Raw genomic sequence first — 144179 nt, 5'->3', positions numbered from 1 at the left:
TAGAACATACATCACATATGTGATTCTGAGAGGGGAGCTATACTCCCTCTGAATGGTAACCATATCGATCCTAGTAGCACTATACCTCCCTTCATGTCCAAAATATATGTTATGCTTGAGGTATTTTTCCTCAAAGTCACTAAATAGATCTCTATTCGTCATTATATGGAACGAACCACCGCTATCAAGATACCAAACACTTCCCATTATAGTGCTAGCCATGCATGCAATGAGATTGAAATCAAGTTCAAATTTTGAAGATAGATCTTCACATGTTGTCGCTATTGTTGGATCCTTATTTCTTGATTTCTTCTGTGGGAAATTCATGGCATAGTACCCGTACTCTTGACAATGAAAACACTTGACTTTAGACAAGTCCTTCTTCTTGCTACCTGCCTCTCCTTGGGACTTATTTCCCTTAGATTTATTTTATTTTCTCACTAATGAAAATTCCCCTTCCACTTTTTTGGAAGAGCTCCGATCTCTAGTGATCTGTCAAATCTCTTCCTGTACCAAATCTAACCACAACTGCTCCCAGTATGGTAGCTTCTCCATCCTATTAACATAGTCCTAGTATGTATGCCAACTCTTGGGAAGTACCAGAAGAGTTAGGCTCATGATATCATCTTTGGAAATAGTAATATCGACACTTCCAAGCTCATCCCGGCAATGGGTGAACTTGGTCAAGTACTTTGGAATAGAGTCTCCTTTCTCCATCTTGATCTTTCTGAGTTTGTCCTTCAATGCCAACTTCCTATGGTCAGTGCTATTCTAAAACATGTGCATCAATGCCTTCCACATTGAGTATAGAGTATCCTTCCCATGGATGCTAGAGAAAATACGGTCTTTAGCTCCCTCCAGGATAATCCTTCTTGATTTTTCCACACACTTTCTCCATTTAGCTAGATTTTTTGCATCTGATGGTGGAGGCTTAGGAATGTCATGATCTATGAATTCCTAGAGGCCATTTTCTTATAGAACTTCCTCCATTCTATCCTTCCAAGATATGTAATTAGAGCTTCCCTCCAAGGCATACTCAAGTCCCCAACCACAGAAAGCCATATTGCTGATTTTCAAGCATGAACTTGCAAATTCGATTTTCACCTGCATAGCAAACTCAAATTCTCCTCTTCTATAATGTCATTAGCTCCAATACCATGTATATTTTTACTGTAGATTCAACAACTTATGTGATATGCTAAAACACAAGACAAGAATCTACTCTACTCTTCAAAGGAAACAAAAATTGATCAATGAAAAAAATAAGAAGAAGAGGAAGAATATCATTCACACATAACACAACATTTCTCTGGGGAAAGAAACTACTAAAAGCCCTTACTATCTATATTGTAATAATCAGAAGATCTGAGAAGAAAATACAATGCTTGTTAAACCCGAATAACTCATGTACTAGTACAATCTATCTCTCTACTTCCTAGGCTAACTCTAGTCAACACTTAGCCAATTTACTAGTCGTCCAAGCCCCTACCTCCTTGCACTCACAAGCAAGCCTTGAATGAATGAAATATTCTTTTCTCAACCTTGAGCTCAACCTACACAAGTATTTTCTATCCTCTGCCTGATGGACTGCCTTTGGCCAATACCTAGCCAAATTCCTAGTCTTCCAAGATCCTACTTGCTTACGCAATCCATAAGGGAATTATCCTCTATTTAATGTGGAAATTCCGTCTCCATAACTACGAAATCCAAACACAGGCCATCAACTGATTGCATGCACTATCTATACAACTCGAAATTGCCCTCAACTGATTGCATGCACTATCTATACAACTCGGAAAATGATACAATTGAATTATATTATCCCTGAACTCTCATCTGAACTAGGTCTTCCTCTGAATTTACATGCATGAGTTATTCATGAGTGAATATTTGGTTAACTAGTGTGGTATTGGTGATGCACTAGTGCACTGCTCCACTATTAGACCTATACTACTTCCTCTAATAGTTAGAACTAGTTTAACTGACTATAACTCAATTAGACTAACTTATCTAATTACAACCTACAGGAACTCAACCTGGTCCTCTAAAATTTAGGGATCACTCTACATCACTATAGATAGACTTCCAACTCAAATTTCCTAAGTCAATTAAGTCAACTTAACTTAGTTAACTACTACAAGTTGTTATGAGAATATAATTACAATCTAATTATCAATTTAATTCAAGGAAAAAATAAATTAGAATTTCTAGATGCTATTTTTAACATTTCTTGTTGTTATTTTCAACAATTTCTCTATGAGTTTCCTAGTTTGTAATGCTTTTTTATTTGATGCATGAGTGCTAGTGTTGTGTGGAATTCAACATGGTGAGTAAATGGTCTTAGTTTTTTTGTGGTCATAGTAGGAAACGGGAATGGTGGGGTTCTTAATCTCATTTAAAGGTTAGAGCCTCAACTCAGTATTTCAAAAAACAAATCTTGATCTAGTTCATGAAGATATTTGGGAACTGGAGGTGGTTATTGAGGTGGAATGTTATTGCATTTGGGATTTCAAGGTTGTAGTGGACATCTCATATTCAGTTGCTACTGCAAGGCACACTCAAGAAAGACATAACCAATATATCCTTACCCTTGAGCTCTAGTCGAAGCAAAAAACATTGTTGGGGAAGGTCATAACAAAGTGAAATGAATCCAAGGATGAAATTGTAACAGCTCTGGGTTAGAAGTTCATGTAATAAAGTTAATAAAGGAAAAATAAGACCAAGGTCATGGGACACATATTCCAAGATGAATGTTGGGAAAAACATCCTAGTGGGAATCACTTGTTGTATATTCTTGCTAAGGGAAAAATGACAAAGGAAATGGAAAAGGATTAGAAGAGGAAAAAATGCATTATTGGTATTTTATTTATGAAAATAAAGGAAAATAGGAGAAAATGGATGTGAAAGGTCATAAGTTGCATGTGAGGAGGAAATGGAATGAAAATAGAGGAAAATTGAAGAAATTAGAGGATTCAATAATAAATAATATTTAGAGCATCAGCTTGTAGCCTCTTCTCAGTTTTGTTTTGCAATTAGTATCAGAGAGGAGAAGAGCACGAAGAGGAGGAGGAAAGAAAGCAACCAAAGGAAGGACAAGGAAATCAAAGGAAATCAAGGATCAAGAAAGGAAAGTTTGGATCATGTAGCTTCAACAGAAATACTTGGAGGTAACATGTTGCATGTATGATTTCCTAGCTTGTTTTGGCATGCATGGTATATTCATGTGTGTATTTGGTTTCTTTCTTGTAATTGGCATGGGTTTTGTTGGGTTTTGATAGTGTTTTTAGCCTTTCCTTTCGATTACTGAATAGGCATGATGTGATGGGATTATTTCTTGGTTGAATTTTGGATTGGCAGAATGTTTTGGATTCAAGTGAGCTTGTCTCAGGAAAATCCTGAAGGTTGGGTGTGGATATGGTTTTCTCCAAGAAGTCCTCAACAGGAGGGTGGAGAAAGGAAAATTCCTGAGGGGATGGTGAAGGAATTCTGAGGCATACAAGCTTGGTTTGGTTTTGTGATATCATGACTTGTTTACATGAGATCATGATATCGTGAGATTGGAGGTAGTTTAACCTCTATATTTCCTTGGTTTTCTATGGATTAGCTTATCCCATGTGATCACACATTCATGCTTGGAATATGGAATGGGGGTGATTGACTAAAACAAAGATTTTTTTCAAACTAATCTATGGTCGGGTAGTATGTGTAAGTCCTTGAATTGGTTGGATTTTTCATATGGTTAAAAAGAGCTAATTTCCTCTTTCCTTTGAAGAGTAATTATGCTTGTTATTATGTGGCTTTAATGGTTGTTCTATCAGTTTTACCTACCTAGTTATATGTTGGTTATAAGCATGGGTATATGACAAATCTAAGTATGTCTCTTATCACATTTTAATTAATGAATGTATCGTTAATGAATGCATGCCCTAATTGGTGTTACGACAACTATTGTGAGAAGGAATTATTCCCTCTTGTTAAACCTCATATAAGTTTCACATCGCTATGCATAGATATGCATTCATGACCTGTAGAATGCATGCTTATATTTTGTTTGAAGGAATTCCTATCCTAGTTGGGAGTGGTTAGGTCAAGTCCTTGTTAAATTTTTCATTTATAAGATGTGTTTCTATGTTATTCATCATTTCTGGAAGTTTCACTAAGTTCTAGGCAGAGGCCTCAGTCCTAGTGTTGAAATAGTGGATCATAATTTCAGGTCGCTAGCACAAAATTAGCTGGAAAGGTCCATAGTCATAGGGAAGCAGGACTATGGGAATTAATGGAGACTTGAAATCACTTGGAGATCTTGTTATGGGAGAGATTGAGGCTCTAGGTCAGTGGAAAAGAGAGTTAGCTCAAGGGTTGGACACCTACAGGGGATGGGTAGCCCCTGGAGGTCCTGTAACACCTGAGGGAAGTCAGTAAGGTATCAATTTGTCAATTCCATTTCCTTAAGGTCATATATGATGTTCAGTCTTATCATAGTGACCCTCATCTAATGTTTACCCCAAGAAATTTGGTGAAAGTGGGTAAATGTGGGAGGAGGAAATTTATAGTGTGGTATCAAAGCAGGTTGTGCTCTCTCTAGGTAAAATTTGATGTTGTCAAGGTTATGGTTGTCATGCATGGGGTCATGGTATACAGTTGGTATGGTCATGCATGATGTTTTTATATTGATATGATTATGATTATATATGGACCATGCTAATGTGGACAGATTTTGTAGATGAGATAAGCCTCCCTTGAACATCAATGAGGTATGGTTCTCATTTTGGTATCTATTTGGTTTATCTGACATGGACTATTTACAAAAAGAATAAAATTAGATACGACGAGAAAAATGGTAGACTAAAGTTCCCGTGACTCTCCATACATATCAGTTGGGAAACAAGGAGATGAATATTCTCCTAATATAGCAGACATGTTGAGGAGTTTGAGGGCATAGATCAGAAGTTATGAAGAAGATAATGATAGGTTGGTTGAGGCTTACGAAAGACTTGCAAGGGCTCAGGAAAAGTAGGTATAAGTCAATGTAGTGATTCTTCAGAGCATGTCATACTTGCAGAGACAAGGAGAATTGAGTATCAGTTAAGAGTGGGAAGATAAAACGAATGGAGCCTATGGTAGTTTGTCTATGTCTAGATACATGTTCAATAAAGGGGATATAGTCAGAGGTGGAATATCACTAGATACACCTGATAAGATGACTAGTATGTATTGGTATCACTCTGGTTCCTCATCAAGGATACATCATCACACTCATCGCCATCATCATCCTTATAGGAGGAGTGAGTACATCCTTGAGGAGTTCAAGAAAGCCAAGCCTACGACATTCAATGGAGAGATGAGGAAGTCAGAATATGTAGAGGCATGGTTGCTTGGGATGAAGAAATTCTTAAAATTACATAGCTACTCAGAGAATATGAAAGAAAAAATAACCACCTTTTGTCTTAAAGGGAAATCGTACATTTGGTGGGAAGATGTGAAGAATGTCAAGTGTATTTAAGAGGAATATTTGATTTGGGATGAGTTCAAGAGTCTCTTCAAGAAGAAGTTTAATAACAGTTTTTTGAAGTTGTTGAGGTATGTGACTTACCTCGAGAATGAGAAGCCTAAGATCCAAAGTTTCATCGGTGGGTTACCAAACACATATAGAGACTGAATTGGGTTTGGTGAACCTATATCATTGGAGGAGGACATCCTGAAGTTGATGCATTGTTATAAGTAGCTAAAGCGCAAAGCTGAGCCTAACTGTGATTTGAAGGGAGATGAGAAATTTAAACGGAAGTGGCCACCGATGTGGGGAATACATTATGATGTGGGTAGGAAATAAAATGTTTCTCCTTACAGGAAGTTCAATGCAGTTGAGAAGGGACATGGGTCACAACCTAGAGAGAAGCAGAATAGAGGTGATGGTTGGGGGGCATTGCAGCATTGGCAATGTGGAAAATATCATCGTAAGAAGGATTTTCCATTGTACTAGCGTGACATGCCCAATGTCTATAATGCTCAGGAGGTGTAGAGAGTTGGGAATGTTGGTCATAGAATTTCTCAAATTTATGCAGCTATGGAAAACAAGAAGATAGATCACCAGGCATCAATTATTAAGATGGAAGGTAAGCTTCATGGTTGAGTTATTTCCTTTTTGATTGATCCTGGATGTAATTATGGTTATGTTAATCTTGACCCAATGGATAAGTGTGGTTTTAGAAAATAAGTACGTGTTGAGTCTTGATTGGTGCACTTGACTATAGGTACAAATAAGAGAGTTCATCACTAGTTAAGAGATTGTGTGTTCAAAATGAATGGTATTCCTACAACAACACATATGAATTTACTTCCACTGTGGTCATATAGTATGCTTTTTGGAATGGATTGGTTGTACCTTCCTAGGACCAATGTAGATTTTTATGACAAGGCCATTGAGTGCCTAAATGATAATGGGGAAAAGAGAACCTTGTATGGAAAGAAGAAGCCTACATTAGTTAGGATGGTCAAACCTATGTAGGTTAACGGTTGTTGCAGGAAAGGGTGTGTAATGTTTGCAATTCACATTTCCATTAACAAGGGTAAGGATTTTGAGGATACATAAATCTTCAATATTTACCCTGTATTGCAGTAGTTTTAAGATGTGTTTCCAGTAGTGATTCTAGAGTTTCCTCCCCATAGGAAAGTAGAATTCTCTATTGAGTTGGTACCAAGAGAAGAACAAACATGAAAGGCACCTTATCGGATGAGTACACCAGAGTTACTAGAGTTGAAGTTGCAACTAAAGGAAATTCTTAATAAAGGATATATTAGGCCAAGTGTATCGCCTTGGGGTGCACTAGTGTTGTTCGTAAAGAAGAAGGATGGTACTCTCAGGTTGCATGCTGGCAACATACAATTGAACAAGGTAACCGTCAAGAACAAGTATCTCGTGCCAAGGATTGATGAATTTTTTGATGATTTGAAGGGAGAAATAATGTTCTTTAATATTGATATGAGATTAGGATATCATCAAGAATGGATCAAAGAAGAGGAAATCTACAAGACTACTTTTAGGACCAGGTATGGGAATTATGAGTTTGTTGTGTTTCCATTTCATTTGACTAATTCCCCAGCTACTTTTATGTGCTCAATGAATAGTGTATTGTGTCCTTATCTGGAAGTTTGTGATTGTATTCATTGATGATATATTGATATATTTAAAGAATGAGGAAGAGCATGCAAAACACTTTGCAGCAATGTTGAGGTTACTAAGAGGACATCAGTTATATGCCAAGCTTATCAATTGCAACTTATTTTAGACAAAGATACACTACTTGGGCCATGTTGTTTGCAAGGAAGGCATAATAGTGGACCTAGAAAAGATAAGGGATACCATGGAGTGGGCAGCTCCCAAAAATGAGGATCACATCAGAATATTCATGGGGTTAGCAGGCTACTATAATAGGTTAATCAGGAACTTCTCACACATTTCATATCCTATTACATCAATTCAATGAAAAGATAAGAAATTTGAATCGACAGAGGAATGCGCAGTCAATTTTGAGTAGTTCAATTAGTTGTTGACAAATGCTCCAATTCTAAATATTGCATATATGGATAAAGAGTTTGTGGTGTGTAGAGATGCTTGCAAAAGTGGACTTGGTATAGTCTTAATGCAAGAGGGATAGCTGGTGTGTTATGAGTCCAAAAAACTGAATGAGCATGAGGAGAACTTTATGACTCATGATCTTGAGTTGGTAGCTATAATTCATGCCTTGAACATGTGAAGGAATTATCTTCTTGGTAGAAGGTTTGTATTGGTGAGTGATCATAGTGGGTTGATATATTTGTTTGACCAACCGAATCTAAATTCCAGGTAGAATAGGTGGTTGGACACGATCAATGAATTTGATGTCGAGATTATATACATTATGGGTAAGGAGAAAAAGGTTGAAGATGCTCTCCATAGGAGAGTGTAGATGAACCACATCATAGTTGTGAGCTTGTATGGACAGATTTACAGGATTGGATCTCCTAAGTGGGAAAACAGGATAACAGGTAGAGGGAGCTTAGGCACAAGTTACAATAGGGTATAGGTGATTAGGATGTGGACTATCATCTCATGACAGATGCTTTGGTGAGATTCAGAGACATGATCTATGTGCTAGATGATAGTGGACTCAAGAAGCTTATCTTAAAGGAATTTCATGTAAGGCCATATTCAGGTCACCTAGGACATCAGAAGACAATAACAACAGTGAAGAAGTTCTACTATTGGCTGAATCTGAAGAAGGAAGTGGTAGAGTTATGACTAGAGGTTTGGACTCTCAGCAAGTGAAAGCAGAGTGTAAGCATATATGTGGGTTGCTTCAGACTATTCTAATTACAGAATGGAAATAGGATGGCATTTCCATGGATTCCATTAAATTTCTTCTCAAGACATCCAGGCAACATGATTCTATCATACTTGTGGTCGATAGGTTGATAAAGGTAGCTCACTTCATTCCAGTGAATACTACTTATTCAACTAGTGAAGTGGTGTAGGTATTCATCATGGAGATCACTTGATTGCATGGTGTTTTGAATAAGATTGTGTTAAACAGTGATGCTAAGTTCACTTCCAAGTTTTGGAAGGACTTGTTTGTAGGTTTGGGGATAGAGTTGGCCTTAATACAACATATCATCTGCAGATAGGTGGACAAACATATAGGGTCAAAAGGATTCTAGAGGATATGTTGATGATATATGTTATGGACTCGTAGAGGAGATGGGATGAGTACCTTACATTGGTCAAGTTTGGTTACAACAATGGTTATCAAGAGTAAGTAAGGATGAGTTTGTTTGAGGCAATGTATGGGAAAAACTGGAATACTCCTATTATCTCGAGTGATCTAGTTAATAATGTACTTATTGGACCAAATATGTTGGAAGAAATGGAAGAGGAAATGAAGGTTATAAAGAAGAATCTAGAGGTAGAAGATGATAAGAAGAAGAGATATGCAAACTAGCACAAGGAATTTAAGGATTTTTAGGTTGGGGAGCCTATGTATTTGTGCATCAATCCCAAGAAGAGATCCTTAAGGATCCGGTCATGTGGCAAGTTGATACCACTGTATTGTGGGCATTTTGAGATCCTTGAGAGGATTGGACCAGTGGCCTACAGACTTGCATTGCCTCCAACAGTGTAATTCCATTATTTTTTCCATGTTTTATCACTTAAAGGATATGTAAAGGATGTCGATCATGTTATTGATTGGTCTGTATTGTGGGTGAAACTAGAATGAGAATTCTAGTAGAAACCTTAGTTCATATTGTAGTGAAAAAAACACATTCTTTAGAATAAAGAAATTGAGCAAGTTAAAGTGTAGTGGAAGAACTTTGGGCCCAATGAATCTATATGGAAGATGGTAGATCAGATGCATGTAATGTATGATTCATTGTTTTCCTGTGGAGGCAGATGGATTTTTGATATTCATACATATTTATGTATGTTTGTTGTTGTAAATATTGCAATGAGATGTATTATAAAGATCCAATAAGTGGTATGTTTGTTAGATTGTGGTGTTTGTCATAATGGTTTTTCTTTTGAGCACATTCGTCATTATGAATACTAAAAGGAACTAAGTTATAAATCTCCATAGGAATTATGCTTTTGGTTTTCAGCGATTTTGTTAGTTGTAGGTGTCATATAACACTGAGGATGATGTTACCCTGGGGCGGGCAGGGGGGGGTCTATAATAGCCCTAGGTTAAAATCTCATGTAATAAAGTTAATAAAGGAAAAATAAGATGAAGGTCATGGGACACGTTGTCGAAGCTAAATTTTCGGAAAGACATCCTAGTGGGCACACTTATTGTGTATTATGGCTAAGGAAGATTGGAAAAGGCAATGGCGATTTCTCATAAAATGAAAAAAATGAATTATTGGTATTTTATTTATGAAAATAAAGGAAAATGGGAGAAAAGGGAGGTGGAAGGTCACAAGTTGCATGTGAGGAGGAAATTCAAGGAAAATAAAGGGAAAATGAAGAAATTATAGGCATCAATAATAAAAAGGATCAAGAGCATTGATTTGTAGGGTTTTGTTAGTTTTGTTTTGGAATTAGTCTTAGAGAGGAGAAGAGCTCCAAGAGGAGAAGCAAATCAATTAAGAAAATGAGCAGCAATGAAAGAAAAGGAAAAGAAGCATCAAGCAAGGAAAAGTTGGATCAAGCAACTTTAGCGGGAATACTTGTAGGTAACATGTTCCATGTGTGAATTCCTAGCTGGTTTTGTCATGCACGGTATATCCATGTGTGTATTTGGTTTCTTTGTTGACAATGGCATGGGTTTTTCTAGGTTTCCACAGTGGTTTTATCCTTTCCTTTCCATTTCTGTATAACCATGGTGTGATGGGATTCTTTCTTGGTTGAGCTTTAGATTGCTAGAAGGTTTTTGATCTGGGTGAGTTGGTATCAGGAAAATCCCAAGGGTTAGTGTTATAGACATTTTTGTGCCTCGCAGCATGGAGCATGAAATGTCGATAATTACAGGGATCCAAAGTCCCTAAACATGTTGTTCTTACCCCTAGAGGAACAAGGTCAGCAAACCACGGCACTTCCTATCAGTTCTCCACCTGAAAACACTCAAAAACAGGCTATTTTTGGATCATGTCAGCTGCTCCACTGAGCATCTGCGCTGAATGTCAACTGCTCCTCCTTGTACCTGCGCTGAAAGTCAAAACCAATGAAGGCTACCTGCGCTGGGCGAGATTGGCCAAGTGGCACAATCATTTTGCAAGGTGTCAACTGCCCAGGAAGCTTCCAAACTGACACTTGGTTCAAGGAATTCGCCCTATGATGAGTAAGAGGTACTTGATCTCCATGTGGAAGCAAGGATCTCCAAGTGGACTCAAGAAAAGAAGTTTAACTGAAGAGGGAGAGGACACAAGGCAGCTTTAGGTCAGTCTCAAGCTGACTCATCCTTTCTCCAAATCTCCTATATATAGAGCTCTTCTATGAGGTCTAGGGAGGCTGGAATTTTGTGCAAAGCAAGGAAGTGCTGTTGGTTTACAGTTAGAGCTATTGGGTGATTGCTTTTATAGAGGGGAAGAGGAGATTTCTTGCTGCTGGGGAGGTGCTGCTGGATTGGAGCCATTTATGGTTGTAACCTTCTTAGAACCTTTTTCTTCTATCAATAAAGCTTTGATGTTCTCCTATATACTTGTATTGCAATGATGTATTGTTTTTATCTGTATATTTGATTCATTCTAATCCATGCATCAGTTATGAGTACATGTTTCTTGTAGTTTCCCTCTCTTGTTTTTGCAGGATCTTTGTGTAGCTGGGCCGGCAAAGGGAGCAAGGAGCTGGGAACAAGAGGCAAAGAGAGAAGACAGGATAGACAAAAGCGAAAGACATCGGTTGGTCAATCTTTTCTTCCTTCTCTGTACTTTCATAAAGGAAAAATATCAAAGCTTTACTTTCAGTTGTTGCTAAGGAACTATCACCCTTAGAGTAGGGATAGGGTCATTCCGAGTCGGATACTTTTCCCCCCAACAAACTGGCGACTCCACTGGGGATACTTGTATCTTGTTGGTTTATTGTGTTTCTTGCTATTCATCTCATAAACAAGGAGAGCACCAAATCGAACTGCAATTGAGTCATTCAATTGCAAAGTAGAGGGCAGCTGCTCTGGCTCAGTTTCTGAGCAAGTTTATGATTTGAAGAGCTGATCCACAAGGACTCTTGTGCTCTTTGTGATAGCTTTTCATCCTCTTGATCATCCCTTAGCTTGTACTTGACCTATAGCTTTTTATTTCAGCAAAAACAATGAATTTTTGAGCTTTTTATGACCCGGAAATCCTTGTAAACGCAACTCTCGTGTCTCAGTGCAGGCTGTCCAAAGGCAGTCTACATTTCAGCGCAGGTATTCCCTTCGGGAACTGCGCTGAGAGTCAGTTTGACAGACCAGAGCCTGCGCTGAACCAGTTAGGCTATGTCTTCCTGAGGTTTCCTACTGAGTCTTGGCCCTGTTTTCACTGTTGTTTTGCTGCCGATTGCTTGTCATTTGCACTTGCTGTAAACCAACTTTCCTTGACATTATTCCGCCTCAGTTGTGTGATGAAACTGTGATTGTTCTTTCAGTATTTCTTGTTTCAGTTACAGTTTCCCATTGTGAAAAGCAAACCAGTATAGCTGTGGCCTCTTAGATCCTGAACTGTAAAGGTGTCTTTGTGATCTTAAGAGCTAGTTTTATTACTGTTCATGGCTATTTGAGTTTGTTTGTTTTTCATTTTATGGTTTGAATTCATACATTTTTAGTGTCGAAACAAGTACCTGTAAGGCGTCTTTTGATTTTAGACAAAACTTGTTTGTTTACGCTTCAAATTGAATTCGAAAATTATACGACAGTTTCCTTTTGTCTACATCAACATTAAGGGAAAAGAAAAGAAATACATGCATCTTGCATTTGCATTTTTTGATAAGTTTGCGTGATTGATCTAGGGGAAAGTGCATTAGTTTGTGCTTTGTGCTCTGTGTGGAAAGATAATGTTTTTCTCTCCCCTCAGTAGTTAGGATTTTCAAAGCTAAAAAGATTGTAAAGCTTGCTTATCATTTTAGCTGCATTTAGGAATTTGTACCAATACATCTCGTGGTGATCCTGAAAGACAAACTGCTAAACAAGATCAACTTAAAATATATTGAATGAATCTAAAAACGCTTTGTAACATAACGCTCACAATAGAGGTCTAGGTAGAGACGTGTTCCGGCGTCGTTAAACGTAGTGACTGTCGATCTCTACGAAGGTGGGTGATTCCTCCTGAGGGACGATAGCACTAATACGGACTTGTGCTCCCGCGTACCGTCGCGTATATTGGGAGACCCCTATAGGAATTTATCCTTTATCCTTAGGAAGCCGTGTCGGCCGCCCCACTGATCGCGATGCAATGAACACAGCATTCACGAAGATCGACCACCCGTACCGTAAAACGTATTCTGTGGTTTCGCGAAAGGTTTGGCACACCCTCTGCCTAGATCTCCAGAGCAGTTTCTTTTGGCCTTTTTCAAACTCTATAACTGAAAAAGTCCAACCGAGCATTTGTCACTTCGGGCTCGTTAATACATCGAAGGCGACTAGAGTCATCTTTAGCTTTTTCTCGACTCTTAAAACATGAAAAAGCAAAGTTGTGTCTAAAAGCGTCTAATAAAATTCATTCAATACGGAAACATAATTCCCCTTTTTGTATTTTAGTTGATCAAGTAATCCGCAACCGTGGAGGAAAGTCAATTAAAACTCCGTCGTTCGAGGAGACTCGCGAGTCAACCGTCTTTGTCTCCGGAATCGAGAGTAGTACGGACAAAGCGAACTCGCTTGACCGGGTCAAAATCTCCCATTAAAGTTAGAACAACAGTTCCGACAACATCTGAGATTCTAGTCACTCCTAATATTTCTGGAATCCCTGCCTCTATTGAAGAAGTTCAACAGCAACAGAGGGACAGTTGTACTGATCCTAGTCTGAGGACAAGTACTTGCATAACTGAACCAGTTCCATCTGAAACCGGTCCACAGAGTCTTGTTGCTCAAACAACTGTCGTTGTCGAAGCAACCCCTTCTTCGGCACCAGAAATCTTTTACGGACCTGACGGTCTTCCTCTTCCTCCTGGTCTGATTGCAATAGAGGAAATCGTAGAGGACCAGCAAGCAAATACTCCAACTCATTTTGGAGTAGGCATCACTCTTTTTCCTTCTGCATCAGAAGTTTGCCCATCGCCATTGGAAGTTCCTGTAGAATCGTTAGGCAGTTTATTGGATAGACTTAAAATGTTTGAGCAACCATCGACATCTAGGACTGTGCCAAATGACACAGCGACAGCAGAAACTCCTGCTGTCACTCCAACGATGTTTGCCGGCATACCAGCTGTCCCGACTAGCTCTCATCAGCTAGAAGGAGTCCACCCAGGGACTATTACGACAACTTGGTCTGTTCCAGTTTGTTTTTCCGGTATAATACCCGGTAATTCTTATGTTGAAACTAGACAAATTGATCCCTTTGGAAATCAGTTTGGACCATCCAGTCCTCAAAGGCAATCTATACCCTTGAGTTCCGGATTGTTACCATATGGGGGGCAATATGCCCTTTCACTTCCCCTTCCGGGGGGATACCCATACGGCAGTTTTCAACAACATTCAGGTTTGACTGAAGTAACGACGAGTGGTTGGGTACCTATGTTACCCCAACAACCAAGAGTTGTATATTCCATGCAACAGTGTGTACCTATGTCTAGTATCCCGACGACGCCAGCAATTGTAACCGTGTCGCAAGTTCAATCGATGCCTGTTGTATGTCAACCCCAAGTTGTAATGCAACAGCCCATTGAACCTGCAACACAACCACAATCGCCAACTGCCGGGACGACACAGACACAAACGGGAACCATAACCCCGCATCTTGGTCCATCGGTTAGTATCACACAGCAAAACATGGCTTCGCAACCATGGATGGTGCAATACCAACAACCTCAGTTTCAACAGGTGTACCAGGGATCTAAACAACAGATCTTTGCGAATAGTGGGCAACCCTATATTCAGAACGGGTTAAATCAACCACTTTACAGTGGCCAAGCCCACCAGCCATATCAGTCATATCAACATCAGTTGCATTATGCTGGTATGCAAAGGCCTACTGCTCAGGCGATTCCATCGTATCCTGGGTACGCCTCGCCAAACCTGAAACAGCAGTTGCCATTCGTGGCAACTCTAGAATTACCAGATTTACATCGATTGACGAACGATCCAATCGCCTATGCCCATTGGTGGCCAGCGATTCCTCACAAACTTCCTTCGGACATTCCTAAATTCAATGGAAATCCTGGCGAAGACCCGTCGAATCATGTGATGACATTCCATCTGTGGTGTTCGTCGAATACCTTGAATGATGATTCGATAAGACTTCACCTTTTCCAGAGGACATTGACTGGTCCGGCGGCTAAATGGTATATTGAATTACCTAGAGCCTCTTTCGACAATTTTAGTTCCCTAGCCACGACTTTCTTAACACACTTTCAGTTACCTATAAGGTACGAAACTGGAACGGAGATCTTGACCAATTTCAAGCAGACAACGGCCACACATATATCAGATCATATACATGAGTGGCGTCGTCGTCGCAGAATGGTAAAGACCTATGTTCCAGATCAGCTATTAGCTGAGTGGTTTATAAAGTCGCTTCTTCCTGCTATAACAGAAGATGTGGCCAAGGGAGGCGTCGTAACAGAGGAGCAGGTTATTGCTCGTGCTCAATATTTGGACTTAGTATATACTCAGTCGGGCACGCTCTATGATAAGATACCTGACGCCCCCAGACCGGAATTTTCAATCCCTCCTCCTCCCGGATCAAATAGTGACTCTCATGCCGGTGATGGCGTGATTGGAATTGCAAACGCTAAGTCAACAAAGGATTCAAATAAGAAAGCCCGTAAGACTTCGAATCAAAAAGCAAATCAAGAGATTCTTGCTTCGGAGGTAAATGTTGTATCTACGGATAAAGGCAAAAACTCCAATCAACCAGGAAGCAAGAAGAAACAAAACGAAGGGAAGAAGAAGAAACAGGGTGAGTCATCCCCTCAAAAAACTTCTTCAAGCCCTCCTAAGAAAGGGAAACCAAAGAGTCCATGTCATATATGCGATGAAGATCATTGGACAACAGATTGTCCATACAAAGCTGAGCTTAAAAGATTCTTTAAGAGTTCCAAAACCTCAGCTGTGTTGACTGATCCGTTTCCCAATCAAGGTCAAAATCTGGTTGATAGTGGAAATGCTTCCCCGTCACAAGTGCTTATGTTGTCGGTTTCTAAGCAAAATGATGCTTTGATCTCGACCAGGAATAAAGATTATGGGAATCCGCCGGTGTCGAACGACAAAGGGAAAGATCAACCCAGTAGTTCGACAACAACTTCGGCAGAAGTTGTACCCCCCATCACGCATGAATTAACAATAAAACCGCCAAAGGGAGTAGTACACAAGTCGACATTTAATCCTCGCGCCAGAGCGGCGCAGCATTATAACATAGTGGAAGATTTGGCCCAATCGCCATCTGCTATGTCGACTCTTGAGGTACTGCAAAATTGTCCATCCCAAAGGCAGGCATTGTTATCAGCAATTGGTGGAGTGGATCCTAAAGATTCCAATCTTGTATCCTTTGATCACAGAGGATATGATCCTCAGTTACCAGCGCAACTAGCTTTCCTTATTCAAGTGAAAGCACTCAACAAAACTGTTCATAGAACGATTATTGATGAGGGAGCATCGACATGTATCATGTCGATGAGTTGCTGGAAAACTCTTGGATCTCCAACCTTGTCGCGATCTTCGACGACATTGAAAGCATTTGACGGTAGGACGTACACTCCGTACGGTATCCTAAATAACTTTAAGGTTGAACTAGGAGGAAAAACAGTAGAAATTGATGTTGAAGTCATTGATGGCAATCTTGACTATAACATCCTACTGGGAAGACCATGGATATATGCCATGGCAGCTGTAGTGTCGACATATTTTAGGAAGATCGCATTCCCGTTTGAAGGAGGGATTACGATCGTCGACCAACAGAATTTCCTCCCTAATGGTTCACAAGTTACTGGAAGCATTCCCATGATCCATGGGAGCGACCATTCAGTGCAAGATATCGGAGTAGGCTTGCTAAAAGATCCCACAATGATGGGAACTTTCGCGTTGCCACCTCCTTTCCATGTAGGGGATATCCCGTTTGTAGCAACATGCAACATGGTATCTTCTTCGAAGGTCGCAGGAGACAAAGTCGTCATGGATTATCAAGTGGTTTTGCCACCTAGCCCTATAGAAATATTGTAGCAATCAATGTTTCAGGCATGGGAGGCGAGCCCAAATCAACGCTCGTCAAGCATTTGGGTAGATAGGTCTGGAGAATATGGTACCCCATTAGATCCATGGTCAAAAGTTCATGGGACTGACGAAGGAATCTTACAATCAATGATGATTGAGGGGGCACCATGGAATGATCACCACCATCGTTCCCTTCTTCCAGAGTGTGAAGAAGAAACTCAACACGACCTATATCACCCTTCAGTGTTTGAATTCCTAACAAATACTGTAAATACGGTGGATTCAGAGCGAAACCTATCCAATATTGAAGAGACCGTAGCCATAAACATCTCGACAAAACCTGATGTTGTAGAGAATATTCATGTCGGCAAAAGTTGTTCCCCTTCAGAACTGGAAATATATGGTGCTCTCTTTCGCAAATTTAGAGATGTCTTTGCATGGTCATATGATGAAATGCCAGGCGTTGACTCGAGCATAGTTGAACATGAGATTAAAATGTATCCTGATGTCAAACCAGTAAGACAACGCCTTCGGCAGGTGCACCCCAAGAAAGCCGCTGCCATTAAGGCAGAAGTTGAAAAACTTCTCCATGCTGGATTCATCTACCCGTTTCCTCTAACCGATTGGGTATCGAATATTGTCCCTGTTATGAAAAAACAAGGGACGATAAGAGTGTGCGTCGACTATAGGGATGTAAACCAAGCTTGTCCAAAGGACAACTACCCTACACCCTTCATCGACCAGATAATTGATGAATGCGCCGGATGTGAAATCTTTTCCTTTATGGATGGATTTTCCGGGTATAATCAAATAAATATCCGCCCACAGGACCAGTCTAAGACTGCATTTATTTGTCCGTGGGGCACATTCGCTTATCGAAAATTACCCTTTGGTTTAAAGAACGCAGGGGCGACGTTTCAGAGGGCAATGAATTATGCCTTCCATGACATCAAGAACATTGTTCAACCTTACCTCGACGATCTTCCGGCTCATTCGCGGAAGCGGACTCATCATCCACGGCATTTGAGAGCAATATTTCTACGTTGCCGACACTACAAGATAAGACTCAATCCGCACAAGTGTGTGTTTTGCGTCGGTTCTAGTCGTTTACTTGGCTTTGTAGTCACTAAGGATGGGATTCGTCTCGACCCCTGTAAGGTTCAGGCAATCATTAATTTGCCTCCACCTTCAAATTTGCTTCAGATTCAGAAGCTCCAAGGGAAAGCAAACTTTCTGAGGAGGTTCATTCCAAATTACGCAGAACTTGCCAAAGGTTATACTCTTCTTTTGAAAAAAGATGTACCTTTTGTCTAGGACCAGGTTGCGCAAGCTTCCTTTGACGCTCTGAAAGATTCCCTAGTAAGAGCGTCATTAATGTACGCCCCGGACTATCAAAGAGATTTTAACCTGTATCTAGCTGCAGCAGATACGACCATTGCGATGGTCTTAGTGCAAGAAGTCGATGGAATTGAACATCCTATTTATTATTTAAGTAAAAACTTAAATGACACAGAAAGTAAATATTCCTATGTTGAAAAACTAGCGCTTGCTGCTGTTCAAGCGATTCAAAGGTTTCGACATTATGTCCTCTTTAGGAAAACTACCATTCTGTCAGATTGCAACCCCATGACGTATATACTGTCGCGACAATTGCTTGGGGGCAAATATTCAAAATGGATAGCGATCCTTCAAGAGTTTGATTTGGATTTTGTAAAATCCAAATTGAAGAAAGCTCTAGTTTTCGCGGAATTATTATGCGATCTCCCATCGTCGTCCAACGATGAAACATCAGAAGAGTCAATCGTGGATGAAAATTTGTTTCTGATATCAGTAAGCGATGAGTGGTATGGAGACATCATTGTTTATCTCCAAACCCAAAAATTTAGGCCTAATACCTCACACTCAGAACAGAAGCATATACGATACCAATCTAAAGACTACATGATCATCGGTGATACAATTTACCGTCGTGGTGTCGATACGGTTCTGAGGAGGTGCCTTACCCATGAGGAGGCCGAGAAAGCCATGAATGATTGTCATTCAGGCGCGTGCGGGGGGCATCAATCTGGGTATGCAACAGCACAAAGAATCTTACGAGCAGGATATTTCTGGCCAACTATGTTTAAAGATTGCATAATAGCTGTCAGAAGTTGCCATGCATGTCAGATCTTTGATAGCAAAACCAGGAGACCGCCCGCACCGTTGCAGCCTATAGTTGCTGTTGGGCCTTTCGCCAAGTGGGGCATCGATTTCATGCAATGTAACCCTACCTCGACCGGGGGGCATGGGTATATTATAGTCGTTGTTGACTATTTTACCAAATGGGCCGAGGCGATGCCTACATTGGATAACACTGGTGAAACAGCTGCCCTTTTCTTTTTTAATCATGTAGTCGCCAGGTTCGGCGTTCCGCAGGCTATAGTGACAGATCATGGATCGCATTTTCGCAATCACATGATGGTTGAATTAGCTGCCAAACTAGGGCTATCTCACGACAACTCTACCCCATATTATCCACAAGCCAACGGACAAGTTGAGGCAATCAACAAGGTCCTGAAGCGTATGTTGCAAAGGATGATCAGGGTTCACAAAAGAAGATGGCACCTACTCCTGTACTCAGCATTGTGGGCTTACCGAACCTCGGTAAAGAACGCCACTGGGTTCACACCATTCCAATTGGTGTATGGCCTAGAGGCAGTCTTACCAATCCAGTGCGAAATTTCGTCTCTTAAACTCGCAATTGACCTCCTCCCCAGAACCTCAGAAGAAGAGGCTCGTTTCTTGGAATTGATCCAGTTGGATGAAAACCGTCGTGACGCCGCTTTGGCGAACGAAGCCCATAAGAAACGAGTCAAGGCACAGTTCGACAAGAATGTCAAACCTCGTATCTTCTCTGAGGGTGACTTGGTTTTGCTTTACGACCAAGAATCCGACAAATTAGGAGCAGGAAAATTTAAGTCCTTATGGATGGGCCCCTATATTGTTAAAAGGGTGTTAGCAAAAGGAGCCTACGAGTTAATGGATTATGACAGGATACCACTGGCGCAACCCCACAACGGGTTGTACCTCAAGCGTTACTATGCCTGAATAGTAACCTGAGTGCTTTTGTTGTATTTTGTTTTCGCTAAAGTGTTTGTTTCGGTTTAGTAATCCACCCTTCTCGTTTGTTGCAGATGTCAAATTTTTCTAAGACATATGTAGGATATGCCGACGGAGCGAGTCGTAGTACGCGGAATTTTTCCTCCGCAGCCTGGGCCATTTTTGATCCAAGCGGCGAGTTAGTGAGTTTCAGAGGTGTGTGTATTGGGCAGTCAATGAACAACATCGCTGAGTATAGCGCGTTGATTGAACTCCTCTCTGATACCATCGCTCATGGTATACGCCGACTAATTGTTAGGCTAGACTCACAGCTTGTGATACTACAACTCACTGGTATATATTCAGTCCGCAATCCAACTATTTATCGAATGTTTCTAAGGGTTAAGATTCTGGAAAGAGAGTTTGATTCAATTCAATACTAGCATATTTCCAGAAACTTGAACACATTAACAGATTCATTAGCAAACTATGTATTAGATAGACATTTACGACATATATAAAAAGAGATGCATCGGTGCTATGCAAGTGGATCGCAAATAAACCAGAATAAACCCCGAAAATCAAAATATATAAAGCTGTTTATAGTTTGTACATGATGTGCTGTAATCAAAACAAAATTGGTCGTATGACCTAGAACTCAAAAAGATGCTAGGGGGCACCCTAGCCTAGTGGTGCTCATGGTAGTACGTCACAGTCTGTGCAATCATGCGCAAGAGATGAGTCCATCGTCTAGGCACGCCAATAGTGTGCCGCTGCAACTGTAAAGGTAACTCGTCAATCTGTACATCCGGAAGACCACGAGTAAGGCTCTCAACCTGCTCCTGCACAGCTGTAAGTGTCTCAGTATCACCAAGGTCGCGAATAACAACTCTCCTAGCAGGCTCTGCTGCTGGGGCAGCAGCTGGCGATCGTGGACGGGCTGCTGGACGAACAGGACCAACATCTGCATGCACCCAAGAGTTTGATTAGTTTCGCACAGTAACATCATGAGTAAAAACAATAAACAATGATATGGTCAGAGATTTTACCAATAGCGCCCCATTGCTCACCATCCGGTAGCACCAAGTCCGGATCACCTCGGTAGTCCATACCCACATATGGATACTCAGAAAACACCATCTCCTGATGCTCGAACCACCTAAAGAAGGCCTCAGTGAAAGTAATCTGAGGTTGACCAGCATGTCTGGACATGTGGTCAACCCACCTCTGCATGCGTGGCTCGGTCGGAGAAGGCAAGTCAAGTATGATGTACTGAGGCTGCATCAATGGGATTTTCTCCAAGGCGAAGGCAGTCAGAATAGAACCAAATCCAAAGTTCTTCAGCCTCTCGTCCTTTACCTTGGTCAATTGACTTTTCATCTGAACAAGTACTGCATCACACCAGTTAAACACTTTCGGTTGGAGACACTCCAAGGCGTGCTGCATGTAAGATCTGTTGGCAACATGTAAAGCTGCGCTACCGGCCATCCTACCAATAGTAAACAGAATGGACCTAAGAGACCTGTCAGTGATGTCACGGATATTGATCTTGCCGTCTTTGCTTGGCTGTGAACTTTCCCGGCAATACTGACAGATATAGTCTCTGGTGGAATTAGTCCCTCGAGCCGTACCTGACAAAGAAATGGGGGCACCCCGCCTTGACAACCCAGTCAAGAAGTACATGTCCTCTATGGTCAAGGGGATGGTTTTCCCCCTAATCTGGAATACTTGGTTAACAGGATCCCAAGCATCAAGCATATACTGCAGTAAAGAAATCTGTGCTCTCATGCTAGAGATACGGAAGAACTTCAGTAGGCCACAGTTCCGAAGCGCGTTCACCGTGACCGGGTCATGGAGTGCAACCATGTCCTCTGCTTCATGTTCTCGTTCTCGCCATGTAAGGGACATTTTGTTCAAAGTTCCCTGCAAACAAACAAGAGAAGGAGTAAGTTCCTAATTTTGATGAAAAACTGGCGAAAAATCATCGAAAATCACATGCGGGATCAGTTTTTCTAGGCCCAGCGCAGGCAGAGAATCTGTCCCTTGTGCTGAGGTGCAGTCTGCCTTAAGACAACCTGACATGCAGCGCAGGTTTCGAAAGGAGAACCTGCGCTGATGCCAGGGCGCCTTGATGAAACCCCTGAGGCTCATAAATCCTGAAAAATGTGCATGAAACTGAAAAAGGAAACCATGAAAGTGAAGGGCTAAGGTTTAGCTCCTACCTGGTCCAAACGGCGCCGAAAATCGTCTACAGAATCTCCTGGAATCAGCTGGTGAAAATCAAGGAAGAAGAGGCACCTCCAGAGCTCCAACAAGAAAAATGCAAATGAAATGGTAAATGAGAGGTAAAAACACCTTTTTATGACTTTTTACACAGTTTAAAGTTAAATATTAGGGTTATAATCTCATTTTCATGCAAATATTGTCCATTTCTAACAAAGTCTGTTGCAGCAATTGAAGGTGAAGTACTACATTTGAAAAGAGAAAAGCTAGTAAAAGTAAAAAAAAAATCAAATTTGACCATGAATCGAGCAGTTTTACCGCGGAATTTATGCTCGTTAAAAAATAGAAAAGCGTGAGCAAAGGTTTCCACCAGAGTTCAAGCTCATTAAAAAATGAACCTATCCCGGTAAATAACCATTGCGATCGTAAATTTATCAGCCTTAAAAACCTTGGTCATGTTTTCATCAATCACCACCACCGTCATTTGGCCGGTCGTTCACCCCCATATGATTGTTTACCCATTTTGAGGAACAGCTGCGAAGAGTGATTTCACCTAGCCATCCTTGTGACACTGCCGTGATTGGGAAATTCCAATTTGTACCTGGAATCAGTCGCTATCCCTGTTTATCACTCGTTCCTCAAAAGACGAGTCATCTTTGAGCTCTTTTCTGACTCGTAAAATATGAAAAGTTTGCCGAGTTCTGGCCTTCCAGCTCGTTAAAGGGACCGGAAGAGCTATCCCTCTTTTAGACTTTAATCTTTTTCGACCTGAGGGATTATTACACAAAAAGATCGAGCGCTTGTCTTGTTCGGCTCGTTAAAAGTACCGAACACCCATCCCTTCTGTATTGTTTTATACTTTTTCGGACTTAAGGGATTAGATGACGAAAAAGGAATTATGGAGTTAACTTTCTGTACCTTTTCAGACTCTCTAAAAATGAAAAGGACCGAGTTTTCCTTGTCGTTAGACTCGTTAAAATGATTAAATAGCGACAAACTTGTCTTTAGACGAGAACGAGTTTCCCTATCGCTAAGCTCGTTAAATCATAGCGATGGGCTTGCCCGAAGGGCAGGTTATAGAACAAGCATATGTTATCCTCCTCAAGCTTGACAAAAATAAAGAGGTACTGGTCAGAAATGACTGGGGAAAAATTGGGAGAACATCAAAGCTTAATGGTAGCAAGTCTCTCTTGAACATGACACTTTTCTTCCGTACCACATCGGGTTGGGTTGTTTCATTCACCGGTCTCATCACCATGGTCTTCGCCAAACCATCCACATTTTGGGGTAATGCTACCGATCCATCGCATCAGTGTCGTTATATGTTCAAGAGAGGTCATTCTGAAAGTGTCAACCGTGTCCCATCCACTGCCATACATTATCCTTCATCCATTCATGATCGCCACCCTGAATCATATGTCACAGTTTGTTTTCACCTCCACTAAAATCATTAGCTTCGTTCCGTGTCATTGATGTGGGATTCATTAAGGCCCTCCTTTGACGGATCGCTTCTTGTCGACTTCAGCTCATTATCCAAGAAGTTGATCTAGGAACAACCCCATCAGTACTTTGAAGCTTGCATGCCTCAATGGCAAGTTTCTCACTTCCGGCGACAGGTATACATCAATGACCTTCGACCAGAAGATTTTGCGTGGCGTTCGACGCCAAGTCCTTTATTCACGCCACGTGAATTGTACTGCAGTACCTTGAGGGTCATTATCATTATCGGTGATTCCTCTCGCGCTTGTTAACGGTTTTCATCATTGACCGGTAATCAAGCGATGTCTTTCCATGTTCGACTTCAGCGAAATTCTCACATGGATCGACTTGTACTTAGAGTGAAGATCGAACGAGTTTGAAGACCCCGGATCTAGTTTCATCCATCCGGGCTGCGATACATATTCAGGAAATATAAAAGCATTTGTCATGTACATCATTGCAGCAGATGATCATCCTACTCAAAGGATGATAATTTCAGCAGAGAATTATCAGTCTACCATCAGACGATCGTCTGTTCTATGTACCAAAATGTATTTATAAAGCTGAGCATGGGAATGCCCGCCTCAGCTAGATCATGAAAACAGAATGAAAAATAATGTATTGTATTGTATTGTATTACAGGGCACCTCTCAGCACTTGAATGAACTTCGGACCCTCTGGATAAAGCATTTCACCCGATAAACAGCCTCATACTTTAGGGGGCAACTGTTATAGACATTTTTGTGCCTCGCAGCATGGAGCATGAAATGTCGATAATTACAGGGATCCAAAGTCCCTAAACATGTTGTTCTTACCCCTAGAGGAACAAGGTCAGCAAACCACGGCACTTCCTATCAGTTCTCCACCTGAAAACACTCAAAAACATGCTATTTTTGGATCATGTCAGCTGCTCCACTGAGCATCTGCGCTGAATGTCAACTGCTCCTCCTTGTACCTGCGCTGAAAGTCAAAACCAATGAAGGCTACCTGCGCTGGGCGAGATTGGCCAAGTGGCACAGTCATTCTGCAAGGTGTCAACTGCCCAGGAAGCTTCCAAACTGACACTTGGTTCAAGGAATTCGCCCTATGATGAGTAAGAGGTACTTGATCTCCATGTGGAAGCAAGGATCTCCAAGTGGACTCAAGAACTGAAGTTTAACTGAAGAGGGAGAGGACACAAGGCAGCTTTAGGTCAGTCTCAAGCTGACTCATCCTTTCTCCAAATCTCCTATATATAGAGCTCTTCTATGAGGTCTAGGGAGGCTGGAATTTTGTGCAAAGCAAGGAAGTGTTGTTGGTTTACAGTTAGAGCTATTGGGTGATTGCTTTTATAGAGGGGAAGAGGAGATTTCTTGCTGCTGGGGAGGTGCTGCTGGATTGGAGCCATTTATGGTTGTAACCTTCTCAGAACCTTTTTCTTCTATCAATAAAGCTTTGATGTTCTCCTATATACTTGTATTGCAATGATGTATTGTTTTTATCTGTATATTTGATTCATTCTAATCCATGCATCAGTTATGAGTACATGTTTCTTGTAGTTTCCCTCTCTTGTTTTTGCAGGATCTTTGTGTAGCTGGGCCGGCAAAGGGAGCAAGGAGCTGGGAACAAGAGGCAAAGAGAGAAGACAGGATCGACAAAAGCGAAAGACATCGGTTGGTCAATCTTTTCTTCCTTCTCTGTACTTTCATAAAGGAAAAATATCAAAGCTTTACTTTCAGTTGTTGCTAAGGAACTATCACCCTTAGAGTAGGGATAGGGTCATTCCGAGTCGGATACTTTTCCCCCCAACAGTTAGGTGCGGAGATGGTTTTCTCCGAGAATCTCACAAGAGGTGGGCAACAATAGGAAAATTCCCCAATTGATGGTGAAGGAATTCTAAGGCATCCACGCTCGCTTTGGTTTTCTGATCTCAGTCCCAGTTTAGGTGAGATTGTGATATGGTGACGGTGGAGATGGTTTAACCTATTGATTCCCTTGGTTGTTTATGGGTTGGTTTATCCCATGATATCCCACAATCATGCTTGGATTATGGCACATGGGTGATTGGTTGAAAGAAAGATTTAGTTATGCTAATCTATGGTCATGTGGTACATGGAAGTCCCTGACTTGGTTGGATTTTGCATATGGTTAATAAGAGTTAAGCTCCTCTTGTCTTTGATGAGTAATTATACTTGTTATTATGTGGCTTTAATGGTTATTCTATCATTGTTATATACTTGGCTATATATTGCTTATAATCATGGTTATATCACAAACCTAAGTATGGCTCTTATCATATTTTGATTAATGAATTCTCTCATTAATGAATGAATGAAATAATTTTCGTTATGAAAACTATTGTGAGAAGGCATTAGTCCTTCTTGTTAAACCTCAAATAAAGTTTCAGATCCCTTTATTCATATATGCATTCATGACTTCTAGGTTGCATGTTTATAATGCGCACATCCTATGTTTGACGAAATTCCTGTCCTCGTTGGGAGGAGTCAAGTCAAGTCCTTGTTAAAAAAAATTATTTACAAAATTTTCTTCTATGTTATTCATCATTTATGGAGGTTCCATTGAGTTTTAGGCAGAGGCCTGATTCCTAGCCCTGATATAGTGGCTTAGAATTTTGGGTCGTTAGCACATAACTGACTGGAAAATTCCATATTCACTGGGAAGTAGGATTATGGGTGTGACTAGAGGCTTATAGTCTCTTAGAGCCATTTTCAAGGGAGTGTCTGAGGCTCTAAGTCAGTGGAAAAGAGAGTTAGCTCAAGCGTTGGACACCTAGAGGGGTTCGGTAGTGCCTGCAGGTCTTGTAACCCCTGAGGGACATTAGTAAGGTTTTAAGTTGTTGAATACATTTCATTAAGGTCATATAGGAGGTCGAGTCTTATAATAGTTACCCTCAACTCAGTTTTACATTGGGAAAACTGGTGAAAGTGGATAAATATGGGAGAAGGCGGGTTACATAAATCATACTAATGTTGGATAAGGTAGTGCTAAAAAAAAGGAGATGCATCTCTGCTTCAGGCATATTAAATATCTATCCCTTATGTCCCCAGTCCATCTAGTTGTGGGAAGGAGTTCCCAACCTAATTGAGGTAGATCTCTCAAATTATACATTATTTTTATGTGTTTGATTTCATATATTTGCTATCTTTCTAGTACAGCTAGGCATGGGAGTTATGGTTTGAGATTCATACTTATCAAACACTATATAACCATGGCTAAAATCAATTTCTTTTATATTTTTATTTTCATTCAACTATATTAGTCTTAAAATTTCTTGCTCAAACTCATAATAAATTTTAGAATAAATTTATCATCATTTTATGAGCAATTTAATTTCCCTCACAATAAACCACTCAAAAACAAGACTTGCAAACTCTATCATTCTTTAATATATAAAATTAAAAAAAAAACTAATAACATAAATAAATAATGAAAACTAATAAAACTACAATATCAAACTAAATATAAATCATAATAAAATCAATATAAATTACACATATAGTTACAATAAGTTATTAAAAAATACTAAATAATAAAAAACAATAAAATTAGAATATCAGTACACATATAAATCAATATTATGTCAATAACAATATTAAGTCAATACTTACGGAGTTGAAGGTCTTTTGTTTTCATTATACTGACCCAGAAGTGAGAGAACCCATATATATATATATATATATATATATATATATATAGATATATATATATATATAGATGTATATATATATCGAGTATATGTTCAGTATATATATGAATTAAAGTTTACAACTCATGTCTTAAACAACAATAACAACAATAACACTGTATAGCTAGCATTCTTGCCGTTTGGTTTGATTATTGAACATTGAAATTAGCAAATTGCCACTTGATTATTCAAGTTTGAAGTTAGCACATTAAATGTTTTTATATATATATATATATATATATATATATATATATATATATATATATATATAATTAATGAGGTTTTCTATAATTAATTAATCAATCCATCCTTATGTGATGTTATTTTATTACCAAAATGTTATTGTTATTTTTCTTTATCTTTAAATTTTCAATCAAATGAAATGTTCATTAAATGACATAATATAAGTTTATGACTTTGTAATGATCAAGACATGCATGCCCATGACATAAATCCTTGTAGCCTTATGACAATTAGTCATTCTCAATATGATACAAAGACATGCCTTTGAGTAATTTTAGTATTGAATAAGAGGATGTCGAATCTATGTAGCAACCATTAAAACTATGTGAGATAATCTAATGATGTTGAAACATCGTTACTCTTTATCTTTTATCATTGTAAACAACTACAACATTATTCGTTACTTTTACGTGGCCATTACAATATTGTAGACCAAATATTAGATCCGTGTTAAATGGAATATGAATGTAAATATTAAAAAATCTCATTGTCGAAATTGAATTTCGAAGTGCAATATTAACTTAATTATTAAAACTTAAATTGAACTCCTAGTAACCATTAAATCATATCATATGATTTTACTACATGCTTCAATATGTTGATTTTCTTACCAACATAATCAACGTTATAGTGTTACGTTAAAGATTAAAACCAATAAACATTTTTAAAAAAATAATCTTATTTATATAAAGTTTGATAATCAAAGTCATATCACTGTAATCCTAAATAAAGATTGGGTAAGATGCATGGAGAAGCTTTCCTCAATAGAATTAATTGTAAGTGTTTGGTTATTTATTTTCTATTGTTAAGGTTGTGAAGGGTGAGACACAAATAACAACCATCATTCACCCTCTTAGTCTCATAGTTCAATTTGAGTATTGGATCAATTTTAGCATTTCAACTTTTTTTAGGGTCAATTTTGTGCAAAAATATGATAGAGATTTAATGGAATCCATTTCTATATTAAAAAATATGTTTTAATCAACATAAAATCATAGTGTAAAAATAATTATACCTTTATTTCTATATTAATAATTTAACATTTTCAGTTTTAAATAAAAAATAGTCTAATAATCTAATTGTTTTAATTTTAGAGTATAATTAAGAAATCTTAAATTAAAATTTCATCACTAAGAATTGAGAATAAGAACCAATTTTTCCCCAAATATTAACATATAAAATTTATGTATTAAAGATATAGCGTTATAGTTAATATCTACAAAAGTTCTAACTTAACGGTAATACACTTTAGAGATTTATGAAGTATGAACAACTCTACAAATACAATCAAGATACATTTACTTTTATTTTTTTCAATAAAACTTAAAGAGACAAATGAAATTACTCTTAGTTTTCCTTTTTAAAATTTCAAATAAATACAAAATAATTACATGAAAATTAAGAAAATTAGAAAGCCTATTGAAATAATAACTATGTGTTAACCAATAATGCCATCGAATATTTAAAATTTCAAATAAATACAAAATAATTGCATGAAAATTAACAAAATTAAAAAGCTTATTGAAATAATAACTGTGTTAACCAATAATACTATGGAATATTCCATAATAATCATTATCCACTATTGAAATTCCATAAACTTATTGAAATAATCAATAATAACAATCGTGCTAACCAAATAATGCTAAGGAATATTCCATAATAATCATTATCCACTAACCATCCAATGCCATGGGAAAAGATAAGCATTACGCTCTAGAATGCACAATACAATGTTTTATTAATTAATTAATACACCATACCTTGCTCTTGCGCGATATGTCTCCGCGAAAGCAGTCACAAAAGACACCTACCCGGACACTGATTGATCGGATGTTCAGTGCATTCTGGCCGTTGATATGATACGATGACCATGAACATGTTTTGTGTCCATCGTGGCTTTGCACCAACCCTCCATTGTGTTGAACCTCTCACTCTCAATCTTCGTCTTCTCTTCTTGGTGCTGGCTGTCTATGTAATAGTTTTGTTTCAGTCAACAAGATCTCATTTGGAGCACACTTTTTAAACTACTAATAGGTGACTATTAGGTTTGTATGGGGATGGTTTGTGTTGAAAGAGTGGATAGCACACCACAATCCCAGACCTCTGCTCATCTCAAGTAGAGAGCAATGCACTTTTCTACGGTTGAATCCTATTATTGTAATCATGTCCTAGCTCACCCTTTTCTTTAATTTAAACCATAGATATTGTCACCTTCCCATACAAACTGCGAATATTTGGGAACCCTACATGTACTAACTCTCGCTGACTTCCTCTCTTAACATTGAATTAAATTTTAATAGCTCCTGATTTTTGTTATTATGCCTCTTTCCTTTGTGTGCCTCAGTGTAAGACAATGGTTTATAATGTAATTCTTTAGTCGAAGGCTTTAGAAAATATTGAACTTATCATGAATGTAGTTTATTGTATTGCTCGTTTCACATCCTCTAAGATGGCCAAAATGAGGATGGTTTTTCAATGGTCTGGGGAAGCTTAAATCAGCTTAATGAATAGTGAAGCATTGTATTAGCTGATGAGGTATTTCCTCAAATACTATTTATTAAATTTGATTGAATTGTTAGGTGTTCGTCACTCGTATTGCCAGAGACAGGCGTTTGTGCAGAGTGCAATCAGTGAAAAATAAGGCTCTAGCAAATCAAAATACACCTAAATAAATTAAATTATAAATAAATAAAAATTAAATTAAATAATGTAATGTTAAGTCGGTGAATTTTTGTTTAAATTTTTTCTATCACTGAAATTATTTGAAGATAATAATGATTGTTTTCGTATGACATATTGCTAGAGCATTAGTTGTTTAGAATTAGTAAAGATTTATTTTAATTATGGATTTATTAATTAAAAATGATTAAATTTCTTGAAGTGCAAAGTTTTTATGATTATTGAAAAACTATTTATATTTCAAAAAATTTGATTCCTCTCCACTCTTGATGGCTCTATAATTAATATGAATTTATATTATTTGATATATAGAGTTTAGAGCGAGCTTTTAAATACATGAATATATGAAATGATTTCAAAATGCTGTTGGGTACTTATAGACTAAACTTTCAATTAGTTCTTCTGTTTGAGAAAAGACCTAATTATGATTAACATTAACATACTTTTCCATTTTTGTATATATATATATATATATATATACTAGCTAATATAGATATTCAAATAGTTTGTTTAAGTCTTATATCGATTTCTTTCTCAAGTATAAAGATTATATATCTTCCTTACTCAAAAATGGAAATACTTCTTTACTTTTAATTATGTTGTGTCTCCAAATTTGATATATAATTATACTTCTAAACATGGACATTGAAATGATTTAGTTATAATTGATATTGAGAGTGAAATATTTTTACAATATTTCTTTTACACTTAGATTTAGTTTCAATGAATTGATAAAGCACAATGGAAATGGGATTATTGATGTTTTATGATGCTTTTAATTAAAACTAACCAATTATATATATAGATATATATCAAATACTATTTTTTTTTTTCAAAAGAACATCTAGCTATGTTCATTGGTATAAAAAATTGGTTTCTCATACATAAATCATCATTCTGTTCAAAGATTAAACTATTTTTAAAACTCCATACTATGACAAACTTATTCTTGTAGCTATGTTTTCCTAAAGTTCCAAAAAAAATAAATGTTATAAACTTTACCAGAACTATATAACATAAATTCATATTTTCATAACATAAAGAAAATAAAAAATGCAAAATTTATCTGGAAATGGAAGTCCATTTTCAGGTCCATACTTCTTCCTTTGTGTATTGGACACCATTTTTGGAATTTTCCTTGAACTAAGTCACCTTACTTCCAATGACCCCAATTGTGAATAAACCTCTGTTTATAACATCTCCATCCTGCTCTTTAGAAATAAAAACTTGGTGTTCATCAACATCTAGTAAGTCACCCTCTCCTTTTTCCTCTGCAGACCCTTGGTAGTTTAGATCTATCAACAGTGCCTCAAGTGACTCCAACAATTTAATCAAGAGCCCATTTAATTAACCCTATTCTTCCTCACGAGAAGATGCCCCAGACAGAAACCCTTATCTTGATTGTATATTCTCATAACCTACTTACACGGATGTTTGGTCCCACCTCTCCATGTCTGTGTCTGTTTATAGAGATGGACGTTAACATCCATTATCGAAATTGTCATCAGAAACCTTCACAACGACAATGCATTGGTATGTTATCTCTGACATCTGTCATTGTCACCTAGCTGTCTGGAAGGCAGCTCGAGGGTATGTTATGTCTGACATGTGTCACTGTCCCCACATCATTGTCCTCACGCCATCCAGAAGGGAGCTCGACGCATGGAATTAAATTCAAGGTACCCAGCTATAGTGACCATGCGTGTAAGGGCTCGAGTTGCAGGCACGTTTGGGTGAGGGCACCCGGTGAGGAAGCACAGGAGAGCCAAACGAGTGAGACAGCGAGCGATTGAAACACACGAAAAAATACTGAGTGTGGAGGTCGTTTGACATATAGGTCGTGGGCGATCCTAGTGGGCCGATGGGCAGGCGAAGGCAAACAATGGACACCACACTTGGGTCGGTCGATGGGTGGGCCGACCCATTCAAAAATTTAAAACAATGAAGTGTGAAGGTCGGCCAACAAGAGGATGCATTGGTTCAATGTTGGGTGAGCCATATATGTAGGATGGCTTGGCGTGGAGCTAAGGCATGATCATTCGTTCAAGCAAAAATGCACAGTCAAGGTGAAAGGTGAAGTGCATGGGTTTGAGGACTAAAATGGGCGAAGGTGCAGGCAGACAAGTGCAGGGTTGAAGCACTGAGCCGAGACAAAGTCATCCGAAGGCATCGTGCGAGGGCGTCATTCACGAAATCGTGCAAGGGTGTCATTCAGGAAATCATGAGAGGGCATCGTGCAAGGGTTTCATTCAGGAAATCATGCGAGGTCGTTGTTCAGGAAATCATGCGAGGGCTTTGTGTGAGGGCGTTGTTCAGGAAATCGTGCGCGGGAGTCATTCAGGAAATCGTGTGAGGCCATCGTGTGAGGGAGTTCGTGCAGAATCGTTCGAGGGCATTCGGGCAGGGTCGTTCGAGGTTGTTCGAGGGCACAGTAGGGCATCCACCTGAATGACACAAGTTCGTGAACGGCAGACTGAGTCAAGTCTTGAACGGGTGCATGGTGAATGACTCGCTGGTGGAGACTTGGCAAGTTGGGCATTCGGTGGGAGCGCCCGGCAAGTTTGATGAGTTGGACGAATTAGACGAGTTGAACGACACACGTTTGGGTGAATGTGTGGAGGAAAACAAAGAGTTGGGCAGAGTCGTTCAAACAACCATGTGGGCGTGCTGACAAACTGGCTGAATGAGTTGTGTTGGTGAATGTAAAAATATTCAAAGTGTAAATTTGGGGTTTCCTCAAGATTGTAACTTACATATATATTATTATTGTGGGCAAGCTCATTATAGGGAGTTGCCCCTCCCAGTTATACTGTTGTGCATTTGTGTTAATGTTGATGAATGTTTAGTTGTTGTTTTATAATGAATGAAAGTACTTGGTAAAAGAAGCAAATAAACTAAGTATAGAAAGTAGGCGTAGTCCATGATCACAAGTATTGGTGAAAAGAAAGTGGTCGGTGGTACCACACCTCCTATAGATAGGGGCATGAAACTGTGACTCCCACAGTCCCACCTATGCAAAACCATAAATGCAGTGAAACGGTTGATAATGGAATCGGAATTATGCTTAATGGAGGTCGTAATCAAAGATTTTATATAAATTATATTTGCTATCACCTTCCTCATCCACCGTATAGTGAAAATCAAGCATATATGTTTGTAAAATTTAATTGCCACACCCAAAGTTGAGAGGCGTGCACAACCATTCCTTTATCTTAAATTAAAAGCCTTCACTCACGGTTGGATGGTTACTAGATTAGAGATTTATTTATTTACTTTTAATGATCGGATATTTTTATTCAATAGCGATAAGTATTGATTAATGAAAAAGTTAGGTTTAATTTTTTTATAAATATTAATATTATTTAAAATTTTAATTATAGTTTATATTGAGATTTTTATTAATTATTAATATAGAAAAAATATTTAAATAAATTTTATATTTTAAAAATTTATAAAAAAATTATTAACGTATAAAATCAATATTATTTTTTCATTAAAAATTATATATATATAGATATATATATATATATATAAATATAATTTTTATTAATTGTTATTTTAGAAAAATTATCTAAATAAATTTTATATTTTAAAAATTTATAATAAATAATTAACGTATAAAAATAATATTATTTTTTAATTATAAATATATATATATATTTCAATTTTCTAGTTCTAAGATGCATTTTACACCTTAATTTGACGAAGACTTGTAATTCATTTCTTGCTCTACCTTAAATTGGCATATGTCCCTTTTAAAATAAAAATGAAATAGTTTTAAATAAAAAGCAATGTCAAATATAATTAAAAAACAAAAATAATATACCTAGCTCCTTATTTTTAATTAAATGCAATATAAAATATCAATAAGCATATTGATTGCCTAGTTTGTTATTGGCATTAACAACTTAAAACATGTGAGAAAATTTTACTCTCACTCTCAACCATAAATAAAATATTTAGATGTTAATGTGCGATATATATATATATATATATATATATATATATATATATATATATATATATATATATATATATATATATATATATATATATATATATATCGATACTAATTAACTTATTTCATTATCATATACATATTTCAATGTAGAAAGAAAAAAATGTAATTATTTCAATTCTTAATATTAAATTATATGTAGCATTAAAAAATAAATTGAGTTATAATTAAAATATTTCAATAAAAAAATTATGATTAAAACATTTTAAGTACTTTCACTATTCTACATTTTGGCCCCTTTTTAGGTATATTTTTTAGTCATTTGAAATCTAGCAAACATTTATTTGAATTGTAAGTTTAAGTTGTGTATTCTACACAATCCAAGTGCTCAAGGAAATTTTCAAGGCATTAATTCATGTATACAATCAAGAATGCAATTTAAACAATGAAAAATGTTATATTGCACTCTAAAAGTGATTCACACCTCAAGAGATTTGATCACTATCGGCTCTTGATAGCCCACTGACAATAAAATTCAATGAGGATAAAAATTAAAGGACTACAAAGGTTTGTTTGATCACTGGGATTATGTTTTCAAGAGCACTTTGCATAATCTAATTATAGTCCATTGTTTAGCATTAGAGACATTAAATGGTTCTATGTTTCCTTAAGAAGCACTTATGTTCTTCAACCTTCAGTTCCTAAATTTTGTAGGAGAATCCACACTTTACAATTAAAAGATAAAATTCAACTGGGAGGAAAATAAAATGCTAAAGGTTTGTTGGATTACTAGAATTATGTTTACAAAAGCACTTTACAAGCTTTAAACATAGTACATTGTTTGCATTAAATGCATCAAATAATTTTGCAATTCTTTAAAAAACACTTTTGTTCTTCAACCTTTAGTGCCTAACCTCTATAGGGAATCCACACTTTTGCAATGAAGGACATATGAAAGTTCAAGAACTAAAATGACAGTGAATCCAAATATTTATTTGCAAAACATAAATAGAAATGCAAATCTATCTAATTAGCTAATCTAACTAAGAAATAAAGGAATTTGCAACACAAACTAGGTAGACAACCCTACCTAATAACTTGCACTACAAAGGAAAACTATAGTATAAGTACTTTTCTATAAAATAAAACTTAGAATAGCATAATTTATATTAAAAGAGGAATACACAAGTTCACATTGCAATTATAAAGACAATATGTAGAGACTCGACATGGATCCACATATGCTTGGTCATTAAACTACAATATACACAAACATATGCCTTTCATATTGGACGAGTTAAACAACTTTGTAATACATAGATTGACTACTTCCTTGACTAATCCTTTAATATTACAAACATTAACCTTATAGAGGCTATATAATATAGGGGAGGGTGTATTGAACCATGAATAGCTCTTGAGGACACAAAAAGTTGTTAATTGTTTACAACCCAGAAAAAGAGTAGGGCATAATTCCATTGACAAATACAACTCTCACTAACATGGATAACTACTTGTATGTTGGCATAGGATATTTTTATGGCATGCATGAAAATATCCATTTTAATTTCCAAAACCTCAAATTTGATTAAATATTCAATCGTTTCTATGTTATATGCATTTCCACCTTGCGTTTGACTCAAGAATTAACTGTGAGTTGGTACCTCCCTTGTCTAACATAGGAGCCATCTCAAGCCACCAACAACGATCCATCTTGAGCCACCCAACAACAAACACCATGTGGCATATTTTACCTTGGGGATGCATAGATATGACATCTATCGATTTGGGTAAATAGATCTTTACTAGGGTTACATGATTCATTACCCATATTAGAAAAATCAAGCTCTAGCTCAAATAAATAATTAAAACTAAAGGAAAATAATTGAAATTAACAACGTCACACATCATCAACATGTGATGACCATAATGCAAGTGATTGTGACAAAAGGGGAATGATAATAAGCTATAATAGGGAGTAGAAAGGGAAAAACTCACACTTTCGATAGTAGTAAAGTATTGAAAATGAAGGCTCAATGTCTCCCCCACACTTGAGACTTTGCAAGTCCTCGTGCAATATTGGGTGAATAGCTAAAACTAGATCAAAATTTTTTCCTCAAAATGGATCAAAACGAAGTTACCAACACCTCCCCTAATGATCATAATACAAGGGTATATTTCACATATCTCATCTTACTTGCCTCTTTAATCTAGTTTACGACATTTATAATACTTATAAACCTAATTTACATTTCATATATATGGGTTATGGAACATTATACATAACAAGAGAAAAAACTAATAAAATCATAATAGGACAAAAGCATTTTATAGTGTGAACCCAAGGATGATAAAACCCACTCAAACCAATGAGATTTAGTAGTTCAAAAAAGTTATAGCTTCAAGTCAAGCTGGTGACCATTGAAATTCCCATGAATAAAACTTAGAACACGAGGGTAAACTATTTATAAGCCATTTAATTCACCAATTACTCATCTCTAACATGGTATCATATCGCCCACGGGGCTTTGGATTGATGGTGAATGGGTGCGTTGTTAAGGCACTCCTTGCGATAGGTCACCGGTTCAAATCCCCCGTGGGTACTTAGGTTAGTCTTAACTAGAAAAAAAAAAACATGGTATCATATCATTGAAACTCTCAATCCTATTGCTCTTATGAGCTTGGTGTGCTACCAAGTATTTAATTCTTCATAGTTTCCTCTAATTTCACTTCCTCACATGTTTGTTGTCCATGCCAATCTAAGAACCACTTTTCTTATTATACCTACTCAAGTTGATGGAATCAATCTTCTATTAAATGCATGCCAACCAGTATTGCAAACAAGTATAATTAGTATACCTTTGATGAAGGGATAATAAAAAACTCCTATTTGATACTCTCATCACTATTATTATCTTATACAAATCTCAAGTTTGGGGATGAAGTATATCTAGATAATATTTAAGAATGATAGATCAAATCCAAAATAATTTTATAACTTATAATCTTTTTATTACAAGTGTACACCCTATCCTATCCTCCTTATAGAAGCAATCCTCTCCCTCATTGAGTGTGTGGCCTAATATGCTTGGTCTAGTCATTTGAGGCCCATGACATATCATCTTTCTTAAGATTCAATGACAATTTTCTAACCAACTTATCAACTTCCAATAAATCAATCCTTTAATTCTATTGAATCAACAAATTCATAACGTTAGCACAATACATGATTGTAACATGCTCCAACATTCCCAGCTTCGACTAACATATTTTTTTTGTTTTTACTAAGATTAATATACTCTTATCCTGATGTCTTTATTTTTATTATGCACTCCACTTGGGCTACGTATCATTGAATTTATAACCGATTAAGGCATTTCCATGAGAATGATCTTTTAATATATTAGCAAATACTTTATGTTCTGTTATTCTAGAGTTCCAAATCATGAATTAATATTTATTTATCATATTCTTACCTATTAACTATATATGATTATCTTTTCATGGGAAACCCAAAAGTAATTGGATTATTAACCCATGATTATTATGTATTAGTACATACATAATATCGATCATGCTCTTACGATTCTTGGGGATTCTACAACCAACACTCTTCCATGTGGGTTGATATCAGTCCTATGATTTCCTCGAAATCTCTAGACTCGTCGACTGTCAAATGATATGGTCTGTTGAATTAAATTTTTACCTCAGGAAAAGAAAGATCATCCTATGGTCCTGATTCCTATGGTTTAGATCGATGATGCACATAAGGTCCTTTATTTATGGGTGTAACCATCTCCCACCCACTGCACCATCCTCTCCCATTTGCACCATTCACTCTTGCTGAGATGAATCTCTGCAACTTATTCTTGGTTACTTGCAAATATTTATTTTCATTAGTCAGGTTGCTCCTTCTCCTAGAGGAAAATTCAACATTCGAACCATATTCTATAGAATTTCTTTCATGCTGCCAGATATATTTCTTGCCTTTTCTACAAACAGTGTTTTAATTAAGAGCATGTTCCCTCTCCCTTATAAGTTTTTCTGTTGTTCATGATGCAATGTTAGCAATGCTTTCCAAGCCACTTCCCATATTTTGTGGACAAGTTAAATTTCAGGAAAAACCCCACCACACCCTCAATAGTGTATTTGCTACTTTGGAGTTCGACATACCAGTTTCGAATTAACCTTCAAGTGATTGGTATTGCAATTTCTCTCTAAAACAAAGGTTAGAGGTAGTGTACTGACCCAATTTTGATTTTATAGATTTCCTTCAGTTGCTTACTAGTCGTATTGGAATTTTTCCATGGGTTAGGTTTCACTCGATGAGCATAACTTCATCTTCACTTCGAAAACCCCCAGATTCTAACAAAATCCTCTTTTGTGGTTTTCTTTTCTTTGAGAGCTCGAGGCAAAAGCCTATTTTATATATATCTATATATATATATATATATATATATATATATATATATATATATATATATATATATATATATATATATATTAATTCCAGGGAAAACCTGTGTAGCCATAGTTGTACAGGGCTGCTACCCCTTTTTAGGTAATAACATTCTAACCATATCTAGGGTAATTTACAAGTATATTTTTTATTTCTTTATAGTCCCAAATAATTATTGAAGTGGTTACTATTTTCTAATTGCGCGTTAATTTCTTCACCTTTATTTAATTTTTATACATGACTATAGAAAATGTTCGCTTCATGTACTGATTTCACACATAAAGGCCCATTCCTCATACCCTTGTTTTATTTTATTTTATTTTGATTCAATAATCTCATAGAATTTAACTTGGTGGCCTTGCAGGGGTGGCTCTCTTCCTGATTTCCAAGGGTTGAATTTAGTTGCAACATTGCAGGTTTTGCAGGTTTGAATATCAAACCCTTTCTTGTCTCGAGGTGTCTCTCAGTCTCATGTTTATTTTTTCGACTAGAATTTATTTGGAATAAGTATTTTGTACAATTTTTTTTACTTGGGTTATAGTTCAAAATTATATTGGTGCCACGACCACGATTCTCTGGCCCTATACAAAAACTCATAAGGTTCTCATAATTTATTGTGGCGAGCAGCGAAAAGTAAATTGTATTTGTTCATTTGTAATTACCCTTCACTATTTTATTAAAAAGAATGTGTGGCAAAACTATCTAATACACTATTGCTTTACTTCATCCATGGCCTAAGAGTAAATTATTTTTTTATGTATTAACTATGGTTCCTTCTTTTCCTCATAATGTTTGAATTTTATTAGATAAATTGTTACCTTAAATAGCTTCGATTATTTTTTCACTTGTCCTTATCACCAACAAATATTTATACAATTTTACATTGAATGTTACTTCCCATTCTATATGAATGTTTTGCCATAGAAGCTATACAACGTTGTCACCTCAGTTTTTCCTCCCTCTCACCCTCTTGGCTCCCTTTCCCCAGCTAAGATTATTTATCTCTAGGGGGCAGAATAGCTGTCTTAACTGTCCGGTAAATGAAACTCTCTTTTAGCACCTTTTTCTCATAATTTTATGGTTGTCCATAGATTGTATTAAAAATTTAAAATCAATAAGTTCATTTACATAAAATAATAATAGTTTGTTTTTACCATCCACCTTGGCCTTTCTTGGCCCATAGTTTTATCAAGCCATTTGCAGTAAAACAAAATGTTTACATATTTTACCGAGGGGTGTTACAATGATACAATGGTGCTCCAATTCATTGGTCTTGGAGTAGGCTTGCAAAATAATCTTCTTATTAAATTGAGTTAGCTCTTTGCAACTTCTTAAAATTCTTTGAGATTCATTGATATCATTTTTTTCCATGTTGGGATGATTTTCTATCCAATAGAGATTACCTCAATCCCTAATGAGGAAACCCTTTGATTATGGCTTCTAAAGAGAAGTCGTTTTGGGATCTGCAAAGGAGGAAAGAACTTGAACAAGGTTAAGGGATACAAACCTATATACTTCCATGAAATTTCATTAAAAGTTTTAGTATTTCTTTAACCTAAGGATGAATTCCAAATACAATTGAACTAAGGATAGTCGCAAGTATTTGAATCCATGAAATAGTAAGGGTTACCATAAACTAGAGAAACCTCAAGATGAATCGTTGTCTTCTTCTGTGCATTTTTCCACAAGATTTTGAGTTAGCCTTCCCTAATTGTTGCCTAGTGATTCTAGGCTTGAGAAGATACAAAATAAAGGATGGAAAACTAGAAGGGCTAAAAATTAAAAAGATCCAAAAAATGAAAATAAGTGAGTAAGAGAAGGGAAGGATCTAGTATAATATGGCCAAACTCCTTCACTTAAAATTTATCAAGCCAATCAAAGGATATGCCTAACACAAAGGGACAAATTCTAGGTTTACAAAAGGGGATAGAGAGTGAAGAATCATCGAATGGAGACATACATTGTATAAGTTAATGTTGATTCCCCAAAAGATAGAAAGTTCCCCTTAGACCAAATCTTTGCAGATGTGGTTGAGCCCTAAGGTTGCATGGACAATGTTGATGGGAGGTCCAAGAGAATTAATGGGAATATCGATGTTGTTATCCCCACCAAAACTAGGATGTGTTATTTCCCAATTTTAACACCTACACACTCCATTATCCCATTTATGAAACACATAATATAAGTTAATCCTTCGATAACCAAAATGAAGATTAATGAACACATGCTTAAGGTACTACAAAGGATCATTCAATCTCCCAAACTGATGCAAATGGAATGAAGAATTATTTTCTCAATTGTGAGAGAATATATGTGATTAGAAATAATCAATCTTAATTTAGAGCTATGGGACATAACATGTATTCAAATCTCAAGGTTTGAAGCTATGTTAGCCTGCTTGTCTGCCACATATTTGAGGTGTCTTTTGACATGGAAATAGGAGGAATGTGAAAGAAAATTGGAATCCTTTTTAATCCAAATGCTAATTTTTGTCAATTTATTTCCCTTCAACTTCATAAAGCATTCATTGCTTTGATGATGGCTATGGAATCTCCAACATTTTAAAATAAGTTGACAATTTCCTCCTTTGCAACAAATATCCCTTACATGGTGAGTAAGTCTTTTCCTAGTTATAATAACTTGTCCTAATCCCTATGCAAAAGTGGATACTTTTTTTCTCCCAATATCAAGAATTAATCACATAATTCATGTGTGGCAAACAAAATAAACTATATATACTAATAAGAAAACACCTAGCATCAATGAAAGAATGTACACGAAACTAATGAGATCTTGGAAATAATTATGTAGAATTGACAAAAAAAAGTGTGAATAATGATGGATGAGGCCATCAAGAACACATGCCCACATGAATGTGTGCTCATTCCTAGGAATGCATATGCGTTCCTAGGAATCAACTACCAACTAGGATGCATGATATGAATAGAAAAACGTACCTTCTCATGGTATTGAATGATGTAAAGGTGACATAGAGAATATTATAAATAATGAATTTCACCTTGCAAAAAGATAGATTGGCCTGCCATGCTGTAACAATAAAAAGTTTAACTCTTTTAATAAATGGTTTTCTTTCCTTCCACATGTTGGATGTATTCAATAGATATTTTTTCGATGTTTTTTCAAGATTAGCTACTTGGAAGATTTACATCCCTTCCCCCAAAATGACCCTCTAGTATTCCTAAACTTACCAATTAAATTTATTATTTTATTTAAAGTTTGATTATTTTCCATGTACAAATGTATTGAGAATGATTTAGGGTAAGAACTAGGTTCAAATAAAGATTGTGCTCCTTTATAATAATTTTTGTTATAAATGAATTAAATTCTTATAGTTTATCAAATATAAAAATGACATTTAAAAATAAATCTATTTTGAAATAAAAAATCTTCATATCAAATGTGACCATTATGTTGTTTATAGAAAACGTTTTAACTTCTTCTTTTTTTTAAGAGAAAAGGTTTTAATTTATATATATATATATATATATATATATATATTCATTCTTAAAAAAAACACATACATATTTTTCTAAGTAGAATAAATTTTATGTACATTTAAACTTTTTCACAATTTAATAAAGCAATACATATACACATTTTTATTTGTAAATAGGTGTACATTTTAAAAGTGAAAATAAAATAATAAGAAATGATATTTGATTTATTTATTGAGACACAATAAAATTTTAAAATAAAATAAATTTAAAATATTTATAGTTTCCATAATATTTTCCAATAATAAACATATTATTAAATATATAAAACAATTTCCATAATATTTTCCAAATAATAAAAAATTGTTAGTATAGAAATTTTTTTTCAAAAATATTATATATAGATAAATGTATATACGGATTTTAAAAAATTATTAATATATAAATATTTTTTCAAAAATATTATATATAGATAAATGCCTATAGAGATTTGAACCACGAATCAGGATTTAAATAACACTTCATAACACATCATCACCAATTGAACCTCCACATGAGCTTATTTCAACCATACATTAATTTATTATCAATTTAGAAAAGAAATAGAATTTTTTTTTATTGAACTTTGAATCCTAGGATTTAAATAACACATGATCGCCAATTGAACTCGCACATGGACTTATTTCAACCATATATTAATTTATTATCAATTTAGAAAAGAAATAGATTTTTATTAATATTGTCAAATTTAAATATATAAACTATTTTTATATATCCGAATTGAGGCTCTCGTTCATATTAAGAATGTTGAGAATTGTTTTTGGTAAAAATTCACATTAAAAATAATTTGTGGAAGCCTTTGGAATCATCTAGTGTCTAGTGCGTGTATAGTGTGGTTCATCTTAAACACAAATTATTTCTAATGTAATTTTTACAGAAAAATCTCTCACCATATTTTTATATAATTAAAAAAAATTATTCTAATATGTATTTTAAAATATATATTTATATATAAAATAAACCTAAGAGACAATAATAAATTTATTGTTATCTAAATAAAATAACAATAATAATTGTATTTAATCTAAATTTCATTTTGAGAATTTTTGTTTTTTGTAAGTTTGGTAGGACCTTCTCATTTTGGAGTTTTTACATGTCCATTATTCACCCCATTTCCGGGGAGGGTAGCACAAGAATAGAACTCAAGATCTCCGGTTTGGTGAGACTTCATTTCCATGCCATTGCCACTTGAGATACCGCATGGGGACTTCATTTTGAAAATTATTATTTAATCTAAATTTAATTTAAAAAAATATAATATATAATTTAAAATTAATTTAAAATTGAAATATGAAATAAATATTTAGATATTTACACTTTAATTTTAAAAAAAACTAGAAAGATAAAATAAACGTGAATTTTTAAAATAGAAAAAATTATAAAAAAAGCGTGATTTTTTAAAATGCCAAAAAATTATAACTAGTTAACTTTTTGTGGTGTGTCATCTGGCCAATCAAAATTCACTTAGCTGCACACTTAGTGCTAAGCCAAGACAAAAAAACCTCAAATCTGAAATTATGATAAAAACAGAATAAAAATGGCATGGAGCAATAGCATCTACTTATAAAAATCTTCCCAAAAAAATAGTCCTACAGTTTCACAATCGGACGATCAAGTCCAACATGCACTAGACCCTACTGGGCTGTAAATCCCCATCGACCATTCCTTCTACAATATCCTCTACACCTTCGACCATTCCTTCTACAATATCCTCTACACCTTCGTCCAACGTGCACTAGATCCTATTGGGGTGTATATCCTCTACACCTTCATCCAACATGCACTAGACCCTACTGGGCTGTAAATCCCCGGTCGACCATTCCTTCTACAATATCCTCTACACCTTGACTCTGCTTCACAACCTGCCTCCACTATTGGGACTTACCTTACCTAGGGTGTGAGCCATATCTGAGATCTGACCTGAACTTGCAGCAAAATGAATTTGCTTGTTCAATATTTTGCTCACCTTAGTATGGAACTTATATCCCACACATAGTGGCCCTCGTTTATCTCCATATGGCTAGCAGTCTTTTTTCCCTTTTTAGGGGGAGCTTGGAACTCACATACCACTCGATGGCGGCAAACTTAATGTTTCACTGTGTTGCAAAGATACTATGAACTATTTCCTCACGCCAATATGAACGCTCCATTTTGTGTAGAGCAGCTCCCTTCCTGTAAACTTCATCACTTAGGATGCGTGCAATGGAAGCAATTTGCTATTATAAAACAAAGTAAAAATGGAATTGATAAAGCCACCTGGTGCTGAAGAGCGAAAATATGCGAAATCGCAGCCATAAACTGGATCCTGAAGCTGAGTTTGTGCCTCATACGATATGGTAGCCACTGCTTCATATCGTTCTTGAACGGGTAAGTGCATCAACAACTCAGAAAAGTTGCTCTCTCTGGGGACCCTACGTATGGATGTAAAGCACTCTGCACGGGAGTTCAAAATTCAAAATTTAAATTTCAAATAGGAGGGACTGCGTTAGCCATCCCATCTACAGAATTTTAATGACTCTGCTAGTTCTCGTCAGTCTGGGTGAGGCCCTAGGAATATGGATACAGATGGATACGGATGTGAAGTGATTGCTAGTTTTCCGACTTTCGCAGAGACGGGTCTCCGTGTTTATGTAAACTGACGGCAACGAAGACGACAAGGGCCCAGCTGGCCACGTCAACAAGCCCAAACAACCTGCAATCGAGATAAGCTCGGCGGCCGTAAATTGAAGCTTCGTTGCCATTGCATATTTTGAATGTTCATAGAAAAAAACTTGAGAAAAACCATAAAATACTTAAAAGGTCATAATTTTCAAAGAAAATGGCGCCCACTTGATTTTGAATCAATCGATGATTATTTGTCCCTTTTCCATGCGTTGTAAGGACGGTGAAGGCAATTTACTATTTTATTATTGGTAATCGACATTGAACACAGAGAAAATGCGCGTGCGCCGACGATCAAAGAATAATTTCAGTTAATGGTGAGACAACTGGATTCATTCACTCCACTTCAATTACAACAATTTCCCACCTCACATCGTTACAACTTGCTTCAAAGTTGTACGACTAAAAACGAAAAGAATTTGATAGAGCACCGCCGAGGGATTACCATATCCAAGTTTAATTCCTCAGGGTTCATCGTCCATTTACCAGTGTTCAAGTTTTATGAGAGGTGCGCATGCGAGCAATGCTAGTGATAAACCCCAATATGTAAAATATATATATATATATATATATATATGTATATATACACGCACGACAGTTAACATTATACACACCGGCCAACCATTACGTATTTAAAAGATAAAAGGTTCCTTAATATTTTTTGTTATGCTCTATAGACCTAATAGGTGGGACCCACAAGGATGCTACTTCTAAAGAGCAGGTTTATCTTCGCGGCACGATTAGTTCACTGAATGATCATCAATTGCTTGTTTTTATTCAACCAATTGGAACAGTCATATTACCTGCTTGTATACAAATGATTGAAGACATATATGCATACAACATAGGTAAAAAAAAAATTATGTATTTGTTATTGATAAGGAGCCACATTTATATCACCTATATGGTTGGTTGGATACTATTTTTCATAACTCCAGCGTTGTTTTATTTTATATATATATATATATATATATATATATTTCTGGAAGAAACTTGTATGCATGTGGCACATGTTATTTGGCTCGATGTTAATAAAGTGATTCAAAACTTTATAAAGTATGACAACGACCACGAACGAACGTTGTTGCGAGAGGACTTACGCATCGGAATGTGAGATTAACTGTGGTGCATGCGATGATATTTATGGACCATGGCTATGTTGCGACTCATGTTATGTGTATTGTGATAGACCACTATTATATTATATATTAGAGGTTTGATATATAATATGGTTCAGTTTTTGTGGAAAAGATAGATTATGGTTATTCCATGGTTATGTGTTTTTGGGAAATGATATTTTTGGAAAATTAAAGGTTGGTCGTTAATGCTGGAAAACTCACCGGAAAAGTTTGTATAAACTTGTTCTTAATTAATTAAGAGGTAATGATATGATGGTCATTTAGTTGAAGTGTACCTCTGCAAATTTGATGCATGCCTTAGTCCACCTCAACATAACGTGACAAAGGCAGTGTTATGCCGTTTGCTTGGCTACTGCGCATTTTTGATTGGTTGAATTTACGATTGTTCACTCCACGTCACACACACATAAAGTGACAAAGGAAGTGTTACACCGTTTGCTTGGCTATTGCCCATTTTTGATTGGTTGAATTTACGATTGTTACCTCCACGTCACACACACATCGTTGCATGGGCTATCCTCCTGAGCGCTCACTCGTTTGATTGAAGCTTTTGGCAATGAACCGTTTTACGAGCCTATCAACTCGCCAGCTTGATCATTACTCCCACATTTATAACCATTTTCTCTAGCCATGCACCCTCCTTTTGAGCTTCCCCAATCCTCCGAGGGTTTTCATTTCATTTCTTTCTCTTGGGTTTGTTCTGCTCTGCATGTAATTTTGGCAGTGGATTTCTGTATGTTCCTAATTGAAGCCATCTACAGGAGTTTGGCGGTTTTGCAGCTTGAGTGTTCCCTTCGGCCCTCGCTTGCTAGGTATTCCTACACTGAATTATTCTATTAAACAATGTGAGTAAATTTTTAAGTGTTGCCCATCTCTTCCTGTTCTCCTTTCGTTTTCTTGATGTCGATGTTTCCTTTATAGTTCGTCCAAAGCCTAAATTTCTATTACAGCACAAAATTCCTCGAGTTAATTACACTCTCCACCGAATTCCTCGAGTTAATTACACTCTCCACCGTGTGTATGGAGTGTATCCTATTTCCACCTCTATTGTAAATTTAATGCGCCTGACATGCGGGGGCGATAGCCACATACAACGCATGCCGTGATGACTATCGCCCCCTAGTCATCACGGCGCGTTGCATGTGGCTATCGCCCCGCATGTCAGCGTGCATTAAATTTACAATAAAAGTGGAAATAAGATCAGCCTGGAAACACAACGAGCCCTTTAGGATTAACCCTCGGGCTAATGACGCCAGGCATCATAAACCTGTTTTTTATGGATAACCTTTGACTTTTCATCTTTGTTTGACCAACGATGAATAGTTAAATTTGTTAATTAAAAAATGTATTAACGTCTTGAGTACCCATTGGTATTATATGTTTTCGAAACTCTTGCTAATTAATCTTAGGAAATTATTTCTATTTCATTGTACCAAGGGGTGACAATTGAAGGTAATCCAGGGAGAGAAAAAAAATAAAGTAGAGAATTAGAATTGCTCTTTTTAGTATTACAAATCACTTAAATAGGACTATATTGGAATAATAAATGACTCTCTTTTAATTACAACCACATAAAAATTTAATTAAGATGATCACTGGTCAGTTAGGGTTACAATTTAAAAATTGACTTCAAGTAAAAAAAAAATTCTTCTTTTCTTTTTGCAGATTCTTTAGCCTCTAAATTGTTTCAACTTTTTCTCTTTGTTGTATCCTTCAAACCTCACTTTCTTCATTTGTTGGTTCAACTCTTCCATTCTTCCATACTGTCTAATCATATCTTAGACTTCTTCAAAAAATGACTTATATGTGAACTGCTGCCACATATTATCTTTTGTAGTGCATTTTTCATCATCAATCCGCTGCAACATAAGACCATAATACAATTTCATCTCTTCATGACTCCAATACCTGAAAATTTATTTCTTCATCATGCATTCCGTCTTCAACATTCATTTATGCATCTTCTATGCATACTTCATCTAGGCATGGTGTTGCAAATCACGTTTCAAAGAAATTGAACTGTTCTTCAAAATTATTTTGTGTACTTACATAGTGGAAATAATGTTAAAATTAAACATATTTATGGAACCAGATCGGTTATGCTCTGTAATGAGAGCTTTCTCCTGTTGCACTTCCAGTTGTTGCACTTCCACCTCTGCTTATGCTTCTGTCTTCATTCTCTTTGAGGGCTTCTTTCTTTGTCTCAACCTCTCTTTTTCTGTCTGTCTCTGTCTCTTCCACTTTTATACTAAATTGTGGTGCTAAAGACATGTTGTCTTCCACTTGGCTTTCAGATTCACGTGGGATTATCTCACCAAACAACATCATGTCAATATGATGTTTTTGTTGCATCACTTGCAACCATTCATCATTAGCCAACAATTCTTCATCAAAGTTTACATCAACAATATTAATTGTTGGATTCACCATAGCATTGACTGCTTCAACAGAAGCTTCATTGTCCTTAGCAAGATTTTTTGTTGGATTCACCAAAAAGCAAACTCTCTTGTTGGATTTACCAAATCTTCATCCACTTGGGGTTGTGCACATTGGGGTTCGTGAGCATCTACTTGCTCCTCTCTTGCTTCTACGACTTCTTCACAGACATCATCCACTTGTGGCTGAGCACAGTGTGATTCAACAAACTTTACGTCTCATTGTAGATTTGATGCTATAGATCCACCTTCATCCTCAACTTTAGTGCTCCCCCTTACACCAAAACTCCTCTCAAGGGTATTCCATGCCTCCTTGGTTGTCTTGAATTTTGAAATAAGGGAAGCCTCTTGGCCTTTCCCATTTGTTGAGCGCTGACTCACTATGACTCAACAAGAAAAAAAATGTAGATATTGCATCTAACTGCAATAAAAATACCTCTACTTCTTGGCTTCCACAAACAAACTAATCAAAAAATTTTCACAAAAGCCACGTTGTTGCAAAATCTTCGAAAAAAATCACAATTCCCTTCTTTTTAATTACAATACCCACAACCTATTTAAACATTGTCCCCTCTTTTTTTAACCTACAAATTTGATTTTTTGTTTTTTTTCTTTTTTCTTTTGAAAAACAATACAAGAGAATTTAAAAAACACTATCTCTAGAGATATGGAATGTAAGCCTTCTTTTTGGAATTACATGAGCAATCTTAAAATAATGCTCTCAAAGTATTTATAAAAATGATTCTGTCGTTCATCATAGCATACTCCGTTTAAGAGATTAAAAAATGACGGATATGATTTACGTCATGTACCTTCACTTTTCCATTGAATTGTTGTACCAATCCTCTATGGGCAAGTGCTATTTCCACCTCTATAGCAATATAAATGCACCGTCCTTACAGCCAAATCCATGTATGTATGGGATACTGACGCGACAGCTACATGGAATCCCATGATTTTCCGGCAACTATGCTCCATACCTTTCCCGGCCGCTCCCTTCCAACCTGTCACACGGTGGATATGATAGTACACCATACTCATTCAATGCAACCTCTATAGTCATTCAATGCAATCGCCCAATCTTGGTGCCCAAAATTTCAAAATTCAAATGTTATTTCCGCGCCCAAGGTGCCCATGAAATTTCTGAAACGAAGTGAAACGAACACACCACAGAGATTTCGAATATCTACAGGGGTCTCTCCTCGCATCATGGTCTTCCAACGCTCTTCCGGTACTGGTTCCGCCATACGAGAGGCCGAGAGTTGGAGGTGCCACTCTCTCTGGTTTCCCAGATTGGATCATCCATTGACCACATAAAGCAGGGATTATTTGTGCGCTCTTATATAAATGCATCTTCTGAATACAGAATGATCTCGCCGATTCACAACATCTGAGGAGCTTGCTTATATTGTCTTTGGTGTATCTGCAGAGGAAAATAATAGCACAGCGGAGAGAAATCTTCAGGGACATAGAAGACTTTGCAGTTAGTAGTTTCTTCTGTGACCTTCCTTCTTCCTTACAGAAAATGGTTTTCTAATAAGTTGCTGCGGGGACTTTCGGTTTTTTAGGGAATTTTCGTTAGCTCACTATTGAGCAATCTTTCTGTTTTGATTTGATTTCAGGGTTGTGATTGATAACGCCGTCTGTGAAAACGCAACATTGGTGAGGGTGAAGCCCTTGGCTTTCTCAGTCTGAATTTCTTGAATACATCCTATGTGGGGTAGTTTTTCACTATGCATTTGTTCTGTCCAAATAGCGTTTGGGCTTTAATGAAAAGTGACCCTCCAGTTACCGGGATGTGGAGTTAAATTGGCAACTGATTTAGGGGTTTTCCTTTTTACAGGTGGACAGTGCAAACAAGCATGGTATTCTATTGGAGGTTGTTCAAGTCCTGACTGAATTGAACCTTAATATCAACAAGGCTTATGTTTCTTCAGATGGGAGATGGTTCATGGATGGTATGTTGTAATTAATGATATTATATCTTATGTTTTTGTAGGTTAATACTCTTACCATTGTTTTAGTCCTGCTACTGACAAATTCTTCTGCTGTGGCAGTGTTCCATGTCACAGACGAAAATGGCAAAAAACTTATAGATGAAGGCGTAATTGGGTACATTGAGAAGGTATGTATAAATATCTTTCAAACCAGGGTTGGCAATACAAAAGTATTTCTTATGTTTCCTGAATCATCCATGCGTTGTATTGCAGAGGTTGGCAACAAACCCTCGCGTAGTGCCTTTGTTTGGAAAACCAGCAGGTCTAGATGCAGCCGCTGAACATACGACAATTGAATTAACAGGCACTGACCGACCGGGACTGCTATCTGAAATATTTGTCGTATTGGGTGACCTAAAATGTAACGTTGTGGAGGCGGAGGTCTGGACTCACAACAGGAGGGTTGCCTGTCTTGTATACGTTACTGATGAGGACACAGGTGCGGCCATTGAAGACCAGCAAAAGATTTGTAAAACTGAAGAGCTCTTGTTAAATGTAATGAGAGGAAACAACACCATCAGAGAAGCTAAAACGGTGGTGTCAATGGGATTCACTCACACAGAAAGGTGGCTTCATCAATTGATGTTTGCTGACCGTGACTATGATAAACTCGATGGAACTGGAGATAGGGCATCTCTTTCTCTCAAGGACAACGACAATGCCAAGCCTCTTGTGACTGTTGACAATTGTTTGGAGAGGGGCTTTTCTATGGTGATTGTTTAGTGTAAAGATAGACCTAAGCTTCTCTTTGATATTTTTTGCAGCTTGATAGATCTGTAGTATGTTGTCTTTCATGCTACTATAGACTCTCAAGGCCCACAAACTTTTCAGGTATAGCTCCAGCAACTACAAGGGACTTGATTTTTCATAGGATTTTTGTTTTTTTCTTTAAATGTTTATTTCCTAATTTGATTTTGTTAAACCAAGTATAGGTGGTGTTAGCTACCTATACCAATAGGTTTCATATTTCATGATTGGCAAAGAAAGTTCCAAATATGCTCTGCTTTGGTGATGCAAAGATCCCATATTTCCAAGAAAAGACAATGTGTGTACATAGCTTGATGTTGACTCAATTTTGGTGGATGGTCCAACAGCCTAATCTGGATCATGCCATGTTTCAATTTTTTGTTGTAGAATAGAGAAAGAAGTCTGTCCAAACTATTTAATCTTGGCAGACCAGTAGTTAGGTAGAGAAGTAAGGTTCCCAACTGCTTAATCTGGGACCTTGGAAGCAATAAGGGTAGTTCTAGATAGAAAATCAAAAGAAAAAGCCAAAGGAAAAGAAAAGGCACATGAGGGTCTGCAAGTCTAAGTGCACCCTCCATGAAGAAACAAAAAATGCTAGGCAAGTAGATGGGTAGGCAGTTGGGGTTGCAGAAATATCATTCCTTTCAAACTGAGTTTTGCTTGTCTAACATGAAAGAAACATCAAGGCATAGAGAAGCTTCTCTTCTCCATCATGTTGCAGCAAAGCAAAGGAGCATGACTAACTTCCTAATCTCCCCCCTCACATTCATTGCTAACATCCCATTGCCAACCATGTTCATGAAAGAAACTCAAGGTCTTATGGTGGTTCTTGTTTCTTTAAAAGCCACATTTCTTGTCTAGAATTCTTTTCATTTTGATCTACTCCCTAAGCTAAGTTGTTTTCATATAAACTTAGTGATATCACTCCTCATTCACCTTGTTCCACTCATATTAACCCCTAACTTCTTATTATCTAAATCCCCTATGTTCCCCTTTTTCCTACTATTATAAACACTATGGTGTATAAACCCCAAGCATTCTATAAATATCCCTTCCCCCTCGGCATTATAGCCATATGTTCACAGTCAGGGATTAAATTGACATCTGGTTAGTTTAAGAACCCAAACCCTACCACTCTTTCCCCTTCAGAAGTCATTTAAACCATTTAACCCTTCATTTGCAAAAGAACCTTGTAAAAAAACCCATTTTCACCCCTAACCCGCTTTATTTGCAAAAATACATAAAAAACCCACTTTCTCGTTCTACTCAAAGTATTGGCGCAATACATAGTTGCATTAAAAATACATTGAAAACCATACAAATTCGCCAAAATTCAAAAGTCCCCACCGGGCGCGTCTTCCAAAGAAAATATTATTTTATTCCCCGCTCCCTTCCGTATTGTCCTGGCACCTTGGCGATCCGTCAACCGTCAGATCTGGCTCTTTTCATCGGACGGTCCACATGCATATTGGGTCGGGCCCGACGTCTGTAGGTTAGCTTCCGAAATTTTTCAGAGGGTGACGTCAGGCCCCTGCCACGCATCACCCCCAAATTGTATCGGGCCGCCCTCTGACAATCACGCTTCCGTATAAAGAGCGGTGCGATATCATACCGCTTACTGTTTTTGGTTTTGTGTGAACCCGCCATGCCAATGTCGCTACCACGTCAGGCCGACGTCATTGCTACATCACCGCTGCGTCAGTGCCCCGTCCGCCACTGCTCCGACCTGCCCGCCACCTCACCATCCCCGTGGACCACTCTCAAGCCGCCACATCACTCGATGACGTCATGCTGACGTCATCCGACCTTGACCCCACCTGATGACGTCATGCTGACGTCATCCCAAAAAAAGCGCTAAATTACCCAAAAGTCCATATTTATGCCGAAAAACGTCGTTTTTGTCACTTTTGCAAAAACGACTATTGATTACCTCTGCATGTATTTTACGGCCAATCTGTCGCCAACCTGCAAGAATCGACCCGAAGACCGTTGGCGTGCCAAATCCACCTGCATTTGTCACCTTTGCCAGCAATTCACGAGGTATTTATCCGAATTATTCCTCCTGCGCCTGGTTTTGTCCATAAATCTCCAAAGATAGTTTAAAGGAGTGAAAAAACACAGCATTTACCGGCAAATTCCGGTGTCTAGCCTCCATTTTCAACTGTTGAAACGAAATTCACCTGCAGAGCCTTGTTTATCCAAGTTTTTTCACCAAACCTGCAATCTGTCCGCGCATTCGTGGACTTAAAACCCAAGTTGCTATAATTCACCGTGAAGAGAGTTTTTAAGGCCAAGCATTTGCTCTAGCAGTGCTTTGTGCACTATTTCAATTGCTGCCACTGCCAATATACCCTCTGTTCTTTACAATTCACTTCTTTGTTGCAAAGATACCCCTCTGAGTTTGTTCTGCCCACTGTAACTAGTTCTAATACAAATTATAGTGCTACTTAACCATGGATACACCAGTAGCACCTGTGGCCCTGAATATTGCTCCATTAAATGCCCCTCGGAGAGAGTTGGAGTGGAAAGCATTAGCAGATCTAGATTATCAAATATCAGAGGAAATGCTAATGCATAGCAAGTACCACATTCACTTGCTAAATGAATTGAAGATTAAGCATGAGAGTGGAATGGATGTATTGGGCATTTGGGACTCTTTCCTCCCTATCTTCAAGCTCCCTCAGGTCAACCAGTTTCCTGACCTAATCCACCGATGTGCTGACTGCTATGACCCCACTCAGACGGCTGTGCTTGACCCTTTAGGCTCAGTTGTTTTTTATGTTACCCCTGAAGCCATTAGAGAGATGCTACACTTCAATACTGATAAGAAATTAGTTCCTTTATCACTGATAGATCTGATAAAGCAAGGAGCTAAACTGACAGATGATCAGGTCACCAAGCTGAATCAATTGTACATTGACTCTGACACTGTGAAGTACCCTCCCATTTCTCATGTATACCTCAATCAATTGGGTAGAGACCTTGTAGATATGATTAGTCCCATATTGGGCTATAACTCAATAGAATTTGTTGATGAAACTGTGCTGGTGATGATGCTCATGTTTTCCCCTGGCAAGTCCCTAATCTGTTATGACTATGCCACTTACATATCCGATAAAATACATGAGCAATTGATGAACTTGGCAAGAGAAAGGGTATTCAGATACACCTCCTATATCTACCACTTAATCTTGTATTATCAACATGAGAAATTTTCTTTTGTTGTAAAAAGAGTGGATGCACAAGGCAATCCAAGGTCAGTGGTTTATTGGTCCTCTGCCTTCCACTGCAGATCTTGTTCTCCATACACTTATTGTGAGTCTATAGACCTCTTCATCCACCCAGCCATGTCTATGCTTCTGAGCTCACCTCCTCCAAGACTAACTGATGAGATGCAGAGGATTCTTCAGTTGTCTAAGGTATACAGCATTGGGGATTGGTACTATTACCAAAACCACACAGTTATCAGAATATATGGGTGTGAGTTGCCCCCATACAGATTACCCAAATATGTGCCTATGAGATTGTTTGCCCTCGAATACTTCAGGCAATTTGGGAATGCTGATATACTCCATTTTTCAGGCAAAGGCAAGAAAGCACAGCTCAAAGTCAGAAACCAATTAGGCCACTTCATTTACAATAAAAGGGAGGAAGGTTGGCAAGAGGCAGATAGCATGCTAGAAGCCCTTAGCTTACAAACCAGCTTCCTTTGGAAACCATACGACCCCAATCATTTCATAAGTTTAAGAAGGGTCAGATATAGGCTGGTCAGTTATGACCACTTAAGGTTGCCTCACATAGAAAAATATGCAAATCAAATAAAGTGGAGGAAAGGCACCTTAGAGGAGGCTGCCACACAAGAAGAACTAAGTCAAAGAGCAGTAAAAAATCTCCAAAAGTTGGCTGACTTAGAGCTTTGTTCATAGGTATTTGCTCTTCCAGGGACTCAAGTGGGAGCAGCTGCCTCATCTTCTACGGCAGATCAGCAAGCAGCCAAAGCTACTGATCAAGCTTCCAGCAAAGGCAAAGAGAAAGAGATGGAGCCAGAACAACAGCAAGAAACAGTACAGCAGCAGGAAGTTCAGCAAAAGGAACAACAACAAGAGGGGCAGCAAGAAAAAGAGCAGCCAGTACAGCAAGGAAAAGCAGCTGAAGCCCCAATTTCCACTGAGCAGCAGCCACAACAAATTGTGCCTCCTAGGCCGGAAACAACAGTGGAAGCCTCAGTCCTCCAGACCCCACAAAATGAAGAACGAAATAGAAAGAGGGATAGAGAGCAAGAGACTCCCTATACCACATCAACAACTCAAGGGGAGAAAAGACAGAGGATAAATCCCCTCTCAGAGGAAGAAATGCCTATAGGGCAATCTTTGGACATGGGCCCACCAAGCATGGAAGTATCGGCAAGTTCCTTTCAGCAGGAACAAGAAAGGACAGTGGGAGGAGAAGTCAGCTCCTCAAGCCAGCAAAGGGGAGGTGAACTAGGCATCAAACAACAGTTCATTGATATTAAAAATAGGAATGAGCCAATAAGAATACAGCTGTACAATCACTTATTGAAGATGGCTCCTACAAATCAGCAGAGATTGATGTCTGCATATGATGTACAAGAGGGAAAAATGATAATGAGTCATTTCATGCCAACCGCGTTGCAGCCACAGTCACCTGCAGACTACTTAAGGACTAATCTTGAGGTCCTTGCCAAGGAAATCCACCCAATGGATCAAATTGAACTGCATAAACAGACGGGTGAGATGGTGTATGCCTCCTTGGCAGACAAAACATTAGTGAACTACAGGCTGGAAAATAGCCTGAACAACACAGCTGCCCAACTTGAGTTGGAGAGAGCATCCTCTCAAGCAAAGGACAACCGAATCAAAGCTTTAGAGGATATAATCATAGAACTTGGGCAGGATCCCAAGGACATCAAGGCTGTACAAGCGCTGCTGAAATTAAGAGATGAAGATATGGTAGCACTAAGGAAAATGGTTAAAATTCCAGCAACTATTCACCCACAAACTGAAGAAGTTGCCCAGCTGAGACATGACCAAGATGCAGCAGCTATGCTGGTATCATTATACAAACAGCTGATCTAGACACAAGAAAAATTGGGAGAATCAGAAGCTGCACTGCAGGCAGCATTGCAACAAAAGTAAGGGGGCCAAACTTCTCAGCCCCCTCCAGAAATAATCAATTTGGAGGAACCTCCTCAAACTACTGCTCCTCCTACAGAACAGCCAGGACAAATAGCACCATCTACATCAGCACCAGCACCAACAACAGAGCAGGCTCCAAGCCTGGACATGCAGATGCTCAAGAATGAAATTCAGGCCTTAGAAGCCCAAATGGCAGAACTGAATGAGGCCAGGGTGAATTTAGTCAAGCTAAATGAAAAATATGATAAATCAAAACAAAATGTAGCTGAGAAAGGAAGAGAGATAAAGGCTCTCAAAGAGAAGATAAAGGAGCTGGAGAAAGAGCTCACCCTGGACAAAGTGGTGGCTGAGCTCAAAACAGTCTTGTGGGCCAACATTGGCCAATCCATCATTGATCAATGGCAATACATTGAGACTATTCATGAGCAGATAAAGCTCATAGGGAAAGCACATAGGGAAATCCAGAGAGCAAGGGCATCTCTAGGCAATATGCCTGAGGTTGCCAATAGAATGATTAATGTGCTTAATAACAGAACAAGTGTTCAGCTGGCAGCAATGGGAATTCCAAACAGAACTGAAACCATCCAGCTGATAAAGAGGGTCCTCACATTGAAAAGCCTGGTACAAACATTAGACAGAAGAAGCCAGGACATGCAAACAGAAGTCAACAGGTTCATGGACAAATTTGTAGCATTACAAAACAGAGGTCTTCCTAGCTTACTGAACAGCGCAGGGAGACTACTTTCACATGAGAATTATGCCAAAAGGGTCAATACATTTGCTACTAATCAGATCACTGAAAGACCCAGTACTTCAGAAGAAACAGGGCCAGCATCTGGACAAAGTCTCTATAACAGGGTAGAGAACTTATTTTTCATTATGAATGAAATTAAACATCTGTTTGAAGTGCCTCCAAACTTCTACAAATACACAGAGGCAGATGAGACCTTAGAGGCAATTCTGAGACATCAATTGCCCACACAGGAATTTTGGACTAAAATGATACAGTTAATACTGTAAACAAGATGCCTGTAATCAAGTTTTTTCACTAAAATATATAAGTTATCATGCACAGGAAAATTTGATGAATTCAGTGTGCAAGGAGAAGAATGGACTAAGCCAGCTCAGCAAACCTACTCGGCCAACAAAGCAGCACTGACAGCTACAGATGACAGGGCCGAGGAAGCTGCAGCACGACAGAGCCATAAGGACACATCATCCAGCATTAAAACAGAACGTTCAACCGACTCAGTGGCCTCCAAAGGTCAAAAAGTCTTCTGACAGAATTAAAGAGCATTTATTTTGTATTCAAAGCTGTAATAACTTCCTTATCTACTATTCTGTAAAAGTTGGTGAACGTATTTACTTCTCAGATGACTCAACGGTTCAAATATTTTGTATGATCGATTGTATATATTCCCCTTCGCATAAGCTTGCAGGGGTTGTTGATTTCTCTTCTAGAGTTCTTATGCTGTAAATTTTCAGAGTTTAATACAAAGGCTGATGGAATTTCCAAAGTTTGTGTTGTCTGGGGCGTTGTAATGCGATTGCTGAATACTACGGGATTCCTACGTGTTTTCATGGCTCAATAAGTTTCCTTTAAACTTTCGTTGTGTTCTTTTTACTATTTATTCATAACCCATCCATGTTCTGTATTTCACATTGAATGGCAGAGAAAAAGACTAATTCCAAGATTTATTCATAGAATACCCTGAATTCAATCTATGCTATTATAAATGTTTTCTTCAGTTATGGTTATAAAGGTGTAATTCTTAATTGTTGCACCTCTACACTATATCTTTCACAGTGATTATTGTTTAGGAATTCAAGTCTGCTCCTTTACAATATGTCTCTTTCTCATACCCCCAGCTTAGTGGAAAATTCTCAATTTCTTTTCACTGGTTAAACACACTTCATCATCATAATTTCAAGTTTGTTTCATGAGATATTCAAATGGCCCTGCAGTCTCAGCAATCCCAATTTACCTCTCAATCAACCTGTAGCCACAGACTCCATTGCCCAATGGACTAATACTGTCTAAAGATCTCCACCTTAAGTACTGAGAGACATCCTTCAACCAAAACATAAAACCAAACCTTGAACTCATAACTAGCCTAAAATCTTCACAAAACAGAGACAAACCTTAAAGAGAGAGCCCTCTCTAATTATAGTTGGGCTAGAAACTGTAATCCAAAGATTGGTTAGTGGTTACCCCGGCCGTATTCCCTTGGGAGTCAAAGGGAACAACCTGGGTGTTAACATAAATGGCGACTCCACTGGGGAAAGCATATTTTTCAACTGTTGTCTGTCCCTAGACAGTGGTTCTAAAAACCTGAGCAGTCCCTTGAAACAATTCTAAAAATATCCTGAAAATTTCAAAAAGAAGTTCAGAAGCTGGCTCCTAAAAGGAAAACAAGGCACACTAGGTCAAATCCTGACCCAAATCCTCCTCCTGTTTTCAATAACCCCAATTTGATCCATAAAACTCATAAAATCCAAGAGGAATGGGAGCAGTCTCCTGAATCCAGCCCTGAGGCAGTTCAGCATAGTTTTATCCCCAGCCTTGCTAAACATACTATTCACCTCCATACCACTCATTCCTCCCCCTCTTCATCATCCACTTCACAAAATATATTGGCAACACCTAACGCACAAACTGCTATCGTTGTTCCTGTTGTTCCAGTTGTCCCACCTATCCCACCAAATATGGCGAATCGTTATGCACCCCTTAAGTTGCCTAACAATCTTGGGGCCATGCCTCAGGATTACCAAAGCAAAATCACTTATTTTGATGGAACCAGTACATACACTGCCTTACAGCATACTAAGAAAATGCAAGACTACTTTGAAAACTATGAGATAGATGATGATGATGTAAGGATGAAAATTTTTGTACAAAGTCTGACAGGAGAAGTGAGAACATGGTTCAGAGCACTGGCTGCAAATTCTATAGCTAATTCAGGTGCCCTTTATCAATCCTTCCTAAACAGATGGGAAAAGAAAAAGGACCCTCTGCACATTCTATCTGAATATGACACCATAAGGAGGGGTCCACAAGAAACTGTTTCGGACTATTGCACTAGGTTCAATTCTGTCTATAGTGCTATTCCTCAAAACCTTAGGCCTCCACCTGATCTAGCATTAATTAAGTTCCCTGATGGATTTGATGCTGATATGGCATATCAATTGAGAGAAAGAGCCCCTGCTACTTTGGCAGACATGCAAGACATAGCAGTAAGTGTAGAGGCAAATCTGATTGCCAAGAGAAATAGGGCAAGAACTGAAAGAAGAACAACATTTAAAGAAGAACCCTCAGCATTTGAGCAGAAGTTAGATGCAATCATCAAAGGTATGGATAGACTTGGGGATAGAGTGGAAACCATAGAAAGAAAGTCATCATGGGAAGGGAAAACAAGCAATGTGAGAAACCAAAACTTTAGAAAGACTCAAAATCCCAATGTTGGAAGGATTGATCCTGACCAACATGTCAGACCCCCTTTCCAAGAGAATTATGCTGAAGCTTCCACATCTGGTGAACCCAATGAAGACCCTCACATTAATCTGATGGGTCTGGATGGTGAAAATCAAGTCTTTTTAACACAAGAAGATCATGAGGATGATGATATCAAGCAATTCCAAACCAAATCAGGTGAGTCATTTGACTTCAAACAAGGATATGATACAGCTGTTTATGAAGTTCACAAGCAATATAGATTGAGGAGTAGAACAATAAATGTGACACAGCCTGACAAAACAAAGGACACCCCACAGCCTAAGAAAGCTATTGTCACAGAGCCAATTGACAAAACTGGTCCAATTACAAATGAGGTAACAATTGAGGAAATAACTGAAGCATTTCCCTCAAATCAAAAACTAGTGGCTACATCACCCTTGGAGCATAACCCAAGCAATATTCCTCAAAAGATAAATAAAAAGGACAAGCCTCAAGATCAGAAGGAGAATCAGGAGGAAGGCACTAAGGATTCCACTGAAAAGGAAAAGGTTGTTAACCAAAACACCAAGACCTTACCTGATAAACCTTTTGACTTAGAAGCTGAAATTGGAAAACTAAAGATAGTCGTTCCTCTCTCAGAGTTGGCCAAACATGACATCTATAAACAACAAATAAAGAGATCTCTTCAACTTACTCATAACAAGGATGATGTCAATGTACTGGATGACACCCCTGAACTACTTTTCGGCCCAGAAGTTGATGGAAAGACAGCAGTTACAGGAATCTTACCTTTTTATGTCAGTCTGCATGTTCATGATAAGGTATTACACAATGCAATGTTTGACTCAGGCGCTTCCCACAACCTGATGCCCAAATCAGTCATGGAAAGATTAAATCTAGATATTACAAGACCATACAAGGACTTGTTCTCATTTGACTCCAGCCAAGTTAAGTGTGTATGTCTCATCAAGGATCTCTGTGTATCACTTGTCCAATACCCAAATAAGACAATCCTGATGGATGTTGTAGTTGCTGATATCCCACCCAAATATGGAATGTTGTTATCAAGATCATGGGGGGCTAAACTTCAAGGTTCCCTGCAGTTAGACATGTCATATGCCACTATCTCTGTCTTTGGGCAACCAAAGAGACTATAGAGAGAAACACTCATGAAATACATGGTCAGCAGTGAAGAAAAACCTCAAAATTTTCCCATATATGCTGTCCATTCTGATATAGATTCATATATTCTCTTCAATGATAATTCAGGTCCTACAAATGATGATGAAACCAAGACACTCAAACAAGATCAGGACATTAATGAACAAGTTGCTGCTCTAGAAATCAAGCTGATCCAATCAAGTGATGAGACTGTCCTAAAAGACAAACTAAATGAAAAACCAGAACTTCAACTCACAATTCCAGATTACAGAGAAGCTATTAAGTCTCCCCTAGAACAAGAAATCTTATGGTTTCTTGAATTTGATGGGTCAGTCAACAAATTAGGGGCAGGAGCAGGAGTTTGGATACATAATGAACTAAACAATCATACAGAGGGCCGAGCCTATAGGCTAAATTTCAGATGCACTAACAATATGGCAGAATATGAAGCTCTTTTGCTAGGCCTCAAACTAGTAAAATCCTTACAAGCCACAAAACTTTCAGTCATGGGAGATTCAGACCTAATTATCCAACAAGTGAAGGGAAATTTTGTCACTAATGACAAAAGACTGAGATCTTATAGGTCTGCTGCTGCTGAATTACTAAGTTCCTTCACTGAATTTCAAATTACCAAAATTTCTAGAACCCATAATCTCCATGCCCACAGTTTGGCAACATTTGCAAGTACCTGTAAGCTGCCTTTTGAACCTAGCCATTGCTTTACAGCCGAGATAAAACACAGACCTTCTGTCCCAAATAATGTCAAGGACTGGCAAGTGTTTGAAGATGATACGCAAATAAATAATTTCTTGACCTTGCAGCAAGAATTTGCAGGACTAAACATTGACACTGAGGGAGCAAGTCAATCACAAATACTATGTGAACATAACCACAAGGCAATATCACCCAAAACAGCTAACCAAATGCTACATCCAACAATTTTTAACAAAGACAACATACAAGAAATCCAACAAATCAGTTGTGAAGAAATAGCTGGTGTAGAGGCTGAAATTATAGAGCTGAAAGACAATTTTCTTCCAACAGGCCTAACTCCATTGGAGGACATTTTTGATTCAAATGATATCCCTAGAAAACCAAAAATGCAGCCCCTTAATGCTGCCATTGAGGAATGCAACATCGGAACCATTGAGAAACCCAACATAATAAAATTGTCTGCATCCTTACCTCCTGATCAAAATCCTAAATACATTGACCTCTTCAAAGAGTTTCAAGATGTCTTTGCATGGGGTTATGAGGATTTAAAATCCTATGACACCTCTGTTATTCAACATACTATCCCTCTCAAGCCTAATCAAAAGCCATTTAAGCAGAAATTGAGAAGGATCAATCCCATGCTTCTCCCTTCAATTGAAAAAGAGCTACAAAAAATGTTTAAATCTGGCATCATAGCACCAATCAGGTTTTCAGACTGGATCTCAAATTTGGTGCCCACTAGAAAGAAAACTGGTGAGATAAGACTTTGTGTTGATCTTAGAAATCTAAACCAAGTATCCCTCAAAGACAATTATCCCTTACCTAAGATGGATCACATTCTCCAAAGAGTGGTAGGGGCTTCAAGGATCTCATTACTTGATGGATTCTCAGGCTTTAATCAGATCCTAGTACATCCTGACGATCAAGACAAAACCGCATTCACTACCCCATGGGGAACATTCAAATATGTGAAAATGCCTTTTGGATTGAAAAATGCAGGGGCTACATTTCAAAGAGCAATGGATATTGCTTTTGCCAAAGAGATTCATGACTTTCTTGTTATTTATCTAGATGACCTCACACCCTTCTCAAAGTATGACCAAGAACACTTGAAACATTTGAGACAGATCTTCTTAACGTGTAGGAAATATGGAATTTCCTTGAATCCCAAGAAGTCTCTATTTGGTTTGGAAGAAGGTAAACTATTAGGTCATATCATTTCAAAGGATGGCATTAAAATTGACCCAGACAGGATACAAGCTATCTTACAGATGCCCCACCCAAGAAACATCAAAGAATTACAAGCCTTCTTGGGTAAGATCAACTTTTTAAGGAGGTTTATCCCAAACTTAGCAGAATTGATCAGATTACTAAACAACATGCTAAAGAAGGATTCAAAGGTGAAATGGACAGTAGAAGTAAATCAAGCTTTTGAAGGTATAAAATTGGCCCTTACCCAAACACCGGTCTTAACAAATCCTCAATTTGACAGAGAATTTATCGTTTTCTCTTTTGCCTCCCAACATACCATTGCTGCTGTTTTATTACAGAAAGATGACCAAGGAAATGAAAAACCCATTGCTTTCTTTAGTAGAGCCCTTAGAGATGCACCTCTGAAATATCAGATCATGGAGAAGCAAGCCTATGCTTTGGTCAAGGCCATTAAAGACTTTAGGATTTACATCCTTTATTCCCATGTTACAGCTTATGTGCCAAGTCCCATTGTAAAAGACATACTCACTCAAGAAAATTTAGAGGGCAGAAGAGGAAAGTGGATTGCCAACATCTTGGAATTTGATATTGAGATAAAACCTACAAAACTGATAAAAGGGCAAGGTTTGGCCAAATTAATGACAAAAGCAAACTTCCAAGCCTTAGACATAAACCAGCTGGACAATGAACTGGAGCTGACGACTCCAAGGATCAATGTAGCCTTTGAACAATCCCCTTGGTATTATGATATCTGTTATGTGTTACAAAACCTGTGTGCTCCCCCAGGATTGTCCAGAACTAAATGTAGGTTCCTAAAAATGAAAGCTTCAAAATTTTGTGTTATGGATGGCAATTTGCTTTGGAAAAACCATGAGGGTATATTGTTAAACTGCTTAATTGAGAATGAGACTAACAATGTCATGAAAGAATTTCATGCAGGTGATTGTGGTGGACACTTGTATTGGAAGTCCACTATGGATAAGATATTGAGGGCTGGTTACTATTGGCCCACTGTCTTCTCTGATGTTAAAAAATTTACTACCTCATGTCATAAATGCCAAGTGTTTGAGGGAAAGAGAAAGTTACTGCCACTTCCTTTGAGGCCTATTGCTACAGAGAGACCTTTTCAACAATGGGGCTTGGATTTCATCGGGGAAATTCATCCCTCATCCTCAGGCCAACATAGATGGATTCTAACAGCTACAGACTACTTTACTAAATTGATTGAAGCTGTTCCATGTAGACAGGAAAATGATTCAACAATCATTCAGTTTTTGGAAAATAATATATTGTCTAGATTTGGTTGTCCTGATAAGATCATAACAGACAATGTTGCTGCCTTTAGATCCAAGAAGATGGTGAACTTCTGCCACAAATTCCACATTACCTTGGGCCATTCTACTGCATACTATCCACAAGGAAATGGCCTTGCTGAATCATCAAATAAAAGCCTTGTAAACATCATAAAGAAAGTGATGGAAGAAAATAAGAAGAATTGGCATAAGAAGCTGGTCAATGCCTTATGGGCAGATAGACTAACAACCAAGAGATCAATTGGGGTCAGCCCATATGAGTTAGTCTATGGATTAGAAGCCAAATTTCCTTCATCACTAGGGGTTCCTGTCATGAAACTTCTTCAAGAAAGTCAAGCTGAGCCCAATGACATGCAAAGAAGGATCAATCAAATAATATGTCTACAGCAAACTAGAGACCAAGTTTATAGCAGAGTTCAAGTTTTACAAGAAAAATTAAAGAAAGCTTTTGATAGAAGGACTAAGGCAGAAGATTTCAACATTGGTGACAAGGTCCTCAAATGGGATTCAAGAAGGGAAGATAAGGGAAAACATGGAAAATTTGATTCCCTTTGGAGAGGACCATTTGCAATTCAAGTAGTACAAGGAAACAATACTTACTTCCTTAAGAATCTTGATGAAACTAATTTGGATGAAGGTCCTGTGAATGGCAGGATGTTGAAGCACTATTTTGACTACTATCCATGAGTGCAGCCTAAGTCTCCCTTGTACATACTCAGGTGTATATATTACTTTCTGTTAACATGTAAAAAATGCAGTTTTTCAAGTTTTGTGAAATTATCAGCAAAAGACAAATAAGTTTAGAGATCTACCAAGAGGGGAAGAGCACAATTTTGAGATTTCAAAGAGGAAAACTCCAAGTTTTGGTGAAAGAAGTCAAAGGGCCAAGGCATTCTGACCTACTGTTCTTGGTCTTTCAAATGGAAAAACCATCCCCATGTGGAGCCACTGTTAGCTACCTATACCAATAGGTTTCATATTTCATGATTGGTAAAGAAAGTTCCAAATATGCTCTGCTTTGGTGATGCAAAGATCCCATATTTCCAAGAAAAGACAATGTGTGTACATAGCTTGATGTTGACTCAATTTTGGTGGATGGTCCAACAGCCTAATCTGGATCATGCCATGTTTCAATTTTTTGTTGTAGAATAGAGAAAGAAGTCTGTCCAAACTGTTTAATCTTGGCAGACCAGTAGTTAGGTAGAGAATTAAGGTTCCCAATTGCTTAATCTGGGACCTTGGAAGCAATAAGGGTAGTTCTAGATAGAAAATCAAAAGAAAAAGCCAAAGGAAAAGAAAAAGCACATGAGGGTCTGCAAGTCTAAGTGCACCCTCCATGAAGAAACAAGAAATGCTAGGCAAGTAGATGGGTAGGTAGTTGGGGTTGCAGAAATATCATTCCTTTCAAACTGAGTTTTGCTTGTCTAACATGAAAGAAACATCAAGGCATAGAGAAGCTTCTCTTCTCCATCATGTTGCAGCAAAGCAAAGGAGCATGACTAACTTCCTAATCTCCCCCCTCACATTCATTGCTAACATCCCATTGCCAGCCATGTTCATGAAAGAAAGTCAAGGTCTTATGGTGGTTCTTGTTTCTTTAAAAGCCACATTTCTTGTCTAGAATTCTTTTCATTTTGATCTACTCCCTAAGCTAAGTTATTTTCATATAAACTTAGTGATATCACTCCTCATTCACCTTTTTCCACTCATATTAACCCCTAACTTCTTATTATCTAAATCCCATATGTTCCCCTTTTTCCTACTATTATAAACACTATGGTGTATAAACCCCAAGCATTCTATAAATATGCCTTCCCCCTCGGCATTATAGCCATATGTTCACAGTCAGGGATTAAATTGACATCTGGTTAGTTTAAGAACCCAAACCCTACCCCTCTTTCCCCTTCAGAAGTCATTTAAACCATTTAACCCTTCATTTGCAAAAGAACCTTGTAAAAAAACCCATTTTCACCCCTAACCCGCTTTATTTGCAAAAATACATAAAAAACCCACTTTCCCGTTCTACCCAAAGTATTGGCGCAATACATAGTTGCATTAAAAATACATTGAAAACCATACAAATTCGCCAAAATTCAAAAGTCCCCGTCGGGCGCGTCTTCCAAAGAAAATATTATTTTATTCCCCGCCCCCTTCCGTATTGTCCTGGCACCTTGGCGATCTGTCGACCGTCAGATCTGGCTCTTTTCATCGGACGGTCCACATGCATATCGGGTCGGGCCCGACGTCCGTAGGTTAGCTTCCGAAATTTGTCAGAGGGTGACGTCAGGCCCCTGCCACGCGTCACCCCCAAATTGTATCGGGCCGCCCTCTGACAATCCCGCTTCCGTATAAAGAGCGGTGCGATATTATACCGCTTACCGTTTTTGGTTTTGTGTGAACCCGCCATGCCAACGTCGCTACCACGTCAGGCCCACGTCATTGCTACATCACCGCCGCGTTAGCGCCACGTCCGCCACTGCTCCGACCTGCCCGCCACCTCACCATCCCCGTGGACCACTCTCAAGCCGCCACATCACTCGATAACGTCATGCTGACGTCATATGACCTTGACCCCACCTGATGACGTCATGCTGATGTCATCCAAAAAAAAGCGCCAAATTACACAAAAGTCCATATTTATGCCGAAAAACGTCGTTTTTGTCACTTTTGCAAAAACGACTGTTGATTACCTCTGCATTTATTTTACGACCAATCTGTCGCCAACCTGCAAGAATCGACCCGAAGACCGTTGGCGTGCCAAATACACCTGCATTTGTCACCTTTGCCGGCAATTCACGAGATATTTATCCGAATTATTCCTCCTGCGCCTGGTTTTGTCCATAAATCTCCAAAGATAGTTTAAAGGAGTGAAAAAACACAGCATTTACTGGCAAATTCCGGTGTCTAGCCTCCATTTTCAACTGTTGAAGCGAAATTCACCTGCAGAGCCTTGTTTATCCAAGTTTTTTCACCAAACCTGCAATCTGTCCACGCATTCGTGGACTTAAAACCCAAGTTGCTATAATTCACCGTGAAGAGAGTTTTTAAGCCCAAGCATTTGCTCTAGCAGTGCTTTGTGCACTATTTCAATTGCTGCCACTGCCAATATACCCTCTGTTCTTTACAATTCACTTCTTTGTTGCAAAGATACCCCTCTGAGTTTGTTCTACCCACTGTAACCAGTTCTAATACAAATTATAGTGCTACTTAACCATGGATACACCAGTAGCACCTGTGGCCCTGAATATTGCTCCATTAAATGCCCCTCAGAGAGAGTTGGAGTGGAAAGCATTAGCAGATCTAGATTATCAAATATCAGAGGAAATGCTAATGCATAGCAAGTACCACATTCACTTGCTAAATGAATTGAAGATTAAGCATGAGAGTGGAATGGATGTATTGGGCATTTGGGACTCTTTCCTCCCTATCTTCAAGCTCCCTCAGGTCAACAAGTTTCCTAACCTAATCCACCGATGTGCTGACTGCTATGACCCCACTCAGAGGGCTGTGCTTGACCCTTCAGGCTCAGTTGTTTTTTATGTTACCCCTGAAGCCATCAGAGAGATGCTACACTTCAATACTGATAAGAAATTAGTTCCTTTATCACTAATAGATCTGATAAAGCAAGGAGCTAAACTGACAGATGCTCAGATCACCAAGCTGAATCAATTGTACATTGACTCTGACACTGTGAAGTACCCTCCCATTTCTCATGTATACCTCAATCAATTGGGTAGAGACCTTGTAGATATGATTAGTCCCATATTGGGCTATAACTCAATAGAATTTGTTGATGAAACTGTGTTGGTGATGATGCTCATGTTTTCCCCTGGCAAGTCCCCAATCTGTTATGACTATGCCACTTACATATCCGATAAAATACATGAGAAATTGATGAACTTGGCAAGAGAAAGGGTATTCAGATACACCTCCTATATCTACCACTTAATCTTGTATTATCAACATGAGAAATTTTCTTTTGTTGTAAAAAGAGTGGATGCACAAGGCAATCCAAGGTCAGTGGTTTATTGGTCCTCTGCCTTCCACTGCAGATCTTGTTCTCCATACACTTATTGTGAGTTTATAGACCTCTTCATCTACCTAGCCATGTCTATGCTTCTGAGCTCACCTCCTCCAAGACTAACTGATGAGATGCAGAGGATTCTTCAGTTGTCTAAGGTATACAGCATTGGGGATTGGTACTATTACCAAAACCACACAGTTATCAGAATATATGGTTGTGAGTTGCCCCCATACAGATTACCCAAATATGTGCCTATGATATTGTTTGCCCTCGAATACTTCAGGCAATTTGGGAATGCTGATATACTCCATTTTTCAGGCAAAGGCAAGAAAACACAGCTCAAAGTCAGAAACCAATTAGGCCACTTCATTTACAATAAAAGGGAGGAAGGTTGGCAAGAGGTAGATAGCATGCTAGAAGCCCTTGGCTTACAAACCAACTTCCTTTGGAAACCATATGACCCCAATCATTTCATAAGTTTAAGAAGGGTCAGATATAGGCTGGCTAGTTATGACCACTTAAGGTTGCCTCACATAGAAAAATATGCAAATCAAATAAAGTGGAGGAAAGGCACCTTAGACGAGGCTGCCACACAAGAAGAACTAAGTCAAAGAGCAGTAAAAAATCTCCAAAAGTTGGCTGACTTAGAGCTTTGTTCACAGGTATTTGCTCTTCCAGGGACTCAAGTGGGAGCAGCTGCCTCATCTTCTATGGCACATCAGCAAGCAGCCAAAGCTACTGATCAAGCTTCCAGCAAAGGCAAAGAGACAGAGATGGAGCCAGAACAGCAGCAAGAAACAGTACAGCAGCAGGAAGTTCAGCAAAAGGAACAACAACAAGAGGGGCAGCAAGAAAAAGAGTAGCCAGTACAGCAAGGAAAAGCAGTTGAAGCCCCAATTTCCACTGAGCAGCAGCCACAACAAATTGTGCCTCCTAGGCCGGAAACAACAGTGGAAGCCTCAGTCCTCCAGACCCCACAAAATGAAGAACGAAATAGAAAGAGGGATAGAGAGCAAGAGACTCCCTATACCACATCAACAACTCAAGGGGAGAAAAGACAGAGGATAAATCCCCTCTCAGAGGAAGAAATGCCTATAGGGCAATCTTTGGGCATGGGCCCACCAAGCATGGAAGTATCGGCAAGTTCCTTTCAGCAGGAACAAAAAAGGACAGTGGGAGGAGAAGTCAGCTCCTCAAGCCAGCAAAGGGGAGGTGAACTAGGCATCAAACAACAGTTCATTGATATTAAAAAGAGGAATGAGCCAATAAGAATACAGCTGTACAATCACTTATTGAAGATGGCTCCTACAAATCAGTAGAGATTGATGTCTGCATATGATGTACAAGAGGGCAAAATGATAATGAGTCATTTCATGCCAACCGCGTTGCAGCCACAGTCACCTGCAGACTACTTAAGGACTAATCTTGAGGTCCTTGCCAAGGACATCCACCCAATGGATCAAATTGAATTGCATAAACAGACGGGTGAGATGGTGTATGCCTCCTTGGCAGACAAAACATTAGTGAACTACAGGCTGGAAAATAGCCTAAACAACACAGCTGCCCAACTTGAGTTGGAGAGAGCATCCTCTCAAGCAAAGGACAACCGAATCAAAGCTTTAGAGGATATAATCATAGAACTTGGGCATGATCCCAAGGACATCAATGCTGTACAAGCGCTGCTGAAATTAAGAGATGAAGATATGGCAGCACTAAGGAAAATGGTTAAAATTTCAGCAACTATTCACCCACAAACTGAAGAAGTTGCCCAGCTGAGACATGACCAAGATGCAGCAGCTATGCTGGTATCATTATACAAACAGCTGATCCAGACACAAGAAAAATTGGGAGAATCAGAAGCTGCACTGCAGGCAGCATTGCAACAAAAGGAAGGGGGCCAAACTTCTCAGCCCCCTCCAGAAATAATCAATTTGGAGGAACCTCCTCAGACTACTGCTCCTCCTACAGAACAGCCAGGACAGACAGCACCATCTACATCAGCACCAGCACCAACAGCAGAGCAGGCTCCAAGCCTGGACATGCAGATGCTCAAGAATGAAATTCAGGCCTTAGAAGCCTAAATGGCAGAACTGAATGAGGCCAGGGAGAATTTAGTCAAGCTAAATGAAAAATATGATAAATCAAAACAAAATGTAGCTGAGAAAGGAAGAGAGATAAAGGCTCTCAAAGAGAAGATAAAGGAGCTGGAGAAAGAGCTCACCCTGGACAAAGTGGTGGCTGAGCTCAAAATAGTCTTGTGGGCCAACATTGCCCAATCCATCACTGATCAATGGCAATACATTGAGACTATTCATGAGCAGATAGAGCTCATAGGGAAAGCACATAGGGAAATCCAGAGAGCAAGGGCATCTCTAGGCAATATGCCTGAGGTTGCCAATAGAATGATTAATGTGCTTAATAACAGAACAAGTGTTCAGCTGGCAGCAATGGGAATTCCAAACAGAACTGAAACCATCCAGCTGATAAAGAGGGTCCTCACATTGAAAAGCCTGGTACAAACATTAGACATAAGAAGCCAGGACATGCAAACAGAAGTCAACAGGTTCATGGACAAATTTGTAGCATTACAAAACAGAGGTCTTCCTAGCTTACTGAACAGCGCATGGAGACTACTTTCACATGAGAATTATGCCAAAAGGGTCAATACATTTGCTACTAATCAGATCACTGAAAGACCCAGTACTTCAGAAGAAACAGGGCCGGCATCTGGACAAAGTCTCTATAACAGGGTAGAGAACTTATTTTTCATTATGAATGAAATTAAACATCTTTTTGAAGTGCCTCCAAACTTCTACAAATACACAGAGGCAGATGAGACCTTAGAGGCAATTCTGAGACATCAATTTCCCACACAGGAATTTTGGACTAAAATGATACAGTTAATACTGTAAACAAGATGCCTGTAATCAAGTTTTTTCATTAAAATATATAAGTTATCATGCACAGGAAAATTTGATGAATTCAGTGTGCAAGGAGAAGAATGGACTAAGCCAGCTCAGCAAACCTACTCGGCCAACAAAGCAGCACTGACAGCTACAGATGATAGGGCCGAGAAAGCTGCAGCACGACAGAGCCATAAGGACACATCATCCAGCATTAAAACAGAACGTTCAACCGACTCAGTGGCCTCCAAAGGTCAAAAAGTCTTCTGACAGAATTAAAGAGCATTTATTTTGTATTCAAAGCTGTAATAACTTCCTTATCTACTATTCTATAAAAGTTGGTGAACGTATTTACTTCTTAGATGACTCAACGGTTCAGATATTTTGTATGATCGATTGTATATATTCCCCTTCGCATAAGCTTGCAGGGGTTGTTGTTGATTTCTCTTCTAGAGTTCTTATGCTGTAAATTTTCAGAGTTTAATACAAAGGCTGATGGAATTTCCAAAGTTTGTGTTGTCTGGGGCGTTGTAATGCGATTGCTGAATACTACAGGATTCCTGCGTGTTTTCATGGCTCAATAAGTTTCCTTTAAACTTTCGTTATGTTCTTTTTACTATTTCTTCATAACCCATCCATGTTCTGTATTTCACAGTTAATGGCAGAGAAAAAGACTAATTCCAGGATTTATTCATAGAATACCCTGAATTCAATCTATGCTATTATAAATGTTTTCTTCAGTTATGGTTATAAAGGTGTAATTCTTAATTGCTGCACCTCTACACTATATCTTTCACAGTGATTATTGTTTAGGAATTGAAGTCTGCTCCTTTACAATATGTCTCTTTCTCATACCCCCAGCTTAGTGGAAAATTCTAAATTGCTTTTCACTGGTTAAACACACTTCATCATCATAATTTCAAGTTTGTTTCATGAGATATTCAAATGGCCCTGCAGTCTCAGAAATCCCAATTTACCTCTCAATCAACCTGTAGCCACAGACTCCATTGCCCAATGGACTAATACTGTCTAAAGATCTCCACCTTAAGTACTGAGAGACATCCTTCAACAAAAACATAAAACCAAACCCTGAACTCATAACTAGCCTAAAATCTTCACAAAACAGAGACAAACCTTAAAGAGAGAGCCCTCTCTGATTATAGTTGGGCTAGAAACTGTAATCCAAAGATTGGTTAGTGGTTACCCCGGCCGTATTCCCTTGGGAGTCAAAGGGAACAACCTGGGTGTTAACAGGTGGTTTCAGATCACATCCCTAATGGGTTAATATTGAATCTAAATTAGGTTAAATAAGAGTTGGGGTATTTATTTCCATTCTTCTCTTTTGTGATACACGAGTACTACATCAGGCATACTGATGGTTGTCCCGTGTATTCAGAATCAGATAAGCAGCGTGTGATTCAGTGTTTGGAGGCTGCCATTAGACGAAGAATATCAGAAGTATGAGTCCAAGGATCGAATCCATGGTGGAAATTTATTCAAAACCCTAAGACTTGGGATTCCCAGTGCATTCAATTTGATCCTTTTTAAATTTTAGTCATCTTAGTGTGAGTTTTTTTGATGATATTTTATGAATTCAGGGCATGCGACTGGAACTCTGCACCAACAACTGTGTTGGGCTTCTGTCGAAGGTGACTCTCATATTTAGAGAAAATGGGATGTTAGTTACAAAAGCAGAGGTGTCAACACAGGGTGTTAAGGTAGCTGATGTGTTCTATGTGACTGATACAGCTGGAAACCCCGTTGATGCCAAGACTGTAGAAGCTGTTCGCCAAGAAATTGGACTAACAATCTTGCAAGTAAAAGATGATTGTATGCATACAAAATCTCCTCCAAGGGAACCTTCCATTCAATTCTCCCTTGGTGATCTCTTCAAATCAAAGTCAGAGTGTTTTCTCTACAGTCTTGGATTGATAAAATCCCATTCTTAGATGTTGTATTTTGGGCCTCTTGCAATGGAATTAAGTAATCGACTTTGAAGGTTGTATGTATGGACGATGGTTCTCTAAAAACCATCGTCGTTCATCTGTTTTCCACTGTTACAATTACCTTGCTAAAGACAAAAATTGGTGTGATTCCAACATACTTCAGACTGAAATTCTCGATATTGGTACAACAATGCCAGGATCTGGAAAGCACAATACCACTGGGATTTGCCAAATATGATTTTTTGATCATCGAACAGAAGACCAACAATGGAGAACTATTTAGCACACTGGCTAGACATGGCCTTGTCATTTCATGACCTAGGAATTGCGAAATTGACCTCATCATAGAGAAGTGTGCAAAATTGGTAGAACTGAAAGAAGACCACGCTAATTACAGTGGTTGTAGGAGAAAGGAACCAAACCCACCTAATCTAGAATTTCTTATACAAGTTGTACAAATTACAAGCTGATAAATAGTCTTTGTTCTACAAAATGACAACTCGTCAAACTACACAGATAAAGACCAATGATGAATCATAGTGTTAACATAGATTCTAGTGCTTCACATAGATTCTTAGCACTTCTTGGCCTTGTAGGAAGTAAAATACTCCTTTTAGCCACTAGAGGTTTCCTTTGAAAAGTAAAAGGCACGACCCTTAGTCTATCTGCAAGAACTGGGCAGACTGATGGAGAAGGCGTTGGATACTACTGGACTTCTTGCTGAACATCTAAATTTGAAAGGAGTGTGATTTGGTAGGAGATTGGTATAGCACGAGGTGACAATTTGGTGCAATTGCTGGTATTTTTGCTTTCCTTCATCGAATAGGAACTGTACCCCAACTTTTTGTTTAGAGATTCCTGGTCAGTGGTATGCTTTCGCTGGATTAGCTAATACAATGCTTCTCCCTTCTTTCTTAAATCATTTGAATCCACTGGCACTTCTAATCATTTGTACTTCTTATACCGTTGTATTGATGATGTAAAATATGTAAATAATTGTATAGCAAATTCAGTGGAGTTGGCCTCTGGATGATCATAGTTCATTGTTTGTGATCGACTTGACTGGGGGTTGGCGTCTGTATGGCTCTGTATCCTTTGTTTCTTTATCAAACCATAATAATAAAAGTTTATTACAAATGTGTGTGGTGCTTGTTTGTACTATTTTTCTTTATATTATGTTTGGCACTTTTTATGAAGTAACTGCGATGATGATACTTCAGGTATTTCATGGCAATGTTGATTTGCTGTGTCTGATTTATGAGATTTATGTTGTTATTTCATGGGAGGTTGCTATGCTCTGTATCATCTCCAAGTGCAGCCAAGGATAGTTAACAACAAATCGTGAACTCCTGTGGAAAATGAGCTTTCAAAGGATCTAAAGAAAGTGAATTCTCAAGGAATTTATGTCTTATTTCTAAAACTAGGGTTTTAAGTATATCACAATGTTCTTTAAATGTCATCAAGTCAATGGTAATGGTTGTTAGAGAGCCGTGGACTTACAGGAACGAAGAATAATGGATTTCAAGAACGAAGAATAATGAATTTCAAGAAAATGTTGTGTTTTGTTAGCGCTCGAATTTGCCTCAGGCTGAAGAAGACAAAACTCGAGGCAACATCAAACCAAGCTCAGCCTCGTAGCTAGCCCTACGAGGACAGGAGAGGGCTCTCTCCGGGTCTATCTCGGCAGAAAAGTCTTCAAAGGGGCTGAGATGACCAATAAGGAATACTGATTTTAGGCTAGTAAAGAGATATGAAATGAGGTTTTAAATAAATGTTTGGGTTTTCTGGGCTGCATGGGCAAAGACAGCAAGAGCAGAGGTTTAATCAAAGGCACAGGTTAATCCATAAGGCGAGGTAGGAGTGCAGTTTAACAATAAAATTGAGATTAAACGGAATGGCAAGATTGCTAAGAAGTCGATAAGGGCATGTGTGATGGATCCTTATCAAACAAAAGAAAACATTAAATATGAACACTTTCTCAAGACAGAGCAAATAAATTGAATTCTGCCTTTCTCACTTAAAAGTATTCATTTAGAAACGATTATGAATGAACTATGAAACATTACAAAAGACATTGAAACAGAAAGAAAGATACACTTGCTAAACTTTCACACCACAAGGATCTTACAAATCAGAGCTGTACTCTTCAATTAATCTCTGTCAAACACTGTACAATGAAATTCCGTTCTTCTCCACGCATCTCTCAAAATTCTCTTTTTAACCCTCCTTTACAAATGTTTTTTAATACAATAAAAAGCTCAGGAGAAAACCGATCCATGAAAGGATGGAACTGTTTCAACTGACATTATGAAAAATAGTAAAAAGCCACTCATCGGTTCCTAAAGAACAGCGCTACATTTTCTGTGACCAATACAAATGCGGAAGCTGTAGTGTGAACCCTCCAAATCATAACTGAAGACTAGGATAAGCAATCTGTTCCTATTTTTCTGCTCATGATCGATGTCTTCTTTCAAATTTTGTCTTTGACCTGGACTGCCACGTTATACTTTCCATTTCCTTTTGCTGTTAGACCAAAATATCATTGAAATGTGGAGGTCGCCTTTTGACAAGCGCATTGCAAATCAAGCCACGTTACCATTTGAAACAAAACCATTTTTACATACAATAAATAGACCAAAAACCTTTCCCCTACAGGTCGATGAAAAATAATGAGTTGTTTCAACTATAATTGCAAGAATAGAAAGAGTTATCCATTTTTCCTAAAAACAGAGCATCGTTTCCCTTGAATTCCTCTGATGGCCAATTAAGAGATAAACACTGGAGCGCAGATCCATTTGGATTATTAACTAAAGTCATAAATAGACTGCCTAATCATGTTGTCTCCCCTTCACCATCTCTGCGCCATTTTCTTGCAATCGAATCAAGTGTTTGCACGCGTTTGAAGAACGGACACTTGCACATGAATAGCTCGGAGAGAAATTTGGATCTATAGAATCACCACCGTTCTTCTCTAGGCTTGTAAGTGACTGAAGGACATGGAATTGCTCACATTCTCTTCTGTACTCCAAAGTCATCTTTACTAGTTGTTGATTCTCCAAAATAGAGACTGGCACACCCTCCATAATCCAACCAATGTACTTAACGTTGTTGACATACCTGTTTACATCCAAATCAGTCCATTTTGGTGTTAAATCTGAATGTAGTGAGAGCGCAGAGGAAATTGCAATGGTTCTGTTGTAGGTTCCATCTCTTCATTTTCTAAATAATATCATTAGAGGAAATTTAAGCCTAAAAGTGGCCTCCTAAGGAAAAATAATAAAATAATAGGCAAATAATAAAATAAAAGTTGCAAATTTTGGAGAAAAAGAAGAAAACTACTTATTTTAATTATATTTTTGGCTTATATCCTTATATTTTTACTCAAATTTCAAGTGTAGACACTTTTTGGATGCAAAATTAAATTTATACATCCAACGAGTACTAATTATCCATACTTCTGAGAAGACCCACATTGATAAAAAAAAATGAATATACATGAAAAAGATATGTTAAGCATGTTCTTTTAATATATCTTCAATTTTTTACCAATGTGGGTCTTCTTAGAAGTATGCATAATGGGTACTCATTGGATGCAGAATTTAATTCTGCATCTAACGAATTTCTACACATGAAATTTGAGTAAACCTATAAGGATTTTAAAAAAGTAGTTCTTTTTATTTTCCCTCCAAAATATTTACATGTACTTGTTTTTAAATTTAAAGGATTTTGATTGGCTTACATATTATGTACATCAAAATTTCATGGGAACTTTTAGGCTGAAATTTCCTCTAATGAAATGAAAGGACTGGTTCATGGACGTAGCCCAAATTTGGAGAATTAGGTATATCTGTGTCTCTCTTGTTTTATGTGTTTCTTTATTTTGTGTTTCCACAATATTTTCTGTATTTCATTACTCCGTTAATTAATTTCTAACAAATTTTTTCCAGAGAATTCAGCTACCAGTTTTTTCTCAAAAATCTTAACTACTAATCTAGCCTTGAACCTTTTAAATTTTCTTTCAGAATCACTCTTCACTTGAAAACCCATTTACATTCAATATTATTTTGGCTTTCTCGAAAAGTCGCAAGATCCCAAAAATGATTCTTCTCCATAGATTGGAATTTCTGTATCATGGCCTCCAATCAATATTGAGATTCACAACTCCCCATGGAATCCTTAAAAGTAGAGGCATAATCTATGTCAAGGTATCCAATCTTAACCTCTTCAACATATACTTCATAATCATGAGGAGTAGCTAATTTGTAATGTTTGGTATATGTCCTAAGAGGGAATGATTTATTAATAAGAGCCACTGTTGCTTGTGGAATGCGATCATGGGAGATAACAACCTCTTTGTATATTTGAATAGGATAAAGTAATGTAGAAATAGGGTGAGGTGCAGAAATTGGAAGAGAGAAAACTAGAATATCTCTATGACCTTCATGGAGAGCAAAATTTCTATGCTTCAAACTACCAATGTCATTATCATTTTTAAGGGACTTGGCATGACTAATTTTTATGATTTCCATATGTGTTAAAGGATATTAAAACTCATATCCCTTTGAGCTCTCATGATATCTAATAAAATGGAAAGTTATGGTAATAGGAGTAGGTTTCTTAAGTTTATAGTTATACAATTTGGTCTTGGAAAAACACCCCAAATGTGAAGATGACCAATGTTATTTTATCCCAGTATAGATATTGAAAGGATTCATAGGAGAAGTCTTAGAAGGAACTCTATTTGGGATATAGAGAATAGTCTTCAAGGCTTCAACCCAAAAATATTTCAGTAGATCTGAATTTCTCATCATGTTTCAAACTACATCTTGATACTGCGATTTTTTATCTCAACGACACCATCTTTCTCTGTTTCCTCTAGATTTTTCTACTATGAAATGATCCCCTAATTTCTCAAGTATTACACAAAAGGTCCATGATTGACACGATCATGGTCAATTCTACCAAAACATTCCCCCCTTGATCATATCAAGCAACATTTATTTTATTATCCAATTGATTCTCGACTTCAGCTTGGTAGAGTTCGAACACAACAACAACTTCTGATTTATAGTGGTTCACATAAAAATATGTGAATATTGAGAAATCATCGATAAAGATAATAAATTATTATTCACGATGATGAGAAGGAATTATGAAAGGTCCACATATATCTGTGTGGATCAAATCAAATAAGCCTGAAGTCCTTGAGGCATCAAACTTCTACTGCTTAGTCATCTTACCTTTGATACTGTACAAAAATATAGTAAAATAGGAGAAACCCAAATTCCATAGAATACCATGTATAATTAAGGACTCTAACTTTATCTTGGAGATATGACCTATTCTCATGTGCCACCACATCGAATACATTTTTGATGAGATTGGACGCTTAGACCTAAAAATTGTAGAATTAGTAGATAAGAAGAAAGATGCAAATAGACCATTAAGAGATGACTCGTAAATATAATCAACCAATAATCCATGTGCAACACCATCACCATGATCATAAATAACCAATTTACCATCTAGAAATGTAAATTTATAGCCAACAACATCAAGTCTAGGAACAAAAAATAGGTTCCATCTAAATGATCATATGTAAAAAGTATGTTCTAAAGTCAAACTAAATCCAAAATCTAAAACAAGCTGGCATTCGCAAATGGTTTCAACTTACATCACCCTAACATTTCCAAGAAAAAGATTACCCTCAAGTCTGAGAACCCGTGCTTTGTTTTTCATCATCCATTATTTGTACTTACAACAATACTTCTTGAGAGGCCATTTTTCCTTATAGAATCAACACTAGAAAACTTTAGACTTGACTAAATTCCCTTTCGAGCTAGGTCCAACAACCTTTTTCTTCTCATTATTATCATTTCTTTTAAAACTTTTGTTTCCCATGAAGTTCTTTCTTCTAGTTAAACTAAGTTTTAAATGTGCTAAATCAACATTCTAACACTTGAGGCTCTCCTCCTTAGTGATGCATAACATGATAAGTTGATTAAGGTATCATTTGGTTTCCTAAGCATTGTAATTAATCTTGAAGTTGTCGAAGGACTTTGGAAATGAGAGGATGACCATATACACGGGAAAGTCATGATTAAATGTGATTTCTTAGCTGTGTAACCTAATGAACAACTTGGAAAATTTCAATAAATTCTCTCTAACATTTCTATTTCCATTTCCATCATATTTCAAATTTTCTAATTGAGACAAATATCCATACCGGAATTATTAATGGGTACCAACAAACTACTTCATGATGACTCTGATTGTTTGTCTTACCTATGGTTGTAATGGCACCTCAAAGGTCTTCACTAATAGAGTCTTAAATGATCATCATGGCCATATTGGTTTCCTTCTCCAACTTTGAAATGTTGGGCTTCACAACCCTTGAAGAATCTGCAACTAGAGTAGCAAGGTTGTCCTCCAAGAGGAAAGAATAATAATACATACAAGTAAGTATAATATTTATGTTCATTTTACAAGAAGTATAGTTGGAGATACTCAATGGCTCAATCCACGCAAAATGTTTCCAAATCATATAACTTCCTATATCTTTGTTGACATGAATCAAATGTGATTATGTGTCATCAATCATGGATTTAAAATTTTACTACCTTCAATTTGTTCCAATGGTTAAGAAAAAATTGTCCAATGTGTCTTGCCATGTGAAAAAATTTCAACTTTGTGGGAACAAGCAAGGTGCATCATCCAATATCACCTTCAAGCAGAGACTTCGACATGCTATATGCCCCCCAGGATCATTTAGAAAAAAAACATGAATAAACTTAGGCATTCATGTTTTGGTTTGATCGAGACACTTCCAATACCTTTGGAAAAGATGGTTATCCTTGTCTCTCCTTAACATTCATGACTATTCTACTCAGCCACTCTACAGGAAGTTTCCTAGATCACCTTTGGGAGGAAATAGTAATTTCATGCAGATGAGTGATACTGTGTGATCTTAATGAGACTCGAGTCCCAATATTTAGGAAAATCACAACCTCCATAGGTTGATTATTTTTGAAAAACAATGATTCTACTTTAGTCGTAATTCCATGAATGACCACTATATTGGTCTGCCTAAACCCCTACAAGAAAGACATAAACTTTAGGTAGCCCTATATGTTAGGTTCACTAGTTATGCAAACTGTCCATAAACATATGTGTACACTCAATGAGGTGGTACTTTTAATAAATTTAAAAACAAAACTGTAGCCATAAATCTATGCAAATGTATAGATATATTGTACCTATTTTCTTGTAGCCTAGACATATTTAAACAAGTTTAATATTTATGTTTAATTATTTTATTTTGGAAATTCAAGAATTAGTAAAGAAAAAAAAATTACAAAAAATTAAGGAATTTGGATTTGACTGTGATAAAACCCCTGAAGCTCTCATACCAAGAATGTTGGATATTTCAACTCCAATAAAATCCTCAGATGAAGTTTTTTCACAATCATCGATCTTTCTAGGAGCTTGTCGATTTTCCGGGTACTTTTTCTTTCTCAAAAGTAGTTGGTATCAGTTTTTTTGTAGTAGTTTAGTAGCTCTAGCCTCTCTTATTCTTTGTATTATAGATGGGATCTCTTAAATATAAGGAAGAGAGGATGGTTACCGTATTTTTTTAATAAGTTTATATATTTCTTTGATATTAATAAATATTTGGAGAATAATATTTGTTGGAAGTAATGCTTCTATGTCATATGTAGTTGTCATTGTGAGTCCCTATTTGTTAGTGTAGAAGCTATTAATTCCTATGTTGTGAATTGGAATCATAGTCTGTATTATGTTCTATATATTTGTAATTCTTGTGATCAATAAAATATTGAAAAAGTGATTTGTGTTGGGTGCCATTACACTCTGCTCTATATCTCAATTTTTAATATAGTATCAAACTCTGTTCTGGCCTGAGTCCAGAAATATGTAAGAGAACTTGAGAGTTATTATTTTTATACATATTAGTAGAGAGTGTGTGACATCAGAGATTAAATTAGTGTGATATTTTTTGTGTTCTTTATGCTAGTGTGTTTTGTGAACTTGCAGATCTGAGTGTACTGCAAGAAAAAAAAATTCACTCTTTGCTGGCCAGAGACCTTCGAAAAGGTGTAACTCAGATCCAAAAATGTTGTGGGCGCTGGACATTCTTGGTTCTGGATTTGACTGCGCCAACCGGGCGGAAATCGAAGCCATCCTGAAGCTCGACGTCTCGCTCGGTCACACGAATCCGTTCAAGACAGACACAACTCTGTGGATCGGAAATTTGCACAATCTTTCAAGATCAAGACCGGGCCTGCGAAATAACGATCAGATGTTGAGCCATCGTAGAATATTTATTTTTGAGATTCCCTCATTGTTATACCTACGCCTGTGATCTTTCGCTTATATGTCGCATGGGTGAAGTTCTGATTAAATGAAAACAATTGAGAGGAAATGGTTCTCTACGGGATTCTCAAAGAGGCATTACGGGGCATGCAGCAACAAACGTGGGGAAATCCACAACATAGATAAGGGATTCTACGGGACAGTTTGACAGTTTGGCTCGACATCTATAATACCGCAGAAGACGTGGCTCACGGTTTTGACCATGCCGCTTATAAGATACGGGGATCTAAGGCCTGGCTTAATCTCTCACTCCATGATCTAAATCTTCAATCAACAACAGTTGATCTTCGAAGGTGGAGAGGTTCGCATAATTAACGTGTTGATCACTTACAGAATTAAACTGTTGGCATTCATCTTCAAGATCTCGCTTTACTCAAGATAGTGAGCGGAGACATGGAGAAATCTGATTAGTTCAATGCTCAGATATTATGCAGCCCTAAAGTGTGGAAATAAAATTGTGTATTGTGGCAACGATCGTTTTCGGGGTCAATTTTTTAGGGTTTGTTTCTGTGTCCAAATGTGTTTTTTTATTTAGTGGTGTGGGTTTGATATATAGTTGTGTGCAAATTCAGATTAAAAAGGATTGATGGTTTTTAGACTGGAAGTGTCAGAAACATCAATTTTTGTGTGTTAGTAGTTTTGGTTATAAAAACGGTTGGTGGTTCTTAAACTAGAAGCCCCAGTGTCGGAAACATCAACTCTTGTGTAAGGTCAAGCTGTTTGAGCAACTCTTGAGCACATTCAGTATCTAGGCCTCCATCCTATCAATAGCTGAAAGCAAAATATCCATAGGACTGGTCAGTAAGATGGTTCATTACTCACTTATCAATATTGTTGATCCTGCAAAGTTCATCAACGATGGTGAGAGGTGTTTACATTTTAAATGGAGGTCGAGTGACAACTCTAAGATGTGGTGGTGAACGAGCAATGTTGGGCATTGGAAGTAATGCTTCCATGTCATATATAGTTGTCATTGTGAGTCCCTAGGTGTGCTATTGATTCCTATGTTGTCAGTCAGAATCATGATCCAGATGTATCATAGTAAGTGTATTATGTCCTATATATTTGTAATCCTTGTGATGAATAAAATATTGAAGAAATGATTTGTGTTATGTGCAATTACAGTATGTGCTCTAGATCTCAATTTCTAATATGGTTACCTTATTTTCTTAACAAATTTATATATTTCTTTGACATCAAAAAATATTTGGAAAACAAGGATTTCTTGCTCATATCATGAAAAATACTTATTTGGAGAACACTGATTTCTTGCTCATATCATGAAAAACACTATTAATTATTTTAGACAACTGTTACCCATAAATCTTGATATATAGAGATCAATTTACAATTTTAAATGAGTAAAATTGTTTTATCACAAATAACATCAGCCAATTGCACTTTCATTATTCCATAATAAGAAAAAGATTGAATGAATCAGAAATGAACAAACTATAAAGTACTAAGCATAGCAAGTATATCGAAGATCATTTAAATTAACTCAAATAATAGAAAGAAAGGCCTAATGACCTGTTTTCGGCAGAGCCAGAATTAGTAGGAAGGCGAGCTAAAAGAATAAGGAAACGCCAGTAAGTGATTATTGGAATATTAATTCGAGTTATTAAATTCAAAATTGGTAAGCATGTAACTATGATTTATTCAAATCTTTTGGATTAATGATGCAGAGAGCTATGAGTCATAGACAACCAATATGGCGGCTATAATGTGCAATAAAGTTAATAGTTTATTAGGGTATCCGGTTATGATTGGCAAACATTTTGTTTGCTTATTGCAGCCTGAAGAATGCCGTTCCTCATTTCACTATACAGGCCATGCCATGTAATGCATTGTTAGCAATCCTATGCAATCCATCCTTGATTTACACTTAAATATTAAAGAAATAAATAGTTAAAGCTGGTAGATATTAAGAAGTTTAAGATGGTTGAAGAAATTCGGGGTATATAATGTCTGGGTCAAAACCTCAGATCGAGTCACAGCTTTCACAATCTGAGGATTTAGTTGGCAGTGAATCAAATAAAGATTACGAAAAATTTTAGCGATCGAACAATAATTACATTTCTCCATAAGTTATGAGAATGGACTTGGGGAAGTTAGCATACAGTTATTGTCGAATTAAGCAAATAGCTACTCATTCTTAGTTATGTCCACAGTGGCTCCCATAACTGCAGGGGATCCACGTCGTCTAGAACAGGCGCGTCCACATAGGCGGTTTCACTCTCTTCAAGTGACGGGAGGTAGAAATTGGGTTCTGAGACTTCATGATATCCATAGATGATGGTTAAGAGATTGGCATATTGCTGAGTAATGCTGGCTACCTTTTCTTGTGCGGAAGCCAATTGTGATTGCAGCTCTGCCACTTTAGTCTGGAGATCATTGATTACTCCTACGCAGCCGAAGACAGGATCTCGGACTCTTTCCCTTGCTTCGTACACCATGCTTCTTACTGCTTCATCTCTCTTCTCCAACGGAAGACCCTGTAACACCGCAATGCATCACCACGGCATCAACCCATCACACACAGCTTTTACAAATCTGAGACCTTTATGATAAGTACAAACAGATCAAGTCATACGTACAGGAGTTCAATTACAAAGAAATGGGAAAAATAAATGGCGTTAAATTAGATAGGGAAAAAGTTCAATTATTTAATTAGTTATTTTATATATATGGATGGCACTTGTAAGTCATATAAATTTTAAAAATAATAATAATAAAATATTATTTCATGGTCATTTATAAATAATATACTTCAATAATTATTATTATATATAATATAATTTTATTAATTTCTAATTTCATCTAAAATATACTTTACTTTCAAAAAGGAAGATTCTTTAATAATATATATATATATTTTTTTTCTAATATTTTTATTTTTTTATTTTTTTAAATTTAATTAAGATGTGTGTTTCAATAAATGTTCAAGGTAATTAATGACAATAGTGCAATCAAGAAGGATGGTGAATTTAGGTAAACTCCGTAAGGGTTTAGCGTAAAACCCTAGGATTTACTGCAGCATTTTTTTTCACGCACCTGGAGCTGGGCACCCAACAACCGACAGTTTTCTCTCTGTTTCCATTGTAGCCGCGTCTGTCTCCATCTGCCAACGGTTACTCCTAGCATCATGGGTGATACTATGGATGTTGAGGAGCTCAATTTTACCGAGGACCCTTTCCCTGACCATGTCACTTTCAGAAACCCTAATCTCACTTCACCGGCATCTGGCTCATCCCTCACATCTGATCCTGCTCCGTCAATTTCTGCGCCGGTGGTTTCCTTTCCGGGGCACTATACAACTCCTCTGTTTATCGGGTCGCTTTCTATCGAATCTCCTGCCCTGGACTGCCCCCCATTATCTCCTGGTACTCTCCATTTTCTAATAGCTAACACTCCTCCCTCGCCCTCTTTTGACCCGAATCCATCGACACACCATCTCCATCCATCCATCTCGACCCTTTTCTCTCCGTCGTCTAAAGATATTCGAGCATCTGAGGCTTCAAACCCTCCCTTTTCTACGCAGTCTCTGTTGGGATGCTTTGAGACCCCTGCAATAAAATTCAAGCTTGCAAACCATACCTCTTTGGAAGGTTCACCTGATCCGTTGGGGAATCATCCATCTGCCCCTCGTACTGGGAAGCGAAAGACAAAGTGTGTGAAGGTGACTACAAAGGACATCATCATCTGGTTTGGCAAGACCTCTGCTATTGGGGAAGCTGCATATATGGCAAACACTGTACTAGTTGGACACGTTCGAGGCAGAGCATATTCAGCAGCCAGACTCACCCTATGGGTCTATGAGATTTGGGGAGGTATGCTAAAGGAACTGCCCAAGGTGCAGGTCTTACCCAGAGGTTGGTTTGCCCTACATTTCGCAAAAGAAAACTACACGGACCTGGTCCTTGCAAGGTACTGGCACATTGAGATGGCTCTGGTTCTCCTCAAGAGATGGAGTCCCCTCTTCGACCCAGAGAGGGAGCAAATAGGGGCAGGGCCACTCTGGGTTCGCTTGCCAGGGCTTCCATTGCAGTACTGGTGCGAGGAGGTTTTCATCAGAATTGGAAATGCCCTAGGCACCTACCTGGATCATGATCGAACTTTTGTGCAATCAAAGAATAGAACCCTAGCTCACATTCTAGTTCATTTGGATACTCACAAGGGATTGGAAGAGAAAATCACTCTACAATGGGGGAAATACACCAGGGTTCAGATCCTGGACTATGAAGGAGTTCCCTTCCGCTGTAGGAGATGTCACAGAGTGGGGCACATTTTTAAAGACTGTCCACTCATCAAGAAACTAGAGGACCCTCCGAAGGCACCTCCTACTTCTACAAGGATTGATTCACCGGCTCTGAATCGCTCACCTATTCTAGGTCCTATCCCTCCGGTCAACAACGTCTCTCTGAAGATGGTGGATGCAGTACACAGATCGCCATCGCCCCCCCCACCAGAGCTCGGGCCGCAGCTGAAGCCACAAAAGCATCGGGTATTCCTCTGACCTCTCTAACTCCTTCAATTGCTTATTGCTCATCTTTTGTTTCATCCTCCATAATCACTTCTGTGGCTCACTGCTCTATGACTACACCACCTTCCATTGCCACCACCGCACCATCTTTGCACTCTCTATCCACCTCTCCATCATCTAATTGGAATTCAACATCTCACCATTATAACCTTCACTCTCGTACTCCATCTAGTGGTACCCCGTCACACTTTGTTGGTTTGGGACTCACCCAACCTGGTTCGATCATTCTTTCATTTCGAGGGAGGAAATCTGACCTCTCCAAAGCCATCAAGTGAGTAGGGGCAGAGAGCACCTCTGGTAGAAAATCCACTCTATATGGGGTTCTTAGAGCACTGAACACCCCGGGTAGGGTTCCCCCATGAAGTGTCTCTCATTCAATTGCAGAGGCATGGCTAGTGCCTCCAAGAAACTAGCCTTGCGCAGACTTTTTGATGTAGAGCCTTCTGACATTATCTTGCTCCAAGAAACCCTACGAGAGGCCGATTTCATCACCTATTCACTAAATTCTATATCTCCTGGTTGGAATTTTATGGCATTGGATGTTGTGGGTCGATCAGGGGGCCTTGCCATTGGATACAATCCCTGCAACATCAGGGTTTTAGCATCTTGGGGTGGCCATGGTTTCATTGGCTTAGACATTTTTTCTGTGGAGCTTGGTATTAACCTAAGGGTTATTAAAATTTATGGTCCCTGCCATCAGAGGGAAAATTTCTAGCAACACCTGCTTGATCTTTTGATTTTTTCCCCTAATCACATCATCCTAGGAGGAGATTTCAATTTCTCTTTGGTTTTGGTGAATCTTGGGGGTCAATGGCACAAGTGGACTCTATTACAGGATACATGACCAACCTTCTGGAGCAGCACAATTTGGTGGATGTTCCCATGAATAAGCCTCTTCCTACTTGGTGAAACAAAAGGGTGGGCGAAGCTGCACTTGCTAGAAGATTAGATCGGTTTCTGATGAAGGTCCCACTTATGCAGCAATTGCATCACTACAAACAATGGGTTGGCTCAGGGGGCATCTCAGATCACTCCCCCATTTATCTAGAGGTGTTTGGTCCTCATCCTAAACCAAAAGCCCCATTTAAATTTAACCATGTCTGGCTCCAGGACCCTGAGTACATTAACATGGTCTCAAAATACTGGGTTGCCAACCCGATTGATAGATTTGATTCCTTGACTAAGGGTTTCTATCACAACCTGACTCAGCTAAAGCATCTATCTATAAAATGGGCAAAAGAGAAACATAAGAGGGAGGAATCACTATTAACACATATTGAATCTGAGCTGAGCACATTGCTTGATGATCGAAACCGGGGTTTTGTTTCAGCAGATGACAAAACTCACTTGATTGAGCTAGAAAACCAAAAGGCTAGGATCTTGAAGGAGAGAGAGGAATCTTGGTGCCTCAGAAGCAGAGCTATATGGTTAAAAGCAAGTGATGACAACATACGATTCTTTCAGAATTTTGCAAAAGGTAGAAAGGTATCAAACACCATATGGAACTTACCTCTACCTAGTGGGGGAGTAGCTGATACTTTTAACAAACACTCCCATCTTCGCACTTCACATTTCATGAATCTTTTCAAAAACCCCCCAAGGTCAAATCTAGCTAATATCATCAATGTGGCTGGACATTTTCCCAGATTTTTAAATGATGATGAGGCCGAGGAGTTAACTACTCCTGTTACTCCAGGCGAACTAGAAGGAACACTAAAATGGCTCAAAAAGGACAAGAGCCCTCAACCGGATAGGTGGACCATAGAATTCTATCTTGCATTCTATGAACTTTTGGGGAATGATCTGTTGAAAGTTGTGGAAGAATGTAGAATGTCCAGATCTCTATATAATGCTATTAATTCGACCTTTATAGCCCTCATTCCAAAATCTGATACACCTTCCTCTTTCAATGACTACAGGCCTATTTCCTTATGAAATTGTCTGTACAAAATCATCTCCAAGGTCATTGCTAATCGTCTCTGCCCCATTTTATCCCGACATATTGCCCCCCAGCAATTTGCCTTCCTTGAGCACCGCCAGATACATGAAGCCATTGGCTCGGCCCAAGAGGCCATCCACTCGATCTGGACAAAACACCTAAAGGGCATTATCCTAAAGATCAATTTGGCAAAAGCCTTTGACCGTGTCAGCTGGCTCTACATTAAGATGCTTCTCATTCACCTGGGTTTCCCCCATGACTTCATCACTTGGATTATGGCCTGTATTACCTCCCCTACCTACAGTGTTCTCATCAATGGATCAACCTCCCATTTCTTTCATGCTGAGAGGGGGCTCAGACAAGGTTTCCCTCTCTCCCCCCTTCTCTTCCTAATTGTCATGGATGGGCTTAGTCGTTTGCTAGCTTCTGCCAAAAGAGATGGCAGCCCTCTGGGCCTTAAGATAACTGACTCCTATTTTCTTACTCACCTACTATTTGTGGATGACGTTCTCATTTTCCAAGGTGGGAGCATTTGGGACTCTCTCAATTTCTCCCAAATTCTGTCCCTCTTTTCTTCGACTACTAGTATGCATGCAAATCATGCAAAATCTACCATTACCTTAGCCCTCACTTCCATCCCGGAGTCACAACTTGCACAACAACATTTCCCTTATTGTATCATACCCCTGGACAGGGGTTTCAAATACTTGGGTTTCTGGATAAAGCCTCTTAGTCAGAAAATTGCAGATTGGGTTTGGCTTGTCACCAAACTGGAAAAAAGGCTTTCAATCTGGAGTCATAGATACTTATCCAGGGCAGGCAGATTAGTACTTATCAAATCAGTTCTTGAGGCCACCCCTGTATTTTGGATGGCACTCGCATGGATCCCCAGGAACATTCTAGCCCGATTACAACAACTTTGTAACAGATATCTTTGGAATGGCCACCAAGACAAAAAGATTTTCGCCTGGGTCAGCTGGAATAAGATAGCCTTGCCTAAAAAATGGGGAGGCTGGGGCCTAAAAGACCTTCCCTCTTTGCACAAGCCCTGGCTACAAAAATGGGCTGGACTCTTCTGACTGGACAGAATCTATGGACTTCAACCTCATATCATAAGTATATTTGGCCACAACAAATCATGGATTGGGTCCGTTTGCCGAGCTAGCCTAAAACTGGTATTTCATCTGTATGGAAGGCTCTCCTACACTCCCTGCCTAGCATCAGGGACAACCTCGTTTGGAGAATAAATGATGGATCAAAGGCTCGCATTGGATTGGATCCCTAGACTGGAGGTGGTGGTAGATTTCAACTGTCACGAGATCTCATTCATCATCTACATTCTCATGAGATCAAGGTTATAGCACACATAGTGGACCCGCAGAACACCAACATTTTCTCTCAAGGATGGAAATCTGCCCAGCAGCTTGATATTCCCCCTCTATGGCAACAAGAATGGCAAGAATACATTAATGCATTATGTGAATCTCATATCAGGATTAAAGATGGACCTGATGAACTTGTCTGGTGTCTAGCTGAGAATGGCATATATTCTCCAAAGACTGGATACCTCAACCTGATATCTCACAAACAGCAGGAGCAGACCTTTTTTTGGTGGAAGAGTATATGGAAATTAACATCGCCACCAAGAACCAGGCTATTTTTTTGGTGTATTCTCAGAGATAAAGTCCCCACTGGAGAGTCTCTCACCCATCGATCCTTTCATGGCCCTCATTGGTGTGTCTTATGCAAGAATTCTTCTGAATCGACTCTACATTTATTTCTTAAATGCACTTCCTTGATCAATCTATGGCAAAATATATCTACATCCATTCATTTCTCCGGGCATTGGGAGGGTGAAGATATTGGTCGAGCATGGGAAAGTTGGTGCAATCAACATCAGGGTACTAAATTACAATGTCTCCCCCTTATCATCAGCTGGCATATATGGCTGGCTCGGAATCGTGTTATATTTGATAACAGACCTGTTTGCTGGCCACACATCACAGCCCACATTATATCTGCATACAATGAGCTGCCTGAGCCTCATCATCCTCAACCCCGGAGGCCACATGATCCAGCACCTATAGACAAAAATTTCCCTTGGGCTTACTTTGATGGTGTTGCACAACACCATGGATGTGGCAGTGGTTTTATTCTTTACATAAATGATCAGCATTATTACAAAGTAAAGATGGGACTGGGTGAAGGAACAAACAATTTTGCAGAGCTCATTACTCTCCGACATCTTCTGCATTTTTCATTGGGTCATAATTGCATGAATCTAAACATATATGGTGACTCAAAGATCATAGTAAATTGGTTCAATAATATTACTGTTTGTCACTCTCACACACTCAGTAATATTTTGGAGGAAGTGATTTTGTTCAAGGCATAGTTTAACATTATCTCATGCAATCACATTTACAGGGAACAAAACAGCTGTGCTGACGGGCTTTCCAAGGAGGCCACGACACTTCCCCAATGAGAATGGATGATCCAGGAACATCGAGGTCCAAATGAATATCGCTACTTCCACCGGCCTTATATTGATCAAATCTACTACAGGGCAGAGAGCCCTTGATTACTGTCTTTTTTGTAAATTTTTGATGTACATGCTTGGCAAACTCTGTATATATTTTACAGGCTATATATTTAAGTGTATTTAAGCAGATACTCTCAGCAAAGACATTGCCCTGCGTGGCATATGTGGAATCTACCATAGATGATAGACATACAAACAGACTCTTTTTTATTTTCTCCATAGCAGAAAATGACTGAACACCCTGCGTGGTGATGAAAGCACAAAGTAGCACAAAGTTTTTGACAAACTGAAAATTTTGACAGTGCCCTTAGTGGCAAGAAGGATACAGCATATGCTAATAGCATCTACAACATGTAATTTTTCAAAATTAATGAAAAAATGTTCAAAATTTATTTTGAATAATATATTTGAATATCCATAGAATATATAAATAAAATATTTCAATACTCATTATATATAATGTAATTGTATTTGTATTTTTCCTTTTTAATGGAGCCAAATATCTATTTAGAAATATATTAATTACAAATAAAACTTTTTAATATGGAAAATATAAATAAATTTTTAAGAAAAACATTTCCACATCAATTATTTACATATTTTAAGAAAGAAAAAATTAGTATAACCAATGTGGATTTTTTCCTTGTATATTAAAAGGAAATAAGACACGGTGTATATATATAAATAGCATAGTTCGTTTTAAGCCCCAATTTGTCCAACCTTTATAGAGATGGAAGTTGTCCAAAATGTAAACCTTAAATTTTGCACTCTCAAATTTTTGATCTCAGAAGTTTTGACTCCTCCTTACACTACAAAAATCCAAGATTGATCCTCACCACTGCAGATAAATCCAAGTTTAAGATTAATTTCTATGTAATAATTTTAAAATAACAGTAAATATAAACTTTGCACAATCCTTCCCATATTGGAGACTAAATATTACAGCATCTCAAATCAGATAAAATAAAAATAATGAATATCAAATATCATAAATCCACATATACGCCTGTAAGTCTGACAACCTCTCGAAATCAATAAAATTCATGAATATTAAATATATGAGATCCGAAGAGATTCTCCGTAGTGGATGGGAGCTCAAGAGCTCGAGGGGATCTGACCCCAGGGATGAGAAGCTTGATCGCAGGCCGCTTATTACATACTATGAACCATCAGCTCACTTCTGTGAACGCTTCTATGTGAAATTAACATTAATATATTGCTTGGTGTGCTGTATCAAAGACCTAAATACCAAAATTTCATTGGCACAAGTGAACGAACCTTGAGTAGTTTGATGACGTGGCCATTACCGAAAACTCTGCATAGTAGCAGGAACTCGTCGGTAGAGTCTGGAGGAAAATATGGCGCCAGTGTGCATTCTTCTGAACACTTTTTTCTCTGTATTTTGCAAGCAGCGCATGCAGGTGTGGACGACATTTGTGCCGCGGAACAAGGTGTGACGTCGATTATCTTCAAAGCTGAAGAAATCGGTTTTTACAGCACCTGCGTATCACATATATTACGATTGCTTCGCCCACAGTATTAGCGAAAACAAAAGTTCAACACTGGAGTTGAAACCCCAGTTGAAACATATGAGGAATCAGCTATTTACTAGCAATTGTCCCAAAAGGAAGGTGTAAAGAGAGACCGATAGAAATGTTAAATTGAAACAAATCAATTTTGGTTCAAAATAAAAAATATTATAATAATTCAATCATCCAAATTAAACCTCAATAAATTGCCCAAAATAAAATAAATCCTTAATCAAAATTATACAAATTATTATTCTTCGTTTCTCTCAATTATTTATATAATAAAATCCAATCAATCATTCTCTCAATTATTTATATAATAAAATCCAATCAATCATTGAAAATTAAGCACATCAAGGCATAATAAAATCCAATCAATCATTCTCTCAATTATTTATATAATAAAATCCAATCAATCATTGAAAATTAAGCACATCAAGGCAAGCCAGTCCGCTTGCCGCCAGGAATAGCATCTCAATAAACATAAATACATTTGAAGAATACAAATCAGTTCACATAGGTAAAAGATTACCTCAATAAGGTAAAAGATTACTTCAATCTATTGTGTTCAAGATATTTAACTAATTCAATAACTATAACCGTTTATATAAAGGGGGTTATACTCAATCAAAGTAGATTCATCACGCAGAAATTTACACTTCAGTTTTCTTTTTCTCAATAAAGATGAGGAATCAGAACTTATCCAGAAATTTACACTTCAATTTTCTCTTTCTCAATAAAGATAAGGAATCAGAACTTGTAACAAAACTGAAGAAAGCAATTAACCCTGCTAAATACTTGTTATCTGAACAAAGCAATTAACACTGATAAATGCTTATTGATTGAAAGCTGGAATCTTCCCAATTTACTTACAGATGCATTAATCACATCTCATTCCCAGATCATATCTCAAATTGGAAAATCCAGCATCTCCGAAGCTTAGGCTCTTATGATAATAATTTAATGTTTGAGATGAACCAGGAACTATATATACCAATCTAAACGGCCAGCCCTCTGCAGCTTCTTGAACTTGAGAGCAACAGAAAGACCAAAATAATTGCTTCTTGAATTTGAGAGCAACAGAAAGACCAAAGTAAATGCATTGGATCGGTGTGCAGAAACGTCCTCTGCACTCTCTGGCCATCAGGGAAATGGACACATACCCTACAAATATTGGGCCCTTTATCTTCTTGTGGCTCCTCCGGCAGAAATGACACTAAATGACGTTTAGCTTCTCTTGAAGATTCAGCAGCTGGTAGATCACAACAAACTGAAAATACGCATTAAGATACGAATCTCATTTAGTACACATCCATCTCACTATTTCCCCGCCAGATAAAGTTGAGGATTGGCAATTAAGTGGACCAATGTATGTTCTTACTTCATAGTAATATCGACTAGAAACAAATGTTGCATGGTTGGTCTAAGATGTTCCAACAATGTCCTTTCATGATCACTTGCCATGAAAAGACATCAAGACATCACTGAAGCTTTCCATGTTCTAAAGATGCAACAATATAGTTTCATGATCAACTTCCATAAAAACACATCATTGAATCTTTCCAGTCAAGAAGAATGGCATGAAAGAAATATGCTGATGGTGCAAGTGAAACCATACAACCCAAAGTTCTAGTTTGACAAGTTAACAGAGAAAAAGCATTGGTTATCCTCCCAACCCCCATCAAAATGCAGAAGACGTCGTGTCAGAGCTCAATCTGGACAGACGTACGAAAAGAGGATCCATTTCAACAGGAATTTTTAGGATTTGTAAAGAGAAATTGTTCATATTCATGAAACAATGCAGGCAAATGAACTAAAGAGTTTAACCCAAGCTTTAGAGGAAGTCTAATGATTTGTAAAGAGATTGTTCATATTCATAAAACACCGCAAACAAATGAGAGTTTAACTCCAGTTTTATCATTATGAGAAAACAGAAATGAATTCATGAAGATCAACTGATTGTTATTCCAACCCCATGAGAAGGCCATGAAAATAACACAAATCATGCACAGTGAACAGATACTATAGTGGAAGTTGGATGTTTGATATAAAATAACAAATTCACACAACTGCAAGTATCAGTATAGGAGAAGCAGACCACCTGTCAATGGAAGCCTCTTGGGGCATAAATATTAAAACAGAAATCTGTTCATGAGAAGTATCACATGAAGCCTTTGTGATACTGAAAAAATGTTGGTTAGGAGGCGGCAGCTCCCTGTCCTGGGGATTTTGTGCTATGTTTTTAGTCCATTTGTGTGCCACTTTCTATAATCCAATCCGGAGTATGGAATTAGGATTGTAATATAATACTAGTCTCGATAGATTAAGATTGCTACGGGATACTTAAAAATTTTATCTGGCTTTGAAAACTGTTATTTTTCAATCAATAGCTTTGAAATCATTATTTTTTTTCCAATCAAGGGCTTTCAAAATTAATCTCTCGTGGTGTGGACCATTGTTTTCTTTTGTTTTAGAATTTTGTTGACATTATCTTTTCTTGCCCAGGTATATCACACACTCCTCAACTACCTTGCAATCAAACACAATTGAGTTAGGGTAGAAACTCACTGTGCAATGGGAAAAATGAAAATGAGGAAAAATCACTCAAAGAAAGGAACCTAACTGTCACTATGCCAAGGGAAAAATAAATAGAGAAAAATAGGTGTCAGTAAGGTTGACTATCACTGTATCTACACCATGCAGAGGGAAAAACAAGACAAACGAGGCCGAGAATGTTTCCTCCAACAATAGGTAATATTATCAGTCTTTATTTTGACGCTCGACTTCCCTAACGCTCACCCACCCATTCGTTTCGACTACAGTACCTTTGAGAATCGAGATAAGGCATAAAAACAATAAAAGGTACACTCGAGATAAGGCATAAAACCAAATGACAATAAAAGGTACGTCTACAACAATATCACCTATAGTTTCGCAAGAGCTCTGGTCAAAGAATATCTTTTTGCCAGAGCTATGATCCAAGGTTATTTCTTTACCTGTTATCGAGGCTGAGAACTGATATTCTTTCATAAACATTTCTCAACAGAATTTATTCAATTTGACCATATATGATACCAATACATCATGACAATAGACCTGTCAAAGTTCATAAGTAGGTATCTATCCCCTAGACCTAACAGATGTCCAATCACTGATAAATCATCAGCTGTAATTTCAATTTCATGAACCACTAGCACTATGTACTAAAGTAAAAGCAGTTTTATCTTCACAGAGAGAATTCCTCTTTCTCCTGCCCTTCATATATGTAGAAAGATTAACAAGCAGCAGCATCCTATTATAAAATGTCGTATCCCACATTACATGCTGCAGTTCGAACTTCTTACATATTTGCTTTCATGTTAAGGCGAGCTGTTATCTTCTGACCCAATGATTTGTCACACTGCACCAATCCATGTGATTAATAATTAATATCAATAATAGGTTATTCCAACGGATGTATAAAAAGGATCACAATCATAGTAGCTCAAACGAAATATAGAGAGTCTGAATGGCAAACTTGTGACCAGTAAGATATCCAAATACTGCAAATTTCATGGGTGACCCTAGGATCTGACAAAGCTGCCACCCATCGCTTCACAAAACGCTCTTGCCTGCAATTTAAAATAATCACTGTAATTTCTATCCATATAACAAAAACAATGAATTGACTACTAGAAATCAAGCCAACCTACCGTTCTGGTGCAAATGAATGATATCGCTCTCCAGGTTGTTTGAAATTATTCTCCTTCTCTATCACGCACTGCAAATACCAAAAAATATACAATATTTCTTAGACTTGCACATTTCTCTTTTGGCAATCTTTACTTCCCCAATTTGTAAACGATGAATTTGACTGATGACAAGGCAAAGCCCTTCCTAACACTTAAATGAAATCAACTTATAAATTAAGGGAAGATGCATCGAATAGCCAAGACACAAAGTGGACTGAACCAACAAACATAAATAAATTTATGATAAACTGAAAAATGTTAGATCATCAACTGTGACGATATATCCAAATCCAAGAAAAAGCAGCAATAATCTAAGTCATTGTCATCATAATCACAAAGAGAAAAACTATCAAATAAAAAAAAAAGCATGCAATTAATAGTCTCCAAAAACATACTATTTTGAGTTTCACACTAAAATAGTATAAACATCTTTTTCAAAAATAAAAATTATCAAGAAAAACGCCACTACGCCACATACATACTACAATAACGAACTGTCATTGTATCATAATATTGTAAAAATCACAGATCTATCACAGAATTCTGGAGAAGTGGTGAGATCTTACCTTCTCCCGCTTGCCAGTATGGGTATGGGAAGGAATGGGAAATCTCAGCATGACGAACTGGATCGAACCTTGATGGAAAGTAGTTGACCTGTAATTCCAGCAATTGTTTTGTAAAAATCAAATCTCTCCATGAACATTGACTCGATGTCCAAGTAATGCGAGAGGTATTGAAAAAGAAAAAGATTAAAATTATTTACCAACCTCTTCATCCCTGTGCATGAAGTTCATGAATCCCTCATGATGATTATTGTGATGTGCACACTTGGGTGCATTGCCTGGCAGCATCAAATAGTTGGGTCCAAGTCGATGCCTTTGTGTATCTGAGTATGAGAATATCCTTGTTTGGAGTAGCTTATCTTCAGTGTAATAGACACCAGGAACAACAAGAGCAGGAGCAAATGAAAGCTGCTCGTTTTCAGCAAAGAAATTGTCAATATTCTTGTTCAAGACCATGCATCCTACAGTTTGAAGAGGAAAGATATCCTCGGGCCAAGGTTTTGTAACATCTAAAGGATCAAAGTCATATTTATCCTCATCCCGAGGATCCATTGTCTGGATAAAAAGTTTCCATTCAGGATAGTTGCCTGCTACTATAGAATCATAGAGATCCTTGGTTGCATGACTGTGGTTTGTCCCACCTACTACAACTGCTTCATCATCCAATGGACACTTAACTCCACAAGTAGGCCTCCAATGAAACTTCACATAGGTTTGCCTCCTAGCCTTATTAAGAAGGGTAAAGGTGTGGACACCAGACCCATCCATATGCCTATAGTTTAAAGGGATTCCAAGATCATCAAAGAGAAAGGTGAACATATGCAAACTCTCTGGGTGGTGAGAGAAGAAATCTCGAATCCTCCAGTCTTCTTGAATGTGACTTTTGGGATTTGGTTTCAATGCATGAACCATGTCTAGAAACTTCATACCATCGCGAACAAAGAATACAGGAAAATTATTTCCAACAAGATCAAAGTTCCCCTACAAGAGAAATGAAAATCCCATGAGCTATATGGGAAAAAAAAATGGGGTAGCATCAATTACAGAATAATCCTTTGAAAGAACTTTCAAAAATAGTCAAATATTTGGCCGAATAATGTAGCAATTTTGATCATAAAAAACAAATGCCTATTGCAACATACAAGACAAGAAACTTCAAAAAGAAAATGATCCATAAACTTTCTACTCGAACAGAGTTTAATAGAAGATGCAACCTCAATGATCAAAAACGTAGATGTCACTTTTAGCAGGGTACTACCTATATACCAGGGTTCCCCGTACTTGCTTTATTATGTAAATGGCACTCCCATATAAGGAAGGATTCATAAAACCAGTGTTGAAAGACTGAAATTGTAGCTATTGCATCAATCCAGAAGACATTGAACACTTTTTTTATGGAGGCACCTTTTACCAAGTAGGTCTAAAGACGGATACAAGGCCTCTGTAGAGGTTAGCAGGGTACTACCTAGATACCAGGGTTCCCCTTACCTGTGTTTTATTATGTAAATGGCACTCCCAACTACAGGAAGGCTTCATAAAACGAGTATTAGAAGACCAAAATTGTAGCTACTGCAGAAAGCAAGACGGGAAAAAGATTTGAATTACCTTCTGGCTGGAGGGAATGCCTTTGAGATAAGGTGAGTTCAATACCTGCAAAACATGGCACAGATTAAAAAGGATTATAAAGGATTATAGCAAAGCTTTGTAAATTTTATCGCTACAGAAGAAGAAACCCTAACTGATCAAATCTCCAAATAAATTTGAACCAAAGAACTAATCTTTTTTTGTGGATTTGTTAATAAGTGACTTGTGGATGTGAGGGATGACACCTCCACCTACTATGGTACCTTTGATCAAAGTATCAAGTTCTTCGTCTCCTCTAACAGCGAGCTGCAAATGCCTTGGGGTGATACGTTTAACCTTGAGATCTTTTCTGGCATTTCCTGCAAGTTCTAAAACCTCTGCAGTGAGATACTCCAGAATGGCTGCAGAATAAACAGCTGCAGTTGCTCCCACCCTTCCATTTGCAGATACTCCAGACTTTAACAGACGGTGGATCCGTCCCACAGGAAACTGCAATAAGAACAAACAGTTCAGTCCACCTATTACAGGAATCTTATGGAGTTCTTGCTCAGAGGAATTCTGAACTGTTCCAAAGCTTCAATGAAGATGTTTCTGCCGGGAAGAAAGAAGCTAGAATTACTTCAGTTGAATCAAGATTTTGACAAGAAAATTTATAGAAAATAAATAGATACAACTGTAAGTCAAACAACCAAAAATAGAGTCCCAGAGAGTTCAACATAAAACAGGGTCTCACAGAATTCAAGATATTACAGAAACCTTATGGAGTTCTTTCTCACAGGAGTATTTGAACTATTACAAAGCTTCATTGAAGATGTTCCTTCTAAGAAAACAGATTCCTAGAATTACTTCAGTTGAATCTAGACTTTGACATGCAAATCTGTAGAAAATAAATAACTACAAATGCAAGTCAAACCACTGAAAATCTTGTTCCAAAGTGACTGAGGCCTATAATCTCCAATTCCAGGTATTCTTGACTTGGATTTGTATCAAAGGTTGCGAGAAAGATAGAGATGTTTTTCCAAGATAGCATGAATAGCTAGGTGCAGTAGAAGAATGGCTAGATTTATCAAACAGTCTACTGGGAGATGGGGTAATGGGAACTCAAATCAAGTGTACAAGGTGGCGATGCATTCCATTCTTCAGAATACAGCAAAGGATGTATGTCAGCCCCTATCACTTTGTAAAAAAACATTTAATCACTAGAGAAAGACGACATTTTGTTTGGAGAATGGGGAGGAGGAGTGGAAGAAATTGTATAGGCCATATACGTAGAAATGTTTATTCTCTAAAGAAATGGAAGGAATACCTGTAATGACCCTGTACAGGACTTGTTTATATAAATAAAGCAAACCGCACTATTAAGGTTTCAAAAAGTAACGGTGAAGGCAATACAGACTGTCAAATAGAAATCAACACAGCCGCAAATACTTGACTTAGACGTTAAATGAGAGCAAGTTCGTTGACAAATTGAACAGAGCGGATACTGTCCATTGACCTCAAACTTATTCAAAAAAGAAACTTCGGAGTATATACAGGAAATTAGGAGGGGTTTTACAAAGAGGCACGCATATTGTACTGTAATCACTACTCTGGAAATATTAAATAACAATTATCTATCTTAAGATAAATAGAATATAAGCAATATAGTTTTCGCCGCCTTGAGTCGGAACTACAATAAACAGTGAACTTACTACCATATAAACAAGAGGAATGGCATGCCCAACATGCAAGATTTGATTGCAGAACTGTTTCAAACCAAGTGTTTAGCCATAAAATACCAAAATGCATATATGTATACTACAAGTAACCTGTTAAACCAACAGTACAGGAAAAGGAAGAGCGAAATGTAAAACAAAACAACTGAGTTTGGTTCCGGCCAGAGCTAAAACGCTCAACATCCATAATGATTTAAAAACCCTCAAGTCCGACAGAGAAAAGTCGCTCTTCTCGAACAACCATAACATAATTTAATAATAAGTAAGCTTAGAGGAAACATAGCCACAAGAATGACCTGGTTCACTTCCGGGGTGAGGAGAAATTGTTGCCGCCACGGTTGCACTGTGGAAGCCATCGACAGTATAGACCTGTAGCTTTCCCCTGCAAAGAAGGGGAAAAGGAAGTTGTATACGATGATGAGCATGCAAAACAAAGGACCTATGATAACAGAAACATCATATATTCAACAAGAGCCTTACCTGCGAGGGTTGGTGTGTAGTGTGCGATAATGTTGAAAAACTTTCCTGGAAGACCTTACGCTTTTGTTGAATGAACCTAAGATCCAAGTGAAATTGGGAAAGATTTATCCAAGACAGATAAACAAAATTCCTGGTGAAAACCTCAGAGAGAGGATTTGTAACACTGAAGGAGGGTTTGCAACGGCTTCTAAGTCCGAGGAGGAAAAAGATACCTGTGGTGTGCTAGTGTAGGTTTCACCTCGAGCACCAGAAGAGCGAGGTTGCAGAGCGCCAACGGCCAAGGGAGAAATGAAAGGCGTGTTTCGGAGTTGGGGAGAGGTACAGGGATCTGCTTGAAAGGTGCAGGGATCGACCCTGGCAAGCGTAAGACCAGCGTAACAGGAAGACCGAAATGTCAGAACTGAATGGGACAGATGTCAGGTTCATGAATTAACAAACATAACAATATCATAACAATGAACAGAAATTGCAGGATTTCCCGCTGAATGTGTGGACGCCTGTCAGCACGAGATTGCAGAACTCCCGGTTGTGCCGCTCTATTCCGACGCCACGTGTCAGCATGAGGAACAAAGGGACGACGAAAGTCCCTTTCAAAGGAAGGCCTATCGGCCTAATAACCCAATGGTCGGAGGATGAGTACGCACAAGACGACCAATATTTCGAAGTCATCATCATAAACGTGTCGTTAATTACAAATAGTACATCGGTAACGAGGGCGCTATTGGATTCATGTGGTGAGTTGTGTGGACTTCGCGTAACCTAGTCTGGAGAGATTCCACGTTTAAATGTGCGCACAATGAAACAGTTTAAAGTTTTTATTTTTTCCTTTGTTTATTTTTCTGCAATGTAACTTGTACTGAAATTGTGGACCAATTCAAAAGAGTTAATTTATTATAATTTTACATTATTCCAATATATTATTTTATTTGCAGTTCATAATCTTAGTTACAGTGAAGATAATATATATTAAGATGTGATATTGTTTAGTTTGCTTTGAAACTATATTATTGTACAGAAAGAAAAGGTTTACTTTTTTGAAAATGTTAAATTTAAAATATATATATTAAAATAGATCATTTATATTATATATATATATATATATATATATATATATAAAGATGATTATTTTTTACTGAGATTAATGTGGTTTTGAGATTTTAATATTTTATTTATTTGATAAAAAAGGAAAGAATACTATAGTTTTGTTAAGTTAACAAGGTAAGAAGGTTGGTAATGTGGTAAATGTTATGAAAATGAGAATGGATGTTAGTGAGAGCATGACAATCTAAGGGAAAGTGTTTTTCATCTCCGAGGCTCTTAGTATTGCAAAGGTGACAAAGTCTTTCATGACAAGGTGTTTTAGGTGTTGACCAACAAGTGGCTTCACTTTGAAGCTCACAAAAATTAGTTCTTATCTTTGCAATTTTAGTTTTCTTCTTAGCACTCGTCAATACAAAAAGATAATTATCTTTAGCAAGACTGAGCTTGGTCACTTCTTATAATTTCTTAGCTTCCTTTTCCCCTCTAGCTCCTTATCATCCCACAACTTATTCTTGAATTTTGAGGTAAGGTTATTTTTAATATTATTCTTCTTTTCCAAAATGATCTCCTAAACATCCTAATGGTTGAGCAAAGAATGGGCAGCCTTGTGTGATCTTGCTTGAACCTAAGGTGGGGTTTTGACTAGAAGAAATCTTGGGGAACCTCTTGGCATCCATGTCATAAAGCTAAGAATGGACATCCTTGTGTGATCCCCAGCCTAAAGTGGGGGTTTTGACTAGAAGCAATTTTGGGGAACCTCTTGGCATCCATGTCGTAAAGCTTGTTCTTCTACATAGCCATGCTCTCATTGGGGGAAAGATTAACTTCAATCAAGACAATAGGATAAAGACTATTTTCGTTAATCTTTAGGTTGTAGGTTATAAATTGCTTTCAGATCAGCTTTATCTTCCTCCATGATTGACTAGAGTCTAGAAGAAGAACATTTTTTAATTCAAACCCAAAAATCACTAGACTTACAATTGTTTTCAAGCTCATAATAAGCCTTCCAACCTCAAAAAATCCTTCTAATTAGACTAATAATGAAAATAATCCCTATTAATAATAGTTATCATAGTTAAAATTATAATTATATATATATATATATATATATATATATTTATAATTATAATTATAATTATAATTATAATTATAATTTCCAGATATTTTTTAAATGTATTCATTGACTTCAAATTTATTTCAATTGAGATAACCATAACCCTTCTATTTTCCAAAATTTTGCTTTTGTACAAATCCTGGTTGCCTGCACGATGGCTTTCGAGTGACCATAAAGGATCACTGCTAGATGATCCCAACAGCAACAAATCTCATCGTTTCAAATCCCAATCCATATCGATTTTCAAGTTGAATTTCTTATAAATTCTAAAGATTCATCCAATTTCGATTGTCCGATCCCTTCAATTGGAGCGAATCCTCCGAGGATATAATACCTCGGAATCCATTGAGCATGAGGAAAATCTCGGAAGATATGAGACCATTTTATACCCAACGAAATTTTGATCATATTTAAAATTTCTATATTTATCAAATTTGGGATTAGAAAAAAAACTTGTTTGCTACACTAGTAATTAGAAAATGTTTGCTGGGTGTTCCTGTTGACCCTGCTAGTTCAAATGCAAAGTTCACTGTCCGCTCTATGGTACGTAATATTACCCCACAGATCTCGACGAAGCAACCCTAGAACGTTGTTACATGCCACTTCTGTTATTTTTTTCACGTGTCCAGTCGTAGCCGTAAATTGTATATGCGTTCCCACGGCATATTTGAAAGTAGACAGAAAAAATCGGAGGATAACCATAAAATTCTTAAATGGAAAACTTTTGAGAGTTATAGTGCTCCACTTTGAATACGTGGATGGTTATTATTTCTCTCCGTGTCCAGGCCGCCCTGTCCCGGTCAACATGTTCCCTTGTTTTAGTTGTACGATAAAAATTGTGAATAACATGGGTGGTAACAGACAACAATTACAATTCCTAGGGTTTTGAAAAGTCGCATATGGGCGGCTCCAAAAATTTAGTTTGATCACGACTCGGGGACTAAGCATAAAATATGACGAAAAAATCGATAGTTTGATCAAAAGAAAATTTGTGGGAAAAGTTTGTTCATTCAATGTTTTTGGATTGCAATGGTGAGAAAGCTAGAGTTCTTCAACATGGGCAAGGGGAAGAAGGACTAAACCCTTTTCTTTTCCCTCCATGCTCCGGTTTTCGATGTTTTGTGCTCAGCCAAATTCTTTTTAGCAATAGTTTGGTTATATTATGCATTTTTATTTAAAAAAGAAAAAGAGATTTTGAAATATTTTGATTTCCTCTCTTTTTATTTTTTTGGATTTTTTATTTTTATAATAAATTTTTATTTATTTATTTCAAAGTTGTTGTGAAATTGAATTGTCTAATTTATGTTGTTTCCATGTTTTTGGATTTGTATGCGACAAGAATAATTTCCTTAAGCTTAAAAATGTTCATATGAAATTCTCTATTTTGATCCATATCAACACGCAATTGGTATTAAACTAATTATATCAAAAGGTTAATCGATTCCATTAGTGACATTGTCTTTGAATCTATATATGTGTGGTGTTTTGGAAATGATTGCAGTGGATTTTCCTTTTACTCTTTCAAGCATCCAAGAGAAGTGTGAATTCTCTTAGTTCTTATTGTAATGTCCTCATCGCCCACTATTTCTCTTTGAACATGTTTGGGTTCATTTTGCATTTCTTTGGAAAATAGAAGGGTTTTCGTTATCTCAATTGAAATAAATTTCTTTGGACCCCCCATATAAATCAATCATAACTTCATTGAATAAGCTATAGTGGATTGAGTCTTGAAAAAAAGGTGAATTATACCCACAAATAGAATATACAACTCTACATGGTCGTCAAGGTAAGCTAACTTCTCCTTCGAGGTAAATTTCCTTATTTGATGACGGAAATTAATTCAATGTACACCACTACCTCATAAGGGGTAGGGAGGGATCTAGTTTCATATCAATGGCCACCCATCTCTTCCATTGATTCAATGGTTATCTATCTTCTTGGCAATTTTTCTGTGGATATTTGGATCCCAAATTTATGGGGTTATTTTGAGGCCCCAATAAATGTTTCTCGAAAATTTACGGGGCTAAGTATGGCCATGTAATTCCATGTCCCCAATTGAAAGTAGTAATCCTAAAATGATTCTTTCCAACAAGATATTGTGTGCCCCAAACGTAGATTATACGCAAATATTGGGCCCCTAGGGAGCATGCCAACCATCTCAAGGCCTCCAAAACATTTCACACTTCATCTTCTAGGGATTTGTAATAGCCCCGTGTTAGATTGCTATGTAAATAAATAATGTATGGACATTATAAATGAAAAAATGAAACCAAGGTGCTTAGACACATATTCCAAGTTGAATGAGGGGAAAAACATTACATTGGGATCCAATTGTGGTTAATTATTTATTAGATATGGAAATTGGCATTGAAAGGAATCAAAAGGAAATAAATGGTGAATTAGTTATTACAAGACAGAAAGGACACGAGGAAAAAATTAAAAAGAAATTGAGGAAAATGAAAGAAATTACACTTCAACAAGTGGGGAGGAGGAAGATTCAAGAAAAGGATAAAAATAGTAAAATAATATGCATGCAAGGAGACAATTGAAGAAAAATAAAAAGAAAAGGAGAGAGAGAACATTCTAGCATTGTCACTCTTTGGGAAAAGGGCAGGAGAGCACTATAGCACTTGGACACAAGCAAGAGACAAGCAAGAAAAGAAATCAATACAAGAGGACTTTGAGTTGCAGCCAAGTAGAAGGTTTGAACAACAACTAGAAAGAGTAGTAAAGAAAAAAGGAAAGGAGAAGCCAACAGGAGGATTTTGTAGGTAACAGTGTGCATGTTTGGTTATATTGTTGGGATTTGAATGCATGGTTCATGCATTGGTTTACTAGTCATTTTTTCTATCATTGGCATGGAGATTTTCCCTGATTTACAGTCATGTACAACCTTGTCTTATGTCATTTCTTAGATAGCCATGATGTAGTTGGTTCCCAGTTTGGTTGAGCTTTGGATGCCAGTAGATTTTGCATCCTAGTTGAGGTGGTCTTAGGAAAAATACCAAGGGTTGATGGTGGAGATGGTTTTCTCTGGGTGAGCCCTTGACAGGTGGGTGGATACAGGAAAAATCCTCTAGGTATGGTGAAGAAATTCTGAGGCATCTATGCTTGTATTGGTTTTGGTGATTTCTGGACTTGATGTTAGGGGAAATCACTATCATTTGAGGGTGGAGGTGCTTTTCCTCTGGATTCCATATTTGATTATGTTTTTGTTTATCCATGTAATCCCAAATTCATGCTTAGAATATGGCACAAGGGTGATTGGGAAGAAAGAAAGAATTGGTTCAACCTAATCTATGGTCAGGTGGAACGTGGAAGTTGCTGACTTGGTTGGTACTATGCATATGTTAATACGCATTATTATTTAATGAATATAAATGAGCACAATTTTTGGTTTAATGTGTTGATTGTGTAACTATTTTTTTATAGGATTTACTAGGTAAGTGTATGTTACATGCATAGTGTATTTCTTGTTCTATGAAGTGCTGTTGTTATTGATTTGTTTTATGGTTTGATAGGCTCTTCGATAATTTATATGGATGCATGAGAGAATCTATGATTTTATTGCAGTTAGTATGAGAGGGAATCAACCCTGCCTGATGAACAACTGATGAAACTACTCAAAACAATGAGCAAACTATACATTCATGACCTACAAGTACCATACTCATCAAGACTTTGTAAAAATGAATGTTATTTTTTCGGGAAACTATGAGTCACAATAGAGAATAAGAACTAAGCATGAATACTTGTAGATACTATTGACAAAGTTCTAGAAAAATCTAGGCAGTTGGCTTGAATGTTGACCCTAAAATTCCATAACAAAGTCGATAGTCACACTGTCAGAACTGGGGAATTTTAGCCACTACACTAATGATGGTTTATGCATGTGGTTGCAAGCCTCTAGGCGCACTGACAAGCCTTCATGAATGCGACTAAGAAAAAATCTAGCTAAAGGATTGGTCTAAGCTTAGGGAAAATGATCACTAGGGAAAGATAGGCTGATAGTAGTGTGGTCATGTGTATGTGGGTGTTTCCAGTTAATTATGGCCAAGTGGACCCCATTTCCATAACTCCATCTTAGAAGTTGGGTCATGCTTAGTAACTCTCAACTCATGTTTATCCTAGTAATTAAATAGAAGTGGGTAAATGTGGGGTGGGGTGTTACAAAGTGGTATAAGAGTCAGTTCATAGCACTGGACGTCAGGGTAAATGCAAATTTTTATGAAGATCTATATGTTTACCATGCATGCACGTCAGTTATTTTTTCGTTATTTTTTTATATCGATGTACATGATGGTGTTATAGTTTTGTATTATCATCTTGATTCATGCATTAACTGATATGTCGATGACATTATTATGTATCGTGCTAATCTGGATTGACCTATGCAGTTGTAATAGCCTCACCAGAAGTAAATTGAGGTAATGATTTTGATTACTCATATTAATTGGTTTATCCAATAATGGTATATTGCAAGAACATAGAAGGCCAAGAGATGAAGAGCAGAGTTGTTGACTATAGTTCATATGACTCTCCGCATAGGCCATAAAAGAAATCAGTGGAATGGGAGAAATTAGTAGAGCAGTAGGGAGAGGAAGACTCTCCTGATCTAGCAAATACATTAAGAGGTCTAAGGGAAGAGCTTAGAAGTTGTAAAGTTCATAATGAGTGGTTGACTAAAGCACAAGAAATTCTTACAAAAGATCAAGAAAAACAGGATGAGGTTAATGCATTTATTCTTCAAAGGCTTTCATATTTATAGAAACATGGGTAGTTGGGGACGAGTCATGGAGACAAACAAGAAGAAAATACTAATGGGGTAGATGGAAGTCCATCTTAGAAAAGGTGTAGGATGGACCATGATGATACAATAAAGAGTGGCATTGTTAGGTCCCTATACTACTAGTGTAGCCCCTTATTTCTATTACTGCAACACCCTTATTGTATTGTTGTGCCCATGTAGTCCCCATACTGTTATTATTGTGCCCCATAGAAGCCCACTATTTTTATTGTTGTGCCCTTAGAATACTATTGTTATGTTTGTTGTGGGGAAAAATGCCTATGCAGGACGATCCTATCCACCTAAGGTGTGACAGTGCCTTAGCAACAAACAGAGACAGCTATTCTGGTTTCTTCCTTTATGAAATGGGAAAGAAGAGAGATCAATGGACTTACCAGTGTCTTCTGTTTGTCCCTCGATCTAGATCCTCTTCTCCTTCGGGTGTTCACAGCTACTTGCCTCCTCGCTCGTCCAAGAGAACAGCTACTTGATTCCTCCGAGATCAGAAGAGAACAGCTACTTGCGACAAGAGAACAGCTGCTTGAGACAAGAGAAGAACACAACACAAAGGCAGATATTCATATTCATAAAAGATTCAGGATTAGAAATAAATCAAATACGCTAATGCAATCATACATCAAAGATACATCAGTATATAGGAGAAAACCAAGATAGCTTTATTGATAAATAACAAGGTTCAGGAAGAGATACAACCCAGAGGGCTCCAATCCAGCATCTCCTTCCCAGCAGAATGGAATTCCTATCTTCACCTTCCTTCAAAGCATTAAGCACCCAATGATTCCAGTCTCAAACCAACAGCAATTCTTTGCAATAACAAAATTCCAGCCTCTAGATCTCATGGAGGAGAGATCTATATATAGTTATTTTGGAGAGAGGATGAGTCAACTTGAGATATGACTAGTGTCCTCTCCCTCTCTCAGTTCTTGAGTCCACTTGGAGGTTCTTGCTTCCACTTGGAGATTTGGAACCTCTTACTCATCACCAGTCGAATTCCCTGATACAAGTGTCATTTTGGAAGCTTCCTGGGCATTGACACATTGAGGAATGAGCCTGCCACTTGTCCAAACTCGCTCAGCGCAGGTAGCCTTTGTTGCAGTTGACATTCAACGCAGGTAGACAGTGGAGCAGTTGACATTCAGCGCAGATGCTCAGTGGAGCAGTTGACATGATCCAGAATTGTCTTGTTTTTGAGCAGTTTCAGGTGGAGAACTTCTGTGAATTGCTGTGGTTAGTTAGCCTTGTTCCTCTAGGGGTAGGAAAAACATGTTTAGGGACTTTGGATCCCTTAGATTATTGACATTTCATGCTCAATGCTGTAAGGCACAAAAATGTCTATAACAGTTGCCCACTAAAGTATGAGGCCGTTTATCGGGTGAAATGCTTTATCCAGGAGGGTCCGAAGTTCATCCATTTGCTAGGAGGAGACCTGTAATAAGATACAATACAATACATTATGATTCATACTGCTTTCATGATCTAGCTGAGGCGGGCATTCCCATGCTCAGCTTTATAAATTCATTTTTGTACATAGCACAGACAATCGTCTGATGGTAGACTGATAATTTTGGTGAAACTATCATCCTTTGAGTAGGATGATCATCTGCTGCAATGATGTACATGTCAAATGCCTTTATCTTTCCTGAATATATATCGCAGCCCGGATGGATGAAACTAGATCCGGGGTCTTCAAACTCGTTCGATCTTCACTCTAAGTACAAGTCGATCCATGTGAGAATTGCGCTGAAGTCGAACATGGAAAGACATCGCTTGATTACCGGTCAATGATGTAAACCGTTAACAAGTGCGAGAGGAATCACCGATAATGATAATGACCCTCAAGGTATTGCAGTACAATTCACGTGGTGTGAATAAAGGACTTGGCGTCGAACACCACGCAAAATCTTCTGGTCGAAGGTCATTGATGTATACCTGTCGCCAGAAGTGAGAAACTTTCCATTGAGGTATGCAAGCTTCAAAGTACTGAGGGGGTGTTCCTAGATCAACTTCTTGGATAATGAGCTGATGTCGACAAGAAGCGATCCGTCAAAGGAGGGCCTTAATGAATCCCACATCAGTGACACGGAACGGAGCTAATGATTTTGATGGAGGTGAAAACGATCTGTGACATATGATTCAGGGTGGCGGTCATGAATGGATGAAGGATAATGTATGGCAGTGGATGGGACCCGGTTGACTCTTTCTGAACGACTTCTCTTGAACATATGGCGACACTGATGCGATGGATCGGTAGCATTACCCCAAATATGGATGGTATGGCGAGACCATGGTGATGTGACCGGTGAATGAAACAACCCAACCCGATTGTGGTACGGAGGAAAAGTGTCATGTTCAAGAGCGACCTGCTACCATCAAAGTTCTCTTTAGTTTTCTCCCAATTTTCCCCAGTCATTGCTGACCAGTACCTCTTTATTTTTGTCAAGCTTGAGGAGGATAACATATGCTTGTTCTATAACCTGCCCTTCGGGCAAGCCCATCGCTACGTTTTAACGAGCCTAGCGATAGTGAAACTCGTTCTCGTCTAAAGACAAGTTTGTCGCTATTTAATGATTTTAACGAGTTTAACGACAAAGACAACTCGGTCCCTTTTCATTTTTAGAGAGTCTGAAAAGGTACATAAAGTTAACTCCAAAATTCCTTTTTCGTCATCTAATCCCTTAAGTCCGAAAAAGTATAAAACAATACAGAAGGGATGAGTTTTTGATCGTTTTAACGAGCCGAATAAAACAAGCACTCGATCTTTTTGTGCAATAATCCCTCAGGTCCAAAAAGATTAAAATCTAGAGGAGGGATAGCACTTCCGGTCGCTTTAACGAGTTGGAAGGCCAAAACTCGGCAATCTTTTCATATTTTACGAGTCAGTTGAAAAGAGCTTAAAGAAGACTCGTCTTTTGAGGAACGAGTGATAAACAGGGTTAGCAGCTGATTGCAGGTACAGGTTGGAATTTTCCAATCACGGCAGTGTCACAAGGATGGCTAGGTGAAATCACTCTTCGCAGCTGTTCCTCAAAATGGGTAAACAATCATATGGAGGTGAACGATCGGCCAAATGAAAAGTGGAGGTGACGGTGCAAACACGACCAAGGCTTTAATGGCTGATGAGGTTAACATTCACAGTGGTTATTTACCGGGTGGTGCTTATGTTTATTTTTTAATGAGCATGAAGTCCGCGTTAAAACTGCTCAAACTTATGTTTATTTTTTAACGAGCATGAACTATGCGCTAAAACTGCTCGGATCTTGCATTTATTTTTTAACGAGCATGAACTTTATGCTAAAACTGCTCGTTCTTATGTTTATTTTTTAACGAGCATGAACTATGCGCTAAAACTGCTCGATTATACCAGTCATATGATAAGAGTGTCTCATCAAGATTCTATTTTTTAAGGAGCTTCATCTCACTAAGCTTTGCTCTGCATCCTTTCTTTATGCAAGTTCGGAAACGACTAATCCTACGAGTTTAAAGGGTTAGACCTACAGGTTTAAAGGGAGGACCTAAAAATTTAAAAAATAAATAGTCGCCCCTTGCTTGCACTCCAAAAGGTTTGCATGCCCCCAGGCATAAAACAGAATTTCAAGGTTACCTCTACTTCTCTTCCACCAAAACATTTGTTTTAACGAGAGAGGCTTACCTCTTTCAGGTTACCCAAAGATTGTCTCGTTAATCTTTCAAACAAAACACTTCTTCAGCAATGTCTACCGAAATAAACAAAGGTGAGTGACGTAATCCCGCCACCTCACATAACTTTGACAAAAGAATCTTATTCTAGAACAACCCCTCTTCCTAGACGGACGGGGTACGGACTAGTCATATTCTCCCGCGGAAACCTACCCTATACCCAAAGTTCTCTGCCGAAGCAGACCAGGACGCATGCCCCCTGGGTTCCAGTCATATCCTCCCGGATTACTCGCGCTCATCAGGAGGACGGACCGTGGGTTGAGACACTTCTTGCATGAATAGACCATTTAGGGATGGTTTGTGACTATTTGCGATGCGTGATCCGGGGAATGAAAGTTGGTCCACGAGCTTGACCATTCTTCCTTCATGCGGAAAACACATTACTCTAAAGAGTGACGAGACGATGGCTCCCATGCAATATATATAGTCTCGTCCAAGGAGTAGGTTATAATCCAAGGGTCCTTGAACGACCATCACGTTCATTTGAACGGTCTTCCCTTTCAATGTTATGGGCACATTGGGGATGATCCCTAAAGGGTGACTGGTTCCCTTATCAAAGCCTGATAGATTTCTCATTTCAGGCAAAAGCGCAGGCGAACCAAGCGCTTTCCAAGCAATAGAGGAAAGGATACTCACAGATGCCCCTTCATCAATAACTGTACCAGCCATTACCATTCTGTATATTTGAACGATAATTCTGAATGGTATGCTAGCTGGCAAGCGGGGTCTGCCTAGTTGGTTCCAGTCAAAGGACACAACTAGGTTGCTTGGTGGTGGGACCGAGTATACGGCGGGATAGCGCTCTGATGAACTTCCTTCCTATGATAAAGGAATGGTGGCATTGCCCCCTTGATCATCAGAGTCAGTGCTGATGAAGAGAATTTGGACGGTGTCGTCTTTATTCTCCTCTATGACTGTGTCATTCGAAGATAGAGCCTCTGAAGGCAAAACCGGGTCAACTGCCATTTCAACCTTTAGACTTTCGTCAGGTATGGATTCAGACGGTTCATCTTCAATGACAGGTGCTTCAGCTGACCACTTGAGTGGGCCAGCCAGGTTCTCAACTAGCGAAGGACTTGGCAGGAGATTTGTCCTGTGGCTTCACTTCCACTAGTTGACGGTGAGCAGTCAACATGGCTATCAGAGGTCGACGCTACCGAATTGTTCAAACGGGGAGACCAGTCTCTTAGTATCCGAGGGATACAGGGACAATCTCTGTGGAAGTGGTCTCCCTTGCATATGACGCATGGCGATTTAGGCCTTGCCAGTGCTGTGTGTGGATTTTTGTCAGACGACACTTGTTTGCCCCCAGTCGCCTTTGGCTCCTTCTTCTTCTTTTCTTTCTTCTTCTTCTCCTTCTTCTCCTTAGGAACTCGGTTTTTTGCTTTCCCAGTTCCGTCAAGCGAAGAGGAAGGAGGAGAGGAAGATGAAGTAGAAGGCTGGTGGGAAAGTCTGGTCTAGTCTAACTGTTGACTCGATTATTCAGGAATGGTGGTGTTCTGAACGACATTGGTTGAAAAGAGCCAGACTGGTAGGCCAATTGTCAGTCCTGGAAGCGACAATGTGGCCATGTGGGGCGCACCAACATCTCCCCAAGAGGAGAAGGGACTAGGATTTCCACCAAGGGGAATTCCTTGGTTGGTGTGCTCCGTCTTTTCAACCCAAAGATCAATGCGGGAATAAAGGGTGATTATTCCGTTTAAAATAAATTTTTAACGACGCTTTAGACACAACTTGCTTTTTAAGTTTTAAAGAGTCGAGAAAAAGCTAAAGATGACTCTAGTCTCCTTCGATGTTTTAACGAGCCCGAAGTGACAAATGCTCGGATGGACTTTTTCTGTTATAGAGTCTGAAAAAGGCCAAAAGAAACTGCTCTGGAGATCTAGGCAGAGGGTGTGCCAAACTTTTCGCAAAACCGCAGAAAACTTTTTACGGTACGGGCGGTCGATCTTCGTGAATGCTGTGTTCACTGCATTGCGATCAGTAGGGCAGCCGACACGGCTTCCTAAGGATAAAGGATATATGCCTATAGGGGTCTCCCAATATATACGCGACGGTACGTGGGAGCACAATCCGTACTAGCACTATCGTCCCTCAGGAGGAATCACCCACCTTCCACGAGATCGACAGTCACTAGGCTTAACGACGCTGGAACAGGTCTCTAGCCTAGACCTATATGTTGTGCGTTATGTTGCAAAGCGTTGTTAGATTCATTCAGTTTATTTTAAGTTGATCTTTTTAGAAGTTTGCCTTTCAAGGTTCACCACGAGATGTATGATACAAATTCCTAAATGCAATCTAAAGATGATAAGCAAGCTTTATAACTTTTCAACTTTGAAAATCCTAGTTACTAAGGGAAAAGAAAGACACCATCTTTTCTCAAAGAGCAATCAGCACACTCTAATGCACTGTTCCTAAATCAAGCATGAAAACTTATCAAAATGCAAATGCACAATGCAGGTGTTTGTTTTCTTCTTTCTTAGTATTGATGCCTACAAAGAAAGCTTTTTGTACAACTTTGAATTTGCTTTTAAATGACAAGTACAAACAAGTTTACTTTTTCGAAATCAGAAAGGGTAGAAGAGATTACAACACTTAACGATTTTTGAAATAAATTTTTGTTTCGACACTTTAAAAGAGACAAATTCAAACCAATAAGCAAGAGTAAATGTATAATCAATCTGCAAACAGCCAATGAACTCTCTCCTAAGATCACTATCAATCAGATCTGAATCAAGGACTACAGGATGATTATTTCACTCATGCAAAGGAAAACTGTAAATGACGTAAAAACACATAAAAACACTCACAGTCTTTTTGTACAAAAGGAGGCAGAATTTAAGCAGAGAAAAAGAGTTATCAGACTGGTACCTATGCTGGTTACAGGCTGCAAAAAACAGAGATCAAAACAGGGAAACAGAGAGCAGAGAACCCTAGCTGCACAAGGCTAAACTGATTGAGCGCAACTCCAACACTGTGGGTTTGAAATTCAGCGCAGGTAGCCTTCACGGGACCTGCGTTGAAATGCAGACTGCCTTCACAGCAGTTGCGCTGAAGGAGAAACTCTCGTTTCTCACAGGTTCTGGGTCACAAATTGCTCAAAAATCAACAGTTTCAGGCCAAATCAGAAACACAAGCAAGGTATAATCAAAGGGATGCTTCGAAAGGGTACTAAGATCTATCAAAAAGGATCATCAAATCACTTGTGAGTCCATTGTTTAGATCATAGACAAAATCCAGTGAAGGATCAAGGCAGCAACTGTCTACTTTGCAGAAGTAGTTCGATCGTTGCTGTTGAGTCTATGAAACAAACAATGATGTAAACACAAATAAAATGACTAAAACAGATCTCCCCAGCGGAGTCGCCAATTTGTTGTGGGGAAAATGCCTATGCAGGACGATCCTATCCACCTAAGGTGTGACAGTGCCTTAGCAACAAACAGAGACAGCTATTCTGGTTTCTTCCTTTATGAAATGGGAAAGAAGAGAGATCAATGGACTTACCGGTGTCTTCTGTTTGTCCCTCGATCTAGATCCTCTTCTCCTTCGGGTGTTCACAGCTACTTGCCTCCTCGCTTGTCCAAGAGAACAGCTACTTGATTCCTGCGAGATCACAAGAGAACAGCTACTTGCGACAAGAGAAGAACACAACACAAAGGCAGATATTCATATTCATAAAAGATTCAGGATTAGAAATAAATCAAATACGCTAATGCAATCATACATCAAAGATACATCAGTATATAGGAGAAAACCAAGATAGCTTTATTGATAAATAACAAGGTTCAGGAAGAGATACAACCCAGAGGGCTCCAATCCAGCATCTCCTTCCCAGCAGAATGGAATTTCTATCTTCACCTCCCTTCAAAGAATTAAGCACCCAATGATTCCAGTCTCAAACCAACAACAATTCTTTGCAATAACAAAATTCCAGCCTCTAGATCTCATGGAGGAGAGATCTATATATAGTTATTTTGGAGAGAGGATGAGTCAGCTTGAGATCTGACTAGTGTCCTCTCCCTCTCTCAGTTCTTGAGTCCACTTGGAGGTTCTTGCTTCCACTTGGAGATTTGGAACCTCTTACTCATCACCAGTCGAATTCCCTGATACAAGTGTCATTTTGGAAGCTTCCTGGGCATTGACACATTGAGGAATGAGCCTGCCACTTGTCCAAACTCGCTCAGTGCAGGTAGCCTTTGTTGCAGCTGACATTCAACGCAGGTAGACAGTGGAGCAGTTGACATTCAGCGCAGATGCTCAGTGGAGCAGTTGACATGATCCAGAATTGGCTTGTTTTTGAGCAGTTTCAGGTGGAGAACTTCTGTGAATTGTTGTGGTTAGTTAGCCTTGTTCCTCTAGGGGTAGGAACAACATGTTTAGGGACTTTGGATCCCTTAGATTATTGACGTTTCATGCTCAATGCTGTAAGGCACAAAAATGTCTATAACAATGTTGCCTCTAATTATATTATGACCCCATAAACTCTTATATAGACAAAGGAGGCCTTGTCATTTGTATCATCCAAGAATTTTTCATTTTTGTAATGTAAAGGAGGTTTCCCCCTCGAAGAGGTTGATTTTGAAGTCATTAATCTACCTTTTCTTCTATTTTGTGAGCTAGTTGCACAACATTTGGTATCAGAGGCTTTGGATTATAGGGTTTTGCTGCTCCAAATAGGTCATCATGGAATGTTCGCTATAAATTTCTTTCTACGAAGTTTCATAAGTTGAAATTAAAACCAATTTGAAACAAAAGCTTGATGAACCTTGGGCCTAAATTTCAGATTTTGCATCGCTATCATTTCGGAGATATGATCCAAGGAAGTTGGGGTTTTTGCAGGCTCCCGAATTACATCCCAAACATGTGACCTTGCAAAAATCATCATAACGTTCTCTATGAGCATCAGATGGAAATTTTGTAAGAACTTATAGAAATAGAACAGACTGCAGTTTTCTTTATATTGTTTTCAGGTCCGAAGGTCAAAATAGTGACACATGGAAGGTCATACAAGTTCGCTCTACTAAACCAGTCTATAATCAAGTCATCATGGGAGATTTGGCATAACTATTTCTTGAAGAATCCAATATTGATCAGATTGATGAGGTTATAAAGAGGACTTGGAGGGCTACCACAAGCCACAATTTCACACCTTAGAGATCTGAAATTATAGAGATACAATAGATTTAATATCACTCTCCTACAAAGAGAAAAAAGGTCTGTAGTTTTTTTTTTTAATTTGCATAAGTTTGATTTGAAAAATTTGTTTGATGTGATTCAAAGGGAATAGTGAAGAATAATTATCATTAATTGATGCCCCAGAGAAAGAAAATTGGAACACCTAGTAAGAAACCTGAAATCTCTACCATGACTCATGAAGAAGAGGAATAAATGCAACATGATATATCGAAATTATGAGACCAAGTGCAACAAATTTCACTCTCACAAAACGTAACAAAAGCTAAGATGGATGGCGTGGAAGCTAATATGGAAGATACATGGAGAGTTTAGAAGAAAAACTGAAAGAAAACATTGAAGATTTGAAGAAAGACATGGAATGTTTGAAAGGAGGTTTGACAAAGTTGCTACACGAAATGCTTCCTACTGGTGAAAAGGTAGTAGAGGAAACTCATGATGACAAAAAAATTAACGTTAATCATGATTCCATAGAATCTAATGTTGAATTGATAACTCACCATGTTCCAAAGATCGATATGTAGAAGTTTGATGGCAAGGATCTTGTAACATGGATACTACAGATGGAGCAATATTTCGATATCCATAATGTGCAAAACACACAAAAGGTATGCATTGAAACTTTATATTTGTTGGCATTATGGTATAGGTGTTGTCCTTGATGGAAACCCACTCATAGGTCAATTCAGATTTGATAAAGGGAAACGCACTTTGTAACAAGTCAATTCAGAGGTAACAAGCCAATGGTATAGAAGAATAGGATGATGAGACAAAGGACTATAAATAAGAATCAAGAAATTGAGGAAAAAGAATGCTTTCAGGTATATTAAGTTGTATACATGGGTTCACCTAGTCCAAGTAGTGTATACATATGCACGCACATTCACGATAGGAAAAGCGCATATGGGATGGAAAATTAAGGAAAATCAAAGTTAAAGAATACCAAGGGTCGATACCATGGTATATCCCACAATATTGAGTGGAATAATGGTTACTTGATCCTGTCTAAGAATACCATAGGTTCTAAGTGTTGTTTTGGTCAGAGGTATTGAGAAAGTCTAAAACTATATAAGGAGGACAAGATCAAAGGGCTAAGTGTGCAAATGAAAGGGTTTTCATGAATACATCTATCTGAAGTATATTTTATGTTGTAAGGGATATGGTTATGATATAATATGAAATATCTTGTGCACCTTTGGACACAATGTTGGATCAGGATCATGAGACCTGAAATGACTTATCATTGTATGATCTGAAAATGGATAGGCTAGAACTAAATGCTAAAGCATGTTTTATTCTTTAAATATTATGATCTGGGTATGTCTGAAATCTCGAATAGCTCCGAAGTTATAAGTTATTATTTTCATATCTATACGCTGGTTCACCTTGGTGAAGGTGCGTATACACACTGGTTTGAAATTTCCAAGTAGCATGTGCAGAAGAAAAGCCTGATGTTCATAGATGACTGATCTATCTGATCAGTGTTGTTGTTTTACTGTTGTCTATCATTGATTTCTTCATTAGATCTGAAAGCAAAATTACTGGAGCCTTGCAAAGTTCGAATGGCATCACCATCCATTCAAACAACCTCTTCTTGGTCTTGAAGGTGATTTTCCACACGTCCTACTTCGCAATTTTGACCCGATGATAGCCACTGCACAAATCCAACTTTGTGAAATAAAAAACACTTTTTAATTGATCCAATAAATCATCTATGCATGGGAGGGGATAGCGATTTTTCACCGATATCTTGTTGAGCACATGGTAGTCCACGCACATCCTCCAACTACCATCTTTCTTTTGCACTAGAATGATTGGCGAACCACATGGAGAGGTGCTCGGCCTAATGACGCCTTGGTCTAGTAATTCCTGCACTTGCCTCTTGATCTCCTCCATCTCAATCATCGACATCCTATACATGCCGATATTTGGCAGAGGGGCATCATGCAATAGATGGATTTCATGTTGGATTTCCCTCTTCAGAGGTAATCCCTTCGGCTCCTGAAACAATTCAGTATAATTAGAAATCAATTCCATTAATTCCTGTTTATGCTTCCCATCGCAGCCCTGGAATGCATCAGCAAATTCACCCTCCTTCTCCCTTACAATCATCAGCATGCATGTTTTACTAAAATTCACCAATCATTTCATTTGTGCAGTGCTTACGAGATTGGCATTAGTTTTATTTTGTTGAGCCCGCACTATGTATTCTACCCTGTCCTTGGTGATTTGATATTTATTCTCATGGCGGAAAAAGACTGCTTTTCTGTCATACAGGTATAGGCTCCGTAATACCATGCCATAGATATGCAATGGTATTACATCCAACTCTACTTCGTCTACCAGCTTAGACACAATCACAAATTTGACCTTGCATTGCTAGGTTACATTCAATTTCGCTTTATCATGTATCCATCCCAGCGGGTAAGGTTTTGCGTGTGGTTTTGTCTCTAAGCCAAGCTTCTTTACCAGGGATTCTGCAATTAAGTTTGCTTGGGACCCAGTATCAAACAAAGTTTCTACTTTGGTATGATTTACTACCACCCTGATACGAAATAATTCAATTCTTTTTCGGTCATTCGAAAGGAACTCATCTACAAAACTAGTGCCTTCATGCGATTTAGAATTAACAGGAGGTGTAAGGGTACCTTTTGTTCCTACTGTTGTGACCAGTGCTTCATCTCCCGAATCTGATCCAAGGTCTTGCTGTGCCACTGATGAGCCCCAAAAATGGATAATTATATGGGCTCATTCAACCTCCTAATTTGACTTAATCCACCATTCTCATTAGTTTATTGCATGTTTTTGATTACATTGATGCTAATAGAGTGAATTGGGTTGGTCATTATGCCAACAAGTCTAATGTGTGCTTTGTGTAGCCTTTTTGGTCAATTTGGAGACAAAATTGAAGGTTTTAATGAGCACTTGGCAGCCAAATTCGTGGGAGAACAAGGGAGAGGATTTGTAGGAAGGTGTCCCTTTCATTTATGGGTCCTTACCTCGAATTCTCCACCATCAGCTCAGAGTTCAAGGGCCACCAAATCAATTACCACAAGGGCAGCCAAGCAAGTCAAGTAGGACTGCTGTTAACTGCAAATTTTGGGCAGCCGAGTCCCTAAAGTTTAGGAGGACTGTTGGGGTCCTCAATTTGTATAAATAAGAGGGCTTAGGGCCTCATTTCAGTTAGTCATTTTGTATTTGTTTTGTAGTCATTTTGTAGTTCGATTTTTAGGCAGTAGATCAGCTTTGCTTTCAACACATTTTCAAGTTCTCCTTGTGGATAGTTTTTGGAATGTAACATTTCTTTTGATCAATTGTTATGCTCTTAACCTGCAAAATGATACCCAAATACAGAATATGCGAAGAAAAGATACCGAGAACACAGAATAGCAATGATTTTATTATTCAAAGAGTAATTTTCACTTGCCTCTTCAAGGGGGTAATCTCCAATAGAGCAGATCTCGACTACAAAATAAGACACGATGCTCCTCGCAGGGAGTCTCTATCCTCTATATATGACTCATACATGCAATACCACGGGCCAATACCGTGGGTTTTATTAATACCATCTATCTAATACTACGGCCCATTTGCAACTAACTGTGGTTTCGTCATTAATTGTGGATTAACCACTTACAATTATTAATATGGGCTTTATTGACCCTTGACTATGATGTGATCCCATTACATAAATAAGGGGGTTAGGGTGGGACCCTAACATGCCCTCCCCCTTAAGACGAGCCTTGTCCTCAAGGCTAAAGCTGCGGAAACTGCTGAAGAATAGTGGCTGGTTCCCAAGTTGCATCTTCTGGAGAGGTGTCTTTCCATTTGACGAGGACTTCCTTAATCATGTGGCCGCGCAGTTGCTTGTCTTGTGTGTGTAGGACCTATTCGGGTTGAAGCCAGATGGACCCTTCTTCGTCCAATTCAGGTAGACTGGTCTGAATTCTACAATTGTTCCCAATCACTTTCTTGAGGCATGAGACATGGAAAACTGGATGGATTTTTGCAGTAGGTGGCAAGGCCAACTTGTAGGCCACTTCTCATATGTGCTGAAGTACTTGAAATGGTCCGTAGAATTTGGGAGAGAGTTTCTGACACCCCTTGTCCTTGAGTGATGTTTTCTTATATGGTTGTAGCCGTAAAAAGACCTGATCCCCTTCTTGAAATTGGCACTCTGAGTGATGCTGGTCTACCTGTTGCTTCATGCAGTTCTGAGCTTGATGAAGATTCACTCGAAGATGGGCGAGCATGGTTGCGCGGTGTTGTAGGAGTTGATCCACTGCTTGTACTTTTGAGCATCCCTTGAGAGACGAAGTAGGTGAAGGCGGGAGTCATTTTGGTGGTGGCATGATAGTTGGTGTTATACCACCATTCAGCCAGAGGTAACCACTGTACCCAAAGGTGTTGCTTTTCTGACATGAAACACCCAAGGTAGGTTCCTAGACATTTGTTGACGGCTTCGGTTTGACCATCTGTTTGCGGATGATAGGAAGTACTGAGTTTGAGTTGAGTGCCTTGTATTCTGAAGAGTTCCTACCAAAAATTACTGGTGAAGATCGGGTCGCGGTCGGACACAATAGAAGTGGGTATGCCATGCAATTTGAAGATCTCATCCATGAAAGATTGAGCAACCAAAGTTGGTGTAAACGAGTGGGGTAGGGCATAGAAATGAGCATACTTCGACAGTCGGTCCACAACCACCATGATGACTGACTTGTTCCCTGACTTTGGAAGACCTGTAATGAAATCCATAGAAACCTTCGTCCAAATTGATGCGGGAATGGGCAATGGTTGTAATGTGCCTGGTGTGCTGATGGTTTCCCCTTTGTGGCGTTGACAGACATCACATTCTGCTACGAAAGTAAGGATGTCCTTTTTCATGCCTGTCCAAAAAAATGATCTTCTGGTGCGAGCATACGTCTTCTGAAAGCCCGAATGTCCTGCAATGGGAGATGAGTGCAATTCTGCCAAAATGCGACTTTTGAGGGTGGATGTTGGTGATATTACGACTCTATCCTTGTAGCGAAGAATATCATCCTGCCACGAGTAGCCCTTGGTGGAATTTGGATCTACCTGCAATTGAGAAATGAGTTGGGAGAGCCCAGGGTGTCAAAACCATTCCTTGCGAGCCTCTTCAATCCATTCGTGAATGGGGAGGGAAATTGCTAGCAGAGTACTTTCCTCCTCAAATTGGCGAGATAATGCATCTGCTACACTATTGTCTTTCCCTTTCTTGTAAATGATCTAATAATCATATCCCAGCATTTTGGCTAGCCATTTATTTTGTTGTGGGGAGGATAGGCATTGCTCCAAAAAATATTTAAGACTGTGATGATCTGTGCGGATTTGGAAATGTCGCCCCAATAAGTAAGGTCGCCAGGTCTCGACTGCATGTAAGATGGCCATCATTTCCTTCTCATAGGTAGATTGGCCCAGATTCCTCCCACTGAGTTGTTGTCTTGTGAAGGCCAACGGTCTCCCTTCCTGCATTAAGACTACCCCAATACCTGTACCCAAAGCATCACACTCAATGACAAAAGATTTCGTGAAGTCAGGTAGTGCTAATACTGGAGTGGAACACATGGCATTTTTTAGAGCTATAAAGGCCTGTTGTGCTTCCTCATTCCAGAAGAATGAATTTTTCTTTAGGAGTTGGGTGAGGGGCTTCGCTATGTGACCATAGTTGCAGAAAAATTTACGATAATAGCCTGTGAGACCCAAAAATCCTCTCAAGCTCTTCAAGGTCTTAGGTTGAGGCCATTCCTGCATTGCCTGGATCTTTTTGGGGTCCACCTTGACACCTTCACGCCCCACAATGTGGCCCAAATACTCTACTTCTACCATGCCAAACGAACACTTGGACATCTTGACAAATAATTTATGCTTGCGGAGCAGTTGTAAGAGTAGATCTACATGCTGAACATGTGCGGCCCAAGTGCAACTATAGATGAGGATGTCATCGAAGAAAACAAGGACAAATTTCCTGAGATATGGTTTGAGAATGTGGTTCATAAGGCTCTGAAAAGTAGAGGGGGAATTACAAAGACCAAATGGCATGACCAGGAATTCATAATAGCCTTCATGAGTTCTGAAAGCAGTCTTTGGGATGTCGACTTCCTTCATGCGAATTTGGTGGTAGCCTGAGCGAAGATCCAGCTTAGTGAAGAATTGAGCCCCATTAAGTTCATCCAGCAAATCATCAACCACCGGGATGAGAAATTTATCTTTGACTGTCAACTTATTGAGGGCCCTGAAGTCGGGACACATCCACCACTCCCCATGTTTCTTGAGCACCATGACCACTGGGGATGAATAAGGACTAATGCTGGGACGAATGACACCTGCTTCCAAAAGTTCCTTGATGATTTTTTCTATTTCATTCTTTTGGGCGAACGGATATCTGTATGGGCGCACATTTTGGGGTTGGGCCCCTGGAACCAAGATGATGCTATGATAATGTTCCCCTCGTGAGGGTGGAAGCTCATGAGGCTTGTCAAAGACCGACAGATGGTTATTTAAAATCTGTTGCATCTTAAGATGAATTGGTAGAGGCTTTGTTTCAACTGCCTGGATGGCATTAAATTGAGCTACAACTCTGTGATTGCCCTTTTTTAACAATTTTTCCATCCTATGCGAGCTGATGATAGAGGGGGCTCCCGCCTGGAGTCCGCGGAGGGTATGTGTGTAGTTGTTTTGCTTAAAACTCATATATAACTCGTGGAAATCCATTGTGATTGGCCCAAGAGTGCGGAGCCATTCAGTGCCGAGAACAATGTCGCAACCCCCCATGTGTATAGCAAACATGTGGGTTTTCAACTGATAATCCCCCATTTGAAGTTTGACATTTTCACAGTGGCCTTCACATTTCATTGTGCCTCCATCCGCAATTTGAACTTGGAAGTTAGAAACTGCTCGTACAAAACAATGCACTGCTTCTGCGACTTTTTGATGGATGAAATTATGTGTACTTCCACTATAAATCAATACTACTACTGGGCGATGTTTAATAAAACCTCTGATTTTGAGAGTTTGAGGGGAAGAAATCCTTGCCAAAGCATGCAACGAAATAACTGGTTCGTCAGAGATATTGTCCTTTTGGTTGTCTTCTTCTAGCGGCTCATGTTCCTCCAGTGGTGGATCTTCCTTTGTTGAGCTGTAGTCAGTGGCATCAATTTGAAAAAATTTGGGCTCCTTGCATTTATGACCTGGGGAGTATTTTTCATCACAGTAGTAACATAGGCCTTGCTTTCTTCTTTCGGCCATTTCTGCAAGTGACACCTTTTGGACCTTAAGTGTTTGAGTCGTGTTGTGAGCCTGTGGGGGGCGATCTTTAGCGGAGAAATTTGGGTGACTGTATTGGGCTGCTAATGCACGTTCCACGTTACGAGCTACCTTGCAAGCCTCCGTCCATGTGGGAGGGTGGTGCAGTAGGACTTGGGCTTTGATAGCTTCTTTAAGACCGTTGATAAAACATTCCGTGTAGAACACATCTGAGAGACCCCAAGTGCGGAAGGCTAAGGCTTCAAAAGCTGTAATATATTCATCCACTGTACCAGTCTGTCGGAGCCTAGTAAGACGATCCAAAAAAGATGATTCCTGGTCAAAGTGGTCTTGAAGAGCTTTGGTGAATTTGGTCCAAGTCCTAAAAGGTCCAGTGCAACGTTGATGCCATTCCCACCATTGCCACCTTTCATTGTCCAAGTACATGCTCCCCAACATAAGCTGAGTCTCATCATCGAAGATGTGATTCAGTTTGAAATACTGCTCCATTTGTGCTATCCATGCCGACAGGTGAGAACCATCAAATTTATGCATATCCAACTTGGGAGGTTGCTGACTGGGTGGTGGGTGGGTGTGCCAGACGTGAGGAGAGTGGCTAGACTCACCCTCATTGTGTTCATTGCCATTATATGCCTCCTCGTGGGCTTGCTCCTTGCCCTTCGGGACTATTTTCTCGACCATGCTACATAGTCCAGTAAGCTGAATGTGGAGGTTGTGCACTGATTCTTGAATTTTGTCCATCCTTTCATTGGCCATCGCTTAAGCTCTAGTTTCTACCATACACCAACCGAATTTTTTGAAAATTGGGAACGCCTAAAATTGTTTTTCACTAAGAAGTGAATGGTACCGCCATGCTCAGCTCGTCGTCCTGATTCTGATGGGCTAGATCACCAATAAGCGCCCCGAAAGACTTTTTTTTTTTTTTTCTTTTCTGAAAACTCCTAACGGAGTTTTACTCCTTCCTTATCAATACTGCAGTGGCCAAATCCTCAAAATGTCAATGCGGCCAAAAGTCCTGCGAAAATTATACCCCCGTATAGGAACCCTTCACAACAACTCCGATCTGGTGGATCTGAGAGATCTGAATGGCAGATCTGATAGCTCTGGGCGGCGGAACAGACTGCTTCTGCGGATCTGATGGATCTAATAGATCAGAATGGCTGATCTGCGAGTTCGAAACTGCGGGACTGATGTCTGCTACTGCTGCACCCCTTTGCACAGGCGGATCTGGAAGAGATGCTGTGTGATCCCCCGATAGAAAAGGGAACTATGGCCTTGAGGAGTGTCAGGTGCTACAGATCACAATATACATAATGGTCTGGCAGTAGTACTCGGCCTAATGTTTTTGAGGGTTCTAACTAAGGAGGATCGACCGTACCCTTAGCAGTACAACCCGACTACCCTATCGTACGGGCGAGTAATCTCCCCGAGTGTTGTTCTCGGTGTACTGTAGCCGCAAGACGGCCGACGGTTTATCTATGGCGAGGTTTCAAGGGAGCCTAGGGGGCTTCCGATATATCTAGAGGGTACGTGGAAGACAATCCGTGCGCGGTTCTGTCTAATGCGCTACTACTCGAAGGGGTACCCACAGGGGTTACAAGGGAGTCCAACAGACGTGACCACCTCTTGTATTTCCTGTGTGCATGCCTCTCCAAATCTGCAGGTTTATGCGCTCAACGACAGATCCCGTGGTTTAAAGACGCTGGAACACGTCTCTAGCCAAAAAAAAAAAATTGCTAAGAAATGGAGATCCCACCGGCCCTGGAAAGTGCTCTGATACCACTTGTTATGCTCTTAACCTGCAAAATGATACCCAAATACAGAATATGCGAAGAAAAGATACCCAGAACACAGAATAGCAATGATTTTATTATTCAGAGAGTAATGTTCACTTGCCTCTTCGAGGGGGCAACCTCCAATAGAGGAGAGCTCAACTACAAAATAAGACATGATGCTCCTCGCAGGGAGTCTCTATCCTTTATATATGACTCATACATGCAATACCATGGGCCAATACCGTGGGTTTTATTAATACCATCTATCTAATACTACGACCCATTTGCAACTAACTGTGGTTCCGTCATTAATTGCAGATTAACCACTTACAATTATTAATATGGGCTTTATTGACTCTTGACTATGACGTGATCCCATTACATAAATAAGGGGGTTAGGGTGGGACCCTAACATCAATAAAGATGAATCCAACTTTTCACCAGCTCTAAATCTCTCTTAGGATGCTGTAGATCTTGGGGTTGGGCCCATCTCAAGTTCCGAGTACCTCCTTTGTTTATCTTTATGTGTTTTTGCTGCATTCTTAGAATAAAATCTGCTATTTAGATTTAAATCTTGCTTTGTTATTTAGATTTTTTTTGATGAGTAAAATAGCTTTTCATGCTCAGATTTAGTTGATAGGTTGTTAACAGAAAAAGCTTCAAGAAAAGCACCAACAAACATCTGTGGTTTCACCTCTCCCTCAGTGGGATCAGGAGCTGTAACTAGGATGACTTTGCTGCCCACGAAAACACTGATTTTGCTTTGCCATGAAATCACTAGTGTTTGATCTTCATGTGTAGAAGTTGGTTACAAGTTCAGACTTTCATTTTCTTAGTTGCATGAGTTAAAATACATGGTTTCATTACAGGTCACACTTCTGTTCATTCTCTTTACTGACAGCTAGCAAATTAGGTCAACGAAACTAGGTCTTTGAATTTACAAGTCTTTGTTGGTTCAGATTGGAAAAACGACTTGCAGAGCACCTGTACCACTCCTTCATCTGCTTATTCTCCATCATCAACCATCCACTCCACCCTCTACTTAGAATCCTTACCTCACGTTTGCCACATTTGCTCACATAACCCTAGTTTTTGTACATCATTGTTTAAGCCTTCTTTGAGCCAACTTAGCTATCTACACCTTCTCACCACTCCATCCACCAGTCCCTGGGCCACTTCAGACCCCTATCCTACCTCCATATCCATTCATGCATCTTCCCTCACTCACCCATCCTCCAAAATCCAATTTTAAAACATCCTGTAGAAATTTCTGAACATCCTATAGAAATTCCTGAAACATCCTGTAGAACCCCTGCAAACTTCCTGTAGAAGCTCACGAATGAGGTTTCTTGATAGCCAAACTCTATGAAACTCTATGGAAGGGTGTTAGGGACCCATTAGGCCCTCTCTGAACCTTCCCTACCTCTTCCAAGCATTTCCTCTCGCCAATCCACCTCTGCACAGTCACAAACAGTTAAAAGCACATGCATGATAATTCTAATAACTTATTCAAAAATACAAAAAGATTTTTTCTTCAAGTAGAGGTAGTCTAGACACATGTATTTTACCTTAATAGAAGTAATGGCATCCCTTCCAGTACTTTGCATTCTCTCCTTTGCATCAGTAGGACTAGCTGGTAGAATTAGGGTTTGCTAGGGTTTGCGTTACTTTTTGGCTTTCAGTTTCTTTCCGCAAGTAGATTAGCTTCCTTTGAGTTAGCTTTCATCCATCAGTTAAAAAGATTCTTCTAAGAGCTCATAGAAGTTGTCTTAAGCCCCTAGCGGACTTGTGCCAGCTGACCAAGTGACAGCTGCGGCAAGAGCTAGTACTTGTGCATACAGCACCATCGCTTCCAAGTTTGTTACGAACTACCGGGTTGATAAAAGTAACGAAGGGAGTCTCAGGAGTTGTAGCATTATTGCTACAATACTGGAGCTCACCAGCCACTGCCACTATTTTCTGCTTCCCTTTTCCTCCATACTTCTTTGGACGCCTTTCATGGTGCTGCTTCCAACAGTGATTGTCATCGTGGCCTTCCTTCTTGAAGTGATTGCAATAGGGCCGCTCTCCTTCTTTGGTTGATGCTGTTTTCTTCTCCTTCCCTTTCCATTTCGCTTTGGATTTTCCATTGGGAGGTTTGAACGATGGCTTTCTGGACTGATCCTCTCTTTCATTCTTGCCCCTGTTCTCAATATGAATTGCTTTTACACTAGCTGCGTCAATAGTGGTTGGTTCAAACAAAAATAATGAATGTCTAATATAACTATGCAATGAGCCAATATACTTAGTCACAACTTCAGGTGTATCAAGTGCTATACTTAGATTCAGTGCTTGCTTCCTAAATTCTTCTGTAAAACTCTGAACATCCGACCCTTTGCCTTGCCTTAAATACTACCAATTCATCAAAGCTTTTTGCTTGTATCCTAAGGGATAAAATTGTTCCTTTAACGCAGAAGTGAAATCAGACCATGAGGAAAAGAGCTTACCCATATTTTTAGTGCTCTGTAATTTGCTCTCCCACCAAACGAGAGCTGTGCTGCCCAGCCCTAGAGAGGCTAGTTGGATTTTCGCCTCATCCTCTATGATTTATTGAATCCTGCAGTAAATCTAAACCTGCCTGATCCAATTGTTAATCTTTTCTGCATTGTTTTCACCATTAAATACAGGAAGATCAAGTTTAACATCTAATTTAAAAAAAAAGATTTCTTAGATGCATCCTTTGGATTTCTCTAATTATGGTGGTAAGAGGAAGAAGAACCTTCACTCCCATAAGGAGAAGGAGGGGTTTCTTCTCCACCATTCCCATGTGTTGAACCTTGTCCGTCTGGATTCCTCTCTTCTTCTTTTTCCAGTCTTAAAACCAGTTGACTGATATTTTCTACCATTGAATAGAAAGTCTTTCTGAAATTGCACTCCTCTTCAATATGAGCTTCATCTTCAGCCATGTTTCTTCTCCGAGGTGCACGCCTTGCCTCTAGATCGAAATGTTCTAGATTGCCATCGCCTCTTTGAAGCCCGCCTCTTGTTAGCATGCAAACATGTAATTCACATCTAAAAAACCCTGCTCTGATACAACTTGATCCATGATGTTTTCGCTTATAGATGTATAGAAAAGAATCACATATAAAATTGCAGCTTAACACAAAAATGTGCACATAAGAAAAGAAGAAGTAAACACATAAAAGGCACAAAAGAAGACACCAAGGCTTGATAACAAAGTTCATCCAATTCGGACTACGTCTCTGGGCCCAACTCAACAATGGGGAGGCCTTTCTTATTAAATGGCATGAAAGAAAAAGAATTACAATCATCAACTGTCCACAAGAGGCTTATACCTCCAATCTAAAATATGGTTGTGTAAATGGATGCCTGATATGGAGAGGTACGCAGCACCAATGCGTCGGCAACAATTAGGGGGTTGAAGTCATGTAAAACTATCCAAGAAGACAAATATGCACTCTCGGCCTCCTGCCAATGAAACAATGTGCTGCAAAAATGCCTCGTCCCTACTCTTTCCATCAATCGCTGTTTTATAATGGGTCTCAGACAGGATCCCTTTTAAATCAGGGCTTTCCTGGTCCAAAATGGAGGCCAATGTTGTGGAAGAATCGACAGGTGTAACCACCTCTTAAAATGGCTTTTTTATTGTTGGGGCGATAAGACCTTAAAATCCCGAAAAACACTGAAAATCCAGCCCAAAACCATTTACCCGGAATTCAAAAAAACCATTAAATCGGGCGCATTTGCATATCGGGTTCGACCTAAGGTCGCAATCAGCATATCGGGGGGTCTATAGTCCCGATTAATGGGGATTCCTGACCGCTGATCACCGATCACCGATATCAGCATCGGTCGATCGCATCAACATCCCACTCGCATGTCGCCGAGTGCCTATCACCGATCGCACCCTGCCACCACCAATATACATACATACATACATACATACATACATACATACATACATACATACATACATACATACATACATACATACATACATATATATATATATATATATATATATATATATATATATATATATAGATAAGACCTCTGATCCGTCGATCTGATTTGATTGGAGATCGGTGATCGGGGGTTCAACTGAACCTCTCTTAAGTCCACCTCCATAAGTCCTCTGATTGCAATTTTTCCTTTAAGGCTTAAAACCTCTTTTCAAAGGAAAAATCCTCATTTTCTTAAGGATCAAAGCAACCTTCCCTGTGCGATAACTTCATCATCCGAACTCGGATTGAAGTGCCATTCATGCTGTTGGAAACAGGATGACGAGACCTATTCTCTGATCGTGAGTTGACTTCATTCAGATCACTTTGATTTATGAGTTTTTCCATGCCATTGTATCTAAAGATCCACCTCAATCAAGAGGATAGTTCCTTGTCTTATGTCAACCTCATTAAAAAATGAAACAAAGGGTATGAGCATAGTTCCTTGTCTTGTGTCAAGCTCGTTAAAAAATGAAACAAGGAATATGAGGATAGCTCAAGGATAATTGTTTTACTGTGTCAACCTCATTAAAAAAATGAAACACGTCCCAGAGCATAGTTCCTTGTCTTGTGTCAAGCTCGTTAAAAAATGAAACAAGGAATCTTAGCAGAGTTCCTTGTCCCGTGTCAAGCTCATTAAAAAATCAAACAAGGTCCCCTAGAGAAAAGTTCCAACTTGAGTCTTTGATTAGATCGCATAAAATCCTTGTCGAGTCTTTCACTTGATCTTGTAAATGAACATTCATTCCATCCACCTGATAGCCACGAGTAGTCTGCTTAGGTGAATGTAATGAAGTTTGGGGGGCATGCACCTAGAATCAAGTCATCATGCTGGGGGCATGTAAACCAATCCCAAGCACAGTTTTTTATTTCAAGATTGTATAAAAATAAAACTGAATCCAAGAATAGTTTTTCATTTGAATTGGAAAGCCATTCAATGCCCAATTTATGACAAAACTACCTCCATTTCCCTATAAATTGAGCACTCATCATAGTGATCAGGGGTTGGACTTTGAGAATTTGTAAGGAGATACTGTTGGTGTGAGGATTGAGATTGTAAGCAAGTATTGTTATGCTGCCAGAGTGTTGTGCTTTTGATGTGATGTTGGTTGGAACCCAAGCTGGAAGAGTGATAATGGATCAGACTTCATGGTTGTAATTATTCCTTCTACTTAATAAAGTTGTTTACACCTTTTCCCATATTCTTGTCTTTATGTATGATTATTATATGTGTAAATTATTTTGATTCCATTTGCTTATAGTAGATAGATCTCTTGCTTTGATTGGTTTTTGTCTTCTGTTTATGATTGTAGGTACTTGTTGAGCGGATTAAGTTTGAGAAGGAGCAACGGGAGCCAAACAAAGGAGACAAAGGGAAAGCGAAAGATAACAAGTAGGTCCCTTGTCTTATTTATCTTCTATAGAAAAAGGTTAAGCGCTTTAAATCTATTGTTCTAGGTGTAGCTACCCACCTAGGGAAATTGTATTTATCCGTAGATGAAAAATTCCACATAACACATAGCCACAAACACTCAAGCACAACAAGTGATCTTCCTTGGAATATCTTCAACTCAAAACATCATAGAATCAATATATGTTACTACTATAAAAATGAAAATACAGGGAAGGAACATAGATTTCTATTAATCTAAAATTTAGATACAAATCAACCTTTTCCAAGGTCCCCTCTCCGAAATCTGGTAGAGTCTCCCAACTATAGTAAGAAAATATTCATGAAGAACAAAGGCTCTAGCAGCATAAGCCTCACAAAATATGTCACCCATAACAGAAATCTAATGCTAAAGCATAAAATCTAGATCCCAAAGACTCTAACTAGCCCCACCCACTCAAGTGGGGTAGTATAAATTGGATGAAGAGAGCTCCTAGGAAGATGAATGTAGATGCTCAAGATGATGCAAAGTTAAGTATCTTCTTAATCATAAGTCCTAGCCAACTCAAATAGGTGATGAGTCAATCTGATCTCCTAGGAATCATGAGACTCTAGTAAGATTCCCTGGTAGTAGGCACAAAACATGGATAAATAGATGACAATCACTCTCATAAGGCAAGTTGTCAGCGATTGAAACATTCTAGTCACTCTGATAAGTCATCATCCATGCGACCAGGTGTCATGACTCGCAGAAATAAGGTCTAAGGCCCAAAAAGGGGCAAACAACATGATGTCTCATGAGCAGTAACCCTATGGAGAAAAATAGGTTGATAACAAACAAGATCCCTATGAGCTTGACATCACTTGATATTAATGGCAAAAAAATGATAACGACTTCCAACACACTCAACAATAGTAGCATTGGCACTTCTTTCTTGGATTTTTTTTTTTTTCAACCAATGCACTGACAATAATTATACTTGTAACAAAAATATTGAAATCAATTCTTATATAAAAAATAGGTGTGGTTAATGGCACCTTCTTTCTTTCATGGCTTGAATCCATGTAAAAGTGAATAAAAAAAATAAAATGAAAATAAAATGAAATAAATAAAGAATAATGAAGGACATGTTTTCAAAATAATATAAATATATCCATCCTCGAGGTGCAAATAATTTAGCAATGAAGTGTATTGGTAAGACACTCTTTGTGACATAATTGGTTCAAATGTTTACTAGCCATGTTTGATACATGAGGGATAACATGGGTATGCATGGAGGTTATAGTAATAGTGGATGGAATTAGTCGTTTGTTACATGAGTATGAAACTACCCTACTAACCAATTTCACGAGATATAAATTAAATAAATAACTAACTAAATTCTAAATTTAAAATTTTTTAAAATAAAATAAAAGAAAATTACATTGCATCCTCCATTTAACTTTTTCCTTATAAAAATGAAAATTACAAAGACAATAAATATTTCAAAAACAGAACCTTAAAAAAAATCACATAAAACTAATTGAAATAATGCAAAATAAATTTAAAAGGTACATATAAATTAATTTTTTTTAATCAAAATCAAAGATTTGACAACAATTATAATTCTAACCTAAATATTAAAATCAACCCTAGCATATAAAAGTGGTGGTATATGTAGAACTTATGTTTTTTCCTTGGCTTAAAAGTGAAATATTTTGAAACCATGGAAAAGTAGGAAAAAAACCCAAAAAAATGGAAAAGATGTTTTTACTATAATAGAATAAACATATACACCCCTATGGTATAGATCAATTGGTAATAGAGTCCATTATTAAGGCACTCATGTCACTAGATCAAATCTCAGCTAGCTTTGTGTGCTATTTATAGGACAATGTCCATAAACCTAAATGTTATAGTGATAGAAAATGTAATCAACATTGTGTCACATGAGTACAAGACCATGATAGTCATCAATTCCACTAGATAAAAAATAAATAAATATATTCTATTCTTTAAAAATACACATTAAAAAAAATTCCCCCACACCCCACTTTTAAGTTTTTTAATAAAAAACAAATTAAAAGTACAATTTATGTTTCAAAAAAAATAAAACCTTAGAAGGAATAACTTAAAACTATAATTGAAAAAGTACAAACTAAATTGAAAAATTTAAAATAAAATAAATAAATAAAAATTGAAAATACATTAGAAAGGAAAATATGTTTAAATGTTGTAAGGATTCTATAGGATTTTCCCATATCCCCGCCCTAACATTCCCGACATTCAATCTCTCCAACTATTTCCCACTCCCCTTTCCCCCCACCACAATATCCCGATAGTGCCACCCTCCCTACCATGCACACACCCTAATATGTGCACCCTAACTCACGCTCTCCCCACTACTTATTCACATGTTTAAGTTGGGAGAAGTGTGGGTTGAGGTGGGGATACATTGTCATTTAGGTAACATTAGATGGCATGGTATGGAGGGTGTGGGGTTAGATTATATGGAACCATTTAGGGAATTTTGGATGGTGGGGCAGGTGTTGTTGTTGGGAATTGCTTTAAGTGGTAAGTGAGCATTAAGAGAGTTGGAATGAGCGATGGTGAACTAGAACTAGATAAGAGTTGAAGTAATTTAATCCCTAGAAAATCTTTGTGTTAACCATAAAAGACATTATTAATCATTATATTTGTAGTTATGCATTTCTATTGTTATATTGCTACGTAGGCCTAAACATTTTAATATACACTTTCATTATAATTATACCATTTGTTTCTTATACATACTGAGGAGAGGTAGTCATAGGGTAATAATATCTTATCTTGAATGGAGTTAATTATAAAAGGAGGTTCAAACATTGCAGTGGAAAATGTTCATTTACTTCTTATTATCTTTAAGATACATGGGCCATAACATTTCATATCAGAGCTATGAGTATAGTGTTTTTTCCTCCAATAATGACTTCGTGACATTTGCACCAAAAAAATGGGAATCTTTTGATAGTGAAACTTTTTAGATGTTAAGGAGAAATATCGAATAACTTGTGGTAAAAAAATTATTTTTTACTTAGTATACAAATAGAGATATGCCATTTGGAATTTAGGGTTTATGATTGTTCCTAAATTCAATTCTCAACACATCATCTTGGAATTATGGCCATAATTTTTTTTATGCGATTCTTTATATAGTGAAATTTTAATGCATCTATGGAAAAATGTCCAAGTACTTGTGTAAAAAATTTCAACTTTTATCCACTATACTTTTGTTGATATAACTTATGGAAGTTAGTGTTTGTGGTTGTTCTTGAATTCAATTTCAAACTAGTCATCTTGGATTTTTCACTATAATGTTGATTCCAAAAATCTTCATACCATGAAATTTTTAGGATAATAATATGAGATATTAGGTCTTAGCTTTCATAATTCTATATTTTTTCACTATAATTTTTGAGATACTCCCTATGAAAAATTGAAATTGTGACTAGTCCCCAGATATGTTTTTAATCTTATCATCACGATAAGTTAACTATAATGTTATTCTACGAGAGTTTGAAGCTATGAAATATTTAAGGATTTCAGAATATCTAATAGAGTACAGTTGACATAGGCTTTTGACCTTTGTAAACAAAGGGGATGTGACCCTATCTAAGGCTCTTTAGATAGCCCAGGCCATTTGGGATGGTCACTCTTGATGACTTTAAAGGGTTCATTGGCCTTTTTCCCTCTTCCTCTTGTGAAGAAACGAGTCAAGGGAATCTTAAAGTTTTATATATATATGTAGATATATATAAACTTAAATCTATGTATTAGTATGTCTATTCTACCATTTATCTAATATAATAAGATACAAAGAAGAGGCACTAGAAATTGAAGTAATTGACAATAATAATAATAATAATAATAATAATAATAATAATAATAATAATAATAATGAATGATGGTATTCTCTTCATGTAATGGATAAAAATATGTATTATGCAAACTAAACGTTATATCTAAATTATAAATAAAATTATAATTTATAATATTAATGATTCTCAATGTTGTATGATAAAATACATAACACTACAGTAATGTAAGCCTTTATTATTTTAAACAAAAGGTAGAGAAATCTAAAATTGTTTAAATATTTCACTTCGAGAATAAATATTGAATGCAAATATCTAACTATCTAATCTTATTCTCGACCAAGGAAAACTAAAAAGGTATCCATAAAATTTTATGTAAATTGAATTATCTTTCAATTATATATTTATGAAATAATTCAATAAAAAAATAACAAAATGAAATAATAAATTAGAAACTACTACAACATGTGTATTAATTCAATTTGTATAGAAAATAACATTCTCAACAATTTGAATTCTAAGAAAGAATTCATAGGAAACTGAACTAGAGTAATCTTCATATGAACATCACCCTAAAGACACCAGCCATTTAAGGAATAATATGATTGAATGTAAACACATATAAATTGAGGTAACATAATAGAGAAGAAATGCAATAATGCACTACATGTTCACAGATCCAAGTTACAGAATGAGAAAGCTCTTTTTTTAGAATTTTTAGAAATCAAATTGCAAAAAAATTGAAAGAGCGTTAATAGAAGGAGCCTATGGAAATCAAAATTTTAATATGATAATTATTAGTATGTGTACCAAAAATGTCTCACTTAAGTCACTGGTGATAGTTTACCCTAACAATAAGATGTGGACACTTTTATGCTTCAAATCTACAATAAAATAAGATAAAACCCTATAAGGAAATATTTGATACAAGCCCAAAACATATAACAATAGAAAAAGAGAAGTGTAATAAACAAATAGAAGCTTTTAAATGAATAATAATTTTATTGAAACACCTCATGAAGAAGATTTACAACATGGTTATGTCAATCCCCCTCCATGGGATGGGTCCTTTTGATGTGCTTGTGCTTCAACAATCTTGTTCTTCTCTCTCAAATATGCAAAAAAACCGAAAAGAAGGATGGAAATCAAGTGAGAGCTCAAATGTTATGAGATGATAATGGTGACATTGATAATGATGATGGTGGAGAATGAATGGAAAACTCTATTATTTATAACAAAGTATTGAGTTAAATTAAGAAATGGAAAATAATAAAATATTATTGACCAAATCAAAATCTAACCGTTAGGAATACTTTATTATATTTTTTGGAGAGGGAAACGATATTGAAAATGTCAAATATCTTTATGTAGAAAATGGTTGAAGTAATTAACAAATAAAATGATTTATTAAGCACTTTGTGAGGATCAAGAAAAATATGAATTTGAAATAATTATTAAATAATAGTTTAACAATTGTTCCAAAAATAAGAATAAGTAATACTAAATAAATAGTGATTTATTTGATTATCCCAAGGTGATTTAGTCAAATGGGTAATTATCAAATAATGATTTAATAATTATTTCTAGATAAAATTAAATAAACAATAATTTATTCAATTATTCTCATCAGGCTTTTTGATTTTAAACATAAATAATTTAATAATAATGGTTTACTAAATTATTTTCTATGGTGAAAGTGATTTTACTATGGTAAAATTAATCCTTGTTTCAATTGATTTTCTGGATCTATCACATTCATGTTGATTTAGAGATTGATATTTCGAACCTAGGGTTCGAAACATCGATCTCTAAATCAACATGAACATGATAGATCTAGAAAATAAATTGAAACAAACTACCAATCGTATAAATGTTCAATCTAAAATTAATACTACATGTTCTATTTCGATATACCTAGTTAGAAATGGCTAGGTGATCATTTTTTAAGTAATAATACCAAAATAACATAAAAAATAATTGATTGAATCAAATAAAATAAAAACACTTAAAAAAAATCATTAAAATTTAGTAATTTCCATAATTATAGTACAAAATAAGCCAACATTTTCTCCTCTCCTTTCTCTAAAGCCTTGGATCTCTAGAACGACCCTATCCTTCCTATATTACAGATACCCCCATTCTTACAAACTTTCAATCTCATGTTTTACAATGATACATTGGAGTAAATTTGGGGTGAATTAAACAAATTCTCACAACCAATTATTCAAATCTCATCCTATTGTTCCATCGATTCCTCTAAACACCAATATTAGATTTCTCAAGCTAAATTAATATCTATTTAACAACTTCACGCTTATTAGTTTCTCCTTTTGATCTAAGCTCCTCAATGATATTTTGACTTCTTCCTCATCGCCATGATGCACAGCGAGTGGCCTAATTTTGTATATTGAAGAATGGATTCATGTTTCACTTCATATCTGATGTGGAAGATCTGTAATCACATAAAAGTAATGTTGTTGAGTCTTATTTCTACCTTTTCATTCTCCAACATTTCTATAGTTTATCGTGCATAGCAAAATAAAACCAAATCAACTCATCAAAAACTAATAAGATTTAACAATATCAAAGGATACCATATTCAGAAATAACCAAGGTAGTTTGACTATTGCCCAGTGGTTTTAAATAATAATCAAATTCTCCAAGTTTTAATAAATCTTTTCCCTCACCATGTCATGATATTGTGTTACCCACAAATAATATTATACCTGTTGAATGGTTTATGGTGCAATGATTAGCATTGTGTCAAATCGAATGTGGTTGTGTAGAGGATGTAAGAGACAACGATAAGGCTTTGCTACCATCTAACTAACCATGAATTTGTATTGCATGTAGAGCTGGTGGAAAGGTAGTGAAAACTCGATGCGTGGGAGAGAACGTTGAATTGTGTGTATATAGGTCAAATTTGGCATGAAAAGAAAACATCAACACCACATTGTGATTCTTGGAGAGATGAATAATCATCTAAAGCACGACTCAATTATCGTGTGAAGTATTGGCTCGGTTGTTAGAAATGGAGTAAGATTTTTATAGTGAAATCTCCTTGACGATATCACGTTATTTCCATGACAGTTCCATTGAAAACACATATGTCAATGGCCAGAGTCAAGTGGTTTGTGCTTGAACTCATGGATGGATTTTGTTTATGGTTGAGAAATTATGGATTATGACTAAGTGGAAGATCAAATTTGTAATGTGAAAATAGCTCCCTTAAAACATGGAGGCCAACGAAGTCTTGAAAAATTTGTTGACATGGGCCAATTTAAAAATATTGTATGCATTGGTTTGTATGAAATCCAACATTGAATGATGGCCTCATAGCATACAATAATTTCTTCATGTGATAATTTTGTGGCATTCACATATGATAAAAATCATATATTATGTAATATTCACAAAACTCGTAATGTAGGATTATTTTTGTTTTATTTTTTTTTATCTATTTTCTTTATTCATAACAGCTAGATATACATAGACATGATTGGTATGTGGTTTTATTAAACATGGGTTATACTTCATAATATAGATTGTATTATAGTTTGTAATATAGCTACATTATATATGTTATTACATATTCACAAGGAATTAAATGTTACATTATTTGTACAATATTAAGTTGTGTATTAAATAAAGTATATCTATATACATATATAGGATATAGTTAAAGTTTATAGCATGATTTATTAAAAATTGTTAACATAGCGTCAATATATGTTACAATATATTTATATTTATATGTATATGTATATATTTAAATATTTTCTTAACTGTTACGGATTATGGGAATGCCACAGAGAAACTAATTTGAACCAAGATCAAACAACCCAATGTAGGAATTGATCGGAACAAGGTGCCAAAATGATGAAAGTAGTCTAAACACTTCAAAACCATGTGAAGAATTAATCATGAGATAACTCTTGAAGGAGTAAAAGGGGATGAGGATATTGAAATCGATGAGCAAGAACCAACCAAGACCAAGAAACGAAAGCTACATTCTCAATGATCAAGAGAAAATATGTTCCAATACATGATCAAATCTCAAAGGAGTAAAAGCATAGAAGCTAGCTAATGAGAATAGTGAAAATCGTCGACCAATTAAGTTGAATTAGAAGGGAAGTTTTTCAAATTTTATAATGCGGGCCCCTTCATTTTGGTCAAAATGTAGGGAATATGTTGGCGGACCAAGAAATCGCCACTCATTAAATTACCTATGGACATAATATAAAGCTTTTCAAATGCAACGACTAAAAGATAATGGTTTTCCGCTTTACTTATCTTTAAATACCATGATTTTTATTTATGATCGATCTTTAGAAATTATTAGAATTAGTTAAAAGATTGGTTCCAATATTATCCAAAGAGATTTAAAGAATAAGAAACAAATTTATTAATAACAAAGTACACTTTACAATGAACCAATTCTAAAATTTCTAGGTAATCAAATGACAAATTAGTAGATAGGGATGACCCCAATATAACAGGTATGACCACTACTACTAGTGGCCCTTCATAACCTCAAAAGAGATACATTTTAACCCATATTAGATGCTTGAGTCCCATTATTCTAGTTATAGATTCATGGTTACACATCCTAACTATTTTCTATTAGGGAAGTTGACTTAGAAGCCCCCTAAAGGTGCAAGGTGACATGTAGATTCTAAAATATTTACATGTAAGTTTATTCATGTATTGATTTGGAATCTCATATATCATAGACAGAGCCATTACTTCCAACAAGCATTCAAATCCTTGACAGTGACATCTCTTAAGCCTATTTTACCTGAGTTCTTTTACCCTAGAAAGATAGAAAAATAGGAGTTAGAACAATGAGTGAATATTGCTAATATTAATTGGCATTATCATGTAAATGGGGAAGAAGGTCTAAAATCTCCTTAAGTGACAAGATGGTATAAGAGGCCAAATTTTTACTAGAGTCATTGACTTCCCTTGGTTTCTTAATCATAAATTCCTTTAAAAGTGAGCCTGTTTTTTTTATCATTTCTAAAAAATATATTTTCTTCAGATAATATTTGAAAATTTTCTACTTAATTCTTGTATTGATAAAAGAGAATAAAAATCGTATTAGGGTAATATATTTTAGCAAAAAAATGATTTCCTTAGAAAGATTTTACTTAACATTATAATTTAGATTTCTTCTGAAAAATAGACCCAATAGTAAAACTAAATGTCAATATTTAGTTTCAAAACTGATTCAAATTTTAGGAGGACACAAATACAAAAAAAAAAAAAAGATATTAATATCTCATTACGAATCAGAAGTAGGAGCTAAATTAATTGTTTAAACATTTTGATATAAATATGTTCTTTCCTTAAGAGAGTGTTAACGTTGCTTGAAATCTGTCAACCAAGAGGATATCCCTGATGTGAATTCCCAATTAGACCTCACACCATTTGGAGTAGGAGCCCCATCCCCAGTATCATCGCAAGAACCATAACTCTAAGGTTTTCCTTAGCTGTAATGAATAACATAAGAGACTATGAGCATAACCTTTGAAATCAACAATTAACCTGACACTCTCAAACATCAATTACAATGTTTAAAAGGAGGCTTTCATGATGGCGAAGTAAAGAGTGAGTCTCTAGATGGAAAGTAATAGTACTATCCTCAGAGAGGCATATAAGAGAAAAGAAAGTTTTCTTAAATATATAACAAAGTATCTCACATAGACACAAAAATTATTAAAGAAAATACAACACACATTCAACAAGATAAGCACTAGAACCAATGAAGTAGTTCAATTTGTTTAGTACATATGAACATATCATAAACCACAACCATCTAAGTAATAGTCGTACAATATTCATGACACATGCATGAAATTTTATTGGCCCAATGAGCTTTTGATGATTAAGTGAAAGATATAATTACACAGTTATAATGGTGAGACACTAGCTCCAATAGTGGAATATTAAGTAACTTGTTGCTTCTCCAAAGAATGATATTATATCCAATTATAAGATAGAGAAGCCAAGGCTATCTCTCTAAATTATAAACCTTCAAAATCCCTTTTCTTGAGTTATGAGGGTGTATTCATAACAAGATGAATGACCTTTCATATGTCCATGAGTCTTAAGCTTCCCTCATAACTCTTTGGAATCCTTAGTGACTTTTAAAATTCTATTGAATCTTGGGTCCTGTTGTGATATACAACAACCCTCCCCATTTCAAAATTTTCATCTAAAATTTTAACAAGAAATGGGGCCCCTTTTTTAGGACTTATATGAAATCAATAATTCAATAACAATCGCAATCTTTGCAAAATCCATAAACACATGAAAATCTTTATGAAAAGTTCCGATTCAATTTAAATATTAAATAAGACCTTCTCGTAAAACAAATACAAAGGAATGTGTCGCACCCTTTGTTTAAAGGATAGACTTAAGGCTTTCATCGGCAATCATCGATGCGATAATGCTATCGGAAAGTGCAAATCGCAAGTTATCAAAGAAACCTTCCAATAGTCAACTGAAATCTCCGATGCGATAATCCAATTGCAATCAGCCATCGTTGAAAACATGAGACACATAACTGTCTATTTGGAATCCGCCGATGCGATTTCATTTTGGAAAAGTGCGCTTTTCGATAAAAGATTGTTAAACGAATGTTTGCGGGTCTAAACCTTAAATGAAAAAGTACAAACGATTTATTGATTATCCCGCCTCCCCATGATAACTCACCTTTTATCGCAATCGGAGCTATGTATGGAAACAACCAGAGCTTAACGTTTACTCCCCTCGATCTGCGATATGCGATTTTCACTAATCGTTGATCAGGAAAGTGACGATATCCACTTTAAAGAACTATTAGTAATATGAGAGATGGGACATATCATTATGGCATTTAAGTATCACGATTGGCAGTTACAGAAATCATTAATAGAGCAGTTATGGTTGAATCCTTCAAGGATTTCATCCGTGGTAATATTAGATTTTGTATTGCTTATCACGTTTAAATTACCATTAATCTTTTATATTCTACGTTTGCTTTGAACATATTTTTCTCTATTACGGCTCTTCTATTTCTTTTGTAGAGCAAGTCTGAGTTGATGAATCCAGTGAAAATGACGAAGAAATCAAAGAAACCAAAGGCCCTCGTCATAGCCAAAGAGGAACCAGTTAAAAAGGTCTTGATAGCTGATACTACCTGCCTCGGTCTAGGGAAGGCCTCATGGGAAAATATATACAATTTACTGGAAGCCAAGGATCTGGAAGAGATTGAAGAAGAAGTGGGAATAGTAGATTCCACTGACAAGTTAGAAAGTACTCTTAAAGAGTTAGCCAGCTCCTATCTTCATAGAATAGCAGCCTGCACCAAAGTATTACCCTATAATGACTTGGTCTTGAAAATGGGTTATTGAAAGTATCAACATTACAGATAGAACTTTCTTTACGGTTGGTGGAAGAATGTTTGGGTCGTTCAAAGCAGAAGATATCAAAACAATGTACCATTTTCCTGAACCACAAAAGCGATATAACAAAGCATTTTTGGAAGCTTTCGCCAAAGAAAATGTCATCAAATCGGACCCTATCTAACAGCGGAGGAATTTTCCGAACAAGCACAAGTATGAATCATCAGGTATGTACTCCATAGACTCATTAGCATCTCCTTACTGTTATGTTGGTGCTATGATACACAAACTCTTTGGAGTCCATGATTTGGCAAAGTTTTCTATAGAAATGGCACCTTTAATGGAGGCTGCAGTCAACTCTTATATCATGGATTGGGCGATCATTTTTTCTGATAAAATGGCCAACCAAATACTTGATTATAGGAGAAACAGGTTTGTGACTAGCCAGGTAATACCCATGTTTTATATGAGTGCCTATATCTTGGACACTATCTGTTTCAAATCATAATATCCCATTTTTGGTTGGAAATGGACTCCACAGGACTTGAACCACATTCATAGCTATCATAAGGAATTGTGGAAAGCCCATTTTAAAAATAATCTTTATAGAATCTGTCATGGTTTCATCCTCCCCGTTTATTATGCTATATTCAATAAACCCGCTCCTAGGTTGTCCAAGGAAGCCTGTGTCGACCTAACATCAATTGGTAGTTGGTTTGGTGAAGAAAAGTTCACCTACATCAGACTTTTTGGCAGCACTACTAACCCACATGTCCTTCCCTTATACATCCCTGATAAATTATTTTCCAGAGAAATAGCATATCAGATAAAAGTAGAAGGGATGTCAAGAAACTTAAAGGAGTCTAAAAAGCAGATGTGGCCTTCATTCCCCCTCTGCTGTCAATCTTTCACGCTGCATGAATTCAAGCATGCAGAGAAGGAAGCTAGGAAAATTAAAATGTTAAAGTTAGCAGTCATCCCAAATAGGCAGTATGATCCAAAATATGTTGCCTACAATTTCACTTCTCATGTCAAAATTGTCAAGTTTGAACATGAGAAGGATAATTATGATGATTTGTTTGCTTCAGTCGAGTTACTTTCTCAAGTGAAACAACTGGCGAAAATCAAATTAGGAGTAGAGGGACTAGAGGAATTTTTCATGTTCAGGACACAAAGATTGCAAACATTGCCTCTGGACTTGTTAAATACTACCTCTATGGTGCAACTAGAAGGCCATTGTGAAGAAAAAATGGAAAAGACTCCTGAAAAGGAAAAGACCCCAGAAAGGGAACAGACAAAGGAAGGAACTAGTGAGCCCCTTGATACGAATATCAATATTGATCCTACTTTACTCAAGGAATATGAGCAGTTCGACCTAATAATAAAAAACTAGAATAAATCCCAAGAGCTCACTACACGAAAATTGCCTACAGTACAAAAGCCTGAAGTTATTAGTGTTCCAATTGAAGGGACAAGCTGTTGACCGAGAATTAGGCAGGAGATAGAAATCATCCCCCAAAATCCTATAGAGGAGATTGTACTAAGAACAGAAGAAATACCACCCTTAGATGTATTCTACAGTCCAAAGCACAGGGTTGTAGTTAAAAGACAGAGGAAAAAGAGGAAAATTGATCAAAGTCCTCTTCTAACTCCTCAGGCAGAAATGATGAATGTGGTATGGAAAGCTGAAGTCAATCCCTCTGAGGATTTAACAAAGTTATCTCAGTATGCAGGAGCTTACACAGCGGTGACAATGGACAAAGCCTCAGAGGTTAGCCATCTGATGAGGGAAAAGGATCAGAGGATTACTCAACTTGAGGTGCAATCGGTAGAAGGACAACAAAAGATTAGTCAGCTTGAACAGTAGTTAACAGAGCAGAGGCAGCAAAATGAGCAATTAAGAGAGCAGTTGAAACTGTAGAAACAGAGGATTGATGAGTAGACTCTCCATAAACAACAGGAGTTGTCTCAGGAATTAAGCAGGCTTCAGATGATAAGTGAGCAAGAAAAGTGTTGAAAATAATACTGAGAGGGGGGGTGAATCAGTATTATCAGAACTATAAAACTTTTCAATGCTCAGAAACATATACGCTACTTTAGTTAAGTGAACCAGCGTGTACACGCAACTGTGTCTAAAGAAAACAACGTATAACCAGAAATCTTATAATTCAGTTAGTTTATCTTCAGTTAAGTGCATAAGGACATTATTCACCATATTAAGAGTAAACAGATGCAGTAGAACAGATCACACAAAAACCACACACATGAACACCATGATATAAGGTGGAAACCCAATGTGGGTGAAAACCACCTGCTGCAAGTCGTCTCTATCTTTCTTTAATATGAAACTTCAGTTTAAAATCTTTTTGTACTGGTGCAGCCTTATACCAGTACGCAGGCTACAACCTGCAGAAGGCTACAACCTTCTCTCGTTCTCCAAATTTCCTTGGAAGGGAGCTCCAACCCCCTTTGCTCTTGTACTAGCCAAGATACTAGTACGTAGGTGCAGGCCTACAATCTTCTTTCTTTCAGGTACCACCTTTCATACATTTTCAGACTGGATATTCCTGAAGCATAACATTACAATATGAAGACCACAATTCATTGAACTTTCACAACAGATCATTGAAGCACAAAACATCCAATA

The 144179-nt window shown here is 37.8% G+C and overlaps 2 protein-coding genes and 2 pseudogenes across 3 annotated transcripts; 1 reads left to right on the top strand and 3 right to left on the bottom strand.

Annotated features, from left to right (window-relative positions):
* Positions 1 to 49574: 49574 nt before the first annotated feature.
* Positions 49575 to 72995, top strand: LOC149154304 (ACT domain-containing protein ACR4-like; annotated as a pseudogene).
* Positions 72996 to 83542: 10547 nt separating this feature from the next.
* On the bottom strand, positions 83543 to 84530 carry LOC149154303 (LOB domain-containing protein 1-like). The gene is made up of 2 exons (XM_089444107.1): positions 84438 to 84530; positions 83543 to 83878 (listed from the first exon to the last, which is right to left on the bottom strand). The coding sequence occupies exons 1-2, from the start codon at positions 84528 to 84530 to the stop codon at positions 83543 to 83545; spliced, it is 429 nt and encodes a 142-aa protein (XP_089300233.1).
* Positions 84531 to 94957: 10427 nt separating this feature from the next.
* On the bottom strand, positions 94958 to 97405 carry LOC149154302 (catalase isozyme 2-like; annotated as a pseudogene). Its single transcript, XR_016263348.1, has 6 exons — positions 97373 to 97405; positions 96435 to 97211; positions 96234 to 96321; positions 95629 to 95696; positions 95454 to 95547; positions 94958 to 95336 (listed from the first exon to the last, which is right to left on the bottom strand). The product of XR_016263348.1 is annotated as a catalase isozyme 2-like (transcript).
* Positions 97406 to 98003: 598 nt separating this feature from the next.
* Positions 98004 to 100557, bottom strand: LOC149154301 (putative histone H2A variant 2). Its single transcript, XM_089444105.1, has 3 exons — positions 100010 to 100557; positions 99826 to 99911; positions 98004 to 98303 (listed from the first exon to the last, which is right to left on the bottom strand). The coding sequence occupies exons 2-3, from the start codon at positions 99883 to 99885 to the stop codon at positions 98004 to 98006; spliced, it is 360 nt and encodes a 119-aa protein (XP_089300231.1). The 5' UTR covers positions 99886 to 99911; positions 100010 to 100557.
* Between the last annotated feature and the right edge of the window lie 43622 nt (positions 100558 to 144179).

Source organism: Pinus tabuliformis, chromosome 9, assembly GCF_031772625.1.
Source record: "Pinus tabuliformis cultivar Carrire ecotype Pingquan chromosome 9, CPIR1, whole genome shotgun sequence".
NCBI lineage: Eukaryota > Viridiplantae > Streptophyta > Pinopsida > Pinales > Pinaceae > Pinus > Pinus tabuliformis.
The sequence above is the reverse complement of the archived record's forward strand: the minus strand, read 5'-3'. Positions and strand labels throughout refer to the sequence as shown.

Excerpts from the sequence above, each read along its gene's own strand:
- LOC149154303 (XM_089444107.1), bottom strand. The coding sequence starts at position 84,530 with ATGATGCTAGGAGTAACCGTTGGCAGATGGAGACAGACGCGGCTACAA. Across the intron at positions 83,879-84,437 it reads TGTTGGGTGCCCAGCTCCAG|GGTCTTCCGTTGGAGAAGAG; the intron begins GTGCGTGAAAAA and ends GCGGTGTTACAG.
- LOC149154301 (XM_089444105.1), bottom strand. The coding sequence starts at position 99,885 with ATGGCTTCCACAGTGCAACCGTGGCGGCAACAATTTCTCCTCACCCCG. Across the intron at positions 98,304-99,825 it reads TCACCCCGGAAGTGAACCAG|TTTCCTGTGGGACGGATCCA; the intron begins GTCATTCTTGTG and ends TTCTTATTGCAG.